The 110,472-nt window shown below is 41.1% G+C and overlaps 1 protein-coding gene across 1 annotated transcript; it reads left to right on the top strand.

Annotated features, from left to right (window-relative positions):
* Positions 1 to 31,156: 31,156 nt before the first annotated feature.
* Ism1 (isthmin 1) lies at positions 31,157 to 99,974 on the top strand. Its single transcript, XM_042694559.1, has 6 exons — positions 31,157 to 31,294; positions 72,337 to 72,576; positions 81,265 to 81,529; positions 88,163 to 88,306; positions 92,329 to 92,418; positions 98,271 to 99,974. The coding sequence occupies exons 1-6, from the start codon at positions 31,157 to 31,159 to the stop codon at positions 98,786 to 98,788; spliced, it is 1,395 nt and encodes a 464-aa protein (XP_042550493.1). The 3' UTR covers positions 98,789 to 99,974.
* The last annotated feature ends 10,498 nt before the right edge of the window (positions 99,975 to 110,472 follow it).

Raw genomic sequence — 110,472 nt, 5'->3', positions numbered from 1 at the left:
TTTCTCTAGTCTGTAAGTTTGTTTTTCTCCAGATTTGAAGCATACATGGAGCAAATGTGTAAGGAAGACCAAAAGAAGTGTAATGGCTCTACTGTGATGAGCTCAATCTATCCCACAAGTTAACTGTGATCCCCAGCATGAATAAAGTTCTGTGTGTGAAAAATGAATGGGTAGCAACATGAGGTCACGAGAAAATGTTTTGGCATCATTTAAATAAGAATTTTTCAGCAGGCAGATGCAGTCAATCGGTCTGTGAGTTCTGGAAAATAGTAAAAGAATATCTCTTGCAACAATATATGATTTCCCCATAAATATGTCTATTTTATAAATAATTGCAGTGGTCATGAAACTATTCTAGAGTGTCCATACATAATTCAAATAATTTATACTAGTCTTCTAAAAATTTCAGACATAAAAGCTTCACTAAATCAGAGTCACGAATTATAGACACCTATAACAAAACAGTCTCTACTCTACATGGATAATAGGCTGTTTCAATCTGTACAGTTTTTTTCACCTAAAACATTTCCAACAAAATAGCTACAAATCACTTGAATCTAAAAACAATTCTTAAATGAAACTTCAAAATGTGTTTGTGAGAGTTTTTATTAACAAAACAAACCTAACTAGTGTCAATCAAATATGAAAGATTCTATCTATACTATAAAATTATGTCCCATAAAGGTTCTGATTCATAATTCAAATAGTCAATGGTACCAGCATTTTATATAGAAACATTTAGATATTTTAGTAAAGTGGATGCCAGTGGCTCATGCCTGGAATCTTAGTTACTCAGGAGACTGAGATTCAGAGAGCCTCACAGTTTAAAGCCAGCCCAGGCATAAAAATCCAATAGAATCTATCTCTAAAATAATCAACAAAAAGCTGAGTGGAAGAATGGCTCAAATGGTATAGCACCAGCCAAGGAAGCAAATCTAGCAGTCATGAGGTTTTGTATTTGTCGTACCTGGTACAACCAAAAAAATGTGTCCACATTTTTTAAGAAAACTTTCTTAAAAAGTACTTTTTATTGTTCTTTTGTTATTTGTAATAGCCAGACAGAATGGAAAATTGACAACTATTCACAATAATCAACATTGTGAATAAGGATTACCAGACACTTGACAAAAGACAAGTCAAAGGAAAGAAAACTTTTCAAATGTTCTCACTATGAGCCTTGTAAGCCAACCTGGTTGTATTATATGAAGACATCACGTCTACAAAACAAAAAACCAGCTAGTACAAAAAGGCACCCAAATTTCATGAAAATTAAAAATACCCAACATTCAGTACTTTGTGAAAAAAATCTCTCAGAATAAAACACGAAGGACAAAAATATAAATGTAAATCATGAGAGAAAAATTTTAAAGATACGGAGTATCTCTACAGAAGATCAATATCCATCTAATAAAAAGACAATAGAAAACAAATGGGAAACAGTGAAGGCAGGGAAATAAATGAAGGAAACAATAAAAAGAAGTATTTCTGTTGGGCCGAAACAGAAGATGAAAATAGCCTAGTAAATATTAAGATGGTGATTTTAAAAAACAAAAAAAGGAATGGCTTTCATTTAGATACTTCTTTAAGAAGTTTTGGCCGGGCGCTGGTGGCTCACGCCTGTAATCCTAACTACTCAGGAGGCTGAGATCTGAGGATCGCGGTTCAAAGCCAGCCCGGGCAGGAGAGACCATAAGACTCCTATCTCCAATAAAACCACCAGAAAGCCAGAAGTGGCGCTGTAGCTCAAGTGGTAGAGTGCTTGCCTTGAGCTGAAGAGCTGAGGGACAGCGCCCAGGCCCAGAGTTCAAGCCCCACAGCCGACCAAAAAAGAAAAAGAAGACATTTTGCTGCGCTAAGGACAGAGAAAAACTTTCTCTCCAGGCAATATTAGTTGATAAAATGCAATATTCCAATGCCTTCAGAATTTAGAAAGAAAATAATATTTAATCTCAAACTCTATGTCCAGACATAAAATCTATCTAATTTACGGAGAACAAAATAAAGATTTTTGTACAGGGAAGATTCCATAAATTGATATTCTTTGTATCCTTTTTTTTTATGGAGGGGCGTGGTTCGGTCATGGGACCTGAACTCTGGGCCTGGGCGCTGTCCCTCAACTCTTCAGCTCAAGGCTAGCACTCTACCACTTTAGCCACAGTGCCACTTCCGGCTTTTTTCTTTTTGCTTATGTGGTGCTGAGGAACCGCACCCAGGGCCTCATGCATGCAAGGCAAGCTCTCTACCACTGAGCCACCTTCCCAGGCCCTGTATCCTTTCTTTATGATGTTACTGGACAAATACGCTAAAATTTGTGAGCAAGATGAAGACAAGGTCACAAAATTCATCTAGAAATTCCACAATGACAATTTTATAGTTAAACTCTATTGGCAAAATTTGATGGGTTAGTATTACATTTTGTTCCCAACAATTAGTATCTCTGATTGACAAGCATTTTCCTCCTCACAGTATTTCAAGGACTCAAGGACCTGGTCTGTTTTCCAGCCTGTGGATCCCACCAACTTGGAATTTATCATTGCCTATAGGACTGAGGGTCCAAGTGTCAGCCTATAAAAAGGAAAAGCAAGCATGAAGATTCCCCTTAGCCTTATCTGATGACTGACTTGGCCCTGATCCTTGGAACTTATTTGAAGGAAGCCTGGAACAGTTATGGTTGCACAATTTAAAGTTCATATTCAGAGATACTGAAGAGGAATTGCTCAAGATATAACACCCTGCTCTCTTAGTCCCTGAAGATCCAGCTCTCCTCCTCTAACAGTGCACCAGTATCAATTTCTTTTCTATGAAATCCTGTAAACACCCTCCAGACTCTATACACCACAGGACCCAGAGGGTACATCCAGCCATAACCACGTTAGCAAGCTAGACAAATCTCCTCTCATTACTTACAGAGACATTTGCCTGGCTACTGAGAAATAATATGCTTGGTGCTGTCCACAGTGGTCCAGGTGGCTCTCCATTAAGGTACCTTAAAGAGATCTGGGCTGGGATGGAGGAGGGGCAGGACATCAATGGGTATCCATCCATCTGCTAGCCAGCCACGAGAACCATGGGCACACTACAACTGGCCCATATGCTTCTCAGGATATGAAAAGAGAGGTGATGGGCTTGTCACCTCTGTGATCTTCACTCTGCCTCTCAAATTGTCACACCTCACCACAGGACCCGCCTGGGTTTCGTTAGTGATGGGAGAAAGTAAGCCAACTGAGAATTGCTGTAGGTTTGTTTGTCATTGGTTCTTTTAAAATTTCACTTTCACAGGGCAATCGTCTGGAGTCAGCTTTTTGGTGAAATGTTAGGAAAGAGAAAATATGGTCCGTTTTATGGCTTGTTTATCCATCTGCATCTTCCCTGGTGCACGTTCCTAGAGTCCTTTCCCCTCCTGGGTTATGACCTTTCAGAGTTTCACAGCTTGTTCAAAGCTACTCTTCAGTGACAGTTTAAGGACTAGGAGAGGTAGCCACTAAAAAGAATAAGCATGCACAGCAATCCACCCCCACCCCATCTCCACATGGCCTCTTCCTCCACTGTCACCCTGCAGCCCTCAACATAAATATATGTGGGTGAAGTGGAAAATAAAACTTATATACGGTGGGTCCTCACGTTGTAGAAGTAAGAATGTAGGCGCGTGCTTTTAGAAAATTCTTGTTCATCATAATATTGTGGCCATGTTCTTCTGGTCTTTTGGCTTTATATTTGCAGTCTGTGGTGAAACACATGCTTTGTTAAAGAAGAAATGCTTAAAATGAGAGAGCAGAGAGGTAAAGAAAGCTTTAGTTAACAATAGTACCAAGATACAACTTAAAGGATGTCTTATGTGTATTATCATTCTCTTGAATTATGCTCATAAGACTCTAAAGAAGCAAGTTCCTTTTTTTTTCATTGTCCATCATGGGGCTTGAACTCTGGGCCTGAGCACTGTCCCTCAGCTCTTCAGCTCAAGGCGAATGCTCTACCATTTGAGCCACAGCACCACTTCCAGTTTTCTGGTGGTTGACTGGAGATAAGAGTCTTATGACTTTCCTGCCCTGGCTGGCTTTGAACCACGATCCTCAGATCTCAGCCTCCTGAGTAGCTAGGATTACAGGCATGAGCCACCAACGCCCCACGACAAGTTCCTTTTAACATTGTATTAGTATTTTCCAAATTTCAGTGTATGAGAATAATGTTCATTTTTCATCAACTTCCACCTCTAAACATTTGCCCCAGAGAAATACTTGGGGGAAGAAACAAACAGGATGGAGGAGAAGGATGGGAGGGGTGACTTAGAAAAAGAAGTACTGGATCCCCAAGCATGTTAAATGATAACTCCCTTGTACAACCTTCTGAAGTTCAGGAATTTTTTTATAAAAGTAATACTTTAGAGTATGCATATAAGAGTTGTGTTTGCTGCTAACATTACAATCTATACAAACAGAATTCTTCTTGTTACAAAGTGAAAAGATTAGATACATAAAAGATACTTTTAAACTCAGAGCTATAAGAAAGTTAGGGGAAATCCTTAGGAATGGAAACTAAAGAAGAACCCAAAATGTTAAACTGTAATAGCTCACTGAAACTACACAGGCCCTATGGAAGTTTTCTGGTCTTAATACCATAAAAATTATAATGTTCACGTAGGTTATAAAGATGAGGGTTTAGACAGTGAACAGTGACATATTACACTAAAAAAATCCACCTAAAGGTATACAGAGATGAGAATTAGATTTTTCTGTCTAGCTTTTACATGGAGAAAAAATATTGTAGTCTGATAATTCATAATCATTGGCCTGAGCTCATAGATTTTATATAAAGTATATTTATGTCAGTAAATTAACATATAAGATGTTCTGTTCTGGAAATACTCATTGTGCATTTGGAAGAAATTATCAGAAAACCTCTCTGAAGGGCCACACTCCGCATATGGAGTCCCAAATGAGACCCTAAATTCTATAGACACCCCTCTGGTAGACACTACACAAATATGTCTCAATAATTGAAGATATAAAGACAATAGAAAAAAATGACTCAAGATTAGGAAAACTTCCAGAAGTATTTTAATCGTTAAACACACAATCTTGGTCTATAAATGAAACAGCATCTCAGATACAACTTAAGGGAGAATTAATAAATGTAAGCAAAAAAAATTTTCAAAATTCAGCCACATGTGATGCATAGAAAACATCAGAATTTAAGAATGAATTAAGGCTATCACAAAGATTTAGCAACAGGTATCACAGTATTGCTTGTAAAAATCGAAATGATGGAAACATAAAACTATCTACAAATGGGAGGTTTATTTTATTTCAATGTTTTTTGACACTTCCATTTTCAATTTAAGTTTAACTCACAGCAGATGATAGCTACAAAATGCATCTATTGACAGTGAAAACATATTTTTACAAACGAATTAAATATATAAAACATGTGTCTACATAAATGCACAGAACAAGATCTAAATAATAACTATCCTATTTTCTTTGGATAAGTAGGATAAGTGTGTGTGTGTGTGTGTGTGTGTGTGTGTGTGTGTGTGTGTGTGTGTGTGTGTATTCATGCGTGTGTGATCTTCTAAAGTTAAAAAAGTCTAACATTGAATTTGGTGGAAACATCCCAACACACTGGAACAACACAGAACATCACTTTCAGACTACCAGTTGTTTCCTGCAACCCATGTTCATTGAAGTCCACACTGCCTAGGTGCTGCATTTTGAAGAGAGTGGTTCAGGATGCTTATAAGAATAAGACCTTCAGAGACAAGAGTGGAGGAGCCACCAGAGAAGCCTCTTGATCTATGCATAGTGAAACATGGGTTTCAGATATGGAATGCAGTATGACACAGAGCCAATATCTGGATTTCACAGGGTTCCCTGGCCAGTTTATCCCTTTTTCCACCTGCTGTGCACACTGGAGTGCTTCCTACACATTTTTCAGGACACTCAGTTTTTCCTATTAGGATACCAACAGAGCTGGATCTCATCCTGTTTTGTAGGATGAAGTTGTCCATTTTCCCTGATATCACCATCTACCAACTGGCCCCATATTGGCATCTGGACAATTGCACCCAGGCAACAACATTAGCTATTCTCAGCTCTGACACTCTCAGCATTATTACTCATCTAGGTTTGGGCGGAGCTCTGCCTCTCCTTCTAAATCCTGAGACCAGAGGTTAGAGTCATTCATGGAGACCCAGAAACCAACCTGAGAAAAATTGAGTGGGAAAAAAGTAATTATTTTCAAGAGTAAATTCTTCCATGGATCATAAAGTTTCCTATCTTAGGAGCCATGGTATTATATTGCATTCCAATTGGGTACGAACACTTCAACATGCTATAGGAACATTTCTGAACCAGAATATTGTCATGTATCTCAGCCTGGTAATAACCTTTGTATCTGATTAATGCTTATAGCCTGCCACACCTTCTCCTAGGTATACAGTAGACATCACTACAGCATTAAGGTGTATTCTGAGGTTTCTGTACTTTCTCCATTAGCACTTCCTCGTGAATATCTTCTTAACCCTCTGCTCAGTACAATCCAGTTAGCTCCTGCTTTAACTTTCAGTTAGTTAGTCATCCCCTCTAAATGCTTCCAATGTAGAAACTCTAAAGCTGCTACTTAACATTTGTGGGCTTATGTGATGCTTACACTAATACCTAACTGTATTCAGAGTGTCTTTAATTTTCTCTTTCCATCTATCTTTTATGCTCTCTATGACATCAACTTTACCATAAGGCTGGATTGCCTCCATCCAGCTGCCATCAACTACAGAGCTGAATATTTTCTCCTGGACATGTAAAATTTTAGAAGAAATATAAGGACAATTGGCTCTTCATCTCAGTTGTTTGGTAATATGCTCTACTAAGACCCAGATTGGCTGCATACTCACAGTGAAACCAATCACCATAGCACTATAAACATAAGGATCTGAGTGATGACATGCAACAAGGCCCATCTTTATAGCTAGAAATGGGCTCCATCCCTCCCATGTGTAAAGAGAAGAGCTCTACAGGGCTGAGATGCTGAAAAGCCAGCCATCTTTCCCCCAGATCCAGATCTCTGCCTTTCGTCTTTACCATCTCTGAGCATAGTTCAGTTTCCTCCTTGAAAGCACAGGACGAGCAAGTCCTCCTCAACTCCCGTCAGGGGCCTCGTACGAATTATACAAGACAACATAAATGACAATTCTTGATAAACTGTAAAGCACTCAGAGAGGAAAGAAGCTTCTGGATGAATTTCCACTGTACTCCTGAGCAGCTGCTGGCAATGACCGGGATCTTTCCCTTTCCTGTGTGCACCATCCAACTTCCAACTGCAGGAACCCACTGCCTTTTGCCTGGGGTTTTTCTCTGAGTATAACATCTCTCACTGTCTAGGTGGAAATCAGGCCACAGGGGCTAAAATTAAGGTCCTTCTCCCCAACCCAGGAGTAGCCCAATCTGTGATTGACAGAGGTGGCAAGTCTTTCTTTATTGCTCTGAAACTGGGATAATTCTCAGAGACATTCTTCAGAGACTCTCAACTGGCTCCCATGATTAAGTTTTAGGTGCCCACTATGGTTGCTGGCTTGTTGACACACCATGTGTGTGTGTGTGTGTGTGTGTGTGTGTGTGTGTGTGTGTGTGTATGAGTGTGTGTGTGTGTGTGTGTGTGTCTTTTCTTCCTGGTTTTATTCTCACCCCTGCTTCCTAGAATCACCTCTTCCACACTCATCTCCTGGTTTCAGAGTCTGCTTAGAGATAAATCCAGATGAAGAAGTACATCAGACTTGCATTGTGTGAATAGAAGAATGCTTCTTTGGCATGAAAATTATGTACCAGACATTTGACTTTAGAACACATTCAATGAATCTCTTTAAGTCATTTTGGTGAGAGTTTTCATTGTCTATGTATGGTGAACCTTTGTTTCTAATTAGTTCATTATGTGGCTGAGCTAACTGAGGGGTCAAACATGGCTTGCCTCCAGAGAAAGATAAAACACAAGCAATGGCCCCCAGATGTATTTTACACAAAGTCCTGTCCTGAAGACAGATAATGCTATTAGAAAGTAGAACCCACAATTAGTATATTTATCAGTAAAATACACACTGGACTGTGATAAATTCTCATGTTGGAAGACAAAAGAAAAAAAATCTGTTCAAGATGCATTTACTTAGGCATCATTAAAAAAGAAGTCCTCTTTTGCAGTGAGCTCATTTCTGTGGTAACAAGCCATTAAACTGTACTGAACTGGCCATTTTATTGAAGCTCATAATGATGGCCTGTTGTGTTATGTGAGCATTTTGAAAGGATAATTTTTTTTAACAATTTCATTTTTAGCAGGGCTGCAAACAAATATTATAAAGTGAATGTCTAGCTGCATTTGTTCTTTTATTTTATCATTGAATTCAAGTTCAGTTAAAAACTTAACTCTATCCCTAGGCCTTTGCCCTTGCTCTTCCCTTTATCTGGAGCAACTATGCTGCCCATGGAATTTGCCACTTGGCGCATGTGGCTATTAAACATTTCAATTAGGTGGTATCTGTATAATATAGACTAGATTCTAAATGTGTAACTTGGGAAAAAAAGGAAACAGAACTTTTTACTAGTGAGTTTTATATTTTAATATATTTTTATTATCATTAAGGACTTATACAAAGGAATTGCTATGCATTAAAGCAGGTTCTGAACACAATGCATCTTGATTAATTTCACCCCTTTCAATACTATCAGTCATCACTCCTTTACCCACCCTTTTCTGCAATTTTCTTAATTTTGTAGGATATACATTGATTCTGATGACTGCATTTCCCCCTATTTTAGAAGCATTGAGTTAAATATATATTAAAGTTTATTTTACCTCTTTCTTTGTACTTTTCTTATGTGACTACCAGAACAATTTAAAATATACACAGGATCTTATTGGTGGTCCGTGTCCTGTCATTTAGTGCAGAACTAAAGTAATCCCTAATCCACCCCCTATAGGACTTTGTGACATCAACACCTTTTATGTCTCTGAAGTTACACAAGTAAATTACCAATTGTTTACTTGTGTATTTTAAGATCCAGGGATTGTGTCAGCCAAGTTTATTCTACTTGCATCTGGCCCATAGTAGAGCTGAAAACACTTCTCAGGAAATAAATTGAAGAAAAAATAAAGGAATGAGGACCATGAGCTGCTGGCTCACCTCATTTGAGTGCTGTCTGGGTTAATGAGCTAGCCCTGAAGGGACAAACACACAAAAGGAACAAAACTTGTGCATGGACCATTGCTGGATTATATTGTGTGGTTTCCTTTATGATATCACAAAATAGAAGAGTATTTCATCTGGTAAAAATGACCAATGGAACCAACACAACTCAACCAGAGGATCTGCCTCCTCAAGGGAAGCTAACTCAGAACCTAAAGTGATTGACTGGGATCAGAAAGATTTAACTGACCCTCTGCTTTGCCAACAATCATTGTAACAATAAAGAAATGAGAGGTACTTCGTTGGGCTAGAAGTCACACTAATTGCTGGCCTCTGGGTCCCCTAACTGCCATTAAACAGCTAGCAGTGTTATAGAGGTGATATAATTAAGCTTCAGAGTTGACATCTTTCCCATTAAGATAAAATGGGTAAGTTCACACTACTCACTATGATTATTTTTAGATTTGCTTGTCTGAAGACACAAAGACTTTGTCCAGACCAAATCAAAACCTACTTACACTTTGCCTTGAATTAGCTCAGTCTTTCACTGGCAGCCAACAACCTGGAGTTGGCTGAATGGAGTACTCTATAAGCTATATGTTAAATTGCACTTTTCTCCTTATTATCCTAAAGCAAAGCTTTCTATATTCAAAGAACAGAAAAGGTATGTGGTTTTGAACTAAAGTCCAAATTGCCTATGGTTCAATTTCTATCCTACCCGGTGACCTACAGAAAGGCTTTAAAATGATCATTTAACCCCTCAGTGTTGCTGATTCCTAGTGTCAGCTGTTCTCACTGCAAAATACTTTGGTTACATTGCAGAACAAAAAAGTTTGATTTTTCTCTACTTACTATTAGAACTGTGCTTTTCCTAAAACACAAATTATCTCATAATAATACATTTAAAATTTGACATTTAGTATGAATATCAATAGCAAAGCCTCTTTAGGATTCTCCATCAGTCTTTGCCAACAACATGGGCATTTTCAGGCTTGAAATCACGTTTTCAGGCTTGAAATCGCAGTTTCAAACTCTCTCTTAACTTTTTGGCTTAAAGCTGGCACTCTACTACTTAAGCCATGCCTCTAGTCCAGGATTTTGCTGTTTATTTTGGAGATGGAAACTCAAAGACTTTTCTGCCTAGACTTGTTTCCAAACCATGAGCTTCAGATCTTAGCCTCCTAAGTGACATGAGACTGGAGACTGGATCAAGCTAATATTTTATATCACTCCCCAAACATAACAAATGTGCAATTATTTAGGAATGTCTAGAACTTTTATTGTGATAAGAAATTCATCTTAGTCTGGGATGCCCTAACCAGTTACCATGGAAGGTGGCTTATAAACAGCAAGTGTTTGTTACAGCTCTGGAAGTGGGGAGTCTGAGATCAAGAGTCACCATGAGTCTCCTCTTCACATTGCCAGGTTCACATTGTATCCTAATGGGGTAGAAAATGAAAGGACAAGGAAATTCTATGGGTATTCCATTTATAGGGTGCTAATCCTTTCCTTGAAGCCTCTTTACTCATCACATAATCACCTCCAAGAGCCATCTCTCATGTAACACTGAATATGGTGGCTTATGCCTACAGTCCTAGTTACTCAGGAGGATGAGATTGGAAGGATCACAACTGAAGGCAAGTCTGGGCAAAAAAAAAAAAGAGTTCACAATATTCTATCTCAGACAATGAAAAGTTGGGCATAAGATTATGCTTCTGTCATCTTACATATTTGGGAAACATAGTTAGGAAGATTGTGGTCCAGGCAAGCCTAGACAAAAAGTGAGACCTCATGGGAAAAAAAATAAGAAAAGTGAGTATGAGTTAAATAGTAGAGCACCTGCCTAGTATACATGAGGCCCTGAGTTCAAATCATCCCAAAACAGGGGGAAAAAAGAATTCTAGCTTGTGAAGTTGAAGAGACCACAAACATTCACTCCGTTGCAGACATTAATATAAGATCTACAATGGAATAGACTGGAAGACCCAAAAATAAATGTATATGCTTACATTTATTGGCTATTTGAAAGGAAACTAATTGTATATGTTGGAGTAAAAAAAGCCTCTTCTACAAATGGTACTGAGAAAAATGGACATCCAAATGTAGAAGGCTGAAATTGAATCTTTGTCTGTCACCTTGCACTAATATCAACTCAAAATGCATCAAATACCTCAACATTAGACCTGAAACCTTGAAATTACTATAGGAAAGAGTAGGAGAAATATCAAAGCTTATTGACGTAGGTAGGAACTTTCTGAGTAGAGTTCCAAGGCTCAGGAAATTGGAGAGAGAATGAGCAAATGGGATTACATCAAACTAAAAGGCACCTCCACAGCTAAGGACATAGTTACTAAGCTAAAAAAGGTGGCTTATAGAATGGGAGAAGATCTTTTCCAGGTATATATGCTACAAGGGCCTAATATTCAAAATATACAAGGAGCTCAAGAAACTAATCCTTCCTTCCCCCAAAAACCCCAATAACTCAATTAGTAAATGGGCAAAGGAACTACATAGAAACCTTTCAGAAGATGAAACAAGAATGTGCAATAAGCTCATGAGGAAATGTTCAATGTCCCTGGCAAATCAAAACAACATAGACATTCCATCTTACTCCAGTAGAATTAGCCAGCATCATGTATATGAACAGCAAATGCTGCCAGTGGGAGGGGAGAGGCGGGGGAGGGGGGGGGTACAGGGGAAAAAGAAACCCTATTACACTTATTGATGGGAATGTAAAATAATGTAACCACTCTGGAAGAAGGTTTGGAGATTCTCAAAAAAAACTAAGCATAGAACTAACTACCCTTTGATTCAGCAATACCACTCTTTGGTATCTATCCAGAACGTTGTAAGTCAGAATACAGTAAGCACACTTGCACATCCATGTTTGTTGCTGTACTATTCATGATAACCAAGTTATAAAAGCAATGCAGATGCTCTCCAACAAAGGGGAATTGAAACTCTTTTATATAACTACTCAATAAAAATAAGTATTTTTGAAACACATGAGTTCTATCCTCTTAACTAATCTTCAATTGAATCATACTCATCTTTTTTCCTGTTAATTTCTACCATATCACATATATTGTCAAGCTAATTCTTGCTATTTGTAACTGGTTTTTATCTAGGTAATACCATGCAAACTTGATTTGATTTCTCCCTTCCCTACCTTCTTCCCTCTTGCCTTCCCTTTATTCATAAAATACTGAACTTCTGTTATACTTTGAGGACCAACAGTGAATAAAGGAAATCTGGTTCCTGCACACACAGAGTTGCTCAGTAGAAGAGACAGACACACACCTCTTTGTCTTGTCTCTATACTTAACTTATAAGTCCCTGGAAGACAAAGGTCACTTTCATCCTATAGTGCAAAGGAGATTACCAGAAATTACTCTGAAAATGACCAATTCCTAATAAATGAATGTTATATTTGTATTCAAACTGACTTGATCTACTTACCTCTAAGATTCTGATTGAGATGCTTATTATTAAGGATACTGATGTAATGAGTCACAGTTAGAATTTCAACACAGCACAGGCAGCTCTCTGGAAGATCCTGGTCTAGGTGGCATTTACTACAACACTTGATCTGAGAAGCAAGACTGTGTATATGACTTGGGTGGTATAGTACAGCTCTTGCCCAGCAAAAAATAAAGCTCTAAATTTCAATCCCTGTTATTGAGGGTGGAGAAAAAGAAAGAAAATGGTTAACATTTGAATATTATACCCTTTGTGGGTAGGGGAGATAAAAAGAGATGAAACAAATAGAAACTACTCAATCAGAGATGGGAAGGTGGCTCAGTGGTAGAGCGCTTGCCTTGCATGCTCGAGGCCCTGGGTTCAATTCCTCAGCACCACATAAGCAAAAAGAAAAAGCCGGAAGTGGTGCTGTGGCTCAAGTGGTAGAGCGCTAGCCTTGAGCTGAAGAGCTGAGGAGTTCAGGCCCCATGACCGGACCCAAAAAAGAAAAAAGAAAAGAAAAGAAACTACTCAATCAGCTGCTAATACCATGCCTAAATCTAGGGATACCCAAATCAAGTCACTGCTTGTACTTTTGTCTCTTTTTAGTGTGCTGCAGATTATCTTCTTCACCCAACTCTCTTGACTTCATAGTGTCTATGCCATTCCCAAGGCCCAAATCAATGACCTTTGCACTTATCCAGCGATGTAGTGGTAATGAAACTCATTGAGCAGAAGAATATATGCTGAGAAGCTCATTGCCTAACTCAAGTTTCTCTCTCCAAACAGATCCTAAGTAGATAAAAGAACAAAGTTCTCCTAGTATGTGCACATATGAATTGATTTCCTTGACCTCTATAAACCCAGATCATCTTAAACTTCATTTTTAAAAGGCACACTGGCTACTTCATTGACTTTCTGTATCTGATTCCTTCCTGAATCAGAAATCAGGTCCCAGGGACAATGAGAAATATATCCTGTAAAAATAAATAAGGAGTGATTGTCAAAAATGAATATCATTCGTCCAATGATCTCTGCTGACACCACCATTTTTTGAATGTCTGCTACTTGGAGAAACATCTGTCACTTCAAATTACTAATACCCTAGAGCAGAAAATCTAAACAGAGTATCTTCTCTATTGTAATTAGCTCTAAATACATTCCTGGAAGTTGGTCAACCTCAAGACTAAATAATAAACCTCAACATCATAGAACTATCACAATAAACCTCTAGGCTTCCATCTCGTAAAAACTGCTCATGGATAATTGATCCCCGTTCTAGCACCTCATAGCTGAGGCTGGGGGAAAAAGCACTATGTATGTTTGTACTTGGTTTGGGTTATTTTTGTCATAAATTCCCTTAATTAATCTAAATCCTGTTTGTAGATTTAAAATCTAGATTAAAAAAAAAAACTATCAGTAGAGAAACCCAAGAAGGGAGAACAACATTTGAGATAAATATTCTCCTAATTTGGATTATGTTACCCAGGGCAGCTCCTAACCCTCACTAAAAATGGGTGTGGGGGAGGGGGGAAGTTAGGAGAAGCTTCATTAGCCATAATGATAATTACAGCTATTTTCAAAGAGCCTTTTATCCCCAAGGCTTGAAGTGCCCTATAAACATTAATTAATTTAAGCTCTGGGTAACCCAGTGTCATTATGCCTTTTGTCAAGAGGAGTAAACAGAAGTGAGCGGAAGTTAAGTGGTTTCCCTTAGGCCCCTTCAGCCAGCCAGCATAACGGTGAGAATGACAGTGGTGCTGGTAGGCAGAGGCCAGAGCAGAAGAGAGAAGATAATGGACAGTATGGGGAGTGGGGAGGGGAGGGTGTTGTGTAAGGAAATTGATAACCATAAATGAATGCTAAGTGCAAATGAAATAAACTTGTTGAAGAACAGACAAAACAGTGCAACATAACCAGGTAAGATCCCTCTCAGCTTAGAGAAGACAATGACTCTTCTTTTCTGCATTTCTTTGTAAGGCAGGACCTCTCAGGCTTCCATCCTCATCACCAGGGGAATCTTGTTCAATTGTGGGTCTTGAATCCATTGGGTGAAGCCAGAGTTTTCCCATCTAGGCAAAGTATGGGTGCTGCTGGGGTAGCTGGTGGTCAGAAACACTTCGTGTGATAATTGCTTCTCTTGTGTTCCTTATTGTCATTTTTTTTCTTTATTCAAACCTGTTCTATTTGACTTTTTTTTAGTACCTCGTGTGTCACATTTCCATTGTCCCCCTCCTCCTACTTTACAGTTCTTACATCATATTTATACTGGGGAGCAGGCAGGCCTTGAGGGTTCAGCTTAGTTCTATGAGTTTTGACCTTATTTGGAATTTGAAAGCAGAATTGTGAACATATTGTGCCTCAAATATCAGGCTGGAATCTGGCTTACCTGCCCTTTGATCCCAGCATGGAGACAGTGCCAGTCCTTTGAGCAACTCTGCCTTGGCTTTTCCTACAAAATGCACAAAGGGAATTTGACTTCATGATATTTATTATACAATGTAAGTATTTTTAGTTTTGCTCAGCCTTTCCTTAAAGAGGAAGCACAAAAATAATAGAAGACACACTAGACAGGCAAATTTGTAATTTGAGCAAAGGAAAGAATATGGTTAAGCCAAGGGATTGTAATTAAATAAGCCTATACCGCAGAGATGAGAAAGCAGACATTTAATCAGTCATCTGTCATTCTCTATTTTTTATTTTTTATTATTATTTTGGTGTGTATGTGAGTGTGTGCAGGTGCAGGGGCTTGAACTCAGAGCCTGAATACTATCCCCTAGCTCTTTTGCTCAAGGCAAGCACTCTACCACTTGATCCACAGCTCAATTTCTGGCTCTTTGCTGATTAACTAAAGGTAAGAGTCTCACCAACTTTCGTGCTTGGGAAGACTTCAAACCATGATCCTTAGATTTCAGCCTCTTGAGTAGCTGACTAGTTGCTGGAGTTCTTGTAGTTTCTTTTTTTTCTTTCTTTTTTTCTCCCTGAAGATTTGGAGACATTTGGATAATGAACTCATCTTTTTCCAATTTCTCATTATAAACAAATGAATTGTGACTTTAGGTCTGAGGGTAGAGTTATTTATAAAATTATATAGAGAGCTTCTAGGTGTCTTAGAGATGTGGTGTTATGTAGCTCTGGAAAAATTAATGTTTGCATTCATTAAGGTAACAGTTCTTAAGAAGGCCTAAGGAAATCGTGGACAGGGTCTACACAGGACCCATTCATCCATGAAGACCCAGGAAAGCTCAGACAGGGGTCTTGCCTTTGGGATAGAAGCTCCCAGAAGAGAAATAGTAGTGGGGTAGCAGGTAGTCCAGCCAAAAGGAAATACACGAGGAAAAACGGAAAAGAGGGACCAAATGTGTAAGGGTACCACAAACCTGTTTCTATTACTATGGTGATGAAAAACTAGAAAGGTGAAGATGAGTAGGTTAGCTATGGAGAAAGACTACTAAAACCAACCCCTCTCTTAGTCACATGCTAGTAAACATCCAGGCATCCTGTCCCTTCCTAGTACCTCCTTCCAGGTGATTAGTGGTCAGTTTGCAGAGTTAGATCTCCTCCCTAGAGGTACAAAAACTTCAGACCAGTTCAAACCAAACTGAGACACCTTCCCAGTGGACCCTTGTGGGTCCTTTGCCTGACTTTTGCAGAACCAACTCCTACTGAAAGCTTCGTGTATATGAGTTGCCTCTCGTATATTTACTTAAAACTCTGGGATGGCAACTTTGTATGTGGGAAGATCCCTGCCAAAAACTGACATGTCACGACCACTCATTTCCCTAAGACCAGCCCAATATCATTGGTATGGATTGTCTCTACAAACTTTCACATTGAAGACTCCATCCTCAATGTGCTGACTTGAGGTGAGGCTTTTGGGAAGTGATTAGGTCACAAGGGTGGGACCCTCTTGGGTGTAATTAGTATCCTTCTAACAAGAGGCACCAAAGAACTTGCCTCTGCTCCCTTCTCTCTTCTCTCTAACATGTAGCAGAGGCAAGAAATCAGCCACCTGCAAACACAAGAAGCCTGCCTTTGCCACAAATCACTTAGTCAGCACCTTGACCTTGGAATCCTCAGATTTTAGAACTGCCTACAAGAAATAAATACCAATACTTTAAGTCACCTAGTTGACAGCATTGTTAAAGTAGCCTTAAGCAGACTACTATGAAGCATGAGGGTAGCCATTTCTGAAGAGGTAGCATTTGAAATAAATTTGAAAATGGGCCTACTAGAAGAGAGTTCCACTCCAAAGGTCTACCATGTGAACACAGTCCTGGAAGTAGGCAGAGGTGTGCTATGTCCAAGTTATTGTTATGTCTCAGACATAAATCATCAAAAAAATATAAAGTAGGGCTGGGAAGGTGGCTCAGTGGTAGAGCGCTTGCCTTGCATGCATGAGGCCCTGGGTTCGATTCCTCAGCACCACATAAGCAAAAAGACAAAAGCTAGAAGTGGCGCTGTGGCTCAAGTGGTAGAGCGCTAGCCTTGAGCTTATGCTGAGGGACAGCACCCAGGCCCAGAGTTCAGGCCCTACAACCAGAACCCCCCCCAAAAATATATATATATAATGATACTTTGATAAGTGTTGAGTAAATGCCTTTGCTTTTCGTATGATTTATTTAATTACACATCTATGTAATTAGATTATGAATAATGACGTGTTTACAAATAGCATGTAACCTCTGGAAATTGAATATCTGCCTGTCAGTCCCTGTCAGGTTGTTCATCCCCACCACTGATGGGTCACTGTCACATGTGGTCAGTACCAATTAATTTGTGTTAACTAAACTTCATTTTCCTGAGCTAATGAAAACATCTGCTTTCTCACTGAGATTCTAGAAAAGCTTCATTTCACCAGAGTATTCATTAATAAGCATTACCTATATGTACAATAATGGGGTACTAAGAAAGGGGAAAACTGCATTGAATATTCCTGGGTACCAGGCACTGCTCTGCAGATACATCATCAGCTGAGCTATCAGGAAGAACAGCTCCTCATGAAATTATGTTAATCACTCTCAATTCACGAGGGGAAAATGGATCTAGAGAGATACTTAGGAAGTTAATAAATGCCACAACTACACCCTCTCTCTAAAGAGAAAACATCTAAAATAAAATGAAGTAAAATCGCTGCCCTCAGCAATCTTAAAGAGACATATGTGTACATGTACAAACACTACCTTACTCTTTGTGGATCAAATTTTACAGTCTTCCTCAGATACTGGAAGTCTTTGCATTTTCAATTGCATCAAAAGCAATTGAAATTATGTACTATTTTAATCCAATGTGCCTTTATTGATAAAAGGTAAAATAAGGTATAGTGTGACAGGATAATTATTTGATTCAGATATTAGGGAAAACAGCTACATTTTTCATTAGTAGTGATTTAGCACACATTTTTATACCCATTGCCTAATTTCTCTCCATGCTCCAACTTGTAGAGAATTAAGTTATGAAAAATAGTTTATATGCCTATAAAAACCACAAGCTCTGCTAAATGGAAAACAAATCAAGTAATCTTTACTGTCAAACCATCTTTTTAAACTTCAGAAGAGGGCTGGGTTAAGATTAAGCTTGCCTTTTAAAACAATTTTTTTCTAACCCACCTCCTTAAATCCATTTTGAAACACAATCAGTGTGCATCTCCATGGGGGGATGGGCGAAGTGTTTGTGCAAGCACTTGTCAAATGGCCTCACACTCAAAACAGCTTTGCAAAGTCATTCCACAGAGAGGTTACTAAGACTTCCCAGAATTCTGATGAATATAATAACTCACACTATCATTCAATCATCTAAAGACAGGCTTAATCAGTCTTTCATGTACTGGTTGGTTTTGGATTTTCATGGTTTTATGTTCATCTTGAGATGCCTTAGTTCAAAATCTTAAACGACCTAATTGTTTTCACAACAGGCTGAAGGGACATTGGTGATAGAGATCCCTATGACATCTGAGTTGTTTTGCCTGTCTAGGTTACTTTCATCCCGTAATTGTGCATCTGGAGTTCACAATTTTCCTCTGCCATTTCCAGGATCCCTGGTTGGACTTTTCAAGGGTCCATGTGTACATTTTGTAATAGAATTCTTCCCCTGGGCATAGAAACATTGCTGGGGCTTCCCTTAATAATTTTAACAGAGGGTTGTGCAGAGCAATATTTATTTTGTGTGGTTGAAGTAAAGGGAAAAATATCTTCATAATTGTAGGCTTGTATTTTCTTCCCAGTTGAATTAAATCCACTTTGGAATTAAAATAGGTAATGGTTAGATTAATGGTTTGAAGACAGAATATGACCTAAGATGGCTGGTGGAATGCAGTGAAGCCTTTCTGACTGGAAAGCGGAAGAGAACTGACCATGGTACAAAGAGAAGACAGAACAGTGGGGCAGTGGGCTTCACTGGCTCACAAGTCATCTTCATTGGATAGCTCTGCTGCCTCCTGCCATGGCTTCCACCTTTTCTATAAAGGTCTGCTACTAACTGTGCAAATGTAAATTAGGATTAACTCTGCTGCTTACATTGTTTTTTTTCTGGTAAGCCCTAGCCTGTCTAGAAGTATTTACCTATGCTCACCTCTCCAAGTGCCATTTCCTCCACTTTCCTGTCTTTGCAGCTCTATTAGCCTCAACTGCTATGCCTTGGATATAGTGCACTTCTGCCTACCTCCAGGACTATGTTTACATGGTAGACTTTTGGCCTGGAATTCTCTTCTAGTAGGTCCATTTTCAAATGTATTTCCCTGTGAAAATGCTACCTCTACAGAAATGCTTTCCCTCACACTTTGTCCTAGTCTGCTCAGGCTACTTTAATAATGCTATCAACTAGGTGACTAAAGTAGTGATATTTATTTCTTTTTTTTTTTTTAATTTAATTTTATTTTATTTGTGAACATACTGTACAGAGGAGTTACAGTTACGTGGGCAGGATAATGCGTACATTTCTTACCAAGCATTGCAGCCTCCTCCTTTGTTTACCCTTCACATCCCTTCCCAGCCTCCCCCCTCCCCCCCTAATCCCAATCCTTCTCCTTCCCCCCCTTCCCCCCCTTCCCCCCCCCCCACCAACGTTGTAAAGCTCGTTTTGGACATGACAACTTGTACTTCTTATTGTTGCAACAGGCCCACTTGATATTTATTTCTTGTAGGCATTTGAAAAGCTGAGGATTCCAAGACCAAGGTGCCGGCTAAATGATTTGTGGCAAGAGCTGGCTTCTTCTGTTTGCAGGTGGCTGGTTTCTTGCTTCTGCTACATGGCAGAAAGAAGAGAGAAGGGAGCAGAGGCAAGTTCTTTGGTGCCTCTTGCTATAAGGATACTAATTATATTCAAGAGGGTCCCACACTTGTGACCTAATCACTTCCCCAGGCCCTACTTATGGAGTGTAATAACCTATGTGTTTGGGGAAGGAGTCCATAATACATTCTTTGCTGTCTATGGCATCTCTCAGTGTTGACAAGGTGATCTGGGACATCAGCAGGGTCTGTTACAAGCTACTTCTTAATCCTTGAGGGACGCTGACCCTGTAATAGCTTTCTTGGAAACACAGTCAGCATGTGACTTGAGCTCCTGCTCTAACTCACTATGCACCCTTAATGACATCATTTCTCTCTGAGGCTCAGCTTCCTTCTCTGCAAAGGGAAGATTTGTTTGCAAAGTGTGGCATGCAGATCACAGGTGGTACAGAAGTTAAGGTTAGATGATAAGTGGAAGATGGAATTTTTAATTTAATTCAGAGATAACAAATGGCTAAAACAAATGCCCTTATATCTCAGCAATAATAATTGCTTAATAATTGCTGATTTCTTGCTCATGTACAGTCCAGTGCAGTGCAGGTTGAGAGAGAGGGAGGCTTCTGATCTATAAAGCCATGCAAAAGTCAACATTCCTTCCTTCTGCCAATCCTGCCATTTTCAATGACCCTACAATCCTAAACTCTGCTCATTGTAGTCATTCAGTAGACCAGGAGATTGGGGAAGGAAAGGAAAGGAGTCCCATAATTAAAAACAATTATACCCATATATGTATATGCATATGTTTATACGTGTACATGTGTGTTCATATGTATGTGTGGATATGCACATGTGTGCATGCATTTGTGTATCTTGTAGTTCTTGATTGCATTGTGAGAGGAAACATGCTACCTTTGTCTTTCTGAACTGAGCTTTTCACTTAACATGATGATCTCTAGTTCCATCCATTTGCCTGCATAAGCATAATTTCATTCTTCTTTATGACTGAGAAACTCATCCATTGTGTATACATACTACATTTTCTTGCACGTAGGCTCTTTTCATAGCTTGCCTGTTGTGAATAGTAATGCAACAAGTATGGATATGCTGATGCCTAACTACTTTTTTTTTATTTATTTATTTTTGTCGGTTGTGGGGCTTGAATTCTGGGCTTGGGCACTGTCCCAGCACTCTTCAGCTCAAGGCAAGCACTCTACCGCTTGAGCCACAGCACCACTTCCTGTTTTCTAGTGGTTTTTTATTGGAGATAAGAGTCTCACAAACTTTCCTGCCAGGGCTGGCTTTGAATCGTGATCCTCAGATCTCATCCTCCTGAGTAGCTAGGATTACAGGCATGAGCCACCGGCGCCAGGCTGATGCCTAACTATTGTATCCTAATTTACATTCTTTCATATATATGCCCAAGACTTGTTTCACTGGATCACATGATAATTCTATTTTCAATTAGAACCTCCATACTAATTTCCATAGTAATAGTAGTAATACTTCACATCCCCAACAATAGTATTTGAAGGTTCCTTTCTCTCCACATCCTTGTCAGCATTTTTGTTTTTGTTCTTGATGATAGCCATTCTGACTGGAATGAAATGAAAAATATTATCTCTTGAAAATCCACCTGTCCTTTTATCCTACAAAAGCTCAAAATCTCAGATAAGCCTAGTTTCTCACATATTTGCAAATGGTCATCTGAAAGTCTCAAAATCAAAAGGTATCTGAGGAACAGAAAATTTCATAGAACCAAACATTTCCTTTTAGACTTTATATAATCTAAGAACTTGTGAAGTATGGCCGACAGGATAAAACCTACCCACCTATTTATTTTGTATATTGGACTATGGTAATGATTTTCACACTTTTAAATTGTTACTTTTGAAATGGCATGATGAGTACATATATCATGTGTTTGACTCTATTTTTGTCCCATAAGACACGTATGATCAAATATGTTTTGAAAGTTTGAAAATATATATGGTCTAGTGTTTTGTAGATAACATTTGCTGACCCCTCTTCTGAGTCACGCATGATGTTATAAGCTTGTGTTCACAAACTAGTGAAACAGATATTGGAAGGAAATGATTGTGTGTGGAAACAGCACTGTGCATTTGACATACGCATTTTCTTTTCCTCTTAAGCATACAGGAATGCTGCATTTCCCGGCTGTTCTTTCAACTGAGTGGAGTTGAGTTACTAAGTTCACGGCATCTTCCATATACTCTTTCTTTCCTTGTCTATTGAATGAATGTTCTGGAAATTTTATAGCTATCAAATAGAAAAGGATTGGGTCTCTTGTCCTAAAAAAGGACTGTCCTCTGAAGTCTGAATATCAAAACATTGAAGGTATTATGGCATAAGCAAGACATGAACTTTTTTGGGGGTGGGAGGGCTCTTAGTTACAACTAATGCCATTTTCTCTGCTTAATACAAGTATTTTTTTTTGCAAAATTGCCAAACCTGATATCACCATTAATGCTGCATATACATGGTCAGACAGACACACACACACACACACACACATACACACACACAGACAGACACACACACACACACACACACACACACACAGAGCATGAGAATAGTTTACCCTTCAATCTTTGTAAATAACCAAAACATTCCTTTAAAGTGTGACTTGGCTTTTGTGGCCACAATAAAGAAAATTTATGTCCCAAAGCTTTACTTTTCCTTTGTTCTTTATTAAGGATAAAAATGAATGGTTACATTTACTGAACTACAATTTCAGAACAAAATTAGATACCAGGAAAATAAAGGAAAAATCCTGATTTTCATAAACTAACAACTACCCCAAACTTTAGCTCCAAAAATTTATAAACAGCTCTTTCGTGCTTATTTCTCCAACAAAGCTATTTCTTCTCTAACTTTCATCATCTTGCTCAGAGTTTACAAGAGGGAATCTTCAGACTTCAGTTCAGACACATCTGGCTCACAAATGAGGCGCCCCACCCTCCATCATTGTGAAATTCTCACCACAGCATCAATGACGAGATCTTGTGTTTATTAGTAAAGATGTGAGACCCAGTCTGTTGCAAAGCTATTTTGAGTGGAGACATCTCAGATGTGGCATCTTGAAGGTGTTAGTTTGATCTTTCTCTGTTGAAGAACCACTGGATTAAATCTACTTCTAAATGCAAATTAACATTTAACATTGTTTCAGATAAAACCTCAACTAGAATTGTGGTATTAAAATGTTGCCCTTCGCAGACTATTGGGGTTTTATTTCCCCTTCATTGAACTAACTTCTTTAAGGTAGATTCCCTTGCTTTAAAAGAAATACTATGAAAAAACTGAAAAAGCTTTTTTATATCACTGAAGACCATTATATCCCTAAAGACTAGGCTCATCAAGTGCTCCCCACGAAAGAAAATAATATTAACAAAAAGAGGCTAAATTATTACAAATGAATTGATAATGACCTTTGATTGGTGCAAGCAAAATGCATGATTCAGAGTTGAGCCTGAGGGTAGTTACTCTCTCATATGGTCCCAGTGCGCTGCCTGGAGGGAGCTGGACAGTGCTGACAAAAAACTTGGAAGAAAATGAAGGAGATTCCCAGAAAATTAGATGAATTCATGTTTTTCCTCTTTCCACATAAAAAAGATAGCCAGCGAACCAACCAATTCTCCATCAAGAATTCTTCCCATTTAACCTCACAGAAAAAACGACTTTGGCTGATTTCAGACAGATTCCCCAACAATTAAGCAAATCATCAACCTTATGGCTCCCATGGTGTGAAACACTGAGAAGAAGGGAAGCATTATCTGGGTAGTATTCCTGCCAAAACACACCATCTGAAGCTAGTTCTGTAGAAACAGTCACACAATAAACGGAGAGTTGTTCTGCAAAATTAACTGACCCAGATTTTAAAAACAGTTAATGACACAAAAGGCTGGATGGACAAGGAAGAAGAAAGAGATGGAATGGTTCAAGACCGAAGGTATAACGATGATAATTTAATGCATTGAATTTACCTAAATTCTAGATAGAAAAAAAAATCTATGAGGAGTATAGTATGGACAACTGGAACAACTTGAATATGGGTTACAAATCAGAAGATACTGTACTGATATGAGTATGACGATTATAGTGTGATAACGTAGAACTCTTTATTCTCAGAGATAACTTATTAAGGTATTTAGAATAAAAGGTTGTATTGATCAGCTTTTATTGTGTGATGAACTAGTCCATATATAGCAGCTATATATTTCCATTTATTTAGTTTATTCTATTCAGACTAGGCTCACCTAGATGGCTCTCTGAACTGGCTGAGTTCTATTATGTATTCGTGATCAGCTACAGTGGCTGTGTTTCTACAAGTAACAGAATGTTGTTGTTGAATGGGACATCAGGGGTAAGCCCTCTCCTATAGGCTAATCATGTACTATTCACATAGCATTGGCAAAATTCTATTTTAGAGAAAAGAGGGAGACAGACAGACAGACAGACACAGAGAAGCATGTCTTCTGGAGACCAATCCACAGAACTGGTCCCTTACTTGTATTATACTTCATTAGTCAGTAAATCTCAAGATTGGAGTAAAATAGGATGCTCCCACTTTGTGACAAGAAAAGCTACAAAGTCATGTAATAAAAGGGCCTTAAAACCATGGTGAAAAGTCAACAGTCACTTTTAACAGCCTACCATAAGAATCCATGGAGTTCCTTCAATTATACTCACAACTTCTCTACGGGTTCTGAAAGTTTTCAAAATGAAAAGTTGGGGAAAAGAATAGAAGACAGTTCAAGAAACCAAAACAAAAGAGTGTATACTATAAAATTCAATTTATATTAACTTTTTAAGAAGACAAATCAAATGTATGCTGATAGAAGTCTTAAGATGGATAACATGTGGGTAATTGGTTTCTGGAAAGCTAATAACATTGTTTATTGATCTGAGTAGTAATAATTCCATTGAGCCACTCATACCAGGCTATAAACTTTTTCTATACAATGTTATGCTTTAATTTTAGAGGGGTTTTATATTGAAAAATAGAAAAAACATTGGTCACTGGATTCTTGTCCTGATGTTGCTAGCATATTTATAGGCAATACTAAGAATGTCTATTATCAGAGCCTCAGCTTCTTCCTTTGTAGAACTATATCTAGACTCTGAGATTACATTTTCTATCAAATGGTAGTGTGTACTCTTCCTGCCTAGAAATTGTCAGAAACTTTAAAAATAGCATACCTTATATAACATATATAACCTTGCAATTTCCTTCTTTAACTATAACATATCCCCTTTTCTTGTCACAAAGTGGAAGCATCCTATTTTACTCCAACCTTGAGATTTACTGACTAATGAAGTGTAATACAAGTAAGGGACCAGTTCTGTGGATTGGTCTCCAGAAGACATGTTTCTCTGTGTCTGTCTGTCTGTCTCCCTCCTTTCTCATATCTTATGTGACTTTCTAAAATTTGCATAGAAAAGATTGCAACAAAGCAACAGCAATGAAGAGCTCTCTTTGGAAAATGGATGAGAATTACAAGGGTGAATGTCAGTATCAGAAGCCAGTGGAAGAACAGGACATTATATTTTAACCTTACGCCAGAAATGCAAAGGAATCTTCTGCACAGGGAAAAATGATCACAGACCTTCAGAAGTTAATTATTCACTGTGACCATTCCAACCTTGTTGGAATAATCATGCTCCCTCAAAAAGTAGTTTCTAGACTTCCTCAGAAAGGGTTCAGTGGTCTCTTGGGGGTAAAACAGAGGGAGCCACAGGTGACCCCTTAGCCTTCACACATTTTGTGTGTGACAGTGCAGGAGGAGGCAGAATGTTGCCAGAAGTCTATGTGTCCAACAAACCTATCAGCTGTCTGCAGGAGTGAAGACACTAGGAGTACCTCTGAAAGTGGTTAATTTTCACACTTCTAAGCATGGTGACCCCTCTGTAGTTCAAAGGAGAGACTCGGGTAGAACAACAACACTTAGGGCTTTGTGTTAGTGTTTGCTTGAGGGCTTCATGTTTACTTCTAGGTTCATTCAAGCTGAAATTTCATGGTTTTCTACAAGTTGCATTCATTAAGTAGATATGGATGGAGCATCTAGTAGGTGAATTTAGAAGGAAGGAAGATAGATGAGACTACTGCCCTCATTGATAGAATATGTATGGGATCTTTCATCTCTTAGGCTGAGACACGGAATAACTTTCCTTGGCTCACATATGGGAGTGATAGTTGAACTTAACAATAGCATTGGAGCATGCATAATTTTGGTTTTCATTACAGATGAGGAAACTGAGACTCAAGAGGTAAAATAACTTGCCCCAAAGGTTACATGACTAGTAAGTTGAGTCTACTTATACTCTGTTTTGCTATATTTCCTTCAGACATAGCATCTAAGAAAAGGTGGTGAGATGCACATTAGAATGGGGGTTATCAAACTAGTTTATGTGTTTCAGCTTTATGTGTCTTATTCAAAAAAAAACTTCACCCATTCAATCATATATTCAAGGGTTGCTTTCCTACTGATAGGGCAGAGCTAATATCTGCAATGACCAATTTTCTTTCTTTCTTTCTTTCTTTCTTTCTTTCTTTCTTTCTTTCTTTCTTTCTTTCTTTCTTTCTTTCTTTCTTTCTTTTTCTTTTTCAGCTAGTCCTAGGGCTTGAACTCAGGGCCTAGGCAATGTCTCTGAGCTTCTTTGTGCTCAAGGCATCACTTATAGCTTTTTCTGAGTAGTTTATTAGAGATAAGAGTCTAATAGACTTTTCTGTCCAGGTTGGCTTTGAACTACAATCCTCAGATCTCAGCTTCCTGAGTAGCTAGGATTATAGGTATGAGCCACCAATGCCCAGCTTCCCTGAGTTTCTTTGCTCAAGGCTAGCATTCTAGCACTTGAGCCACAGCTCCACTTCCAGCTTTTTTTCATGCTTAGTTGGAGAAAAGAGTCTTACAGACTTCCCTGCCAGGCAAGGCTTGGAACTGTGCTCCTCCGATCTCAGTCTCTTGAGAAAGTTTGCCATCTTCCCCTTGCACTTGTACTAGGGCAATGCAAATTTCTGAAATAAATCATAAAATTTTAGTTGTTTAACATTTTTAAAGTATATTTTTGAGTCACACAACAGCTCAATCAGAGTATTCTTAGGTGTTAGGTCTGGATTTTTTCTCTAAGAATTCATGCTTCAAAGTCACTGTGGGAAGAAATATCCAGCCAACAGACAAAGGAGAAAAGACCCAGAATCGTACCCTGAAGCTTTTTATGAACTAAATCTGGAAGGAACACACATTTCACCTCCATTTATGTACTATCTGCCAGAATGAAATCACAAACATAGGATATTGGGGAATGTATTCTCTGGATGTGTCCAAGAAGAAAGAAAGCAAAAAGAAGAAGAGGCGGAGGAGGAAGGAAAGGTTATAGTGAGCACATAACATCCCCCACTATAATGCCAGATTGCTAATAATTCTTACACTCAGGAGAAGTTTGTGGTGTTGACTTCACAAATCTATTTGAAAGCCCATATACCATATGTATATGCTTTATTTATTTTATTTACATGTTCTTACTGCAGATAGCACCCAATTCTATGTTCTCACTTATACATATATTCCCGTGACCTATTTTAATTTATATGAACAATGCTTACTAGTAAAACAGAACAATTATAAGAATGTACTGTCATAGAAGTAATGAATAGATTATCTCCCAAAATTTCTTATGGTATTGCAGTCACCCTTCTTTCCATGATGATGTCATAGGTTACAATGGCCACGTATTGACTACTGGTACAACTTCATAAATGTTTTTGAAACTTTTTGGTTTAAGCTTGGAAGTTTGTCACTGTGCTACATGTATATACATGTATATACATTGGCATATATGTATATACATATATATTGCATATATGTATATACATTGGCATACATATATATGTATATACATATGTATATACATAATATATACATGTGTATATATATGTATATGTATATATACATAGATGTATGCCAATGTATACACATATATGCCATTGTATATACATGTATATATATGGATATATGTGTGTATATGTATATATGTATGTATATACATGTATACATACATATATGCCAATGTTCCCTAAGGTGTCAAAAGCAGAGTGTTGCTTTGTTTGGCACCTTCATGGAGCATGGATAGTTCCACATCTTATTTGTGTGTGCCTTGGAGAACAGAAGCTTACCTAGGGTTTGGATGGCCCAGCATGAAGGGACTTTAATAGGACTCATTCATACATTTGTTCAACATTTAATAAAGACATCTGCACCCCAAAATTCAATTTACATTTTTACAATGCTTTACAAAGACTTTGATCTCCAAATCTCCACTTACTTACAATTTTACGGGAATTTATACTCATGGCAAGGGCTTCTTTCCAGAGTTTTTTTTTAAGTAACTTTTCCTGAGGATTTTTTAAAAAAATAAAAAGAATTTTCAGGTGGAGGCTCACATATAGGGAATTGTGGGTGAAAAAAATGGTAGCAGCTAACAGCCTGTAGATCTTAATTTACACCAGCCTGCCTTTCACAATAGGAAAGTCAGTTATGCCTGTATATCTGGGTCATAATCTGGCACAACTGGAGCAGGGGAGAAGGGGGTTAGATCAGTACTTAAACTATCTTCAACTACATAACTCTTGTTTACCATCTTAATATACCTTTATATATACATATATATACAGAGATTAGAGAGAGAGAGAGAGAGAGGTTACCTCTCTGTGCTTCTAACCCTCCTTTAAGTGATTCTAATTAGAAAGCACACAGGAGGGTCTTTGGAGGCTTTGGAGCTGTTGGAATCACCTCTTTGATCTCCCATCTGAACCACGGACAGTTCATTGTTTCCATTTCTCTCCTCAAAGCTCCAGTTGACAATTATTGCCATTTTAGAGCCTGGCGACCTCAGTAAGATGCCTGATAGACCAAAAGAAAAAAAAAAAAAAAAGCGAGTACTGCCTCCAAATAACCTCCACACACTCATACCCTACCACTGAACAGGAAAAGACATCGCACGTTCTAGAAATAGCTGCTAATTTATTAATAAGATGCAGGACCTGGTTAGAATGTAAAGATGCTTGGGACATCTTTAGGGAGAGAGATAGCCCCCTTCCTTTACCGGACACAAATGAACGCCACCAGCATTACCGTCCCTTAACTACTGCTATTTAAATTCTGCTAAACGCCACAGGGACCAAGGAACTCTCCCCGGGGTTAAAGAATTCGTCTGAATGTGGGTAGGCTTTGGCTGAGATTCCTTGCGTAAAGATGTGAGCTCGGCAGGCAGTTGGATTGGGGTTTCTTTCATCACTTTTAAGTTGCGGAGAATGCAAGCAGAAAGTGAGCACAAGGAAGGGGGGGGGTGTACCTCTGAGAAAGCTTTGTTTATTTTGTTTACTATTTTATTCATCAAAGAAGACTCCGGAGGAAGACTCATTTGGGTTGCACAGGGGTCCGTGGTGCGAAATGGGCTTGCAGATTTGTGGAAAGGATGTGTGCGAAAGCTTAGGCTTCGGGGCTGGTCTCCTCCAGAGGGGAGGGCTGGGCTGGCGCGGGTTAGAAGGGAGGGAGGAAAGCGGGTGGGAGGCGGAGGAAAGGCGGTATAAAAGGCTCCAGCTTCCCCGAGAGCCCGCCACTCCGAGCCACTACGGGGTGAAGGCGCGAGCCAGAATACATCCAACCCGGAAAGGCAGGAAACGGGTTCACCGTGCCGCGGCCGTCACCGGATCCCACCGCTGGGCCCACCCAGTCCATTGAAGCAACTGCAGCGAGGATCCTGCGCGCTCTCCGCTCACCACCCAGAGCTCTTCGGGGGCCAGCCGTCCCCTGGGCAAGGCATGAGCCGCGCGCGGGAGCCCGAGGCTGCAGCGCGGTCATGAGGCGGTGGCCCAGGAGAAGTCGCTGCGTTAAGGCAGCCCCCAAATCTCCTCCGGGAACAGCGCCTCCGGGATGAACCCCACCCCATCCCAAACTCGAGATCACCAAAGCCGAGAGTCACCGCTAGTGCTGTTCCTACAGTCCTAAGCGCCTAAGCCGCGGGCGGGCGGGCGGGCACCGCGGCGCTGCACCTTCCGGCGCCGGGACACCTGCGAGCTCCACGGGAAAGACGCACGCCTCCCTGCCCGGCTCTACGGGGGCGCCGCGGAAGTGCCATCCTCGGGGGCCCGGAGCGGAGAATCAGACAGCAAGTGTCAAGAGCCTTTGGGAAGAGCAACTTTTGTGTCACTCCCTCCACCCCGCCAGAGGTGCACAGTGGCAGACAGACAGACAGACACCTGATGTGTCCGATCCCTCTGTTTTCCTTCAACTCCAGCATCATTTTCCCAATAAAGATTTCCAAACTCGTCTAGGCAACTCCTCCCTTTCCCCCCCCCCCTCCCCGGGCCCCCGGCTCTTCACCCCAACTCACCCTCAGCCCCGATCCTCTGTGCGTGCACGAGGGTTCTGCCCTCGCCCGTGCCACGAGCTTCCCGGGCACCGCGCACTTGGCACAGCCGATCCCGTGGACGCAAAGCGACGGCGGGGCACCCCGGGCCACCAAACCTGCCAACAGTGAGCATCTCCGCGTCCCGCGAGCCCTTATCTGGAACTCGGCGAGGCCGGCGTCCCCGAGAGGACAGCCGAGTGAAGGAGGTGGCTAGCCGGGTGAGTGGCTCTGAGAGGCGCGGGCGGGGGAGCCAAGCGTGAAGGTAACTCCGGGAGGCCACTGAAGCCGCCCTCCTCCTCCTCCTCCTCCTCCTCCTCCTCCTCTTCCTTCTCCTCCTCCTCCTTCTCCCCGCGCTCCTCTGGCGGCCTCTCCCGCTCCAGCTGCGGCGCTGCGCTCACATCTGGGGCGCCCATGTGCGCTCGGGGGCTCGGCTGCGCCTGCCCCGCCGCCGCCCCCATCCCCGCCGCCCCCTGCCTGCAGGGTGGCCCCCGGACCGGCTTGGGTCCCGGGCAGTCCCGGGTCCCCATCGCCGCCGCCGCCGCCGCCGCCGCCGGGCAGCGCCGGGGTTTGCTCCGCAGCCGGCTCGGACGTTCCCGGCCCCGCGGTGGCTCCACTGTGCGGCGGCGGCGGCGGCGGCGCCTGCGGCTCGTGCGGCTCGTGCGGCTCCGGCTCCCCCGATCTGGTGCTCTCCGACGCGCCCAGCGCCCATCCTGCGGACCCGGAGAGCGGGGCCCCGGAGGGGGCCGAGGCGGGAGCCACGCAGCCCGGCTCCGGGGCTCCGACTCCTCCTCCTCCCCCGGCGCCACCGCCACCACCACCGCCACCACCGCCACCGCCACCCGCCGTGCCGGGTCCTAAAGCCGCGCGTCTCAAGAGGATGGTGCGTCTGGCGGCCGAGCTGCTGCTGCTGCTGGGGCTGCTGCTGCTCACACTGCACATCACGGTCCTGCGCGGTTCCGGAGCTGCCGACGGGTCCCACGCGGCCGCGGGCAACGCCAGCCGGTCCCAGCTGCAGGTGAGTTGCGCCGCCGCCGGATTGGGGCGTGTGCCGCCGCGGGACGCCGAGTGGCGGGGTGCTGAGCTAGCGCCGGGTGGATGCGAGGAGGCGGGTCTTACGTCCCCACCGGAGTCACTGTTTGGCCACACTGTTGCCTGAGCAGTTTTGCCTGGAGGCTAGACGAAGGTCTGAGATCTGTCACCGGTACCCCACTGGGGATGCAAAGCTTAGGACGCACGGAGTAAGGACGGATGGAGTGGGTGTGTGGTGGTGTGGGTGTTGGCTTTGGGATGCTGTCAGTCTTTGGTTGCTTCTAGAGGCCCGAATAACGTGACTCAAGGCCAGGCTGGATGTAGGCGTGAGGGGGTGCCAGGAGACCTTGTAAGATATTACCCCCAACTGTTTTTGAGAAAAAGAATTCCGGGGAATTTGGTCCCTTACAAACCCATGCGATTGCTTCAGAATGACTAGACACACCTACCTGGGCCAGGTGCTCCGTCTTCCAGTCTTCTTTCCTTGCCCCCACTCCACCGCACCCTTCCCCCCTCCCCCCCTCCCCCGCCCTGGAGAGGACGCCAGGGTCTAGGCACCTGTCCTGATTTGGGGCTTTTAAAGCTGTAGGAGAGATTTCTTTCCCGTAACCGGCTTGTTCCCTTGCTTCCAAGCAAAAAGAGTAGTGATTGGGGAGGAGGCGGGGGCGGGGGGGGGGCGGGGGGGCGGAATCAGATGTGTGGTCAGATGGAAGGCAAGGTGTCTGAAAGTGGCCCAGAGGTAGGGATTTCCTGTCACTTCCTTCAGAAAGTGTTTCTCCTTGAGACTAAAGGATGTGTCTGCTGTCAACTTGGAGAACCAGGGTTCTCCCCAGGACACAAACGTGATTCTCGGGCTCCTAAAGTCCCAAGGCAGCCCCCTCTGAAATTCTGTCCTCTTGAGATACCGGGATAAGCATTCTTCATCATTGTACTGTGGAGAGATGGAAGATATAGGTGTCCCTTAGAGATGTGTATGTCACCAGCCTACTACTGTAGGAATCATTCTTAATATCAGCAAGATTTCTGGAAGTCCGTGTATTTTTTTTTTTACACATGATGCTGTCTTTCCTCCTGGAGTCTTGAAAAAAAGCTATAAAACTGATGTTCTATGGAAAAGTAAATTTGGCAGATTTCTTTATGAGGTGTTTGCTATCATTAGAATAACCTGGGGTTGGCCTTTTCTGCCCCAGCAGTAAGTTAATGAGAGTAGCAGCTGGTGGAAGTAGGTTGAACTCTCCAAAGGGGATGTGGCTGAAGAGCTGCCCCCAAGAGGGCAGAAGAAATGGGGGATTTAGAAAGAGTAACACTTCGAGGAGTTATATTGGGTCCCAAGTAGCTGCTAATCCACCAGTTCAGTTCTTCTGCCCATTGAAAGCACGCCATTATCCAAGCAGAATGATGAGTTTAACAGGTTAGTTCACCATTTTACTTGTTTTTTCACAATTTCTTACTATAAAAGTTTTATATTCTTCCCGATCCAAGTTATTTCTTTGGTTCTCTGATATTCTAAAGGCATGGCAATTCAAATGGGCAGGAGATGTTCTTCCATGCAGGAGTTATGCAAAAGACATTAGTCAGACTGCTGTTAGCAGGCCTCAGAAAGTGGATGTGTTAGTAGCAGGTGGATTTGAAGACAATTCTGTAGACGATGCATTCTTTCTGTTTACCAGATGTTGAAAGGCAGTTCTTAAATCCCATTGACATTTGTTGGCTTTGTGTTATCTGAGCTCTTAGGATCCTTCTTAGTGATCAAAAAGTTAACCCACACTCACACTTTATTTTTGTGGTTATTTCTGCTTTTAAAATTCTAAAATATGACACAGAGGCAAGTTGACTCAAATTTTACTATGTTTGAGTAGTTTAAAAAGTGACACACCCTTACTTCAGATTTGCTCATTTGGCCCTATCAAGGACACCCAATAAAGCACAACTAAGAAGGACGACAATAATAGCTAGGATTTATTAAGTGCCTTTTATATGCCAAACACTGTTTTTAACGCTTTGCATATATTAACTTCTTTAATCCTCAGAAAAGTCTTGTGAAGTAGATGCTATCATTACTTCATTTCAAATAGAGAAACTAAGCTTCAGAGCCAAAAGCTCCTTAATTTGCTTTATGTCATTTTTGTTGTTGTTGTTGTTTTGTCAGTCATGGGGCTTGAATTCAGGGCCACGGGCCCTGTCCCTGAACTTTTTCCTTCAAGGCTAGTGCTTTCCCACTTGGAGGCACAGCACCTCTTCTGGTTTTCTGGTGGTTAGTTGGAGATAAGGGTCTCACAGACTTGTATGCCTGGGCTGACTTTGTGCTGTGATCCTCAGATTTCAGCCTCCTGAGTAGCTAGGATTATAGACGTGAGCCACCAGAGCCTGCTTGGCCTTGCTTTTGTTATTTTTATAGTGTAAAAACAACAAGAGGGGGAGAAAAGCCTTTCAACAAGTTACATTTTCAAATAGACATTCACAGTCTTCCTATGTCTTATAGGAATACATATATAAATACATATATATACAAATAAATACATATTTTATGAACATCATCTAACAAGGTTTTATGGTAGTTTTAGCATTCTAGCGACTCACTTTTGACTCTGTAAAAGACTGAGCCTAGTAGTGTAGGTGCTATTATAGGGTAGCAGTAAGCTACTTTGAGCAGTTATCTCCATTAACTAACTAACAGGGCATAAAATAATGATGTTAAGCTTTATACTATTTTCACTATTATAAAATATCTAATAAGAAACTGAACAGTGGTTTGCCATAGTTACATGAGAAATGTGTGGGAACATGAACATTTTTATTTTTAAGGGGAATGCTATCTCCTCTTTGAAATAACTGTTTATCATTGTTCAAGTACTCAGATTATTTTGTGTCCTCAATTGAATAACACTAACAAAACAATTAATATAGTAAAAAAAAAAAACGGTGTAGAAGACAGAACATCTCAAAATATAGACTCAGTGAGCAATAACAATTATAATCATAATGATATCTTTTCAGCTAAAATAGAAGTGCCTTTTATTTTCACAACTATGGTTTGAACCCAGAGCTACTTAATGTATTTGTGTGGCTTTCTTGCTCACAGCTGGTGCTCTACCACTTCTAGCCTGGCTTTTTGCAAGTTAACTGAAGATAGAGTTTCAAAGACTTTTCTGCCCTGGAAGAGTTCGAATCATGATCCCCTAGATCTCAGGGTCCTGAGTAGGATTCTAGCTGTGAGCCACCTGTGCTTGACATACAAGCGAGTGCCTTTCTAAAAACACCAGTCAGATTTAGAATTGTGATTTTGGTAGTCAACCTGTACTCCGTGAGTCAGGAAGATTAAGAGTTTTATAAAAACACCAGATTGATTATTTCTACAAGAACACTCAAACCAAACTTTGTGTCCTAATTGCCATCTTGATGAGCACTCTCTTTTATCTGTCTGTTGACTTCAGTGAAACCGCTTAGCTTCTCTTATTCACTGTTCATTAATAGAAGCAAAGGCAATATTTATTTGGACAGATGAGGCTACTCCCCCTGATCTCAAGAGCAGGATGGATAGCCCCCATTATCCTCGGAAGGTGGATCCCAGGCCCTCCAGTCGATGCCTGAGACTGTCGATAACACCAAACACTATATATGCTATGCTTTTTGCCCTCTATCTCCATACCTATTATAAACTTTGATTTATATATAGGCATGGTAAGAGTTAAAAGTACTGACTTGGAATAAGATGAAAAAAAGTTTAACCATGTACTGTAATAAAATTCCAGTGCTCAGAGCAGTGTGAGATTTAAAACTTTGGATCTACTGATCTTTGAACTTTCATATTTAATATTTTCAAGCCACAGTTAACCACGGATAGGGGAGGACTACTGTAGCCATTTTACAGAAAAACAATTTAAATTCAGTGAGATTTAAGTAACTTGCTCAAGACTAGCTACATAACTGTGGTGGGGTGGGGCTAAAGACTTGGGCCCAAGCAGGCTGACCTGAGAGTTCACGTTCGTATTCCCATCTATCAATGAGATCTCTTCAGCTTTGATGTACATCAGTACCCATTTATGTTTTTGTTTCCTGACTTGCCTGCCTATTTTCCACTAAGCAGTTTATTCTTATCACTAGAATTTCTTACAAATGATGGATAATTGTCCCACTTAGCTACTGCATAACAAACCATTCCCCAATTTAATCGTTTAATGTAACCACCATTGTATCTGCTCAAGAGCTTGCACGTCAGTAATTGCTCCAGGCACTGCTGGATGATTCTTCTGTTATCTGCCCCAAATTAATCTTGCAGCTACAGATGATTACCTGTAGGTTTGATGTGGTTGAGGTGTTCCATGATAACCTCACTTCTAAGTCTGTCACTCCTGCCTCTCTCCACAGAGCCTCTTTCTCAAAGAGAGCAGATCGCACAGTTTTTCATCGTGCTCTTAGTAGCAAGAGAATAAATGCAGAAGTTGCAAGGGCTCTTCAACACCTTTGGTATCATTGTTTTGGTCATATTCTATTATACAAGGGGACCATGGGATCAACTCAGTTTCTCTGGTACAGAACTAGCTCCTGCCTCTTGGTGGAAGGAACAACATGGTCACATTGGAAAAGGGCATGCAAACAGGAAGGAATTGTGAGCATCTCTGTGACCTACTTACCATTTATGTAAAAAAACTCATACACTTTATATTTTGTCCAAGCTTGAACTTATCTTTTAACTTTGTTTATGCTGCTTTGACCACACAGCACTTTCTGTCTTAAATATAATCAACTCAAAAGTTTTTCCCTTATGACTCTGACTAAAGATCATAAAATCTTTAAATATATCCTATTTTAGGTGAGAAAATGATGGAAAGGGTGACATTGATCAAGATGCATTGTATTCATAAATTGTCATGTTAAGTCAAAACTTAATTGTACAACTCCTTGTAGATAATATGCCATATATATGCATATCCTATTCTATATAGAACATATATCTAATATATTCTATTATATATTATATATACATTATTTTTATTTTATCTACTTATCTATATCCTCTTAATATATATACATACCATATTGTGTAACATGTGCATATTACTATATATGTATTATATAATATATAATGTATTAAATATTATATATCCTATTCTGCTAGTTTTATATTTTTAGAATATTTTAATTTTATATTTTATTTTACATTATATTATATAGTATATATTTTATATTATTTTATATTTTATATCACATTTTTATTTATATTATATATATCCTATTCTGATAGTTTTATTTTCAGAACTACAATCTATATTCAAGTTATTTTAGGTTTTAATATAAAGATGAAACTTTGTTTTTGTCCAAGTGAATAGCCACTTCCCCAGTTTTGCTTGCCAACTACTTCCTTCTACTTTGACACATATAAAATCCCACTTTTATCATACACTGATGTTTTCACATATACATTAGTCTGCCTTGACCTTCCTGTAGTATCCATTTATATACACATACCATCTGTTTCATGTCATATAGCTTCAAAATGTGTTTCAGTAGGGGAAATACCATTTTAAAAAATTCTTAGAGATTCTTAGAAAATGTGTTCTTTTACATGGAACTTTAGAATTATTTTGCTTAAAAATCATTAAGCTGTTCAGGAGAATTATTTTAGATATTTTTGTCTAAGTTGAGGAAAATTGAAAATGTTTATCATTGTTAAATTCTCCCAGTCAGGATATGGTGTAAATATGGTTTTTGATTGAAATTTTATATTTCCACTTTTCTATTGGTTATTTTCTGAGTTTGATTGCTCTTGTGAATAAGGTTTTAGCTTTTCCTATAGTCTCTAATTTGTTAGTTGTGGAATCTACACTTAGCAATATATACATACAGATTAGAGATTGTGTTCACAAGAGAAGAATGGGAGTGTGTTGTTGAAAGAATGAAAGAAACAGAGCTCAGCTTGCATCTATATAAAGTTTCATTGCTTTTGGAATTGTAAACATATATATATAGATATGACTTAATTTATCATCTTCTGTGACAGATCTGTGAGAAGGCAAGATTGCATGATGTACTAAACCAATTTACAGGTGAATGCTCAGTGTTCCTCTTAGGAATAAGCACTGGTCACTGGCTTGATAATGTACCGGTTTTGTCTGTCCATTTCTCGCCTTCTTTCTCCTTCCTCTTCCCATTCCAGGAGTTCCTGGGATCTTCCCTGGGACATGTTTCAGTTCTGTTCTTGGTGAACCCAAACCAAAGGACACAAGGTCCAAATGTGAGTCATGATAGTGACAAACTCTCTAGATAGCAACAGTGTAGGAAGACTCTGGGAAAGTACAGCACAGACTTTCCAGAAGACACCTCCTGCTCTTTGTTGTCATTAACAACCACCAGCTCTTAAGACTTCAGAAAGTAGAGTGCTATGGGCAGCCACAGAATTTGTTACCCTGAACATTCCATGGCTATTGGGAAGAAGACTTTTCCAAAATTTCAGGGATGGGTAAGTTTTAATTCACAGATAATCTGCCATTTCTCTTCTGAGAAAATGATTTTATGGTCAGTTACTATTTTAAATGGGATGATGAGTGACCAAAAAGTAAATGGAGAGGATCTCGAAGAGTTTGTGTGAGGTTGTCATTTAATGCCTGAGAAAGGCAAAGGCCAAGGTGCTTTGATAAATAGCTTAAAATCAACTCCCTAGGCACAGCCCAGCATGTGTCAATGAAAAGTTATTTCTGTAAACTGAGTAGATGTGAAAACAGTAGGTTAACTACCTCTTCTTCCTGTTGGCCTTGACCCATGCTCATTTTAGTACACCAAGTCATCAGGCATAGAGAGCTCTATGTGACTGCTATCCCTCCAAAAGATCCATTTGTCATAGAAGAGATAGTGATACCAGGTCTATGGAATGAAAAGCGTTAGATCTTCAAGTTTGAGTTTCTGAGCCGTCAGACCTGCAATTTGGAGCATCCCAACCTCCAAGTTTTCAACAGCAGTGACCTGAAAAAGAGAAGGTAGAGTTGGAATGCAATAGGCCAGAGCATTTCCTGCCTTAGGTTTCCACATATCTATTTTCAAAAATAACAAATGATGGTTAGAATCTAGGTGAAGGATGCAGGGAAGGTGGAAATGATGTCATATCCCCCATACCCAGGTGTTAATTTACTCATACATTATCCAGATAGAATATCTTTGCAAAAAAAAAAAAAAAACAACAATAGACACACACACACACACACACACACACTCACACACACACACACACTCACACCACATACTCACACCATGCTTTGCCTCACAGGCACTTCTCAAGAGATGGTAATGAGGAGAGGAAGAGGAAAATGGCAATTATTGGCAATTATTTTTAAACACAGATGTTTGATGTGTGATTGATAAGCAATGAACTATATATATTTCAATTGAGCCATAGGAAGTGGAAACACTGGTGGAACGAACGTTGTAATGAATCTACTGTATCTAAAAGCTTTCCCATACCTTTTTGTGGTCTCCAGCAATCTCCAGGAAACTACTGATCTTCTGTCACTATTTGTTAGTCTTTCATTCATAGGGAATGCAGAGTACCACACGATAAAGCCTCCTTGCTCACCATAATTATTTTGCATGTGCCAATACTAAGGCTTGATCTCAAGCCTGGGCTCTGTCCTTTAGCTTTTTTTTTGTTCAAGAGTAGTACTTATCACTTGAACCACAGCTCCATTCTTGGCTTTATGTTGGTTAATTGGAAAAGAATCTCATCAACTTTCCTACCCCAGCTGACTTCAACCCTCATAGCTCAGCCTCTTGAGTAGTTTGGACTTACAGGTGTGAGCCACAAGGAGCTGGCTTCTTTATGGAGTTTTTTTTTTTTTGTCTGTTTTGTGTAGTGTGGAAGGAACCCAGAGCCCAAAGCATGTTAGGCAGGAACTCTATCACTTGAACCACACACCCTCAGCCTTATATCATCATCATCATCATCATCATTATTATCTTTAAGAATTTGTTCAGAGGGGTTCCAATTCAACATGTCAGTTTATGAATATAATACACTTTGATCAAAGTCACTCTTTTTATTATTTTGTTTTCAAAATGTGGTCTCAAAACTTTACCTGGGGGCTGGGAAGGTGGCTCAGTGGTAGAGCGCTTGGCTTGCATGCATGAGGCCCTGTGTTCGATTCCTTAGCCCCACATAAACAAAAAGAAAAAAGCCAGAAGTGGCGCTGTGGCTCAAGTGGTAGAGCCCTAGCCTTGAGCTGAAGAGCTGAGGGACAGCGCCCAGGCCCAGAGTTCAGGCCCCACGACCGGACCCCCCCCCCAAAAAAAAAAAAAAACTTTGCCTGGATTAGCCTCAAACTCAGGAAGCTCCAGCCTTGGCTTTCTGAGTAGCTGGGATTACAGACTCGTAATCTAGTTTACATGCCTGGCTTATTCTTCTGTGCAGAGCAAATATGTTGCTTAAAAAAACTGCCAATTAGTATTCCATTCTATTGCTCAGTCTTCAGTATATTAATCGATTGGTGCACTGAAAAACTTTTAAGTTGTTTCCTATTTGGGAACTACTAAAATGAAGATGCTATGAACATTTTGGGTTAAGTCTTTGTGTGAACATCTGCTTTCATTTCCATTGGATGAATATTTAGGAGCAGAAAAGTCATGTGGCAGTTGCATGTTCCATTTATTAAGAAAGTGTGGTGACATTTTTAAAGCACTTCCATAAAATATTTAGGGTCCACTACAACCCAGGGGTACCTTTGGAAAAATGGAGAATTTGTAGGTTGAATTTGGGGATGGTATTTTCCTATAATTAAAGTATTAGTATGTGTCGTATGGTATATTATGAAAAACTGAAGGAAGGAGAGTGCTGTTAATTTCTTGGAAAGAATTCTCCTTTCTTTATGGAAAGGCCTAATAACAACAACAACAAAAATCCCCTGGGGCTGTTAATGACAGTGATAGTGGTGGTTACCATAGCGGAGAGGTAAATGGGGAATGAAAATTGGGTGTTGAATAAGCAAATGGGTTAGAAAAAAAATATCAATTGCTTTCTCTGTGCTGTGGCCACCGTCTAATGTCCTTTCCCAACCATGTCCCCATTCCCTGCCAGCAAAACAGGAAAACCAGAGGTAGACTTTCCACCTCCCACCAGGGGACCTCAATTACATTGTGACTTGGAAGTCTGGTTTAAGCCTCCAATGAATTAAAAGTCAGGTTTACTGCTAAGAACCTTGGAATTCCTGGACATAGAAAGAGCAAGCAATTAAAAAGCGGTAACCGCATTAGGTGTTCCTAATTCTCAGCCCAGGAGAAGGACTGAGGAAACTATAACACAAGCCGACTTTCTAGCCAGCCTGGACCCTGGAAGAATGCCCATCCTGTCCCTCCCTCATAGCCTGTCTGCTGCCCAAATGTTCACCAGGTTCAATTGGGAGCCAGATGAGAAGCCTGGGAGGATTTTTCAGCCTTTGTACCCAGAATGCAACTGTGATGGGTAGCATTAACATCTCTTGAGAACCTGTTAAAAAATAAATATTCAGGGACTGGGAATGTGACTTAGAGGTAGAGTGCTTGCCTCGCATGCATGAAACCCTGCATTCAATTCCTCAGAACTACATACACAGAAAAAGCCAGAAGTGGCACTGTGGCTCAAGTGGTAGAGTACTAACCTTGAGCAAAAGAAGCTCAGGGACAGAGCCCAGGCCCTGAGTTCAAAGCCCAGGACTGGCAACATAAAAAAGGAAGGAAGGAAGGAAGGAAGGAAGGAAGGAAGGAAGGAAGGAAGGAAGGAAGGAAGGAAGGAAGGAAGGAAGGAAGGAAGGAAAAGAAAGAGAGAGCGAGAGAAAGAAAGAGAAAGAGAAAAAAAGAAAGAAAGAGAGAGGGGGAGGGAGGGAGGGAGAAAAGGAAGGAAGGAAGGAAGGAAGGAAGGAAGGAAGGAAGGAAGGAAGGAAGGAAGGAAGAAAGAAAGGAAGGAGAAGAAAGGAAGGAAGGAAGGAAGGAAGGAAGGAAGGAAGGAAGGAAGGAAGGAAGAAAGGAAGGAAGGAAGGAAGGAAAGAAGGAAGGAAGGAAAAGAAAAGAGAAAAGAGAAAATAAATCTTCAGCCTCAACCCTAGTGCATCCAAAGCAACTAAGCCAGAATCTTCATTTCATCAGAGTTAGTGGGTAACTAATAGGCAGGTCACAGTTTAACAATTACTAATCTAGATGTGTGCTTTTCTCGAATGTCCCAGAAAATGCTTAATATGTGTCCTATATTATTCAGCTACTGCCGAATAAAGTTACAAGACCAACTACATCTGAAACTCAGTGGCCTGCTCTAGCCAGCATGGGCTCAGCCCTCACAGGTCAGTGGATCACCTGGAGTTCAGTAGATCTGGGTGAAATACAGTTCCAGACCATAGACTGAGACTAGACTTTATCTACATAACTTCCATTCCCATAATATTTTTTAAAATTTAATTTTATTGACAAAGTGATGTATAGAGGGTTTACAGTTACATAGTAAGGTAGTGAGTACATTTCTACTCACAAGGCAATATGTTGGAAATGAACTGTACAACTTGGGGGGGGGGGGATTAGGGAGAGGGAAAGTGGTAGGAAAATGAGGGAGGGGTTAACAAGTTCGACAAGAAATGTACTCATGATAATTTTTTTAAATGTACAGAAAGGCAAATGTGGGCCCATATCATAGCACACTTTTAACCCTTTTGCTTAGATCTCACTTGGATTTTATCCTTAACATTTTACCAACCAAAACAAGTCATGAAATCCAACAGACCAAAGAGTAGCCATGGGTTTGGAAGTGGTTCTGATTCCTGTTCAGCTTTTTACTTAAGTATATTCCCCAGGCAAACATCTGTGCCTCTGGGTCCCATTCAGTAAAATGGTATACTAATAGCTATGCTACTGGAAATTTTCTGTGGCACAGAATAATCTTGTAACTTACAAGAGTTGTAAAGTTGTGTGACCTTGGGTAGGTCATTTCAATACTCTATATTTTATTTTTCTTATCTAGGAATAGCTATCCTAAGAGAGAATTCTGTTGCTTTTTGAAATCCATGTTGAAAATTGACAGCTGTGGTGGTGATGGTAGTAATGGTGGTGATGGTAGTAATGGTGGTGATGGTGGGGATTGTTCCTATTTTTCAGTTGAAACTGAGACAGAACAATGTACGGAAATCAAGATTTAGCCTTCTATTCTTCTGAGCACTTCATGTGTGGAGGAAAACATGGCTAGAACTGATGTGATTCAGTCTAGCTTCCACGGAGAAGGCAAAGCATTTTGCCTCATGTAAGTCAAGTGCTTCTACAAAGGCAATTTTTGGCTTCTTTTCTCCTGTCAGAGAGAGAAAAAGAGGAGTAAGGGGAGCTATAGGCAGGAGATGTGGGAAGCATCTGGATTCCTGGTGAAGTAGGATCCCCTTTCTCTCCCTGTCCATCTTGTCCAATGAAGCAGATTCCCTAGCAATGCCACTTCCAATGAGCCCAATCCCCTAGTAGAGCTGGGTCATGAAATTTTAACCTGGCTCTGGAACTGGAGTTAGGACAAGAGAAAAGGTAAGGCCCAAAGGACCTAAATTTGAACTGGAATAGGCTTCCATAGGATGTTGTAAGCATAAGGTTTTACCACCATTGAATGTTGTCTAGACATACACATCCACCTCTTTCTATCATCTATCTGAACAGTGGCCCTGTCACAGCTTAAAAATTGTGTGCTACATGGTAGAAGTGAAACTGTGCCCACAAATATATTATCCATCACTGATTTGAACAATTTAAGCCTGCAACCATTTTTCCTGAAGGAGCATCCTTTCCCACCCTTCCTTTCCCAGATATAAAAACAACCACACTGGGGCTGGGAAGGTGGCTCAGTGGTAGAGTGCTTGGCTTGCATGCATGAGACCTGGGTTCAATTCCTCAGCACTACGTAAACAGAAAAAGCAGGAAGTGTAACTGTGGCTCAAGTGGTAGAGCACTAGCCTTGAGCTGAAGAGCTGAGGGACAGCACCTAGGCCCAGAGTTCAGGCCCCACGACTGACAAAAAGAAAAACACCACCACAGAACATACCTGGAGATAGAAGTTCCACAACTCTTTGAACTGAATATTTTACTTTTAAATTATTATTGCTGGCCAGAAGAATTCCTTCCTTGTGACTCATCAGCTTTTCTTGTTCCTCAGTGTGTCACAAAGTTCATCTTCTCATGCTCTTTGGCGGGGGGGATGGAGGGGTGGAGAGGAGACAAGTCACCAGGATTTTTTAAATGTTTTCCCTATTGGAGAGTAATTCCATGTTTCTGGTTTTAGTTACAGTGTTACCTTGATGGTTTACAATCAGCTTGGGGGCCATTCTGATTTCAAGTCCTTGTCCCTCACATCTTCCATGTCCTGACTTCCTTGTATCCCCAAATAAGTGTATCCTTGGCTTTGCTTTATTCTGTATAGACAGCAAAACCTGTTGGACTCCAGGATATGTTAGGCATGCTCTTCTTTCACCGAACCTCAAATGTTGAGTTCAAACCAATTTCATTCCAGCTGTCTAAATAATTCACTCACTCATTTAGTAGTAGTCATAGAATTAAGCACTGACTAGATAAGATACCTTAAATAGAAGGGAAGATGATTTTTTTTAATGTGTTGGGAGTAAAACCTAGGTTCTTGCACATGCTAAGCAAGCACTGTACCACCATATTCTCAGCCAACCTCCCCCCACCAACTCCCCCCAAAAAACTTAAAAAAAATTATGTCCAATAAAAATGTGATACCACCATATTAAACCATTACTTTATAACCCCCTCTCATTTGGAATGGAAAAATGAAACAAGCAAGCAAAAACCCTGGAGATATTAAGTGTTAGTAAGAATCTTGAGCAATCTAATGGATTGACAAGAACACTTTAGGAAACTGCTTTTCTATAGTAAATATTCAAAGGAAATCTTTACATACATACTACTCACTCCACAATTCATGTATGCATTCAAGGAGTTAAACAGAGAGTGGTCACAACATCATGGAAAAATATCCCAACCAAAAACAGTCCCAATGCCCAGTAAGAGTAGAATGGCTAAAAGACAGAAAGAACACTTGCTAGAAATGAAAAATAATAGCTATGCATAAAGGGTACAGTTTCATCAATGTAATATTGGGTGAAAGAACCAATCTTAAAACCAGGACAGACAAATCTATGTTATTGGAAGAAAAGATATTTGTTAGCCTTATCAAGAGAGTGACCAAAAGAGGACAAAGGAAGGTGTCTGGGGGTATTACTTGTGTCGTGTATCCTGATCTGGGCATTGGTTGTGTCAGTGTCCTCAATCTGGGAAATCTCATTGATATGTTTGTTGATATTTATGTACAAATATCACACTGGATTAAAAATGCAGTAAAGAATACAGGGGAAATAATGTAGAGGAGGTCATTGTGCTAGAAAAGGTGACCCAGAGCTAGTAGTTCACTCTCTCAAACTGGTCTCCAAATTTTAATGAGTATAGGCTAGACTTGGTGTTATGGTGGTGCACCAGTGCTATTGTTAGGACATCAAAGACCAACTGCTGGCTGCGATACAGTCCATATGAAAAGAGCGACCAGCAAATTTACTGCTTGACTTCATTCCCTTTAAATGGAACTGGCCCCATGATCTTTTTTCAAAGCTCAATTGTAGACATATATCTTCTTTACAGGACATCACGTACAATAAAGAGAAGCAATAACTTAAGATTACAAAAAAAAATAAAAGAATACCTTTGAGATTGCTGTGAGAAGAGCATTCTAGTTAATAAATATCACTGACATTATATCTGCCCAAGCTGTCTGATGCCAAGCCATTGGCCTGGGATACTTCTTCAAGATATGGTGGCTGTTGGGGGCCAACTGTTTATATATTTATGCCCCAATCCTTTTCTTAGACTCTGGGTCTTGGGAAAGCCATCTGCCTCAAAGTAGAGAGCCACCTCACTGAAAGTTTACATCCCATACCCATTAACTAATATGAAACTTCCCCTCAGTAGAGTAAACATTTAGTAAGAATTGAGATCAACCTAAATTCTTTTATCAGCTATATGCTCTTACCTACACAAACAGCACTCCATATAATCCTAGGGTAGAAATTTCATAGAGTTATCATTTCCAGATCATAGAACTGGGTTAGAATAGAGTTGTTTTATGCCTACCAGAAAAGGAAGAGTGTTATTAATTTTCCATGAGGGAAAGAAGTAAAATTACTTATAACATAAAGGATGTACTTGGCTTAACATGACACATGAACCAGATGGTGGAGAAAGAACCAAAATTATTACATTCAAAATTACCAGTCAGCTCAAAAGCAAACAATCCAGAATGTTCTTCTGGATATATAATCACTTATTACAACATTTAATAAGCTCATAGGGATCAAAACATTTTAGAGAATGATCAAGCCATCTACTTCTGTTTAATCCATTACTCCCGTTAAGGTCCAGCTCTCCACATTTTATTGGAGAAAAGGCTAACTACTGAAGATTCTTGCCTTTCTGCTTCCCTCCCTGATGCCTTCAGAAAGATACACAAACTGTGTGGAAAGAATGAGCATCTCCCTACTGAGACTTTGATGGAGGCAATACACCTATGAAACAAATTTGGACAGTAAATGTCCACTGGAAAAAAATTTTAAAATATTTGAAGGGCTGTGGGATTGCCTGGAGAAAGACAACATATTGAACAGCAGGTGGAAATAATGAGCCAGGCTCTGGGTAAGGTACCTGCAGGAGACAGCTTTTCGGTTCCAAATTCTTCCCCCAGCCTAACTGCCCGGAAGCTCACTAGGCTGAGGTTAAAATGCCCCACAGTGTTGGAGTTTTTTTTTTTGTTATTTTCGCTGCTTATCCTCCAAGGCCAGAGCCTCTGCTAATGTCTAGGATGACCCCAAAATGAACATCAATTTCCTTGTCTTAAATTTGCTCATAAATGCAGAGATGGGAAGAAAACAAGGGAAGTGGCCTGGAGCAGACCCTGCTAACTCAATAATAGAGTGAGATTGTCCTAAATAATGAAAGGACTGAGCGCAGGGGAGCCAAGAAGAGCAGAATTCCCACCTCCCAAATGTGAACTAAGAGGAAAAGAAAGAGATTGTGGGGGGGGGGGGGTCACAACTTTAAAGAGCAACCCTCTAATTATAAGGCTGCATCTTTTTCTCTGTGTCTGTAAGTGGTTGTTCCAAGATTGCTCAAACCATTAACTGAATTTACTTTACTTTGAGAGCTCCTGTATGTGTCTGTTGCTCCTTTGGGTTGGTGTTTTTCATGCCACTTAAGATGTGGTGTAAAGAGAAATACAGTGGAAACCTGCCAGGAAGATGGAGCCTGCTGGGGTGGGAAGGGAGGAGCTGTAGGCTACACAGACTCTCTTTAAAAGGAAAATTCAGTACCCACAAAACCCCAAACGTTCAGCCTGGAGTGACATCAAGAAGCCATCTGCAGGCTCCATGTGAAAAGCTGAGGAAATAATTTATTTGGTTATTTCATCTTAAGGAGAAGCTCATGAGAGGATTGGGCTGGCCATGACCCTAAAGGCTCTAAGTCTTGCTCTCCTAACAATCTAAGTGGCATGCCTTTTATATCACCAGGGTTTATGGGAACACTGCAGGTGATCCCCTCTGCATATGGTGGCAGGCTTTGTCACATTTTTGTCTCACTGGATTGAGCCAGCACTTCAAAGTTCCAGCTACAACCACCACCACCAGCACCATGGTGAGGTACTCTACTCTGAAGGCAGGTTGCAGACATGGATTCGTGAATTTTGTTGTTGACAAAACACCTGCAAGTTGGCTTGTGCTGGTGGTGAACATTTATTTATCCTAGCTATTCAAGAGGCTAAGATCCAGAAGACCATGGTTTGAGTCCAGCCAAGGTAATAAAAGCAAAGACTTCATTTTCAAGATTAACAGCAGAGATCCAAGCTGGAGGCATGCATCAAGGGGTAAAACACAAGCCTAGCAGGCAAGCCAAATAAGCACAAGACCCTGAGTTCAAACATTGGTACCTCCAGACAAGAAAAGGAAAAAAAGGAAAGAAGCCTTCAAGTTGGTATTTCACTCAAAACCTGGAGAAATGAACTAATTCAGCCTGTAGAGCCAGTACCATAATTCAGGTTAAAAGAATCTTAGTCAAGTTGTCTTATACAAAACCACATTTCTGAACATCTAGAGAAGTCATGGTTTTGCTTAGCTGGAGAGAATAAGAGCAAACATCTCTCTAAAGTTCCCAGATTGTATAACGTAACAGTCACACAATGTTATAGGAAATGAAAGGTAACTAAATGAGAATGGATTGTGTCTCTTCTTTTTCAGAGATAGCCAGCCAGGTAAATAAAATATTGTCCATCTAAGTATACAGCATTGCCTTTAGAATATAGTTAGCATTCCACAATTCTACTCACTTAGTCAACACTTAGAGACTAAATGGCCATATGAACAGGCATTGTTCTAGATACTACAGATTTAAGAAAGAACAAGCCTATATTTCAGAAGAGGAGACTGCAAATACTAAAACTCATATTGACAGTCATTGTTATAGATTATGACAGATGTAGACATGCATAGGGCACAATGAGAGGGAATAACTCAATGAAGTGCTTGCTGGAAAAGCACGGCTGGAATCTTGAGCATAGGAAGAAGAAGAAAGAGCCAGCTCAGGAATGAACTAGATGAAGAGCATGTCAGGAACATGGATTCATGAGCACTAAACCTTGAGGGACAAAGAGTTTAGCACTTCCATAAGAGACAAAAAGAGGCACGAGAGAGTGTGCCAATGACTGAATTCCAGAATTAAGAAGAAATGAGGCATTACAAATGACTTCCAGTTTTAGGATAGGGAGTACCTGTCACCAGACTTGAATTGAACTGTAGAGTACACATGATCTATGGGACATCCTACTGAAGATGACATGGAGCTATGACTAATAGGCCACATCCTAAGTGGTAGCTGGACAACCAAGAGTTGTGGTCTCACAGGATGTAGGGGAGGAAAATGCCTTAAGAAGAGGGGACCCCTACAGGGGAAGAGGTCAGAAAGGGGCTCTCCCAACTTAGCAATATATTGCCATTGGCCTTGATGAGAAGAGTGTCAGACATACTAACAGGTGCCAATGTAGGTACATTAACAGAAAGTGAGAAAGTGGGGGAACTTCTACTATGATAGGGAAACATGTGGATATGGGGTCCTGGGAGAATTTTTTAGTTTTCAAACATCAGAGATAATGTCAATACATACTTGGGAAACTGGACAAGAGGATTGTGAATTTGAGGACAGTCTGGACTATCAAAAACAAACAAACCCATCAGCAATACCAGGATGTCTTAGCTGCGGATGAGAAATATCCCATTGGAAGAGAGAAACTAATGACACAATACTGACAGAGGAGAGCTAAGGAGGGAATTCTTGGGGGGGAAAACTCCACAACAAATCTAAATGTAGAAGTTGGCTTTTGACAGAAGGAAAAGAGCTAGTTCCATGTGACAACTGTTCAGAGGTAATAGATAAGCTATTCAGAGCTGTAGGTATGTGGTGGAGAGAGGAAATCTGCCATCCAGTGGCTCCTGCCCCATCAAGAAGTAGGAGGTGCGAACAAGGGACATGAGCAGGAGATGTGAGGAGAGAAGGTATGGAATAGACACTGTCATCCCTGAATGGCAGGAAGTGAGTCTGTAAGGAAAGAATAACTATTTTGGAGCAGTGCCAAGTTCTCACTCATTAGAGCTTTAAGAATATGAACCAAAAGTGAAGAAAGTTTGTCAAGTTGGGTGATTTTTGTCCATCACTCATCATCTTGGCTAGTTACTAACAAGACAGATTGCTGAACTCACCCAAATAGAGGAGTTACCAGTCACCTAGACCAGAGGTGTTGGGAAGCAGGGGATTGAGAGGAGTTGCCATAGAATGGATTTTAGAAAGAACATATGCTGCAGAAAAAGGAAAGCACTGACAGGTGGTAGGCAGAGTTTCCCTGAAACACTAAGAATGTGAAGGAAATATTCATCTTTGCTTGTGTTAATTAGAAGGACTTTCATTTGCTACTGCATCTGCAACTTGGGAGAAAGCCATTAAAAGGAAACACAGGCTGCTGCATGCTATACTTGGCTATTCTCTTTCATGTGAGATAGACCATGCAGAGAGAAAAAAATGTACCTCAACCTTGGAGCAAATGCATAGATCTATTCACAGTTTCCAAGATGAAATTAAAGGTCTGAGTGGTTTGCTTGTGAGTAGAAGGGGAACTTGCTCGCCACTACAATGACTCCAGTTTTCAACAAGTGTCAGTAGAAAATTATGAAGTACCACCATTATGGAAGACATCTATGCAAAACACAGTGGAACACTTGAGGCTCAAGCCTGAGACCTAGAGGATCACTCTTCAAGACCAGCTGGAGCAGAAAACATCCAGATTCCATAAGTAACCAGCAAAAAGTATAGCTGGGGAATGTACGACTCCTTCCTAATGAGCCTGAGGCTCTGAACTCAAACCCCAGTAGAGAACACACACACACACACACACACACACACACACACACACACACACACACACACACACACACAACTAAAGAAAATAAAACTACTGTGGTTACTTATTTTTATCTCATACATCCTAAAATTCTGTGTGTTATGTGTTACGTGGTAAGGCAACTTTGAAATTGTTTTTCTGGGGTTTTTTTGTTATTTTGTTTTTTTGCACAGCAAGAAGACCAGTGAGAAGAATTTAATTATAAGCAGCCACATTGATCTAAAAGCATAGTAAAGACAGTTAGCATGGAGTCTTATTTCCCACTTCAGAGGCATGCTATTGAACTCCATAATACACACATAAATGAAGAGATATTATGATAATTTAAAAATCCCTTGGCCAAGTTTCCTGCTGACCGTTTCTGATGTCAAGGCATTTTATAGGATGACCTGTTCTATATTTAGAGGAGATCTCTCACTTCCCATCCCCTACAAGCAGGTTATCAATGCAAAATCACACATGAGAAACATGAATGAAAAAAGAAAGTGTGTTTCTCCAGTGTCAGGTTCAGAAGCCTCTACTTTGGCACGTTACTATGACATTCATTTCCTGTCAACCTTCTAGAATGCTCCCCTGAGTTGCTTGATATTGAAAAATCATATTTCTTTAATCAACCCCAGGAAACAATGAAAGTAGTGGAGGGATATTTTTACATAAAAATTCCTAAAATCAGCAGGACTCTGGTGGTTCATGCCTATCTTCCTAACTACTCAAGAGCTGAGAGTTTAAGACTGTGGTTCAAAGCCAGCCCAGGCGGACAAATCTGGGAGACTATCTCCAACTAACCAGCAGAAAGCCAGAAGTGGAGATGTGGCTCAAGTAGGAGAATGCTAGCCTTGAGTCAAAAAGCTAAGGAAGAGCACAAAGCCCTGAGTTCTAGCCCCGGTATACATGCGCGCGCGCGTGCACACACACACACACACACACACACACACACACACACATACACACTCCTGAAATCATAAAGCCTAGAAGAAATAGTAAGCACAGCTTTAGGCCATGATTCTGGGATTGGATTTCAAAGAACATTTGTTTCCTGCTATCCCTCTGTCAGCTAAATATATTCCTCCCTGTACTAGTTATCTATTGCTGTATAACAAATTGCCCCATAATTACGCAGCTTCAAAGAACCCACATTTATTATCTTGGAATTTCCATGGGTCAGGAAGTCAGACAGAGCCTAGCTGGGTGCTTCTGGCTCATGTGGTCTCACAGCCTACAGTGAAAGGCCTTGGCCCTATCCAACAGGGCTATGGTCCTCCCAAGGAGTGGCAAGAGGACTGGCTTCCAACCTCTCTTATTGGGCACTCATAAGACTCAGTTTCTCAGAGGCTGTAGCAGCTTATAGGATCACAGTTGTTTTTTTCAGAGTGAACAAGTAATGAGTGAAGACAAAAGAGAGAATGTATGCAGAACACCATTCATGGATTCTGTAACAAAGTCTTGGGGACCATTCTCCTCACTCTCATCGTACTGTGCTTGTTAAAAGTGAATCTCTTGTTTGATCCCACATAATGGAAAGTCTCTGCATTCTAGTGAGAAGGATCACTGAAGACTGCTTTAAAATCTTCCCACCAAATTCCAATGCACACATGCATACCTAGGTCTGTGCCCTTTCCCGTTTGCCCAAATAGACACAATTTCCTTGCACTCTCTGATGTGATTACCTCCTCTGTCCCTATTTTTACAGTTTCCCTCACTTTTAGTTTATCTCTTCCCATGTGCATTCGAAATGTGACACCAAGTTTCATCTACATTATTGCTTTCAGTTCAGTCCCTCAACAACCCTTCTATTGTCATCAATATCCTCTTCATGTCTTTCTATTGTTTCCCATTTCTTGTCTCAATAGGAGTATTAGGAATCTCTATATCTGTGCTCCATCAATCTTTCCAGCCCTTTGCTTTTAACAGAAGCATAATCTGAAGATAAAACACATTACTATTTCTTGGGCCTTCTGCATGCTCTTGGCCTCTACCTTAACAGCATTGCCTTAGCTGACAATGCCTTCCCCCCTTTCTAGCCACACAAGCTTTTCTGCAAACTACTGGAATGGAAATGTGCTCATGCCTTAACCTTTTTTGTGTGGCACACTCATCAAATGATTATTAGTCTTGCTCCCATATTACCACTGAAGTGTGTCCACCCTACTCCACACTCTGCCAGCCATCAAAGAGGAAGTCATGAGTACCTTACTCCTGCATTATGGCTCATGCCACGTGAACTACATAGGACAAGTTCTCCAGTGGTCTAGCATTCTGTGGCCTCTGGAATGCTGGCGAACACTGTGCTTTCCAAAAAGAAAAGAAGCATGGATATTGCGATGAGAACATTAAGGTCCACTTTACTGACAGCAGGACATAATCAGACCCTGATTACATCTCTAAGCTCTAATACCTTCACAAATCCCTCGCCCCGGGCCCCCCCCACCCCCGGCCTCCAGCCTATAAAAAAACGAAGTGGCTGACTTGTGGTTCTTTTCCATTTGTATCTATTTTTTCTTGTTTCTATTACACTTGATTTTTAATAGATCAGTTCACTCACTCAACAACCCTTCTATTGTCATCAATATCCTCTTCATGTCTTTTCCATCGCTCCAAGGAAAATAAAGGTGTTAGAACAAAGAATTTTTTCAAAAGCTCCTTTTACAAAAGGAGCTTTAGAGGCACAAGGATCTGCATCTGCAGTTGCATGTTCCCCCATGAATTAACCTTCTTAAAATCCCCCAAAAGAGCAACATCAGAGAACATTGTGTTTTGCAATGTCAGCACTCTTCTTGCTGTCCCCCAATCCACTCCTGACCTGTGATGATTTGATCATGTAGTTCATAGCCTGTAACAGGTCAAAAGAGCTCTCGTGGCTCAGAGTACCTCATCTGGCTGCTGTCACTGGAATCACAGGCATTTCTGTCAGTGAAGTGAGGATGCGTAAGTGTATATATGTGAGAATGTATGTGTCTGCCTGTCTGTCTGTCTGTCTGTCTGTGTCTGTGTATTTAAAAGGAAGATTTATAGCATAAAGGATAATTATTCCTCAAAACCTATTGTCCAGACCTCTGGAGGCAATATTTTGAATTGAGAATGATTTTCAGCTCAGTCATATTTGCACCTGGGATCTGTGAGAAGTATTGGAAACTTCATAAAGGAGATGAAACTTGACCAAGGATAGGAAATGACTTACAGCCTCACAGGCTCAGAGTGTATTGACACAAGGTAGTGATATAGGAAATTATGGTTTTTCAAAGCAAAGTCAGACTTTGGTTTCTCTTTTATCTCAGTATGATGTGTGTGTGTCCTTGAACGAAATCCTCTAACCACAGCACAAACGTGACATTCATGCAGTGGGAATGGCCAGAATCCATTCTTTTGTGCTTCTGACACACAGGAAAGTCAGACTTCCTTTCTGATTTGTTCATGCGTCAGTATTGTGGTTTCAATCTGCTTTGTTAACCTGATTTGCCAAGTTCCAGGTGGGCCATGTGGGCAATGGCAGTTGGCAAAGAAAGCGAAAGAAATTACTACAGCTCAAGTGTTACTTGTGAGACTGAGACTCTGGGTGCCCATTGTCATATTAGTGTGTTTCTTGGTGCACAAATTATCAGACTCCTTTACTCTTTATCCTTTCTTAGTTCTCCTTTAATGGCATTGCTTATTGTTCCATTTGAACTAGGATCTGACGTCCAGCTGTAGATGATTATCCAAAAAGAGCTGGATATAAACTGTATAGTTATTGACTGTTCAAAACTGTCTCAGAGTAGCTGTGATGAACTGCAAGGTTGGATATAATTTTGTCAAGTTAATAGATTAGCCAACTTACCCATACGATATCTATATAGGAAAATTTGTTGTTGGAATGGTATTTTTTGCATTCGCTTTAAGTAGTGATACAAAGGATTTCAATTTGATATATATTTTGATCAATATCACGCCTTTCATTGTTCTCTCCCATCTCATCCTACCCCCAAGTCCCCTCAATTTATCTCATTTTCCGATATATATGTTGAACATTATGGCTACATTCACCCACTCTTTGTTTTTTGTTTTCTTTAATATAGCATTTTTTTAATGTAGCATTTTACTTGGCATTCTACGTTAAGGTCAGTCTCAGGACTGACTGGTCCTTGGGTTTAGAGAAAGTAGGCCTCATTTCCCAGCAGGTGACTGCCAACTAAACAAGACCACTGGACTTTATCTCTTGAGCCAGATTCCATAACACTAACTTCTACCAATATTCTCCTATGCACTGGTTGGACTGGGCTGATTGTGTTTCCCACTTTATCAAGCTCCAATGCCCACGTTAAAATGACAACCTAAAATATCCCAAGGAGACTCAAGGTGAATTCTGATGCCTTTCTTCAGATCCCACCAGATATTTCTTTGTTCTGTATGGCCTCACTCTATGGAGTGTGAAAAATCAGTGAAAATAAATATATGTTTTTATCTGGCTTTGAATTAAATTGAAAGTACAAATGGGAGACAAGGTAAACATATACAATGTGAGAGAGTTGATAAACAAGAAGATCATAGAAAGGACTGTTATTTCTTAAGCTGCTTATATGGGGGGGAGGAAGTATGTTTATGTTTGGGTGAGACTGTCTAAACATCTCCGGCTATATTCTAGCCTCAAATACATATGGTCAGCTCAGGAGCCCTGGAAAGAATCTGGCTTTGTTTTTATCCAAATATTAGTCATTGCTGAATGCATTTTTACAGATGATATTTGACAAGATAAACAAGTAAGGACACAAGGACCTGGAAGAAAAACCAAATTTCACAGGGAGCATAGTTCTCCTCAGCACCAAGAGATGACCAAACAGGTGCCAAGAAGGGCAGATGGCTGCCCATTTCACAGATGGATAAGGGCCTGAGAACTGGTAAGTCCAATCTAGGCCCAGAACCTTCTGCCTCTGTAACCCTGGCTTAGCCCAAGATATTGATGCTACCAGCCATGAAACAAGTCCAGGCCAACTGCACCCTTACATACTCCAAATAGATGGACACAGCAGGACCATGCAGAGCCCATTCTCCAGAAAAATAGTGATGTGTTCCAGGCAGAAACCCAATTTGGGATGTTTTGGCCCAAAGGAAACATTTACAACCAAATTATACACCTCGGAAAATAAATGAGCTTTCATTTTAGAAGGAAACCCTGCCAGGCTCTTTATTATTTGCACCACAATCATAAAGTTGGTTTTAATCTCTACAGTGGAATGCCGCTAGATTGGCCAACTGGCAGGCCCTGGTGCTTTGAATGGGGACCACTTCACCCTGAAGAGCACACAGTGGGAAAGCAAAAGGAAGTACTTCTGAAACATTCTTTCTCAGAACCCATTGGTTGTTGTTTTTTTTTTTTTGTCTTTTTCTGGCATGTTCATTGCAACTTCAAAGCACACTCCTTTCTTCTTTTTCTTTCTCCTTCATTCTCATTTTTTTTTAATTCCTGAAGCTTTTCAAAAAAAATAGAGCTTAAAGTAATGTGTCTTTTATAAATAGATGAAAATCTAGGAGTAAACCCAAGAAAGTCTATAATACATGGCATTGATCAGTTGAAGGAGAATTGGATACTAAAGCTCAGAGAAAACAGAGGGAAGGACTATCAAGTACATTCTCGTTCATTTCCTCAACAAAGAAATTTAGCGATTTAAGTCTATTGGGCATCCGTTCCCAGGATTCAGGCCATGATTTGACCTAGAGATCAGATTCAGGTCCTGAGATATGGTGGGTAAGGAGGTTTAGGATTTCTGGGATGTCCTGTGTCTTAACTATTTCAGATCATTATTAAATAAAGTATTGAGTATTTTGTTCGGATTTGGTGTTTGGAATTAAAAGGTCCCACAACCAGCTTTCCAGGGTGTGACATTAGCTTCCATTAGATCAAGACTGTAGAGAATTTCATACTTGTCCTGACAATGTTAGCCTACAGTCCTTGCGGGCAAATGAAAGTTCAGAAGGCAGAATAGAAAAGGACCTGCTCAATGGAGTTATGGGCAAGGATTTGGTTCTTATCTATGGGACAAATTTGTGACCATACTTTTAAGAATCCTAAGTTGTTTCCAGATTTTGTTGTACATTGAAATCCTCTAGGGACTTTTAAAAGTACTGGTACTTACTTCCTACCCCCACATACCCTGATTTAAATTATTTGAGGTATAACTAGAATATCATACGGAAAGCAAAATTTGCATAGTGCTGCCTGTGGCCTATAGGTTCCATGAGGGTAAGAACCAGGCCTATCTTACTCCCCATTGATGGAATCCTCACCCCTTCCTTGCAATAGGGTAATTGGCTCCCAGTAATTATATGTTAAATAAATAATTGAGTTAACAGTTCTGTGGTTCATCTGCCCACACACCACCAAAATGAATCCTAGCTAATTAGGTGATTTCAGCTCTTAAATATTTTGGAAAGTTTCAGGTGGAGTATGACTTAAATTTTAGGTCTTCCCTGCCTCCCTCAGTTTACCTCTACTTAACACATTCTGAGAATTATTTTATAGCCTCTTCCTAGATCACTTTTTTAAATATTTGTGACCAGGCAGTTTCATAAGTCATGACTTTGATTGCTTCATATTTCTCATGTCATAATTTATATTTGAGACCCTCTAATATGATAAGAACGGGGTATTCTTATCCCTCCCAAAGTACTTTTATTATTCAAAGGTAGATGAACCCAGCAGTTCTTTGCCAGTGAAATCCCAGTGTGTCTTTGGCCTAGCAGTTGGATGGACAAGACTTCTTCCCGTATTCTGACATTGAAGGTTTTCATTTCCCACTGCCGGCCTTCATCCCACCCTACCCCCTCCACAGACACTAAATTCTGGCAGTGGATAAGTCAACTTTCATTGTAAAAATGTTTATGGAGACTGTCAGTTCTTAACCTTAAAATTGAACCATGCTGTTTGTCTTTTTTTCTAAGTGAGAGAGAGTGTGAAGGACTAATGAAAATGGAGCGCGAAGAGATCAAACACGCATTGTGGAATTTTTTGTTCAAGACCTGGAACAGAGAAACCCCGCTTTGGGGGCAAAGATAGAGATGCTCTATTAGTTGAGCTCAAGATCTGAGATTATGACCTGGCATGAGAGAAAGTAAAGCAGAGGGAGTGAGAAAAACAGCATGGGATGCAAAAGGCCGCAAGGGTCATAAAATGTTCTTTCTCTTTTGAAAAGCTAGAAATATATTTCTTTTGGTCAGAGAGCAAGTACATTCACTTACAACAAATTCTATCATCTGAACAGCTCAAGTCTGCTTTCAAATGCAGGATTTTGAAAGAAGCCATTCATAAGTTTGTGTGGTGTGCCATGTTGGGTAACATTTTGCTTACCGTATGACTTTTCTGTAGACCACTTGGGAGGTTGAGCATTTGAAGTGAGCAGTTGGCCTCTTAGTAACAGGACACCTTGGACATTGGTATTTGGGGGGGGGGAAGAACTTGGCTCTATCGAAAAAGCCAGCCTTTATATCTGCAGACTTGGGGGTGGGGAGGAAGGTAAGGTTAGTAAGATAGTCTGAGATAAAGGCAGCAAATAGGAATTTCACAGAACAAGGTATACATTTGCTATAGGCAAGTGAGGCTCTGGTTGCTATGTTAATGCTCTAGTTGGAACCTATGCCATTGATCTGAAAAAAGTAATTTCTGGAGTTGGATTCTTGGCACCAATTGGTCCAGTCTATGAAGCCTTCACATTCATATGTGATGGAACCATCAGACAAGACATTTGGTCTCTGGAAGATCTCCCTGCAAGAATAAGAAGCAAGTGTACACAGAACTTGGTGAATGGATGCTGTCCAGAGATTTGTTTTCTTCTTCAGCTCCATACTTGAAACATTGCTTTAATCTCCTAGAAATGTACAAGCTAGATATTGGACAGTCTTGAGAATCATCCTTGCTGATAGATTTGTTATAAGTAGGGGTTCTGACATTGGGGAGCTCTCGGGTTTAAAGAGAAACTATCTTCAAACAATCATGGGGATACCCAAAAGTAACTTTCTCCAAGCGTCTCTTCTGCCTCCCTTCCACCTTTCTGGCTATTTCTTGCATGTCCTCAAGGGATGGTTTCTCGTCTCTCTTTAGTCTGCCTGGGACCATCAGCAGGAGCCTCTCAGGTCTCCAAACCAGAAACATTTGTTCTATCCAATAGCCAAGGTGAAGCCATACCTGTCCTTTCCCCATGAAAAACTTCAGGCAGACACATAGTGAGGGAGAGATCCATTGGAGGCCCTTTGCTGCCCCATTGGGACACTCACTACTGAAGCAAGCTTGAGGAGGGAGGCTGGAATAGACTGTTAGTAGGCAAAGCAAGAAGTGAGTCAAATCCACCTCCCTTTTGAAAGGTTTTTATCTTTCCCTCATCTGTTCATCTGTCATACCACTTGGCCCAGCAGGAAGCCGCCTGGCCTTGTGACACAGGAGGCTAAAGAGCCCCGCCCCCTCCATCAGGGTGTCCTCATCTTGTAAGCATAGCCAAGCAGGGAGACTCCCCAAGCCACTGGAGGACTTGCACTCAATTGCTGTTTCTCTGATGACATTTTCTCATGATAAAGTACCTCAACTGTTTGAGAGCCACTCATTTCCTTTAAGACATTTCCCTTCACTGAAAGTGGCCCTTGGGAGACCAGGCCTTAACTAACTACTCTTGGCTCAGCTGTTCTTTGTCTTCTCCTGGAGTAAGCAAAGCTTCCCAGGTGACATGGAAGGTTTTACTTCTCAGTCTGAAGTGGCATCACCAGGAGGACTTGTAGAAACACCAGCTGCTGTTCCCCACCCTAGAAACACTGATTCCACAGGAGCACCTGAGAAGAGGCCCATTCCCAGGAGATGGGGGCAGTCCTTTCAGGACAGTTGGGTTAAGCGCACACACAATGTTATTATCCATTTCTCTGTGAGCCTAGTTGGAAAACCAATGGACTATTAAATACAAAGTTAAAACAAACATGAAAGCTCATTCATTTTTTTAATGTATAAATATGTGGGTATATTTTATGCATGTTTATGTACATACTCATATATACACTAAATATATTACATATACTTATAAAGATGTATACATATAATATACACAAAACCTTTGAATATATATGCCTATATGTATATATTCGTGTGCAGGTAGTATTGAGGATTGATTCCAGGGTTTTATGCTTGCTGAGCAAGTACTCTACCACTTGAGCCACACCCTAGCCATTTAATTTGTTGTTTTGTTTGTTTGTTTGTTTGTTGGAAGAACTGGGTTATATTTTGTTGTTGAGATAGAGGTTTCACAAACTATTCCAAAGCTGGCCTCAAACTCAAGATCTTCCTGTCCCCAACTCCCTGATAGCTGATTAAATGTGTGTGCCACTATACCTATCTTCCTATTTAACTTTGAAGAGACAGATTCAGAAAATGATTCAAATCAGAATTAAATTCAAGATAACAAATCACCTGTACCAAACACCTCATCTCCTTCTGAGTTCTCTTTCATTATTTCCTAACTCCTTACTATCCCCGATACCCTACTAATGATGTTTCTTAGTGTTACTAACCAGATGTGCAATGTGATTCAACCACAAATAGGTGACAATAGCCACTGTTTCCTCCAACAAAGACTCTATATATCAGCTCTATGAGCAAAGGGAACAGCCAGGCACTGTTTATGCTACTTCTTGAAAGAGACAACCATGCCATGTTGTACCAGCACCTGAAAGTCATCATACAAGTGGAGTCCAAGCCAGGAACTGAACTAGGAAGGGATTTTTTTTGTCTCTGACACAGTCTCTCATCCTCTCACACTCGACTGTGGATTCTAGCACCTGAATGTGGTTGCAGAGATGTATGAGTCAACTGCATTCACATCTATCTTGCCTTGAAATCCTACTTATTAATTCATTCATCAAGTCAGTGGTCTGTCCATCCATTCAGGGAGCATTAGGTAAGGTCCTAATATGTACCAGGGTTTATGCCAAATGCCAAGGGTACAAAAGTGACATAATTAACAGTTCCTACTCCAAGGAGCTGATATCCAAGTGGGAACTACATCAAAGAAGACACACACAAAGCCCACAGACAGATAATTTTTGTTTGCAACAGATACTGTAAAAAAAATAGGCAGGATGATAGAAGAGACTAGAGGGATGATAGAAGGGTGGATGGGTGGAAGGATAGATGGATAGATAGATGGAAGGAAGTATCTCTCTTCCTCTGAATTTTGACTACTCAGTCCTTCCTCTGTATCTGACTGCTCTCTGGACACTGGGATTCTTTGAAGAATTAGTCACTCTTCCTGCAGCTTCCTCCAGCACAGGCTGCCTCCTGGCCCCACATTAATACCTTGGCTTCCGGGAATTGGCCAGACTCCCCACAGTGTAAGCACCTGCCAGACCTTTTATGAGATGGACAAAATGGTTAGATTTTACACTTCAGTTTTCTCATCTGCATGGTGACAATGATGATAATCAGACACATCTTGCTGGGGCTTAAGAGAGACAATGGTTGGGGAAATGAAAGAAAAGTATTCAGACAAGAATAGTACAAGATAAGGACTCAAATGTTTTTTCTTTCTTGCTATTGTTTCTAACATATTTATAAGATGATTTCTTTGTTGCTTTGTATGTCCCTCCCCAACGGTATAACCCTGTTTTCACTGTATTAGATGTTGGTATAATTTGTGGAGGGGAAGGGAAAAAACAAATTGTTTAAATAGGAATACAGGTGGACCCATTGCAACAATGAGATATACAAGACATTATGTCGAAAACGAACTTTACAACTTTGGCGCAGGCGGGGGGGGGGGGGGGGGAGGAAGGGGGGAGGAATGCAGAGACTGGGTGGGGGGAGATGGGAAGGGATGGGAAGGGGAAACAAAGGAGGAGGCAGCAATGCTTGATAAGAAATGTACTCATTACCTTGCTCATGTAATTGTAACCCCTCTGTACGGTATTTTCACAATAAAAAATATAGTACAGAGAAGATAGTTGAAAAAGGAGAATGAGATGTTGGTGTGGTTATCACTAGAGAAAGCCATAGCTGGATCTGAGGAGAAAATATTCAGGAGAAGATAGTATAAGAGTATTAGGAGACAGGTGCCAGTAAGTAGCACATGCCTGTAAACCTAGCTACTCTCAAGAGGCTGCGATCTGAGGATCATATTGAGCAAAATAGCCCAGAGAGAGTGCCCAGGCCCTGAGTTAAAATCCCACAACCAATACACAAACACACACACACACACACACACACACAAAGGTTATTAGAAAAGACTAATCAAAGAGAGGGAATAACAAAGAAGGAGAAAGAAGCACTTTCTGCCCCCATGGTTCTGCCCATTTTATAGTTGAGCCAGCAGGAAATACTATGACTTACATGAAGCTTCTCATGCATTTATTTATCTGTTTGTTTATTTATTTTGTGATATGGGTCAAGTGCAGAGCCACATACATGCCACTGAGCTATACCCCAGTTAATGCCTCTCTTTTTTCACACATTATATTCCTTGCACCCTTGATTATTTAGAAAATGATTCTGTAAGATATATCTAGGGCCTTGCCAATGGCCATTTCTCTCTGATTCCCTTTCTGTTTTCTCTTGTGTATCAGTAGTTATGCAAGCTCTCTATATAAGTAGTATACATGCAGATGTTCAGTCCAGTGAATTTTCACAAAGAGAACAAGGTCAGGAAACTAGCTCCCAGATCAGGAAGCCAAATGTGGTTAGTTCCCCCAGAAATCCCTGAGGACTCCCTCCCTATTGCTAGTATTCCCAGCTCATCAATGCCCTGACTTTTAGTTTTGCCTGCCTTTGACTTTAAGTCTTTTGTATATAATTTCCTTTGTTTAAAGACTCACCATTGCCATTGCTCTATAGTGATTCATTCTATGCATATTTATTCTAAGGACACAATTTACTTATATATTCTATTTTGGTGGTCATTTTGGCTCCTGTCACTTAAAATTCACTCCATGTGTTTGGCAGACTCCAGTTGGAATTTGATGATTCCAAATGCTAATATCCAAAGCAAACTCATGTTTGGGGCTTAGCTCTTTGTGACCTCCTTTCTCTGTTCTCTATTCTCAGGCTCATTGAATAGTTCTTGTCATGTTTGCATGAAGTGCCATGTGACATTTCATTTCTGTTTTCTTCCCTCATGGTTAGACATCTGTTTTATTTCATCTTTATTGCATATTCCGTTTTTGTTGACTAAACCTAATCTATTAGGGCCCTGCTTGATACTATCAGAGGTACTTACCTATCTTGAAAACTTTTATTCCTTCAGGATTTCTCCTTTTCTACCTTGTATTTGAGACATGTGTAAGCATTTGTTAACTCTCCTCTGAACTCCTTGAAACAAAAAGAAAAAAATCTACTCAGTTCATTTTTCATAATATTAAAAGCATGACTCTTATACTTTTATAACAAATCTATATTAGACATATATCAAATATTTAATTAATTAATTAATTAGTGGGGAATTTAGGAAAATGTTAAGACCAGATCAGAACATTGAAGAAACAGGTAATTATAAAGTTGGTTGAGACAATCAAGATAAAACAGGTACATTTTTAGACACAAACAAAAATGGTTAACTTTCTATTGGGCTTTGAGTTACTTTTTCTCCTAGACCCAAATCATTTCTGCAGGATGAAAAATCCTCAAGTTATTGTGCATTTTTTTAATCTTGGTCCTAATTAATACTAAACGGTAAGTCAAGTACAGGTTTTTTTCTCTCTTAGAAACACTCTTGGGTAGACATGTCATACTGTGCCCCATTGTGAACTGATAAATTTGCCATCATCTTTTTTCTTCTTTTCCAAGTTGGGGATAACTTTTCATAACAAGCTATGTGTTATTGGAACTGTCTTCCTTCAGCACCATACTCCATACCTAATATATTCAAGAAGTGTTTGTTGAGTGAATCCACAATAGACCAAATTCCAAGTCATTTGTAAAAGTTGATCAAACTAAGTCAACAGCCCACACAGTCGCACTAGTTGCCAATTCTCCCCAGGCGGGGATCAAAACATTTCCCTGGAAGGAAACAGAACAGCAGTCCAAATAAGAACAAGGTGGATAAGCAGGTGGGAAAGGGAGCCAGTCCTGATAGCTTGTAGCTGTCTCCTCGCCTTGAGCCATATATGGTCTGCTGTGGCTGTGTAATTGTTTTTATGGTGTCAGGAGGGAGTTTCCTAATAAATGAGAATTATTAGTTTCTGGCAGCCCACAGAGCTACACAGGTGCATCATGAAAGTGCAAGGAAGAATTGTTAAGACTTGACTCTGAATCTTGGAAAGATGGGCAATTTAGCTGTTAACAAAGTAGCACATTTAAATGAAGGAAGTAGCAGCGATGGAGATGGAATTTTCCAACAGATTTTACCCAGCTTTGAGTTAGCAGGGAGAAAGATGGGAGAAAGTAAATATAGTTCTAATTTTTGAAGAGAGTATATTTTATGCATTCATAACCATCATATTTGTATTTAATCACTCTAACCCTCATTTGATGTTTGCAATAAGGAGATATATATGTACATATATATGTATACATTTGTGAGATGATTTTTCCAGAACGAGTGCCTCTTGAGGATTCCTCTCTAAGGATATCAGAACTGAAAGGACTGAGAAGTTTCTTGCAATTTCCATCCTACCTCACCATGATCATTTTGCAGAAGAAGTAGCTAAAGCCTCTATCACTCAATATGTTTACTTGTAGATATATAGGCACATTCTAGTTACAACAAATGAAGGAAACCATGAAACCTGGCCTGGCTTACTTCACTAAATATATTTTTTCATTCCTTTTCTATTTCCCATTCCTTACAAATGGTACAATAGCATTTTTTCTGATGTAAGCATATAATTACATTTTCTTGATCTATTTGTCTGCTGAGTGGCATCTGGGTTGATTCCATATCTTAGTTATGGTAAACAGTGCTGCAATGAACATGGTTGTGCTGGTAGCTTTAGCATGGCCTGGTTTGTGGTCTGTTAGATAAATGCCCAGGAGTGGGATTACTGGGTCATAGGGTAGCTCTATTTTTAGTCTTTTAAGAAATCTCCATACTACTTTCCACAGAGGTTGAATAAGTTTACACTCTCACCAACAGTGTAGTAACATTCCCTTTTGGCAACATCCCTGTCAGCATCTATTATTGTTAGTTTTCTTGATAATGCCCATTCTAACTGGGGTGAAGTGGAATCTCAATGCTGTTTTGATTTGCATTTCTTTTATGACCAGAGATGTTGAACATCTCTTCATGTGTCTATTTGCTATTCTTACTTCTTCTGAGAAGTCTCTTTAAGTAGTTAGCCCATTTATTCATCAGGTTGTTGTTTCTTTAAGGGTTTGTTTTTTTTGGGGGGGGGTTAATTTTTTGAGCTCTAAGTGTATTTTAGACATGAAGCCTTTGTTTGATGCATAGCTAGTAAAAATCTCCCATTCTGTAGGCTTTTTATTTATCTTGCTAGACTAGTTTCATCTTTCTTTGAAGTCCTTTACCATGCAGAAACTCTTCAGTGTGATGCAATCCCAGGACTCTGGCATTCACTCAATGAGACCAAAGGATAATATTTCTAGGAGAGGATCACAAAGGTTCAATAACTGTGTGCATATGATCATATAAAATTATGCCTATTGAAATGAACTCCAAGAAATGGAAACAAGAGTTTTTTTTGTTATTTTGCTTTTTTCCCTCCTTTGTCGCTATTTTTTTTAAATTTCTGTACCTTTTGTCTTGTATGTTTATCTGTTTGGAGTAGGTAAGGGGAGCACAGAAATGGTGGGACAAAGGGTAAACAAATGCAGCAGTGATATTCACTAGAGACCATGTTGAAAATGAACTATACACTTGTGAGAGAAAAGGGTTGGGAGGGAGAAAATGAGGGAAGAGGTGACAATGCAGCAGTGATATTCACTAGAGACCATGTTGAAAATGAACTATACACTTGTGAGAGAAAAGGGTTGGGAGGGAGAAAATGATGGAAGAGGTGACAATGCAGCAGTGATATTCACTAGAGACCATGTTGAAAATGAGCTATACACTTGTGAGAGAAAAGGGTTGGGAGGGAGAAAATGAGGGAAGAGGTGACACTGTTCAAAGAGAAATGTATTCATTTCTGACTTATGTAACTATAACTCCCTCTGTATATCTCTTTTACATTTTTTAAGTAACTAAGGTCTTGTATCAGCTAGGTTTTGCTAGTCTGAGTTGGCTCAGCTGGCATTGAGTGGTCCACGATGATCTCCACTTGAAGGAGCAGCTACAGGCACATAGGCCATAGGCTGGTTGGCTAGAGACAATGGTCCAATCCATATGTCTCCTAACATGTAATAGGCTTCTTCATAGACTTCAAAGAAAGATAAAACTAGGAAAGACCAAAGTACATGAATTTTTTTTTCAAGTTTTGCTAGTTGTTGTTCTTTTAGCCATTGTAAGTATCATGGACAAGCTCAAAGATATAAGTTGGGGCAACTATCCAAGACAAGGAGATATTTAGAGAAGAATCTGTGGTCATGCCCTCACACCATTTTAGAACAAGTGAAAAGCTACAGTAATTTACCCAAACTTGCAAAATCAGGTAGAGGCAATGCTTGGACCCAGATTCAGGCCTTATAATTCCCCTTCTACAATACCATGAATCCTTTTTAAATTTTCAAGGTTAGGGCTAGATTCCCTTTAAAGCCTATTTTAGAGGTACTAGAAATAGTGAAATTTCCAAAAGGTTTCAATGAGAGGATTTTTACTTTAGGTACTGAGAAGAATCAATTTCCTTATTTTGAAGAATAACTAGGTGAGGTTCCCCAGGCTTACTCCACCCAACCAGTCAATCTCTTTGACTTGCTCTCTTGATCTCTCTCTGAATTGCTGAACATCAGCCTTGGTGTGAGCCATGGGTTCCCCGACCCTCATTTCATGTGAGAGAAATAGAATTACTGCCTGAGTTACTGTTGGACACCCTCTCCTTCTGGTCAAGGGAGGAGGACTTAGATAATTGGTTCTATTAAACACATTGATGATGTGGTGTCCCTTCAAACTGGATCCTGGAAAATAGGACCTAAGTAATCACCACTCTGTTTCTCTTGCCAGATTAGAGAAAGCACAACTTGAACACTCACTAATCATCCATACTTACTAAACTGTTTACTCAGAATTCAATTTTCAAGTGAGGCTGAGTTCCAGTGGGGCCAGAGCAAGGACTAAAGCCCCCTGGTGGCCACCCTTGTCTGTCCATTACAACTCTTGGCAAACTAACTCTGGTTTCTAATGTGAATATACAGAGACAATTCCATCCAATTTCTTCCTGGGAAGGCTGGCCACACACTTGAAGGGATCTGTTGAAGTGTTCCTTTTATACAAGTTCTCCCTTAGCCCCAGAATAATTCTGGAAAATATAATTTCTTTATCTCCTTCTGTTTGTTGGGTTGTTTTAAATGGTAGGGGATGACTTTTGGGGTCAACTTGGTTTCTTCAGTCTTGCAAAAATACTCCATATATGTTAGACTGATCGAATAATTTGAGTTTTATTTTATTTCATTCTTTAGCCTAACAGAACATAAAGGAAATAGTTCCTGGAAAGCTACTCTCCTTAGTTTTCTTTGCTGGTAACAGAGAAATATGCAACTTGAAGAATCACTAATAATCCAGAGTTTCGAGATGAAGGCGGTTTATAAAAGTATTCAAAGAAGCACAGTGAGTGTTGACTTCTACTTTGTCAGCTGTCTCCAAGAGCTTTCATAAGGAAAGCTGTGTAGGGGTGAGTGGCCTCTACCCCCACAAAGCCAGCATCCTGCCCAAATGTAGTAAGCTGACCATCCTTCATCTCTTCTAAAGCATCGCCTAAGATCATAAGCAAGGTCACTCCCATGCCCTAAAGTAAACATCCTCACGGTACAATCTGCCATCATTAGTGAGAGATTCCTCGGCTATTAGTCAGACTTTCAACTAGAGGCTCCAGTTGGTTCCCAACCAAGACTGAGACACTCCTGCATTCTTGAAACATGATGTGCCTATGCTGCTAGCTCCCAGAGGTGTCTTTGGAGTCCCTGAACGATGATTGAAGCACATGTCTGGCCATTTCCTTCCTGTCAGAAATAGTTCCTAAAAGTACATTTCATTTTTGTGCTTATTATAAAGCAGGGTCATTGATTGTTGCTGTGTTCTTGCCGAATGAAGGGATGTGATTGTGTCGTGTCACATATACTCAAAGTGAGCACACGTGGCCAACCTTACCATCCAGGCTTTTAGTATTAGTCCTGAGCACTGAGAACAAGTGTGTCCTCTGGAGAGAGCTGATTTTTCTTAAATATCAGAAATTCATTTTACTCATTCTTCTGCGTTTCTCTTCCTAGGAATTCTTGCTCCTTAATCATGTGTAAAGAGAATCAATGTGCCCTATCTCCTTTTATCTCCCCAAATAGAGAACTTTTGCTCTTCTCTTTGAAATCTCACCAGTGGCATTCCTGAACTTATTTTCAGATGTGTGGAAGTTTTCCAGACAAAACTGATGCCCAACACAGATAAAGCTTACACACACACACACACACACACACACACACACACACACACACACACACACACACACACGCCCAGGATATTTATCATGGGTAGAAGAAAACTGTTTTAATATAGAAGAACAGCCACATGCCTGGGTGCAGTATGGCTTCTTTTAATCTGGAGAAAGGAAACAAGCATTGTTGATAATAATGTACAGATGTCCAGCTCCAAATGAGGACATATTGCTAATTAACTATATTGTTAATATGTTTTAAGGAGAGAGACTGCAGTAACATTAATTATAATCTCTGTTGTTTGTTGTTCAAAGACTATGAGGCGGAATGCATTGCTAATAATATCTTCTTTAATATCTTCACTAGAAGATGTCTGATTTTTTTTGTTAGAGTCCCACATAAAAGCCACATTAGAGGTAATGAGGCCTATAGCCTGAACCTAATTAAAACAAAGTCTAACAAGGCCCATAGTCATCATTATCATCAACTAATACTTATTGGGTTCCCTCTGAGCTCATGGAATTGGGGGATGCGGTGTTCAGAGATTGCAGATACAGCCTTTTCTATGCCCTGCAGGAATTTGCCATCCAGTCTGCCTCCAAGAAGTCTGCCTTGTTGTGTTAATCTGGGAAAAGTCATCACAGCCTTAAAAAGAAAAAGGACTTATTCTGTCCTAGTCAGCTATAATTTGTTACTAGCTTATGCCTCTTCTGAAATCTCTGGAATGGTCAAACCAGACCTTCTTCTATGCCAGCCTTGGATATTTGCAGAAGAGGGCAAGTGGCTATTTGCAGAATGGAATGACAATACTTAGCATAGTTTTCCCAAATATGGATCCATCACCCATTTCTACACCTATGTGGTACCCATCTATGTGGTCATTCTAATTTGTCTTGCAGCCTAGATACCCAACAAGCCTCTTTCTCCACCATGTTCCTATCCCTGTGCCAAGTACTAGCTGGAAACTCTGGCCATCCTGACCACTCTGACCCTTAATGTGGTTGTGGTAATCCACCTTGGTCACAAGAACAGCCACAATGTGCAGTTGGATAAGCCCAGACCAGTGATGTACTCAGCCTAAAAAGGGCATAAATGGCTGCCTGTGGTGGTTCAAGTCTGTAATCCTAGATACTTGGGATGTAGAGATTGGGAGATTGCAGTTTGAGGCCACCACAGACATAAAAGTTCATAAGATTGCATCTCAACCAATGGCTGGGTGCAATGGCATATACCTGTTATCCCAGCTATCAGGGGAGCACCGTGGCACACACTTGTCATCCTCAGTGACATAAGGAAGTACACATAGGAAGATCACAGCCCAGGCATAAAGCAAGATCCTACCTAGAAAATAACTAAGGCCAAAGGGAGCTGAAGGAGCGGCTCAAGTGTCACTCTGCCACTTCAGGAAAGGATTTGTTGGCTATTGAAGCTGCAGGATAAAATAAGGATGACCACAAATTAGTGAGAGGGAAAATCAAGACGTGGAAATGGGTGATGGGAAAACTATGCTAAGTATTGTCATCCCATCTTTCAAATAGCCACTTGCCCTATTCCACAAACTATCAGGGCTGGTTTGACCCTCCCAGAGACTTCAGAAGAGGCATCAGCTAGTCACAACTTATATAGCCGGCTATGAACTTGTAGAAGGAAGTTGTACAGTATGTTCTCTAAGGAAAAAGGTCTTTCTCTCAGGAGAAAGGTCTTTTCTTGTGTTGTTAATGGGTCCATCTGTTGTCTTCCTTCTTAACCATTACCAAAATAATGGCTGCTCCCAAGTATTGTTATTGCTTGGATAAAATGAAGTTTTATTTTCATTTGTAAATACCCCCATGATTTCCAGTTTCTGAATAATTTTGGGGTCCTGGCATCTCAGGGAGCCAAGGTTCCCAGTTAACTATGTTGTAGAAGAGGTCCAAGAGTAATCCAGCTATTCATAAATTGGGATTTGTATTTTTTTATTACTCCCGTCTTCTAAATGCCTTCATAATACTGGGCTGGTGTTAGGGGGCAGGGTAGTTTGGGAAGAGATGGAGCAATGTTGCAATTGTATGCATAACTCAAGCCAAAACATACTCAAGCCCCAGTCCTCTGACTATTCCCGGCAGAAGCACTTGTGGCCTGAATTACCCAGCCAATACCCTAAGTCTGAACTCCTGTTTTATTGCATAGACACAACACAACTGACTTATCTTATCCATCCTGCTCAGATGGTATGGGACACTCATTATCCTCTCTGCTTTTCATGGAGGTTCATTAATCCCTAAAACATTCTGGATTGTTCACTTGTTTGTCACTCTAGGGTAGAGGATTTCCAAGAAGGAAAAAGGAGTCTACTCGAGAAATCAGACTCAATCCCTGTTTGTTCAGATATCTAAACAAAATATTGCACAGCAGCAAAAATTCATTTTCTAAAATAGGCTTTAGTAATAGAAAGAATACTTCATTTAGGAGAAAGAAGGGTTCCATTTTTAACCCAATAATATGTCTCATTTACTACAATGATGTTAAGGCTTGAGCTACAGAAATCCCTCAAGAATTTGTAGAACATATACTAGGGTACCTTCTTGGATTTGGATTTGTGAGTCCTGAGCAAGAAATTCTCCAGACGAATCCTTTAGACATTGTTGAAGAGGTTTAAAGATTGGATATCCGGGAATGAAAGCAAGAAAACAAGTGCAGTCAGTTATCTTTCAGGTGGGGAATATAGAGGATAGAGAGGTCTTGGGCTGAAGAAAGATGTAGAATTCTCTTTCTATCTATTTACCTATCGACATCTGCTGGACTCAAAGTCTAGGAATGATGCATTCGGCTTTGGTGTATTGAGCAATGCCTCTGAATGCCAGGGCAACTCCCTCTGCAAGGATGTGCCAAGACACAAAACCATGGCAGAGAGGTGGCTGGAAAGGTGAACAAAGACAATGCCTCTGGCTACATCTCCTGAGCAAAATGGAAAGGCAAGCAAAAACATGAAGCGTGGCGAGCTTTGCCTTGTCATTGCATGTTTTAAAGAGGAGGCAGACACGATCTCTGGCCAGTCCTCTAGGCCTCTTCAAAGCATTCACAAGGTGAGCTGACTGGGTTTCATCCTTGATCTGTTCTTGACCTTGGGCACCCAGAGCCATGAGTGTTTTGATAGCTGATAGAACCATTTGGCTGGGTTGAAGGCACTGCGGTGGGGGCGGGGAGTATATGTGGAGACAGTGTACTGGGATAGAACTCCCAGACCCCAAAATGGGCCCAAGAATAACAAGAGCATTAACCACTGACACAAATGCTGGTGAAATTCTATCTCCACATTCTCTTCTACCAGTAAACATGAAAATGCCATCCTTGAAGGAACGGTAGATGCCTCCACTGAGAGATTCAGGGAGAGCAGGGAGAGCAAGCAGAGGGGAAAGCTGCTTTGAGGAAGGAGCCCAACAACTTCTACACTTCAATAACTAAAGTAAAACGTGTCTCAGGGGCTGGGAAGGTAGCTCAGTGGTAGAGCGCTTGCCTTGCATGCCTGAGGCCCTGGGTTCGATTCCTCAGCACCACATAAGAAAAAAGCCAGAAGTGGCGCTGTGGCTCAAGTGGTAGAGTGCTAGCCTTGAGCTGAGGAGCTGAGGGACAGCGCCCAGGCCCAGAGTTCAGGCCCCACGACCGGACCAAAAAAAAAAAAAAAAGTGTCTCAATGATAAGAATATAGAAGTATTTTTCACTAGCTTAAAAAGATGGGTTTTAGCCCTTTAAGAAATCAAGACAAGACATTTTAAAATGCCTTTTTTTTTAACACCCCCCTCTTTTTTTTTTTAGTCAGGCATGGTGCTTGAACATTGGGTCTGGGCACTGTCCCTCAGCTTATAGTGCTACTTCCAGTTTTCTGGTGGTTTATTGGAGAAAAGAGTCTCACAGACTTTTCTGCCTGGGCTGGCTTTGAATGGCGATCCTCAGATCTCAGCCTCCTGAGTAGTTAGGATTGCAGGTGTGAGCTACCGGTGCCCGGCTTCTTTAATCCCTTTTAAGGACAAACTCTCCCATTATCTTCATCATCTTCTCAACGTGGTTCTTCACTATCTACAAGCCTCCTGGCTGTTCTCATCCTCCATATCTAAGTTAATTCCTACTGTACTAGCACTCCTTACTGTCTATTACATTAGCGAGAATATCCCTCCCCCAGCTCATTGCAGGATGCCTTCTTCCCTCATTCAGATTTTGTCTTAGAAGTTACTATCTCAGGGAGATTTTTCTCTGTCTGCTTATCTACTGTTTTCTGTGTCATTTTGTCTTTCCTTCATTCTTAGCAGTCACTAGTTTCTAATCTGATCTACTTTTATTTAACTGTCTTTTATTTATTTCTCCTAAGTAGATGTACACTCTAAAAGAGCAGGTCTGATGTCTGCCATATCCATTGATACCTCTCCTGTGCCTCGCATTTATGTATTGGATGGATGGACAGATGGATGGATGGATTAACATAGAAGGGTAGGCAGACGGATGGATGGATGGGCAGCTATGAATAGATACATGGACAGAGGAATGGAGTGGATGGAGGGAAGGATGGATGGGTGGGTAGATGGACATATAGATAAATGAATTGATGAATGGTGAGACAAATGAATGCATGCATATAATCAACAGTTTGCCTTAAGTTTTTACCTAATTTTGTCCTATTTTTCTCCTCATTACCCATATTTTAAAAAAGCAAATGAACACTAAGACTGTAACAAAATCCAAGATGGTTAATTGGTTGAAGCTGTAAGGAGGAAACTATAATTTGGTTCCAGTTTTAAATGAGCAGCTATTCTCCTTCAAAATAGCCCCTTCATTTTAATGTACTTTTGTGCTTAGAAAAATAGTACAAAACTCATTAACACTGAAAAAAAATTCCTGCATAGAAAACTGGGAGAAGTTTCCTGATAATTTGGCTTTCTAAAGATAGAGAAACTAAACCATATGATAGCAAACTGAGTTGGGGTACTATGCTGGCTTAATCCAGCCACTGGAATTCCCCTTGCTCCAGACCTCAACACAGAGTTAAGAGGCAATTTAAATCATGTGCCTCCTACTTAATGTTCATCTGCTTATGTGTTTGTTTTAGAATAACCTCAACCTGGAGAGTGACTCTGCATCAGAAACCAGCTTTTCTGTCTCCAAAGAATCACCAGGAGGGCATCCGGACCACCAGGCTGCACATCCACCATTCCCCAGACAGCGATTCTCCCAAGAGACTGGGCACCCTTCATTGCAGAGAGATGGCCCCAGACCCTTCCTCCTTGACCTGCCAAACTTTCCAGATCTTTCCAAAGCGGATATCAACGGGCAAAATCCAAACATTCAGGTATTTCTTGGCTGCTGATTCTTATTTCCTGATCTTGTGACAGTGGAAATCTTTCTTCTTCATTCCGTAATAATTCCTGTTTCTGGTCATGTTATCCATTAGAATAGTCATGGCTCTCAATGCAACTCCCTTGATTATGAGGCGTACTACTCTTCTATAAATCACTGAAAGAAAAAAAATAACTACTAATTAAAGTATGACGTAGTAAAGATGATAAGGCCTCTGATTTCAGAGACGTTGAAAGGGACAAATGAAGCAAAATAGCACATCCTAACATGGATGCAATGTGGTAGCTGTAGAGAAGGGCTAGTGTAGCTTATGAATAGACTAGGCAAAGCACAGTATAACCTCAAAGCACTCAGGGAGCCACTTCCTCCTGGTGCCTCTCTAGCTCACCTCTAACAGTAGAAATTCATTCAGGAAAAGAGAGCCTTCAAATGTAAAGGACTGACAAAAAACGTTTGGTAAACGGAAGCAATGTAAAAATGGAAAGTTCCTAAGAGAGTGATAAATACATCTTATTAAAATTGGATTGGGTAAAGCACAGAAAAATGGTAAGTGAGGGAAAGGCTGCCTGAAATTGCAAAGAATATCAGCCTTCCATCCACACTGAAATAGCCCAGCATTTGTTATAATGCAGACGTTGACCTGAGTTGACTCTCCAAACACCCTCACGAAGGAGACAAAGCCAGTGTCATTTTTCCAATATCATAAATAATGCAGCAGGTACTCGGGAAGTTGCTATTTGGTTTATCCAAGGTTACCTGGCTAGTTAACAGTAGTTCTGGCCTCAAATTCAGGCTCTCGGGAATGTTCACAACCAATCTGTGTTCCATTGCTAATTATTTATTTATTTTGCACTCATCCTGGGCCTTGAACTCTGGGTTTGGGTGCTATCCCTCAGCTTTTTTGCTCAAGGTTAGCACTCTACCACTGAGGCACAGCTCCACTTCCAACTTTTTGGTAGTTTAATTATAGATAAGAGTCTCACTGATTTTCCTGCCTTCGCTGGCTTTGAACCATGATTTTCAGCTCTCATACTCCCGAATAGCTAGGGTTAATTTTGAATGTTGATCATACCATTTTCTGTTCTTTCCCAAAAATGGTCCCCCTGATGGCTGAGAGGCTCTCTACTTCATTGGGAGACCAAGACTTTTTCTCCAGAGACTCTCTAGAAACTAACCACCAGACTGTCTGATAAAGAACAATAGATTCACTTGGGAGAGGGGCAAAAGGAGAGAGGGGGGGAGGGGGGAGGGAGGGAGAGAGAGAGAGAGAGAGAGAGAGAGAGAGAGAGAGAGAGAGAGAGAGAGAGAGAGAGAGAATCTGTGCCACAGCTCAACATTTATCCCTAGCATGGATTTCTCTATGGGAACTAATTTATCATTGTTTATAGATTTGATGGCTTTAAGACCAGACAATCCTCACCCTAAAAACAAACAATCTCCTTATGGCTAGCATTTTTCCCCAGAGGCAGGAAAGACCATTGGAAGACTCAATAATAAAGACTGAACTATTTAAGTAGTAGATTTAAGACTTGCAAATGTAAAGTTACAGGAAAATGCCAAGGCTCTGGTGAAGGAAAGCTATGGGCTCAACTGTCTTCTTATTGAAAAGTTACCAGGTACCTTATGCTCCCTCTTGTTACAAACTAGTTTTCAGGACAAAACTGCTCAGATAAATCTATTAGTCTAGAAATGCCCTGGGTAGAGACCCAGACTCCACTTAGGCCTTTTAAAATCATTATGTAAATATTCAGAAGGGCTATTGGGATCCCCAGAGCTGAGAATCCCAGGTTACTTTTCCAGAGAAAAAGAAAAGGAAGAGGCAGCCAGGAATGGTGAGCCCTCCACAGCCCCATGCAATGGACATGTGCATGATCTCGGTGGAGCAGCCAAGATGACAATTCATTTTTATCCTAATAAGCTGTGATATTTAGTTGAATGGGAAGTAAGGGATGCTTGGGAACAGTTTCATTGGGAGGAGGAGGGAGGGCTGTCTGAGTTTCCAGGTATGGAAAGAACTAGAGTGAGGTAAGGGAACAGAGAATAACTAAGTTATGAGAAGCTCCACCCCCACCCCACCATGGGCCATGGATTCTTGCAACATGGGAGTTTCTCTGGCCAAAAAATAAAACAAAAACAAACTCATTGGACTTTGTAGAACATAGCTTCCTCTTAACAGTATAACTATGAGGAGAAATCATCTGCCCTCATACCCTTGGAGACCCTGATCTACATATTTCTCTGAACTTTCTAACAGGTGAATGTCACAATCCACACTTGGTTCTTACTTTGTTCTATCCGATCCCAGCTGTACAGGCACAGGATCAAGAAGTTTGTCTCCAAGGCTCTACTTCCAAGAGGCATTATTGGGTGGGAAGAGCGTGAAACACCCAAAGAGACTAAGCCAAAACTGCTCTTTTTGACCTAGTCATTTGTTCTATTTCTTCTTTAAGCCATCCCTGTGTCTGAATCTTCCACAGGCAGTTTGGGCAGGTGGACCAATCAATGTTTGGTTGATCTGGTGGCATGTTGACCCTAAAGCCAGTCTGCATTACTGGCCCTCTATTTCCAGAAGACTACAAAAGCTTAACCACTCAGAAAGATGTTCAAACAAAGAACAGAGCAACGTCTGCTCCCTGAGTTCCCCCAGCCTATGTCTGTGTGTTCATATGAGCACACACTCCCACATGCACAGCATTACCTGCTACAGCCCCATGCACCACTGCACTTAAGTAAATCAGTTCCTTGGTGGTCCTTTAAGACATGAGATGCTTCCTAAAAAGGAGTGATAGTTTCCATGTTGGCAGCCATCACCACTTCCTTAGAGTGCTACTCTTTTGTTGGAATTCACTGGTTCAATACAGGGCCAGTGCAATCAAGCGGACAGCCCCCCGCTGGTCACTGCAGGCCCCCTCAATGCATCTGACTCCATGGGTAGTGGAGTGAAGACAGGTGAGGGGGTATATCAGTGTTGGGAGGGCGGCTTCCGCTGCCAGTGCCTCTGCCTTATTTGCAACCCCAACCCCAGCACACTGCCCATGCTGCATCTCATCTAGCTATCCCTAGCTGGAGCCAAGGAATTGAAGAAGAATTTTTATGCCCCTGTCTCTGAACCCCACTCTACCACCACTCCAAGTTCTGAAGGGTGTTCCATGCCCTAGGGCTGGATCTTTCTGTCTCTCCCATTAAAAAACCAAAACAAAACAGCCTGTACCTCTCCAAAGGGACATTGCTGAACCTCTTCAGAGTGCCATGTCTCTTAGTCTGTGCTCCTATTGAGCATTTTCAACCCCATGAGTCAACCAGTCTCCATTTCAAGCAAATCAAACTCTCTATTTCAAAACTAGCTTCAGGCTGTGGAAGTAAGTGGTGGAGAGGGAGCAATAATGCATAAAAGAGAAAAAAATGGTCTCAAACTTCTGAACTGAATCTCCATGCTAAATTGCAAACAATGCAAAAAGTTGCAGTTCGGAAATCTTTCAGGAAAGAAAGTAAATCCCCCAGGACAAGTTAGACTTGAATTTTAGTATCCTTGGCTGAGGTTTGGGGTCTTCAGCTGATGGTCAGATAGCAAAAGACAAAAATCTCTAAAGCAAACTCATTATAAGGCTAACTGCATCAATTCATTACTACAGTAGCTATTCACAACCAAATATTTCTCTTCCTGGATCAAACTAAGGTTAGTATTCATTTCAACCAATATGTTTATTTCTTTTCTCTCATCAAGAGAGGACTTAAAAACAGCCCTCTCCTCTCTTGCACAAAATTATCTACATAATTGTATCTTGGGTGCCACAAGATACAATCAGAGCACAGAAATGGTGGGACAAAGGGTAAACTAATTCAGCAGAGATACAGTGACTAAACACCATGTCAAAAATAAACTATACAACTTGTGGGAGAGAGAGAGTTAGGAGGGGAGAAAATGAGGGAAGAGGTAACACTGTTCAAAAAAGGAATATACTCACTACCTGACTTATGTAACTGCATCCCCTCTGTACATCACTTTTTATAATAATTTTTTTAAGATACAGAGGTGCTCACCAGGGCTAGAAATAGCATACATGCTTCTCCTTCCAATTTCCCATCTTCCTTCATCCTGAAAATACTTTGGGAATGGCCAGTCTGACTAGATAAAAGCCAAGACATGTTTGTACCAAAGATCCAGACACACACACCCATGGGGACAAATCTCAGATTTCTCCAGGCACTACTGTTGATGACATGAACTATACACAATGAGAGTCATTTGTGTCTGAGATCTAACACCACAAGTAAGTCAGCCAGACTTGGGGTCTTTGGCCTCATTCAGGTTCTTTGAATTCTCTGCTTCTCAGTTTCCTTGTTTTTAAAGTTGGAAGCATAATAGCACCTACCATTACTTATGTCATATAAATCCATGCTTCTATACCACTAATGATGAGGATTAAATGAGACTATCCATATGAAGCACCTAGCACAGGGCGATGTATATGGTGAGAACCTCAGATAGATAATGACTGGATGCAGATGACAGAGAAACATTTAAGTAATTGGGAATTATTTTAGAAATAGAACACTTAGCAGGTGCCACTGGCTCACAACTGTAATTCTAGCTACTTGGGAGACTGAGATTGGGAAAATTGGAGTTTCAGGCTAGCCCAGGCAGAAAAGTCTACAGAAAGACGCTGGATACGATGGTATGTCCCTGTCATCCTACCTGTGACAGAAAGCCTAAAATACATGGATTATGGTCCATGCATGTGTTTGGGCACAAAGAGTAGCACAGCATACAGAAAGGCTGCAAGGTGTAGCTTGGTGGTAGAATATTTCTTTAGCAAGCATACAGTCCTAAGTTTAAACCTCAGCATTACCCCTTGCCCCCACAAACACAGTTCTGTATTTGCTTTGTTTTTATGTCAGTACCATGGTTCCAACCCAGAGGTTCATACTTTTGCTTGGCTCTCTTGCTCTCCGCTGACACTCCACCACTTGAGCCATCCCTCCAGGACTGCTTTTTGTTGACTAATTAGAGATGGAGTCTCATAGACTTTTCTGCCATGCTTGTCTTTGAACAGCAATCCTCAGATCTCAGCCTCCTCAGTAGCTAGGTACAGGTGTGAGACACTGGCACCTGCTTAAGACTTAGTTGTTGACAAGCTCTACGATTTCTTTGCTGCTTAACTTGGGAACTTGACCTCTGTAGGCCAGTTTCTATGCCTGAAAATTGGATCTAAATTGTAGAGAACAAGCAGTAATGTTTGGACAAGCATCTTGAAGCATTAACCACAATTATCTAGGGCTGCCACAGTTGTTTTTAGAGCATCTTGCCAGAGACAAGAAAATATTTTCCTGATTCATTTTGTGTTCTTTCTGTTGTAGTTGCTTTGGAAAGAGGAGTAGCAAAAAAACTTTACTGCAAACATGTCCCTAGATGTTCTACACTCCTGAGGAATTTTTTTTATTTTTTCATCTCTAAGAAATGCTGACTCTTCTTGTCCAGTCTCCACAGCTCACAGGGCTTAGAAAACCAATGAGAGAAGACTCTTCGAGGTTCTGAATGACCTTCTTTGCACCCATATTTCCCGTGGCATTGGTTCATTGGTTCATAACTCTGAGAATTTTCTTAGTTTTGCTATGGAAAATCTTTTACAGAACAACAGTGAAAAGTTTGCTTTATATGTAAGTTTTAAATATTAAGAAAAGAAAGCTGACTAAGGTATCTAATGTTAGGCAGAATTCTCCAAATTGGCAGACTTTACATTCACTATTTTAGGAGCTTGAGGAGATTCTGACAGAAGCTGGTCCTGGACCTTCTTTTGCAAGAGTTCCTTTTCTTTTATTAAGTATACCAAGATAATTCAATTACATGTATGTATTAAAGATGAGAAAGGATAGAGAGATCTAGAGAGATCTAGAGTGTCAGCTTGGAAATTTCCCATGTTCAGTCCACATATCCAGCTCTGACACATAGATTACTCTTCCAGACATCTTTGGGAAAAGGAAAAAAAAAAAAGCGGAGGGGTAGCCCATGTAAATAGAATGAGAACAACAGGAAATATAAAACTAATCCCTACCATTTGAGAAGTCATTTATCGTGCTCATTAAGTCTTTTTAATTGGATGCCTATGAAATTTCAGTTTCAAGATTAGATTGCTTCTTCTGATAACATTATGAGCTTCCCACATTGTTAACTGTAGGGAAGGGTGGGTCCTAAGATTTGTTTATTTTTTGTTTTGTTTTGTGATTCATTTGGAGCAGTGGCAAGAAATTAAAGGGGAAAAAGAAACCTCTCAGCAGTTGAGATTTAGTCATTGATATCGTTTTTTTGGAGTAAATTTGTATGTTGCTACTCATTGCCTGGCCAGCTAAGAAATCTATTTTGTTTGGATCTGAGCAGCAATTTAGGAAGGAAAAAAAAATCGTATTGACGGTAATAGCTTGAAACATGGAATTGTTTTTATTCCCAGCTTGGAGAAATTGCAGGGCACGTTTTTTGTTTAAGCAATCCTTTTGACTCCAGACTGAATACAAATGGAATACCAAAGCTGTTGGGCACATTCTCCCTTATCTCCAACTCAGAGACTGATTTCATTACCATAATTGCAGGCTTGCCTAGCTCTTGGCAGCCTCTCCCCTCCAAGACCCTTAATAGCCTTGCAGAAGATTGTAGCAGTTCAGTGGTTCTCTGTAGCCAGAAGGGGACAGAGCCACAGAGAAAGGTTATGTCTCCAAAGGCTCGTTATTGCCTCTCCTGGCACTGGCTGTTCCCATACCACTATACTCTTATACTCTATCTCCCCTTCTCCTTCCAAAGTTCCATGTGGGTCCCAGTCATAATTACTCTCCAATAATCATTCATCATAGTAAACAGCAATAATACAAGACTTGTTATTTTGGAGGATTGATTGAAAGCTTCATAAGTTATTTACAAATATGCAAGTGACACCAACAAGACTGGGGTAATGGTGGTGATGTGAGGTAAAATGGATAATGTTTTTCTGGGAATCCCACAACACGGGAGAAAGATGTATCTGGCCTGCCACAGTCTGAGTAGACTCCAGGATTGAAGTCTACTCTCTTGACCCTGGCTTGGAACTCAAGAAACCACAACCTAGGATTACTATTCACTGGGTACCTTACTTTAAGTGTCAAACTGAGCAAGACTCAAACCTGTCTGTTCCACAAAAGGAAGATGTTTGTCTCAGAGATGGGCACTCCCCAGAGTAACTTGGCAGAGCATCTAGCATCGCTTCAGATGTCAGGTCAGGGCAAAACTGAGAATGCATCTGCCCAGTACATCTTGCGTTGATTACTTGGAGCGCATGTTTCTGATTCATTTGCACGTAATTCATCCAGGGGTGTTGCAAGAGCAATGTGATGGCCAAAGGAACCCAATGAGTCTTTTACTACATTTTTTTAAACAAGTTTCTCTATGTTGATTATCTCTGAAAGCCAAGAGGCTGCATTCTTCCAGCCTTATGACAGACTTCAAAAGTAGGCTTTGCCACTCCAAGGAACAAGTTCTAACCTTAGCTCTGAAACATCTGCTTTGACCATGAGTCTGGGTCTGGACTATGCAGAGTGAAAAGTCATAGCAGAGAAAGCCTGCTCTTAAGGGTTTCACATCTTTCCATACCCTGTGGCATCTGGACTACCTCAAGAACCCTACCTATTACCTCTCTGTTCCCTCAGGCTCAGGAAGGGACCATACTTCTGTTACCTACTCTTTGGAAGGTAATGTAGCAAGTTGGTAAGATCATGGTCTCTGGAGCCAGACTCCCCACATCTCTGTCAATTACTCACCCTGTGACATTAGATAAGCTGTTAGTGTTGATATATGTCCTTGTTATAAAAAGGTATCCATTGCTATATAGCAACAACCCAAAACTTCTTAGCTTGCATCCATGACTATTGGATTATTCATTGTCTTATGGGTCAGAAATCTGGTTCCAGATAGTATCACTGGTGGTGGTAATTTAGCTCAAAGTAAAGGATCCAAGATGCCCTAGTAGCATGACTGGGGCCTGACTGAGATGCCTCACATCTCCGCAACTTAAGCTGTCTCTTTACATGATCTCTGTAAGTGCAATAATCCAGGCTGAGCTACTTTACATACTGGTGGGAATGTTCCAAGAGAAAGAAAATAGAAGCTTGTATATCCTCTAAAACCTAGCCTCCTACCCATTAAACTGGACCAAGTGAGTCACAAGGGAATCACAGGTGAAAAGTGAGGGGCAATGGACTCCAACTGTTGATCAGAAGTATGACACACACATACAGATCTTAGGGAATTGCTAGGAGGATTAGATAAACTCATATGGATAGAACGCTTAAAATGGTGCCTGATACATTTAGCGTTCAGTAATAATTATGTTTTAGTATAATTATTCTTATACCACTTTAGGGACACATAGTACATGTTTGCCTCTTGAATGAAAAGCTTCACAGCAGCTTAGCTATCAACAGTATAGACAGTAATACCTTGTTGGCTCCCAGCCCAAGGTCATATGTTCCATCTAGTCATAGAATTCATGTGGGCTATTCTAGGATGTTTCCATTCTCTATCACCATGCAGTGTTAGCTTTCCTTCTTGAGGGATGCGACCATCCTTTTCTTCAGCTCTCTCAGACTTTACTATTAAGGGTCACGGCTTGGAGGCTGTTGACTCCATATTGACCCTGGCCTGTTCTGAATTCTTCAGGTCACCATAGAGGTGGTCGACGGTCCAGACTCTGAAGTAGAAAAAGATCAACATCCGGAGAATAAGCCAAGCTGGCCAGTCCCATCCCCTGACTGGAGGGCATGGTGGCAGAGGTCCTTGTCCTTGGCGAGGGCAAACAGTGGGGACCAGGACTACAAGTACGACAGTACCTCAGATGACAGCAACTTCCTCAACTCCCCCAGGGGGTGGGATCGTCCGGCCCCTGGCCACCGGACTTTTGAAACCAAAGAGCAACCAGAATATGGTGAGTTTACCACCCAATATTATAAAATTGGTGGGGAGAGTAAATGAAGATAATGAGGCCTGACACAGAGCCAAACAAAACCTAGTTTACAATATGTGGCTTTTGGTCTTCTGTGACACATACCTCATAAAGGATCTGGTCCACAGTAGTCCCAAGGAGGCACCAGCAACCACATTTTAGTCTGGAAAGACTATAATTTGAAAATCATACCAATTATCAGAGGAGAGATTATTTTTTAGGGTCTTTTGGGTTCTTTCTGTCTCTTCTGTCCCTCCATTTTTTTTGTAGTATTTCTCAAAAATGGAGGGATTATTAAGTTATCACTCTTGTATTTTGCCACAAACATCCATATTAAAGATCACTTTTAAAAGAGGTGTACGCAGCTGCTTCCTTTGGTCAGACAACCATGTTCCCTTTGATATTGGCAGTGGAGTGGCCCAGGGGAATCTACCGTCAACACGTATGTCTCAGGTTGTCAAAGAAGGACCTCCCCAGGTAGAAGAATGGAGAGGAAGGATGGGTGAAATCAGTCAAAATATTGGGTGTGCACACATGAAAATGGAACCAGGAAGCTTGAGGCAGTGGGGGGGGGGGGGGGGATAGAGGATGATGGAAGGGGTGACACTGATCAAGATACATTGTACCCCTGAACGAACATACTAAATCAAAACCCCTATGCACAGCTATCTAGAGATACTAATTTAAAAAAAAAAAAAAACAGGAAAATAAAGTTTAAGATCCTAAATTGGAATTGCTAGCTTCCCCTGTTGCTAAGAAAGGTAAAGTAACAAAAAAGCATCAAAATTCAGTGACTTGAGTTGAGATAAGAGAACAAAAGGTTGGGGAAGTCAAGCCCACTCAGTCGCTCATGGATCCAGCCTCCTCCTTCCATCTTGGAACTCTACCAGCTATTATTCCATGGATGCTCTTCATCTAGCTGGTAACTAAGAAGAAGAGGGACCCAGAGAGGGCACACATACTCTTAACACACTTGCCCTGGTAATAACACACAGCATGTTTACTCAAATTCTGTTGGTTAGGTCATACCTATAGAGGAGGGAGGCTGGGGAGTATATTTGAGTATATTTTGGGTATCCAAGAGAGAGAGGAAACACACTTAGCAAGAATCTCAACAGCCTTCATGGAAATTCAGATAGTGTGTTCTAAGAACATTTATCTCTTAGAAATGCACTTATCATGATGAACTTATGGCTTTCTCATCAGCAGATCTAGGAGTGAAAAGTACATGAGGAGGAAGACTCAGACCACTTACAAGCTCACTTGGATAATTATGTATTGTGGAGTCATTTCTACATATTAATAGAAGATTCTAGGCAAGTTCCAAAACAGCAAGCCATTTTTTCCAGCCACATCATTCAGTTGTTCAACCAATAGTTATAAAGAGCTTGCCTGGTGGTTGTCATTATGCTAGCTGATAAGTATGTAAACACAAGAGAGGTATAATCTTTCTAAAGAGGATCTCACCAACCTAAAGACCAAGGGAGAAAATCAACTGAGGGCAAAATAATACCATGATAGAGATAGAGATATGTATCTATCCAGTGTGTGTGTGTGTGTGTGTGTGTGTGTGTGTGTGTGTGTGTGTGTGTGTGTGTGTGTGTGTGTCAATTATTAGTGGAGCAGTGAGAATTCCCCACTCCTTCTAGCCAAGTTTGTGAAAACTTCAGTATTCCCAGAGGAACTTGAATTCATTTGTTCCTAAGAGGAATTACTTTGAAAGTAGCCAGCATTTTCTTTTTCTTTTCTTTTTTTTTCTGGGTGGTGGGGGTCACACTGGGCTTTGAATTCAGGACCTCATACTTGCTAGGCAGGCACTGTATCACTTGAGCCATGTTTCTACCCCTATTTTTAGCTTTTTTTGATAGTCATGGGACTTAATCTCAGGGACAGCACCCAGGCCCTGAGTTCAAGTTTAAGAACCTCATGGACTTTCCTGCCTAGGCTGTTTTCAAACTGTGACCCTTAGATCTCGTCTTCTGAGTAGCTAGGATTACAGGCATTAACCACAGGCTCCAGCTTAGTTATTTTTGAAATATGATTTTGCCTTCTTCCCTGACACACATATGGACCGTGATCCTCTTAGTTTAGGCTTCTCACCATGGCTGGGATGGCAGATGTGTGTCACTGCCCTGACACTGTAAGATGATGGATCTACCATTTCAAGTGGCATTGTTGAAATCCAGCTCTCAGCCTAGTAGTACATGGTGGACATTTTCGTCCCTTCTTGAACTGTTTGATTTCCCACAAAGGCGCTGCCAAAACATCGCAGAAATGTTCCCAGGAACTGTTTCTTCTTGTCATTATTATCTTCGTGATTATTGCTGTTGACACTCATTTTCTGCTCTGAGCCATACTCCCTGTCAGGGACTGAATAAGAACAATGTGTTTTATTATCGCAGAAAGGACTCTTGCCCTTGAAGCTTTGATCCAGCCAAAAATCCTCTTTCTGACCTTTCATCACATGAAACATACAAAAAATCCCCAAGACCTTCCCTAGGAGACCTATCTAGACCAGTGAGTGAAGGAGGCTTCAGGGGGGTGAAATGACACATCTCTTTTCCTACAATGTTGTTTGCTTTCTTTGCTACTTCAATAAACATGATTAAGAAGGGTATAAAAATCAGGGGACTTGGGCTGGGAAGGTGGCTCAGTGGTAGAGTGCTTGCCTTGCATGCATGAAGCCCTGGGTTCAATTCCTCAGCATCACATAAGCAGAAAAAGCTGGAAGTGGCACTGTGTCTCAAATGGTAGAGTGCTAACCTTGAGCTGAAAAGCTGAGGGACAGCGCCCAGGCCAGAGTTCAGGCCCCACGACCAACAAAAGGAAAAAAAAAAAAAAGAATCAAAGGACTCTTGCTGTGTGTGCCAGTACTAGGATTTGAATTTAGGGCCTGACAATGTCCTTTAGCTTTTGTGTGGCCAAGGCTCATGTTCTACTACTTGAGCCACAGCTCTACTTCTGACTAATTTCCACTTTTGTTGGTTAATTGGAGTTGAGTCCACAGACTTTCCTGCCCAAGTTGGCTTCCTGAGCATCTAGGATTATAGGCATGAGCTTCTGACATTCATGACTAATTCTAAGCAATCCTTTACTTTTTTAAAAAAAAAAAGTTTACTTTGGAAACAAAGACATGGAGAAAAGCCATTCAATAGTAATAAATCCTTGATAGTCTCAGAAAGTGGCAGCTATCTAGAGAACATATTTGAAGAGGATTTTGTGTTATATTTTAAAGAGTTCGTTTTTGATGCTTAAGAAATGTCACCAAGGACCCGTTGCAGTGGGATAGGCCTATAATTCCAACTACACAGAAAACAGAGGTAGGAGAGTGCTTCCTGAGCAAGAAGCAGCCCTGCATTTGGTGAACAGATGGGCTCTCACATGTTCGTCTGTGGATAGTCTGGACTGTTCATCTGGGCCGAGCTGGCCTGGTGGTCAGGATGGTCTCTAGTGGCCTCATTTGCAATCCTCACCTAGAGAGTTAGGGATGCTGAGGTGGCTGGAGCTTCTCTTTTCCAGGTCTTTACTCTTCCAAGATGCTCTTCACTAGGCGGTGCAAAATTTCCTTACACCTGGAGGAGGGACAAGTCTTAAAGTACTAGCATTTTCCAGACCTCTATATCATTACATTCCCATTGGCCAAAAGAAGTCAGCAAGAAATAAGTAACCAAGAGAGTGAATATGAAGAGAGAAATTATGGGACATTATATTTTTCTATGTAATCTGATACCATATTCACATTTAATCATTTAAATGCACAAAATCAAAGCAAGAAGTCAACCTCATACAAAAATTCTCATGTGTCTTATAATGAGTTTCTTTGTAACTGTAATGGGAAGGAAATGCTGCAAGAGATTTCAGATGGTTGAGGCCCCATTGCATTGATAAAGCCAAGCATAATTGGATTACGTCTCATTCTAAATGAGATGAGTTCTACTATAAATTAGTAAGTTTTAAAAATTCCCACTTCCCCATTTTAGGAGCATAAAACTTCAGACTTCTTGCAGGGATATTGTTCCTTTAAATAAAATCTAGCCCCACTGATGGGTGTATAATGGGATGGAGGGTGAGTACATGTGGTTTAATGCACAGTACTTAGATGCTCTCGCCATCAAACTTGCAACTCTGTGATTGTTTCAAGTACATCTATGGTATGTGGGAAGGGTGGGGCAGGAGGGGAAGATTATCACAAGATAATAGATGTCAAAATTAGGGATTAGTAGGTTACCCACCTTGATGGTTTTTCCCTTGGGAAGCCATTTGTATCTCTGGTCCTACAAGATGGAGGCTAGTAAGAGGAGGAAGAAGCCTAGTTCCCTTACATGATGCAGTAGGAGGAGGAGGAAGCCTAGTTCCCTTACATGATGCAGTAGTTTTTAACAGCTGAAGTTCAAATTTTATTTTTTAAGGAAAATAAAACAGAGTCCCTAGGGGCAAATGAGGTATGAGCAAACTCTCCGTTCAGACTTAGCAATGAAGACACAAGCAGGAAGTATCTCCCTGACTCCAATTCTGCATAGTGTGCAGAGAAGGCTTAGCAACCCAGGCCTTGCCCAAAGAGAATTCAGAGTGGATGCCATGTAAACAACAGCCCGGGAGGCTGGCACAGAGCCTACGGTTCAGGTGGAAACGTGTGGATAACATTCTTTCTGGGCCTACATAATAACAACCACCTCAACCTGTTATGAATGGAGAATACCCCTATCCTACAAGGCACATGCCTATGGACCTCATACTTGGCACCAACAGAGGCCCCGAGGCTATTGGAAGATGGCATCAATCTGGAGAGATTATAAAAGAGTGGAGGTGCTGAAGAAAAAGTCTTGCTTTAGAGATTAAGGGCTTTGTGCTAGAGCCTGAGCTTCCTGGTGGCCTTGTACAAGGCCCTCCCCCATCCACCCCTCCAGGACTTCTTACTTCTGCTAAGAGGAAGTCAGTCTTCACATTGCTCCAATCTCTCCCACTCATCTCCCACCGCCACCCTCCAGTCCTGGTCTACCACCTCATTCACCAACATCTCACATATTCTGTAAGTTACTCATTTTGTGCATGCTCTTTTTTTTTTGTCAGCCATGGGCTTGAACTCAGGGCCTGGGCGCTGTCCCTGAGCTCTTCAGCTCAAGGAGAGTGCTCCACCACTTTGAGCCACAGGGCCACTTTTGGTTTTCTGGTGGTTACTTGGAGATAAGAGTCTCATGGACGTTCCTGCCTGGGCTGGCTTTGAGCCTCAATCCTCAAATCTCAGCCTCCTGAGTAGCTAGGATTACAAGCATGAGCCACCAGCACCCAGCACATGCATTGTTTTGACTCCACTTTCTTATTCTGAGAATTTCTTTTAATGATATATATGTGAATTGTGTGTACAGAGAAAAGGTGGGCAAATGAATTCATAATATTCAATGTATATATGAAAGTGGAACTAGGTAAATCAAGGGGATGGATGGAGTTGGGAGAGTTGAATTGCAACCCCTTTGTACAACTACTTAAAGAAAAAACAAATTTACAAAGTATATCAATTTTTTTAATGTGTTTAACATACAATGCGAGCTCAATGAATATTGGATGAATATTGAATAATTACTTCAAAAGACATTTCTAGTTTTACCATTAATATATCAGTTTCCTACCAATACATAACAAAGCATTTTGAACTATATGTCTGAAAACAGCAATATATGCCTGTGATACCAGTGGCTCATGCCTATAATCCTAACCACAGATAGTAGTTCAAAGCCAGCCTAGGCAGGAAAGTCCTTGAGACTCTTACCTCCAATTAACCACCAAAAAGCCAGAGCTGTGGCTCAAATGACAGAGACTAGCCTTGAGCAAAAAAAAAAAAAAAAAAGAAAAGCTCAGGGAAAGCACTCAGGCCCTGAGTTCAAGCCCCAGGACTAGTGCACGCGCGCGCGCACACACACACACACACACACACACAGAGCAGTTTTGTTTTATTTTTCAAAATTTCCTGACTTAAGGGTCCAAATAAGGTTACTGGAAAGTCTACGTACTCCTAATGTCATCAGCTGCCTTCAACTTCCACTTGGAAAACTTCATCCTTTCATCCAATGTCCTTGTGGTCCTTCATGAGGATCTCCTCTTCCAGGTGGTATCCTGTAATTCAAAGGTTTAGATTATGCTTCTCTCACAGTGACTAGATTTCCTTGAGCAAAAACTGGAAGCTGTCAGGCCATAAGACAAAGGTAGCCTACCCCTTTTCAACCTTCATCCAAAGATGGTGGTTCTCTTTGGAGACTGCCTAGTATGTTATTCCATGACCTGACTCTCTGCAGTCTATGTACATTCTCAATAAGCATTTCCTGGGCACATCAGATCCTAGCCAGGTACCAATCATCATTGTGCCCTAAGCGTCTCTATCTTCACAGAGCTGGGTCCTGAAAGTATGCCTAGGGTCTGCAAACCTGGTCTCTCCAGCTATCACCTTGTCCCCTCTGACAGTGAGGACAATGGAGGTGGACAAGCAGAGGGCTACTTGATAGCGGCGCTCGGGATGGAACCTTTCTGAGCTGTGACTCCTGAGGCAGAACTCTTTGGGCAGGGGTGTGGGGAGCAGAACACTTAGACTCTTTGGTGACCATCTCCCTGGCTCCCTTCCAGATTCCACGGATGGTGAGGGTGACTGGAGTCTGTGGTCTGTCTGCAGCGTCACCTGTGGGAATGGTAACCAGAAGCGCACCCGGTCCTGCGGCTACGCGTGCACAGCAACAGAATCCAGGACCTGCGACCGTCCAAACTGCCCAGGTGAGTTTTCTCAGGGCTGTAGCTCCCACTTCAAAGAAAAGATTTTTCACTTATATTTAAAAACTGAGGGAAGTGTTCTTTTTCTTTTCAAATTGCTTTTCATTTTATAAACTACCTTTAAGTAGTTGTACAAAGGAGTTTCAGTTCCACATGTCAATTTATGCATACAGTGCATCTAGATCAATACCCCTCCTTCCGTCATTCTCTCCCCATCTGCCTCAAACTGACTTTTTAAAACCATTTTCCTGATGAGACTTCTGACCTGTCCGAGACAAGAGACAATAAATTTCATGGGTTGATTTGATGGGTTTTCTTCATCTTACCGCTCATGAGACCAGAAGGATGTTGAACCTGCTTAATCAGATGTGGGATTTGTTGAGACTTTAAGAGACACACGCAAAAACAGACACTTATGGTCTGACAGGAAAACCTACATGAATGAGTCAATGGCTAGCTGAACAAACACCACACTTATCCCGAGGGATAAGTGCCCAAGGTCGGCAGGGAGCAACACTGGGGCAACAACTTAGCATTCAGTTATGGTTTTATGCTGCATTGTCAGTACCTTTTTTTGCCAGCCCTGGGGCTTGAACTCTCAGGGTCTGGGCACTGTCCCTGAGCTTCTTTTGCTCAAGGTTAGCACTCTACCACTTGAGCCACAGCATCTCTTCTGGCTTTTTCTGTTTATGTGATACTGAGGAAGCGAACTTAGAGCTTCATGCATGCAAGGCAAGCACTCTACCACTAAGCCACCTTCCCAGCCCTTGTCAGTACTTTCTAAATTAAACTTATTGCCAGTTTTGTGAGAGATCATATCAACAGAGAATAATTGTGACTTACTCTTAATAGTTTGTCGAGCTATGGGGAGTGGGCCAAGTCTAACCTGTGACCTATCTGTATGTGGCTTATACATTTTTATAAAGAGTTGCACAGAGAAGAGGAAGAGAAGGAGGAGGCAGACAAGCAGAAAGGCAATCAAGATCATTAGTAGCCCATAAAGCCTAAACTATGTACCCTCTGACCTTTTACATAAAAGCTTATCAACTCCTGGTCTATAGTTTTACCAAGTGTTCTCATTTCCAGGTAGAGTCTAGAATCCAGCCTACAATAATATCTTAGGCCTTTTCAAGAAACCACACATTTCAAAGGGTTTCATTTGAAAGAAATTTCAGAGACAGAAAATCTGATCCCCACACCCCAGACTTCCTTTTTCTACCCCTAGACATTCTATTCTCAAACCGAAGACATGTGGAACAAAATAGAAGTTGAAGCACAAAGAAGTTTCTGAGGAGAGAAGAATTATTGGCCCCAATGAATGTGTATGCCAGCTAAAGGGCATGCATAGAAAATAGGGCTGAAATCGAAGAAGTGGTGGTTCCTGGCTTTGTGTCAGCCATGAAGATTTCTAAAGTGTGGAGCAACTACCAAGATGCTTTCTTTGATCTTTCCAGTGCTCATTGTGATGAACTAAGTTGGAAGTCTTATCAGTGGGATTTAGATGGGTAAGAACAAACTAACAAATAAGAGCATGAGGAGGAGGAAGAAAGGATAGAAAGCTCATCAAGGAAGAAGATACTAATTATGAAGAAATGTATCAAGAAGATGATGTGAAGCAAAAGAAAATACTACCTGGGTGTGCAGATCTGTGTGGAATTCTATATAGCATATATGAAATCTTGGATTTGATTCATAGACAGGAAGAAAGGAGGGAAGGAAGGAAGGAAGGAAGGAAGGAAGGAAGGAAGGGAGGGAGGGAGGGAGGGAGGGAGGGAGGGAGGGAGGGAGGGAGGGAGGGGAGGGAGGGAGGAAGGAAGGAAGGAAGGAAGGAAGGAAGGAAGGAAGGAAGGAAGGAAGGAAGGAAGGAAGGAAGGGGGAGGGAGGGAGAGAGGGAGGAAGGGAAGGAAGGAGGAATGGAGAGATAGGGAAAGAGGGAGGGAGGGAAAGAGGTAGGGAGGGAAAGAAGGAAAGAAGGATAGAAGGAGGGTAGGAGAGAAGGAAGGAGGAAGAGCAGGAAGGATGGAAGGAAGAAGAGAAGGAGGGAGGAAGGGAGGGAAGGAAGGAAGGAAAGAAGGAAGGAGGGAGTTAGGGAGGGAAAGAAAGAAGGACAGAGAGGAGAGTGGGAAGAAAGGATAGAGGAAGGGAAGGAGGGAGGGGGGAGGGAAAGAAGGAAGGAAGGAAGGAGGGAGGGACAGGAAGAGATTCAAAAGATGAAGATGAAGGAGTTCAAAAGAAAAACATGGAAAATATGGTAAAGAATAAAGGTTTTTGAGTACTAGGAAGCAACTTCTCATAACTTTTGTATGTATTATTTCATTGAATCCTCACAATAACCTCAAGAATTAGGAATTTATTATTCCACTCAGCTTCTGTGGAAACTGAGACAATAGGCCAGCAATAAATTATTACTATGGGATGTGAATGCAAGCCGATTTTAGGATTTTAACCCCCCAGAATCCACGTTCGAAACCATTAAACTCTTCTACCTCTATCAGGTACAAACGTATTAGTATTAGGCACACATGGGTGTAGACATGTATTTAGAGGTAAGGACTAACCCAGATGAAAGCCATATACAGCCCTGAAAATCATTTGGATTGACAGGACAGACATTTATGTTTTTTATTGGCTGCCCTCTGCCCATCTGCCTGTATTGATAATTTTGTAGGGCCATTTTGCCAAATGGTCCTTGGCAAAAAAAAAAAAAAAAAAAAAAAGTTCCTTGCTATAGGGGGTGTGGGGATTGGTTTGGTTCTCTTCCAGATCTAGACTCCTGGCCTGGATTTCGATTTCCTGTCAGGAAAAGCTCTCTGCCACCATTTTGAATGGGATTTGGCAGGGGGGAAGGAGGGAGGGGGAAGACACTGCTGAGAACAACATGAACAAGAGCCCTGGCCATGTGTGTTCTACTCATCTGTCTTGGTCTCCTTCCATCCTTTCTGCCTTTCCACTCCCATTCCTTCCAGCTTTACAGGCTTCCTTTGGAGCAGGGATATTTCCTTTTGCAAGATCTCTGATTTGTTAATTCTCAGCTTTGCCAAAAAGAATCCTGGCCTCATAGTTATTACAGGGCAAAATTATGTCTCCTGCGTCATCCCTGTGAATATGTTTTGAGGAGCCTCACACAAAATCAAAGGGAGCTCCTGGAAATCAAGACATGCCCAGAAAGGAAACCAGGGCTCACCAACCAAAGTCCCATGGTCCCTCACTCCTTCCTCTTCTTAGCTTACACTAAGCCCTTGTTTGTAAAGGAAACCATGCAGTCACTATTTGTTTTGAGGGGGGAGCTTGGGGAAGCTGGGAAATTTGAGGCAAGCTAAGCTCAATTCCTTAGAGCAAGTGACAAATAACCTGCTTCTGAAGCATCTAAAAGGTTAAAAGCTCTAGAACATGAGATGTTTGGTCTTTGGCATTGGCCTATTGCATGCTGAGACAGAGCTAGGTAACTAATAAATGAAGAAATGAGAGCTGCTCTTAATGCTTACTTTACACATAGTTGGTTTCACTCATTCACCTCTGTGGGGGAGGAAGTATCACATAGTTCTTCCCATTTTTGAGATGTGAAAACCAAGGCACACAAAGATGAAATGGCTTGGCCAGCTTTGCATAGCTAATATTGATTTAAATGTCAGCCAGTCACTGAAGACAAACTATTACTAGTTCTACTGTGTCTGGTTTAGTTTCTCTGATGCCAACAGTCAGCAACCCTGATATGCATTTCCTCTCTCCCCTCCCCCCCACCCATACTACCCAATCCTCATTCTAAGGCTGAGTGAGTGAGATCCTGAGGAATTCATTCAGGCACATTTGGATCTGATTTCATGCTGCAAATGGTATCTGGAGTTTTAATATATTTTATACACTACTACCTGCTTTTTACTGTTTCCTCTATTGGCAGGTTTCTGCCCACGAGTAGGGATGAATACAAAAGCAGCTTTGTTTAAGTGGATTTGTCTTTGATTTGAGGAGGGGTGGCTTTTTTCCATATAACCAAGGGGGGAAAATGTGCTCTTGTCTGTGTTTAGGAATCGAAGACACTTTCAGGACAGCAGCCACCGAAGTGAGTCTGCTTGCGGGAAGCGAGGAGTTCAATGCAACCAGACTGTTTGAAGTTGGTAAGGAGATTTTTTTTTTTCTTTTTTCAATCCAAATATTGATTTAGCGCTTCAGAGATTCCTTGTGCCTGTGCATTGCCATCCTTGGATCTGAGGCAGTATTTCATTTTACTCCTCTGGGTTCCAGTTCCCCTAACATATTTCTTGTTCATTGAGTATATCGAGAGCAAGAAAGAACAAGGCTCTCCTTCGTTCCCTCCCTCCCACAGCAAACTGAACCATGCGCTTGGGTGAGCACCTGCTCCACAGCAGGGCAGATAGGAGCCACTCCCTTCCCTTTGCATAGGATCAACCCATGGAGGACCTCAAGCCTTGTAGAGCCCATTCTCCCTGAGAGCCCCCCCCCCAGCATCCCCAGTAAAATTGGTTCTCCACAAGAAGAACAGAAGGGAGAAAGAGGAGATTTTCTTAATATTACATACTCTCCTTCCCTGCAAGAATTTCCCATAAACTTTTGGAATACTCTGCTCTACTCCTTACCTGTCTTCTAGAAAGTGCTAGCACAAAAAACAAGAGCCAGAAGAAATAAAACCAAAAGCACCTGCTCAAGTGCAATCTTGCTTTTATTTTTTATGTATTTATTACTTATTTTTATTTTTTTTCATTTTTATTTTTTGGGTCTGGCTGTGGGGCCTGAACTCTGGGCCTGGGCGCTGTCCCTCAGCTCTTCAGCTCAAGGCTAGCGCTCTACCACTTGAGCCACAGTGCCACTTCTGGCTTTTTTTAATTTTTGCTTATGTGGTGCTGAGGAATCGAACCCAGGGCCTCATACATGCAAGGCAAGCGCTCTACCCCTGAGCCACCTTCCCAGCCCCAAATTATTTTATTTTCTTTTTCTTTCTTAGCTGTAAGTAGCTGTACAAGAGGTTTCAAGTCAACATGTCAGTTTAGGAGTACAATGGATCTTGATCAATGGCCTCCCTTTCATCCTCTCAATTTACCTAGCTCCATTTTCACATACAATATTATGACTGACTTTGCCTACCTTTTTTCCTCTCCCCACTCACAAGCTACCTAAAAAAAAAAGTAAGTTCATGGGGTTAAGATACCTTCTGCCTCCTAAAATTCCATCTTAACCCCTTTACTTCTGCCCTGCCTCTTCATCCAAAAGTGAAATGGCCTTGGTCCCTCTGGATTTCATAGTTATGTGTGATGTAACTAGGTAGAACTCCTTAAAGGACTATCTGGGCCCAACAAGGATCTACATAGAACATTCTATTTTTAACACTACATAACAAAGAATGTAAACAATGATGCCAGCAAAAGAAATCAAGCCCCTAATCACCTACATCAGGGTGCCTTAGGGAGCGGTGGGGACTGTGACAAAACGCAGTCCTCAAGCTTCATCCAAAAGGGTCAGCCATAACTTGACCCGCAGTACTGCCAGACATTTTGGTTTTCCAAGAGAACACAAGTCAGGGTTTTGCTAGAATAGCTCTATTTTTGCAATGCTTCACAAACATTTATTTTAGAAAATAAAGATAGCCAGACACGTCTGTGAGGCAAACTGGAGGCAGTTTGGAAACGGTACATTACTAAGGTCTCTACCTCACTCCTCACCTCATACATGCCATACAAATTGCATATAACAGAGCCTTCTACCAGCATTTCATTTAAAGACAAGAAAGGCACGAATTCTGTGTAAAATGGAAGTGCAGCCAAGGTGGTCTATGAGGCCTCCTCCTATCACGCTGCAGAGGTAGGCAGCCTCTTGCCTTTTGCAGAGGCTGAATCCAGATGCACAAGGCCACTCCCAGTGTGTGGCTGAGGATGACAGGGCTGAACACATGTGCTTCCATCAGGGCCAGGCAGAAAAGAATGTGACTCACTCAAATAGACACTGAGGAACCACTGAGTAAAAAGACTGCTTGCAGGGTGGATGGAAACCAAGAAAGGGTTGTACAGAAGACCAAGACTAGCAATGGTGGGGCACGCTTGCCACTGCCCATCTGAGAGGACCAAGAAGGAAGCCCGGAACAGAGCCCACAGGGAGGGCCACGGGACAGCAGTCCTGGTTCTCAGAAGGATGAAGTCAGATAGAAAGGAGCTGAGGATGTAAATACGATGGCCTATTGCTAGATCCTGCCATCGGTTCAACCCAGCTAGAAGTCAGGCGTCAACATGATATGGACCACACAGATGAACCTTCCAGGGTGAACAACAATGTGAGATGAGGATGTAGAAGAGCAGATCGCAGACGAGAAAAACTTGACTTTCACAAGGTCAAGTTATTGGATGAAGAATGGCCTTAGGTTATTTTGATTTACAAAATGGCACAACGTAGTAACCATCTCATAGATACGCAGAACTCCGATGAGTTACGATTTGTAAAGCTTGAGAACATGCCCATGCACTGAAGAAGCTGCACAAATTTAATAAACTGTAAAATCAAGTCAATGGATGTCTTGTGGGTACATGAACTGTAGTGACCTCCCACCTCAGGTGGGAAATGCAAAGCCACCATCTGTGGTCTTGGGAATTTTGTCTCCAAAGACGCTGCCCTCTCAGAGAGATCCTGTAGGCTTCCTAGACACTGCCTAGCTTGGGACTTTCATTGTGACAGGAGGTTGCAGTTGCAGAATCGTGAAACTCAGAGCTGAAAGGTTCCTCAGCCTACTTCAGCTGTACAGAATGAGGATTCTGTACACGGGTCTGTGCACTTCATATCACCTCCCACTTATTCTACACCCGAACTTTAGAAAAGAGCTACTACTTTATACTCCTTTAAGAAAAAACTGAGTAGACCTATCTACTTACAAGAGGCTGAGACCTGAGGATCATGATTTGAAGTCAGCCTAGGCAAGAAAGTCCATGAGACTCTTATTTCCACTTAACTACCAAAAGCCAGAAGTGGAGCTGTGGTACAAGTGGTAAAGCACTAGCCTTGCGTAAAAAAAGCTAAGAGACCATGAGTTCAAGACTCAGTGCTCTCTCTCTCTCTCTCTCTCTCTCTTTTTCTCTCTCTCTCTCACACACATACACATACACACACACACACACACACACACACACACACACACACACACACACACCCCTGTGTGGTCACTTTACAGACCTTCGGTGACTCAGGAACCACGTGCCCCTTAACCTAGTCTGTGATTTGTGAATGACTAGCATTTTTAACACATCATTTTGTTTTTTTGGTCCTGGGGCTTGACCTCTGGGCCAAGGACCTATCCCTAAGCCTTTGTGCTCAACATTAGCACTGAAGCCACCTCTCCACTTCCAACTTTTTTATAGTTAATTGGAGATAAGAGTTTCCTGGACTCTACTGGCCAGGCTGGCTTTGAACAATAATCCTCAGATCTCAGCCCCCTGAGTAACTAGGATTACAGGCGTGAGCCACTGGTGCCCAGCAACACATTTTTTGGGGGGGGGGTCCGGTCGTGGGGCCTGAACTCTGGGCCTGGGCACTGCCCCTCAGCTCTTCAGCTCAAGGCTAGCGGTCTACCACTTGAGCCACAGCACCACTTCCCGGCTTTTTTTCTTTTTGCTTATGTGGTGCTGAGGAATCGAACCCAGGGCCTCATGCATGCAAGGCAAACGCTCTACCACTGAGCCACCTTCCCAGCCCTCAGCAACACATTTTTTAAGACAGGTTCTCACTATGTATTTCAGGATGGCTTTAAACTTAGGATCCTCCTGCCTCGCTTCTTCAATGCTTGGAATACAGATGTGTCCCACCACCATAAATGCATTTTTATGAGTACCAACTTTTTGTATTTACCACCTTTTCACACACACACACACACACACACACACACACACACACACACACACACACACACACACACACACCCTACATGGTTGGCTTCCTAACATATGCCTCCTCTTATCCACTATAACTCACTAAGGCAGATGGAATGCTTACCTTCCACCAGCCACACCACAAGCAACCACCCCTGCTTGTATGTTAAGCTCCCACAGAGGATAAGATGATATTAGGGAATGATTTATGAGAAAAGCAAAAGTACACTTCCAGGCCTATAAGGTGGGAAGCTCAGATAAGGATCCATTGCAGTGAAGCTGTCAGAGATTTGTATCACCCAATTCAGGGAGGGTGGTACAGAATTAGAACCTTTCCCTGCTATGGTTCCTGAAATGTTTGATGACTGTGCAGTTGCTTCTCAGATGTGTGATGTCTTATCCCTGACCTTAGTCAGGATGAAGGTAGGCGCTTGTGTATTTGATCCTCTTTACTCCTCCAAATTTATCCCTATCAGTGGAAGGTTATCGTTTATTAAACATGCCTGAAATTGATATAGTGAATGTGCTCCATAAAGAAAATGTCCAACGATTGTCTTAATCATTGGTCCAGAGTATGAGCCATCTGGGATTTTAGAGTGGCTTTTTGTAGCCCAGAGCTTTCCTAGTTCCTGATCCATCTGCTTAGCTGTTTATACTAACACTACCTCTTCCAACAGTGCAAACCTTCCACATGAGGACCTGTGGCAGATATCTTGATAAGAAATGTACACATTACCCTGCTCACGTAATTGTAACCCCTCTGTAGGGCACTTTCACGATAAAAAAAAACTTTAAGAAAAAAAAAGATCCAAACCACAACAGTGGAGGAATAGAAGAGTAAATCATAATTTTTGCCCAGAGGCTACTACTTCCAGAAGAGACTCTTAAGGAGAAGCTAGGCTATGAATGAGACTCAATGTATATGAAGAGAGAAGCCTATCAAAAATTGGTTAAGTGGTGTTTTGTTCTGATCCATCAGTTGGGAACATCATTCTGCTCATGATTTTTAAGCGAAGAAAAGCAAAAGGTTAACGTTGTTTATGGTTAACGTTGTTCAAGAACACAAAAGGATACAAAAGTTCAGTGTGTGTGTGTGTGTGTGTGTGTGTGTGTGTGTGTATCTGGTGTGGGGAGAAACATTCTTCACCATGGCTGTTTTCCAGGATGAAGTTATTTAGTAAAGTTTGATGTTGTCATTGAAGGGAAAACTATAAAGAGGGTTTCCTGCAGCTTTCCCAGCCACAGTGGGACTAGCCCCTGCTCTTGCACCTATTTTACCCATACCTAGAGTGACTATGTATTGACGATCTCCCTCTCCTGTCTCATTTTCCTGTTCCATGCTGGTAACGTTTTTAATCGTCTCCCAAAGAATGATTTTCACTGGAATCTGAAATGCTCATGTTCTGAATTATTGTTCATTGTGTTAGGGTTCTCAAAGAGGCTTTGGTTATCTAGAAAAAAATATTCTAGGTTCTTTAGCATTTGTTTTTGTGCCAATGCTGGGGCTTGAACCTGGGGCCTCGTCACTACCCCTGCGCTTTTCTTTTTCTTGTTCTTTTTTCTTTTTCTTTTCCTTTGCCTCAATGCTAATGCTCTACCACTTGAGCCATAGCTCCAATTCTAGCTTTTTGGCAGTCAAGTGAAAATAGGAGTCTCACAGATTCTCCTACCTGGATGGCTTCAAACCATAATCCTCAGCTCTCAGCTTCCTGAGTAGCTGGAATTACAAGAATGAGCTTAGCCTAATTTCTTTTTTGTTTGTTTAGTTGGTTGGATTGGGGGGGGGCAGGGTTATCATGGACACAAATAGGGAAAATATAATGCTAGTTAAATCCAGGTGATGGAATCTGGGTAGTCATTAGATAAGTATAGTGCCTTTGCTTTTTTGTGTGCCTGAAAATAGTTAATAATATGAAGTAGAGGATTGGGAGGATATGTGTCCAAGAAGACATTTCCAGATTGAAAGGAGATAAGGCTAGTCCTCATGGCTGAGTACTATCAGGTCCTTGCAGGATCTGGGAGGTTGTTGACTCCAATGTCCTCCTGCCATCAGTTTTTCATATAATAAACTCTTGCTATTAACTTTTCTTTTCATCCTTTTTCAGATACAGATAGCTGTGAGCGATGGATGAGCTGCAAAAGTGAGTTCTTAAAGAAATATATGCACAAGGTGATCAATGACCTGCCTAGTTGTCCCTGCTCCTATCCCACTGAGGTGGCCTACAGTACCGCAGACATCTTTGACAGGATCAAGCGCAAAGACTTCCGCTGGAAGGATGCCAGCGGGCCCAAGGAGAAGTTGGAGATCTACAAACCCACAGCGCGATACTGCATCCGCTCCATGCTTTCCCTAGAGAGTACCACACTGGCTGCCCAGCACTGTTGCTATGGCGACAACATGCAGCTCATCACCAGGGGCAAAGGGGCGGGGACGCCCAATCTCATCAGTACTGAGTTCTCAGCAGAGCTCCACTACAAAGTGGATGTCCTGCCTTGGATTATCTGCAAGGGTGACTGGAGCAGGTATAATGAAGCCCGGCCCCCCAACAACGGACAGAAGTGCGCAGAAAGCCCTTCAGATGAGGACTACATCAAACAGTTCCAAGAGGCCAGGGAGTATTAAAGAGACTGGGATGAGGTGAAGAGATGCCACGTCTGGTTTGGGGACACAAGCACCCTGCACTGATCTGCCAACTGTAGCCCAGTTCTTTATATTCACATATGTGTATATTTGTATAGACCACATCTGTATTTTTATAAATTTCCTAAGGGGGTGCACAGGCCCAGGGGGCTGCCATATCCAGTGCTCACAAACCTCCAGAGAGGTCATCCTGGAGTTACCGTGGGCAAGAGGATGGGAACAACCAAGAAGCCAGAAAAGGGTCCTGGGTGCCTTGGTGGGTGTGACTCAGTTTACATCACCACTCAGTGTGTCCAAGAGAAGCAACGGAGGAAAGAGACTGAAGTTGTAAACATTATAAGCTGTTTTTATATATAACTTATTTAATATGAATGTGACTTAAAACTTAACCTTTTCTCTGGAGTTGTCCTCGTGAAACTAATCAACTTCTGAGAGAGTTCAAAAAGAAAGGCTAAAGGGAATGGAAGAGAAAAGGAACTTTGCAATGATTTCCTTAAAAAAGTAAATAACACAGTGGAGATGTGTTCAGATGAGAAAATTCCCACCTTAAACTTAGTTGGAGGTACCTTGCTGCCATCTTGGATTCCAAACTTCTGTGACCTCAGACTGGGCAGGAGGTGGGGAGGTAGGCATTTTGGGGAGTTAAATCTGAGGCTCAGTTCAAAGTAGGCTTTATAATAAAAGCCCCATGTTGATACAATGCTACAAGTCTACTAAATAGTAGAATTTCTGCTTACATGTTAATAGGTCCATAAGACTGCAGAAGTTCAGACAGAAAAGCAATAAGTAGCACTTTTCCAAAGAGAAAAAAAAAAGTGGGGAAATGATATGGACCTAGTATCATCTATTTTCATTCTGACAATTTTTCTTTCAAAAATATTTTAAGTTTATCTGCATGGATATATTCCCAGTAAATAAATATGAAAATGGAGAGAGGGGGCATGAAGTCTTGGAAATCTTAATTTTTTATGTTTAAGAAAGAAGAAAACTTGCATTATTTTTGTAAAGTATTTATTGAATCGTTGGGTCTCATCCATCAAGCAATGGTGAGTGACCTGGTTCTGTGGGATGATAGGATGTAAGGACAAATAAAGAGTTGATTCTTATGCAATCTTTTATTTGCAAAACTCCAGGAAAAGAGAATATATAATAAAATCATACTAAAACATGTTACTTGCATCTGTGATTTATGATACTGATACCATAAGTAACTGGTACAAAAGCAAGACTTTGAGGTAGGGGAAAGAAAAGTTCAACCCAGGTGGGAATAAAAGGCCCATTGACTGACAAGATGGTAGCTTGTGTAAATTATAACATCATTGGCACAAGAGTGTCTGCCCAGCCCCCACATAACAGAAGTTCATTAACACATACATGGCTTTTTGCCCACCCAGAGCTTAAGAAAAGCAAGTCACAGCAAAAGCTTAAGACATCTCAGGTGTGAAGGAGGCCACTTCCAGACAAAGTTCTGAGTAGTAAGTGCAACATGTGAATTATTCCTTTTCCAGAAGAGAATACTGACTCTGAAAACATAAACCTTCTTGGATCTAACCTTACATTTCCTAGCTCAGTAGTCGGTCCACTATATCACAGTTTAATGTCATAATCTTGGTATCTTTAATCCCCTTGACTCCACACTTAACGTTCTGATAAACGCCTGTTCTTTGGGAAAGCCCTTATCAGTCATACTTTAGAATAAATCACCTGTTGTTAATGACGAATAGGATATTATGTTTTGCGCCTAATTGTGGGATGAGAGTATTTATTCACATCTGAAGAATGTTAAAGACTGAACTAGCAGAGAGAAAATAAATGAGTCCATATGTCAGCGCAGCAGATTTGGTTTCTAATGCTAGAAAAACAATTTTTTGCCCAGAGAATTGGCTAGCAATGGAATGTACTACTTTTGAGGTGATGTGTTCCTGGTCAGGACGTATATTCAAACAGAGGTTGAGCATGACACACATAAAAAGCTTAACTGAATAAGAAGGAGACACAAAAATGTTCACCAATAAGAACTTCTGATAAGTGCTTTGTTTAGATTAAGTATAAAGTACTATGGGAAAGCAGGGTTAAGACAGGGAAAGATCTTCAGCCTCGAAGAGAGCCTACAGCATCTTTATAATTCGAGCATAATGATTCACTAGGAGTAAGAAAAGGAACTAGGCACTAATGACTCACACCTGTAATCCTAGCCATTCAGGAAGCTGAGATCTGAGGATCTCAGTTCAAAGCAAAGTCAGGCAGAAAAGAACATGAGATTCTTACCTCCAATTAACTACCAAAAACGAAAAGTAGAGCTGTGCCACAAGTGGTAGAACATCAGCCTTGAGCAAAAAAAGCTAAGGTACAGGGCAAGGTCCTGAGTTCAAGCCAATACCAGAACAAAAGAAAAATGAAAGAGAAAAGCAACTAGTAAAGAGATTTGCATCTTCTGAAAACTCTCATCTTTAGTGAAGTGAGCAGAGAGACTGCAACCATATTTGAAGTGTTGTTATGAAGGATCTAACAAATAACTATTATGAGAATGACTAATGAGAAAAGTGTTTTTCATGGGCTATTTGCCTTCTAATTTGCAACCTTGTTGACCTAATGAACTGAATTGGGAGCAGGAAAGGTCTGCTAGTCTCTTCACTGGGAACACTGTGGTCTTCCATATATCACCAGGATGGCCTCTGGAAATGTGTTGAACTAGTTACTAAGCTAGAGGCTGCCTCTGTTAAGATGAGCTAATTCTCAGGCCCAATGCACTAAAGGGCTAAAAAGGTTACAAAATCAGATCAAAAGACCCTCCTCTCCTTCAGCACTGCACGCCAGGCTGGCTCTAGAGCAGCCCATGGGTCATAATGGTTCTTGGGCATAAGGGCCAATTCAGGGAGCAGCACCCTGCAGACCTGTATGTCTGACTCCTGGGAAGCTGCCCAAGTGTCTCTCTCTGAACAGTCTGCTCCTATGCCTCTCTGGAAAAAGCCCACTTTGTAGTCATCTACCAGGGCCTGTTGAGCAGCCCACTCAAACATGCCAATGGGGGCAGAGGTCACCCATGGCCCTCTAGCGGCTGCACATGGAAGTGATGAGAGAAAGGACCGGAAATGCATTGCTTTCCCCTCCACACCCTTTCTAGCACCCACTGTGACTTTATTCTCACCAGGGATCAAAAACTACACTCTATACCAGCCACAATTTTCTGAGTGTGCAATTCACTAATCACTTTGCCTTAGCAAGCAGTTATTATTACACCAGTTTCTCAAATGAAGAAATGAACCCAACAAGTTAATTAATCTGCCTGACATCATAACATTTGGAAACTGGCAAAATGAATTCATGCCACTTCTGTCTGGTCACGAAGCCCACACCCTTAAACTTAGCTCTTGCATTCTCTTTCCCTTCTAACTGTTTCTCCCTGGGATCAGATCATTTTGGTAACTCTCTCTGCCTTGATTTAAGAGTTCAAAGCAGCTCTGGATTTCTCCATATAGTCTGCTCAATTCTCTCATTTTACATAAGAGGGTTTTCTGATTGCGCAGTTGAGCCTTTGGTCAAATTGGTGAAGCATGGAGCTCAACATTTCTAGGAATGAGCTTCTCCCTAGACAAGAAGAGAAATTGTTCTGTTTTATTCAATGCATATAACCCTAATGCTCATTGTTACCTGTGAGGGAGGTCTCAGGATCAGCTGCTCTGTCTCTGGTCCTGTTGCCGAGCTCCTGGTGATACACTTGGCAAATAGACACAGATGGACAATGTGCAGAAGGCTCAGGAATTTGAAGCTTGAGTTGCACTGCCTGGATTTCAGTACTCACTACTCCACCTTCTGGCAGGGTACCACTGGATAAATTAACCAGCCTAAGTTTCATATTCCTCATATGGTTATAATGATGAAGTGAGATAAGGTACATGAAGTTCCTGTTAGGAGCCATGTACAATTTAGTCTTTGGATAACTATTTACTGAGTGTTTATTAGGGAGAAGGCATTTTTCCTGATACTATAGATACAGCAGTATACTAATCAAAGTCCCTACTCTTATAAGTTCAAAATCCATATTATAGTGATAATGAGGCCAACTAGATCATATATGTATGGCATTGGGGCAATGGTGGTTATGGTGATCCTCAGAACCATAGTGACTAAGAGCACATTTCTGGTTTAGTGGTCATCCACTAAGCAATAATGATCCAGAGATGGTGGTTTCTTTTCATCAGCATGATGTAACTATCCTGGAGGTCATCTCTATTCCAGCCCACTCCAAAGGTGAAGGATGCAAAGGATAAATGCAAAGCATTTTGTAGCTTCAGAAGCCTAAACACTACAGATAACTTTTACTCACTATTTGTAGCTTAGTTGTGTGCCGCACCATTCTACAAGGGTAACTAGGTAATGAATCCAACTGGGGACCTCAGGAAGAAGAAATGTGACTGGCCTCTAGCCAGTCTCTGCCACAAAGACTGCCAATCACCCGATTACAGAGGTAGGAAGGATGAAGGGTCTCTGAATGGATCTAAAGTAGGTGGCCAAAGGTGGTATTACAGAGCTGTACCTCAGTTTCCTGATCTGTAAATTGGGATAACATACCTGTGCTACTGACCCGTTGGTAGGTATGTTTGATCCTTTTGGCAACATCCCCTTTGGCACTTGCTATATCTGTTTGTCGCAGTCAACTTTCAGCGGGAAGTTCCTTCATGTCTTTGCACGGATGGGCCCCTCTATGCACAGGAGCCCACTTGGCTTACACTGAAGTAGATTGGAAGCTACCAAGGAGTTAACATCATCCCAGAAGCACTGAACAATTGACTCACAGTTCTTCACCTGCCTCTCAACGTGTGCTATTGGGAAGCCTATTTTATACTATACTGTTCTTGGAGCGCTGGGTGGGACTGAGTTCCAGTCACTCATACTGTTAATCTACTTTGTTTGGCTTCCTTCTTTTCCCTGACCCCACTCCCCATCTCTCCACTAGTACTTACTGGAATAATCGCTGAGGTCTGGTACTTCTAGGGGATCCCAAACCATGACATGATTTCATGACTTAAAATATAACAAGAGCTATTTAAATATAACTTTAGTATCATTGCCATCATACACAGCCAATGATGAAGTGTCACTAGATCTACCCACAAATAAGCCAATCTTCTAGCCAGTGTTAGTTCTACTGGATTTCAGTACCATTGAGCTTTTTACACAATAAAAATTAAACCCAATTTTTTTATTAGATTCAACATCTAGAAAATTATTCTACCAGATCCCTCCATACATTTTTTTTTTGGGGGGGTCTGGTCTTGGGGCCTGAACTCTGGGCCTGGGCGCTGTACCTCAGCTCTTCAGCTCAAGGCTAGCGCTCTACCACTTGAGCCACAGTACCACTTCCGGCTTTTTTTTCTTTTTGCTTATGTGGTGCTGAAGAATCGAACCCAGGCCTCAGGCATGCAAGGCAAGCGCTCTACCACTGACCCACCTTCCCAGCCTCCCTCCATACATTTTTATGATTTTTTTTCTTGGTTTTTGTGGGTAGGTATGTGTATAGTTTGTATATGTGTATAGTTTTTATATGTTTGGAAAACTAGATGTTTTATACAGGGGAGAATAAGATACAAAATTTAATTCTGTTTCTTGCCTTCAAAAGTCATAAACCAGGTGCTGGTAGCTCATGCCTGTAATCCTAACTACTCAGGAGGATGAAATATGAGGATTGTAGTTTGAAGCCAGCCCAGGCAGAAAACTCCTGTGAGACTCTTAGCTCCAATTAACCACTCAAAAAACAGGAAGTGGGGCACTGGGAAGGTGGCTCAGTGGTAGAGCGCTTGCCTTGCATGCCTGAGGCCCTGGGTTCGAACATAAACAAAAAGAAAAAAAAGCCAGAAGTGGCGCTGTGGCTCAAGTGGCAGGGCTTCTAGCCTTGAGCTGAAGAGCTGAGGGACAGCGCCCAGGCCCAGAGTTCAGGCCCCATGACCAGACTTCCCCCCCTCCCAAAAAAAAGAAAAAACAGGAAGTGGCTCTGTGGCTCTAGGGGTAGAGTGCTAACCTTGAGCACAAAGAGGTGCAGGGACAGTGCCCAGGCCCTGAGTTCAAGCCCCATAACTGACAAAAACAAAAACAAACAACAAAAATTTATATGCTCTCCTTAATCAAGGCATGTTGTCTTGAGCTAAATGAAAGTAAAATGGGCAATGTGAGCTAATGCTGAAAGTATATAATCAATTAATTTTCTTATGTGAATCATATTACTTCTACTGCTAACATGTACCTAGATGATGGTTATAAAAGCATCATTGCAAATTAAAAAAAAATTATTTCCTATTGACTGCAGACAGACCAGCACTGCTCCAAGGACCACCATTTGAGAGACATTGATCAAATCAGTAGAGCAACAGTGACCAAACTCCCACAACCACTGAGTATCTTTGGACACACAGTTATAGAAAACTACCTCTGGAAGTGGGATGGGGTGAGAATCAGAGTGGATCTCTCTCTCTCTCTCTCTCTCTCTCTCTCTCTCTCTCTGTCATCCATTTACAATTTCCAATGGAAAAATGTGTTGGTCATCATTATTATGCCTGCACAATTTCAGACAAATTAAAGGCTAGTCTCAGTAATTATGGGGTGGGGATATGCACACACATACAGCCATGAGGAGAGGTCCATGCCCACAGTAGTATGAATTAAGGCAGAAGGTTTACAGTCAGTTACTTCTCTAACATTTAGAATCATTTTATCTTATAGGATTAGAAGAAGAGGGACATTTTCTGGAACCAGAAATTAAGATTTCTGGAACAAATCTATGGGACTAGCAACTGTTTGGTGTTTTGGTTTTTTTTTTTAACTCTACCAAAACAAAGCCTAGATATAGATACTATTTTGTGCTTTTTTAAAAGATACCCATGTAGAGAGCTGGAAAGGCAATATACCAACACCAGTTCTCTGCCTGTGATGGCAAAAATAACATCATCCTTAATCATTTTAGTGGTAGTGGGATTGGCCAGGGACTGACTTGAGACACAGCTGCAATAGCAAAGTTGGGTAAGAATTTTATGACTTTGCTAATTTTCTATCTGTTCTGGGAGTTATAAATGTACCCTTATAGATATTCATGATTATTCTCCAAAATGGGAGCGGGGCAGGGGGGGCACCTTCTAAATGGCACAGAAAAGCCTTTCATTCTTGAGGCATGTAATTTGTGGATGATTTTCAAAATGTCATGTTTGAATTGGGAAAGTAACATTTCTTGAATTAATCAGCCAATTGCTTCAAGAATATGACTCAAAGGATATAAAAGTTTCAAGCCTGACTCTTTAAAAAGAAAAAGGAATTTTTTTTCTATGAAGTTAAGTTTATTTTTCTCAAAGGTCATGGCTAAATCTTAGGTTTATTTGCCATGGAAGAGAACCATGCGAATGAAGTACGCCTTTCATTCCTTAGTGAAAAGGAATCTTAGTGGATCTTAACAAGCACTGCTTTAGTCTGCTGGAAATGCATTTGTACTCTGTCTAAACACCCTCCTAGCCTCCTAGATGCCCCTCTACAACCAGCTTTCCTGGCATTCTTTTGACATTGGGGTTTTGGGGGATCCCTTCCCTACACATCAACTTTGGAGATCCAGCAAATGGAGAAAAAAGGAGGAAAAAAATATTTTTTAAAAGCCACATTCTTTCTTTTAGGGTCCCTAATGTAACTCCCTACCCCTGTTGTCAACATAAGCAAAGTGAGGTCTCTAAAAAGGGAAAGCATGAGAAATCCATACCAGTGACACATCTTTCCCCAGGGGGCCCTCCACTCCCTTAGCAAGGCTGGCCAGGTCCTTCCTGCAAAGACCGAGAAGGGATTGCCAAAGGCCTGAGGCTTCCAAGCTACACGACTGGGGTTCCTGAAATCAAACTAGAAGGAGGCATTCTGAGCTAGTCACTCTGCTCTGGAGGATAGGACTAGAAAGAATATTTGGGGCACCATAGTGCATGGAGACCAGTTACCACTCTGTGTGAGGAGAAAGTCCACTTCTGAGCTCCCTTTTGAGTGCCCCCTCCTGCTATTTCATTGTATATTATGAGATATTTGTTTAAGAAAGAAAGGAATATAAAGAATAGGAAATAAAGGTACCCACCAGCAGCAACATCCAAAGCTAAACCTGGCATAAAACTGACAGGCCCACTTCCTGTTCCCCTCTCCCCTGGCTGTTTCTATACCACATCGTTATCCCAAGGCTCTTCTCTTAATACCTCTGTTACCAATTGGTTTTCTTGTAGCCATGTGACTATCTGTTGGGCTAGTCTTTTTCTTTTTTAAATACTCTTCAATATTTTACTGAAGTTTGATGTTCATTAGAAAAGTGCACATGTATCAGAGCTCAATGAATTCTCAGGAAGTGAACTTGCCCACGTGTTATGATCTGAATATGAAATGTTCTCCACAGGTTCATGTGTGTTCAATGCTTGGTCACCAAGCACTGGCACTATTTCAGCTGGTGATGGAAACTTCAGAGGTGAGGGCCTAGCTGGAAAAAAGTAAGTTAGTAGTGGCATGCCTTTGAAGATTAGAACTGGTTCCCTAGTTACTTCCTCTTCCTCTACCACAAAATGAAGACTCTACTACTGCCATACGCTACTGCTGCCATGATGTTCTGACCAAGAGCCTGGTGTCAAGAAAAATAAAACTTCACTGAAATTATAAGTCAAAATATCTTGTCCTTTAACAAGTATCCATGATAAAGATCAAAAGGTAGAACCGAAGGCTTGTGCATGAACTCTTCTAGGCGATAAGAATACTTTATGTCTTGTGTAGCTTGGTTGTCCAGATTCTTTAACATTTGGGAAAAGTAAATATATATTCTTGTGCAAATTTTACATTCATGCAAAATAAATAAATATTACCAATACTCTTCTTCCCCCCTTCTGGTACTCAAGAAGGATCAGCATCAAGATTCCTATACAAAGTTAGTTTTGCCTAGTTTGAAATACAGACAAGTGGAATCATACAGTATACATTCCTTGAGGTCCAGCATCTTTCATTCAACACAGTATTGGAAGACTCATTCATAGTTGAGGGAAGGGATATAGGTACTTGACCCCAGGGCTTTGTACATGGTAAGCTACTTCTCAGGTAGCTTCCACACTTTAGCTGGCAGCTATACTTCATTTGTTTTCATCACCACAGGTACTCTTAGGGTGAACAGTTTTACCTTAGGTAGACATTTGCTGAGTTAGTGCAGTGTCTGCAGCTTTGCTCATTTTTCACTCATGATTGCTTTATCTACTTCTGTGATTGATTCCATGTGAATCTTATCATTGCAATGATATGCCTTGCAAGATTGCAAGGATTGAACAGGCTGAAGGTTGGGCTCATATGTACAAGGGCATAGGTTCAAGCCCCAGTACCTCCCTCCTCCAAAAACTATCCACACAAAAACCTTCATAGAGATATTTACAGCAGCTTTATTCATAATTGCCCAAACTTTGAGGCAACCAAGATGTCCTTCAGTAGGTGAATGGATAAATAAACTCTGATATACCTAGACAATGAAGTATTATTCAGCATTCCTGTGGTTTGAATGTGTTCCCAAATTCATGTGTTGGAAGCTTAACTCTCAAATTCCGATGTTAGTGGTATTTGGAGGAGGGACATCTGAGAGCTAATTTTTGTGATGGGAGCTCTGCCTTCCTGAGTAGACTAATCCTTTCATGAATCAGTGAGTTAAAAGATTATCAATGGAGCCCAATGCCAGTGGTTCATGCCTGTAATCATAGCTACTTAAGAGGTTGAGAGCTGAGAATCGTGGTTTGAAGCCAGCCTGAACAGAAAAGTCCATGAGACTCTCATTTCCAATTAACCACAAAAAAAAAAAAAAGTGACAAGTGGAGCTCACGTGGTAGAGCATCAGCCTTGAGGACAAAAGCTAGGGGACAATGCCCAGACTCTGAGTTGAAGCCCCAGTCCTGGAACAGAAAAAAAGCTCATCAATGGGAGTCGTTTGGTTATAAAATCAAGCTCTCTTACTAAGTGGCCATATGATTCCTCCACCATGTTATGATGTGCATGTGCTAGCATGCATGTTTTGAACTTCTCAGACTAGAACAGTGAGCTAAATAAATGATTCCTTATAAACTGCCTAGTTGGGGGAAGGGTGACAGATGGAAGATAATGATGAAAAGGGTAATACTACTCAAGATGCATTGTATCATAAATTGACATGTTGAATTAAAGCCCCTTTGTATGACTACTTACAGATAATTTAAAAGGGATTTACCTGGTCTCAGGTATTTTGTTATAGTAATAGAAATCAGATGCCCCTCAGTAGATGAATGGATCCAGAAAATGCGTACACACACACACACACACACACACACACACTCACACACACACACACACACACACACACACACACACACATACACAATGGAATTCTATGCCTCCATCAGAAAGAATGACATCGCCCCATTTGTTAGGAAATGGAAAGACTTGGGGGAAAAGTCATATTAAGTGAAGTAAGCCAGACCCAAAGAAATATAGATTCCATGGTTTCTCTCATTTGCAACAATTAGTATATGTCTAGGATAATTTATCAGATGAATAGAAAAGCTCAAAAGCTATGTACAGATGACCATGTAAGATGATGCTAAGTGAAATGAACCCCACACAAGAGGTTCTGATTTGTTGTTGTTTTTAATGAACTATGGATTTTTTGTTTCCTTTGTATGTTCTTCCCCATTGGTATATCCCCTGTTGTCACTGTACTTGATTTTGGTACCCTGCATCTTGTATATACATTCATCTAATTTGGGGAGGGGAAAGGGAATAACAAAACACTGAGACAAGGACACAGGATGACCCATTGCAACAATGATACCACAAGACAGTATATTGGGAATGAACTTTACAACTTTGGGCAGGTGGGGGGGGGGGGGGTGAGGGATGTGGAGGAGGGGAGGGATAGTGGGAGAACAAGGGAAGGGGTAATAATACTTGACAAGAAATGTACTCATTCCCTTACTCATGTAACTGAAACCCCCTCTGTACCACATCTTTAAAATAAAATAAAAAATTTTAAATGTTAAAAAGAAATCAAATGTTTTGAGCTGGGAATACCTATAATCCTAGCACCTAGGAGATAGAGACAGGAATATCTTGAGTTTGAGGTCTAGATTACATAGTAGTTTCCAGGATAGTCTGAACAAAAAGAAAAACGAAAGCAAGAAAGCTCTTGAAGCAAGGAAAGAAAAAAAACAAAACTAAAGAGAAATGACCTAAATGCTAAAGAGAAATGACCTAACAAGTCATGAAAAGACATGGAGGAAATGTCTACATATAGTTCCAAATAAAAGAAATGAATCTGAAATATCTTCACACCACTCTATCCCAATTACATGTCATTCTGGAAAAGACAAAGCTACAGTGAAAATAAAAAAAAGATCCATAACATCCAGGAATTGCAAGGTAGAGAATGATCAATTGGTGAAGCACAGAGAATTTTCTAGGGCAATTGAGTTACTCCATGTAATGCTACAATAGTGAATATATCATCACACATTTATCCAACCTCATGCCATGTACAACATCAATGCACACAGTGTGCTCCTCTTGGGTGATAATGTGTCAATAGGGACTCAGTGACTGTAACAAATGCACCACTCAAGGAAGAGATATTCTTAATGAGGAATGCTGCATGCTTGTATGGGGAACAC

This window comes from Dipodomys spectabilis, unplaced genomic scaffold (genome assembly GCF_019054845.1).
Source record: "Dipodomys spectabilis isolate Male_0828 unplaced genomic scaffold, ASM1905484v1 ptg000175l, whole genome shotgun sequence".
NCBI classification, from domain to species: domain Eukaryota; kingdom Metazoa; phylum Chordata; class Mammalia; order Rodentia; family Heteromyidae; genus Dipodomys; species Dipodomys spectabilis.
The sequence above is the reverse complement of the archived record's forward strand: the minus strand, read 5'-3'. Positions and strand labels throughout refer to the sequence as shown.

Bases quoted from the DNA above. Each gene is read 5' to 3' on its own strand.
- Ism1 (XM_042694559.1), top strand. From the start codon at position 31,157: ATGGTGCGTCTGGCGGCCGAGCTGCTGCTGCTGCTGGGGCTGCTGCTG. The intron at 31,295-72,336 runs GTGAGTTGCGCC...TGTTTGTTTTAG, and splicing joins CCAGCCGGTCCCAGCTGCAG to AATAACCTCAACCTGGAGAG. The intron at 72,577-81,264 runs GTATTTCTTGGC...TGAATTCTTCAG, and splicing joins GGCAAAATCCAAACATTCAG to GTCACCATAGAGGTGGTCGA.